Genomic DNA, 144,179 nt, shown 5'->3' on the forward strand with positions numbered 1-144,179 from the left:
TTATGTGACAAAAGGTCAAATGAAACTTTAGTGCACATCAAAAATGGAATGATAGGAAATATTGTCCACATTGTGGCTCTTTTGCTTTGAGTGCCACGCTGATACCAACCTTGCCTGGCTACTCACATGTTACCCTGAAGATTCTTTTTTTTTTTAAACAATTTCAAATAGCCATCCATTTTCTGAGTCTTTTATCCACACAATAATCGCAGGAGTGCTGGAGCCAATCCCAACTGTCATCAAGCAGGAGGCAGGGTACACCCTGAAAAGGGTTTGCCAGCCAATCGCAGCGCACACGGAGACAAAAAATGGCACTCAAAATTACACTGAGGGGCAATTTAGAGCCTCCAATAGATACTTTTCACGTGACATCATGAGTCACATGACTTAAGTTTACAACCCCTACTAGACAGTAAAACGACAATACAACTCGCGTTTTTTAGTGATCTTTTTGTGAATATTGGCTTGCTTATAAACGTGTTACGCCCTTTTCATCATGGTATTTCATTGTGTGGCTTATGGTTGTAAGAACAGACAGATAAAGGTCTGAAACTTCAGGCATTGTTTACCTTTTGCTGGGCATTCAGCTAATTTACTGTGGTACCCTCCACACTTTTTACATATCTTTACAGAGGTCTTTGGTCTATCTGTCACGACCCATCGGAACAAAGGTAGGACCCAAATGCAGGATTCGGGAGATGCAAGGTAGTTCGGGGAAAAACGTTTATTATTAGAAGGTCGGGGATCGGGCAGGCAGTCAGATGCAGCAGCGGTAGTTGGGATGTCGGGTGTAGAGGGCAGGTCAGCGGGCAGGCAGTAGTCGGTACACGGGAGAACGAGCAAAGCAGGCAGGAGTATCAAGGGAGTCAGGCTTACGGGGTCGGTCGGAGAACAGGCGAAGGTCGATACACACGGGTTGACGATCAGGGATACGAGAGTGCTGGAACGGGGCATGAACCTCATCGATCTGGCCCTGGACTAGTCGTCCCCATGGTCCTATATACACTGGGGCCAATTGGCCAGAATGAGACGCAGGTATGTGCCTCCCAATTAGCGGGACCGCACGGGCTGGAGCGGCAGGATCATGACAATGTTAGTCACTTGTGTCAAAGTTATGTGTGTGTAATATATATCTGTCCTCCAGTATGAATAAGAATACCACAAAGAGGGTCGGTCGGAGAACAGGCGAAGGTCGGTACACACGGATTGACGATCAGGGATACTTGGGTGCTGGAACGGGACATGAACCTCAACGATCTGGCCGAGAACCAGTCGTCATCGGGGTCCTATATACACAGGGGATAATCATTCCGCATGAGGCGCAGGTGTGTGGCTACCAATTAGCACGGCCGCGCGGGCACATACACAGCCCGGGCTGGAGCGGCAGGATCATGACACTATCAATATGCCTATTGGCACCCGGCCCCTGGCTGTGTAACTTTTCGCGGACACTCAGTGAGTTGGTAGCGGAAAGTATGTGGTCTCTGACCTTCTCATCGCTGTTTGCATAGTTAGAGTTTTTAACCAACACCTAGAGTTCTGACACAAAGTGCTCACATGACTCACAGTTACCTTGCGCCTTATCGTGAAACTTATACCTAGCAAATATGGGGTTTGTTTTTGGAGTGGGGTAACCAGAGAATTTTTCGTAATAAGTTTTTGGCAAATTATCTTCATCTCCAGTCAGTGTCCATGTATTGCCGACATCCCGTCCTTTATCTCCGACCCACAGCAGGAGGAACTGCACTCTTCAGCTTCGTTTTCAAGCAGTCCTGTGAACATGACTTTGGCGTGTTGCTTGAATCTCTGCCACGCATCTGGTAAACTGGATGAGCCCCAGTCCACCCGAGGGCTTGGAACACTGAACGTACACTTCCATTGTGGTCAATTCGTGGTTGTTTCTGTTTTTTTTTCCCCCCGAGCTGTTTTATTTTTTTTTTCGTGAGTCTGTGTTTATACTACCGTCACTCTGACATCATGTTATGATCTTGCTGTCATGTTATTGAATAACGGAGATGTGAGTCCAACTGTACTTTTTAACGTGGGTGATATTTATTTCGCTTACCCCACCACAACCTCTCCAACTCACTTCCTTATGGTCCTGTCTCGTTGCGCCCCGCTGACGTCGACACAATCACAATTACACCACATTTGCTATATACGAGCAGTAGTATAGCTCAATCTAATAATAACAACACAATACTTGCTCCCGAATTTCACACGTGGCTTCTTTCTTTATTCGTCCCTCCAGCACAAGTGCCTCAATCACCTCTGGTTACAGTGTTCATTTGTCTAAGGACTTTCAAGATAAAAGATGAAACGATAACCGTAGCCAAAACATTACAGTATACACTTATCTCTTCCTAGCCATGATATGTAGACACGAGCTTGCCGTCCAAAATGGCGTTGTAAACAAAAAACACGTGGTCGGCGTGACTTCAATGAAAAGTATCTATTGATGCATGTTTTTGGGATTTTGCACAGTCCCCTAAACCAACAATAAAATGCCTTATACTCTAAGATTCTTTAAAGGGCCACTGTCATGAAATGCATGATTTTTTAGTATGTTATTAATGAAAAAACGGCAGCCGACATGGAACCATGCATTTTTTCACCACAAAACATGATTTTGACGAATACAACTTTTTGTAACTCCTGCCATAAAAATCCTCTCGAGGGATTTGTTTTCGAGAAGAAGCAGGAAGTGACGTACATGGCGGGACCGCCCTCAAGTGGACTCGTTTGTTTCTATTAGTTTTACCTCCGGGAAGGTAGCTTGTTGTTCCTTCGTATTAGCCAAAATCCTGACTCGTTGCATTGCTGGAAATTGCTTGAACTCTCGGAAGGATGGATTTGCCCTTCATAAGTTTGCAAGAGACCCGGTTCGTCGTGAAAAATGGATTGCACGGGTGCAAAGGACAAGAGTTTCATGGGTTCCAAATGATAGGTAGATGTGTATACAGCTACTAAAAAAAAATAATAGTTTGGGGCAGACCACGTAATCCGTCTCTCATAAAATAAAATATCTGCGTACGTATGACAGGGGTGCTAAATGTGTCGATGTGGGCATCGGATGACTTCTGCGTCGGCTCGCCGGCGAAGGCTGCCGTTCGGCCTGGCCGGGGTGGCTTGTCGCGGCGCCGGGCCGCGATGGCTCTTCTTTGCCACGGAAGTGGATCGGACGGGGAGGCGGTTTAGCCGTGACCGCATATCATTTCAATATGGTTCAAAACAATTGGGTAATATTGCCCCGGTACCTTCACTTGGTTGTGTGATGTTCTCTTCTTTGAAAAGAGCTTCCATGTCAGAAGGGCCATGTCCCATAGTAGGGGCCACAGCGTGTTTTCAATGGCGAATGTTCCGGGATGACGACCGACAGGAGATGTAGCCAATATGGCGACCGCTTGGATGTCTCATGACACTTCCGCAACTTTGCGCATGGATGACGCCCTCGCCGCTCATATTTATTTTTTCGTGTAGACATTGAATTGAATAATGTTATATGTATTTTTCATCTCACTATTAATAATAGAATGTTTATCGGGATGAAACTTGACCTTTAAGTTCACTCACAAAGATGCAAAGGCATATTTTATTGTCACAAACAAATGATTTCTGAGTGGAACCCCTCAAACAAAGGTTTTTTTTTCATTTTTGTTTTATTTTTAAAGAAGACGGTAATTTATTGGCTGCTTCTGTTGGGGCTTCAGTTTTTATTGTGAGGCCACTCAAAGCCAACAGAAAAGGTGACAGAATAAGGACACTGTGTATCCTTGCTTCTGAAGGCCTATCACAGTCAGTTCAGCCAGAGTGAAGCGAAAGCAATGTGCTGTAACCAACCCCAACACAGCACAACAAAGCAATTGCAAGACAGATACGAAAAGATGACTACAAGGTATTATTTCTGCAGAAATACCAGTAGTTCTTATAGATTACTCACCCTGGTGGCAAGCAATTGATCCATTCTAACTGTCCCTTTCAGAATAGTCCTGCGATTGACTGGCAATCAATCCAGAATGTTCAGTTCACTGGAACAGACTCCATCTCCCACAGTGAGCCTGATATGAAGAATGGGTGGATTTAATTCTCCAAAACCGAGACAATATGACACACTGTAATTAAGCAAGACATTCACATAAATCCACCCTAATTCCAATCAAGTTGAGACATTGTGTTAAACAAATAAAAACAGAATACAAGGATTTACAAATCATCTTCAACCTATATTTCATTCAATATACCACAAAGACAAGACATTCGATATTGAAAATGATAATTTATTGTTTTTAGTAAATAATCATTAACTTGGAATTTTATGGATGTTCCCAAAAAGCTTGGACAGGATCATGTTAACTCTGTGTTACTTCACCTTTGATTTTAACAACATATAATAAACAGCTTTGTATGTGGAATTATTTCTCATTCTTGCTTGATGTACAACTTCAGCTGTTCAAACCATCCTGGGTCTCCGTTGTCGTATTTTACTCTTCATAATGCGGCACACATTTTCTGTGGGAGAGAGGTTTGGACTGCAGGCAGGTTAGTCGAGTACCCACATTCTTTTACCACGAAGCCACGCAGTTGAAACACGTGCAGAATGTGGTTTGGCATTGTCTTGCTGAAATAAGCAGGGGTGTTCATGAAAAAGATATTGCCTGGATCACAGCATACAATTTTCTAAAACCTCTATGTATCATTCAGCAGTAATGCCTTCACAGATGTATCAGTTACCAAGCCCACTGGCACTAACATAGCCCCAGACCATCACAGATTCTGTCATGCTCCGGGCTTCCTGCCCAGGCTGGGCTTGGCCAGCCAATTAGTCAGAGCACACCTGCACCGTGTTACAGTTGATGACGCCCAGTATATATAGGACTTGGGGCACGACTTGTCCTCCGCTAGATTGTTGTCCTTGTTGCCTCGTTCCCGCACTCCTGTTTGCCTGACTTCTGCTCTCCGTGCACCGACCCACGCCTGTCCACTCACCACCCTCGTAAGCCTGCCGTACTATTACTTCTGATTGTTTGGACTGTCTGCCTGATCCTAGACCTTGGACCGAATAAATGTTTCCTCTGCACTGTCTGCTTGTCTCTGGAGTCGTTCATTTGGGTCCACCCTCGTGCCCCGTTCGTGACAGAACGATCTAGCCTAAACATGGACCCAGCCGACTCCGAAGCCATCCACCGTGCGCTGCAAGTTCAGGGCAAGTGCCTGGTCAAGCAAGAGGCTGCTCTCCAGGTAACTAACAAGAGGCTCCATGAGATCTGCACCTGGCTGGAGCCGTGGCTAACCTCCCAGGCTAGCGTGGTTGCCACGCCAATGGTGGCCACTCCACCGGTACCACCATTTCCGCCCGCACCGTTCTCCACGGAGCTCCCCTTTAGTGGCGTTACCCCACTCTCCCGACCGGAACGATTCTCAGGTGACTCGGGGAACGTCAAGCCTTTCCTCGTTCAGTGCGATCTCCATTTTGAACTGCAAGCGGCCGCTTTTCCCACGGACCGCTCCCGTATCGCCTTCGTCATCTCCCACATGACGGGGAGGGCGGAGGCGTGGGCCACTCCCGAGTGGAGTCGTAACTCGGAGATCTACCGTTCATGGACGAGGTTCGTCTGCGCACTCACCCAGGTTTTCCAGTACGCGGCTCCGGAACGCCAGGCGGCGTCCTCGCTCATGACGATTCGTCAAGGACGTCGCTGGGTGTATGACTACGCCATTGAGTTCCGAATCTGCCCCGCCGAGAGTCGATAGAACGAGGACGCCCTGCACGACGCCTTTTTCCAGATCCGGGGTCTCCTCGTCGCTGTAGATCTTCCTCCCTCGCTGGACGCACTCATCGCGTTGGCCCTCAAGGTTGACAAGCGACTAGTAATGGAGGATCAACTAGCCGTGATGACTGAGGGAGAGGGGGAGGGGTCCAGTCCGGCTGCCGCCCGGTCGTCCACTGCTGAACCCACTCAGGTGGAGGGTCTCGACGGGCCAGTGGAAGAGCGTCTGCGCCAGGGACGGGAGGGGCACTGTTTTTACTGCGGGCGTTTGGGACACTTGATCGCCCGCTGCCCAATTCGACCAGAGCACTCTGACATCAGGATCTCTACTCCGGTGAGTGTGCGGTATACCGCGCCGGGGTCAGGGAGGTCCCTTCTTCACCTCACCTTGGGAACGGACTCCCGTTCATGCACTGTGACGGCTTTCATAGATTCTGGGTCGGACACAAACCTGATAAATCCCCGTGTGGTCGAGGAGCTGGGGGCAGCAACTTTCCCCACGCAACGACTTCGTCACGTCTATGCTGCCAACGGCAAGTTCCTTTGTCGGGTTATACATCGCACTCAGACGCTACGTATGAGCTTTCCGGATGCTCACTTGGAGCGTATTAGCTTTCATGTCTTCAACGCACGTAGTAGCGACATCATCCTGGGCAGCCCGTGGCTCAAAGAACATAACCGCACATAGATTGGACCACGGGTCAGATCAAGACTTGGGGAGAGGACTGTCTCAGTCGCTGTTTCGCTGTCCAGGAAGACAAGGGTATTCAAGTCGCGCCGGTTCGGCTAACAGAACCTAGTACCGCCCCGGAGCTGACCGCGGTGCCCTCCTGCTACCATGACCTACGGGAGGTCTTCTCTGAATCTAAGGCAAAGTCTCTGCCAGGCACCTCTCCTCCCAGAGGGAAACTGTTCTCGTTAACAGGACCAGAGCATCAAGCCATGAGGGACTACATCGAGGACTCGCTGGCAGCCGGACTCATTCGCCCCTAATCCTCACCAGCCGGTGCAGGGTTTTTTTTTTTGTCAAGAAGAAGGACTCCACGCTGCGACCCTGCGTCAACTACCGAGGACTGAACGACATCAGGTACCCTTTGCCGCTGATCGCTACAGCATTCAAACTCCTTCAGGGAGCCCGGATCTTCACCAAGCTCGACTTGCGGAGCGCTTACCATCTGGTGCGGATTCGGGAAGGGGATGAGTGGAAGACGGCGTTCAACACCCCCACAGGGCACTATGAGTATCTTGTGATGCCTTTTGGACTGAGAAACGCCCCGGCCATCTTTCAAAACTTCATTAACGACGTGCTTCGGGAGTTTCTGAATAGATCTGTCTTTGTATACCTGGATGACATTCTCATCTTTTCAGCAGACCTAACCTCTCACATTCAACAAGTCAGAGGTGCTCCGGCATCTGCAGCAGCACCAATTGTACGTGAATATGGATAAGTGTGAGTTCCATCGGGCATCCGTGTCCTTCCTGGGCTTCGTCCTGGCTGAGGGAGAGATACGGATGGACCCCGGGAAGGTCGACGCGGTGCTGCGGTGGCCTACCCCCGCCAACAGGAGGGACGTACAGAGGTTTTTGGGATTTGCCAATTTCTATAGGAAATTCATAAGGAACTTCAGTTCCGTGGCCGCTCCTCTGCATTTGCTCACCTCACCACACACCAACTTCGCGTGGTCCGGGACCTGCCAGAAGGCCTTCAGCTGGCTAAAGCCAAGTTTCACTACTGCGCCCGTTCTCATTGTTCCGGACCCAGATAACCAGTTTTTGGTGGAGGTGGATGCATCTAATTCAGGAGTCGGAGCAGTCTTGTCGCAGAGGAGTCCCAGGGACGGAAGGATCCACCCGTGCGCGTTCCTGTCTACGAAGCTGACCCCGGCAGAGAGGAACTATGACGTGGGAGATCGGGAACTGCTGGCGGTCAAGAGCGCGTTGGAGGAGTGGCGCCACTGACTGGAGGGCTCGCAAGTACCGTTCGTTGTCTTCACGGACCATAAGAACCTTGAATACCTGAAGTCTGCGAAGAGGTTGAACGCCTGTCAGGCCAGGTGGGCCCTGTTTTTCATCCGCTTCCGCTTTACGGTGTCCTTCCGCCCAGGCTCCAAGAACGGCAAGCCGGATGCACTCTCGCGGATCCACGAGGGAGGGCGCACGGGTTCAGAAGCCGCTACTATCCTGCCAGCGGCATGCTTCGTGTCTGGCTTCACCTGGGCGGTCGAGTCGCGGGTGAAGGAGGGCCTGGGAGGGACGCCGCCGCCTGCGGATTGTCGACCGGGCCGCCTTTTCGTCATTCCATCTCAGCGGGGAAACGTCATCAACTGGGCCCATACCAACAAGACAGTCTGCCACCGGGTATGGCGAAGACGCGTTCAGTGGTCGAACAAAGGTTCTGGTGGCCTAACCTCAGCAACGACGTAAGGGAGTTCGTCAATGCCTGCCCGGTGTGTGCTGCCAATAAGACTTCCCGCCTACGGCCTGTTGGTGAGTTGTGACCCCTGTCCATCCCCTTTTGTCCGTGGTCGCACATCGCGCTGTACTTCATCACCGGCCTGCCGCCTTCACAAGGGAACACAGTGGTGCTGTCCGTAGTGGACCGTTTCTCCAAGATGGTCCACTTCGTGCCGCGTCCGAAGATCCCGTCGGCCAAGCAGACAGCCCAGCTGGTGTTAGACGAGGTCGTCCATTACCACGGGCTACCCCAGGACATCGTTTTGGAGAGGGGTCCGCAATTCAGCGCCCGTTTCTGGAAGGAATTCTGCAACCTCATCGGCGCTTCAGCTAGTCGGACATCTGGTCATCACCCGGAGTCTAATGGCCAGACTGAGAGGATAAATCAGGAATTAGAGACCGGTCTTCGATGTCTGGCATCCAGGGACCAGAGCACATGGAGCCAGCACATCAAGTGGGTGGAGTATGCCCACAATTCTCTACCCTCCGCCTCAACAGGTATGGCTCCACTCCATGTCGTGCATGGCTATCCTCCGTCCCTGTTTCCTCCACTGGTCACAGACTCCGCGGTCCCGTCGGTCCTGGCCGTGGTGCGATGCTGCAAACGGACCTGGGAAGCAGCTCGTAGGACACTGCTGCGCATGAGCAGCGCCTACAAGGCCGCAGCGCACCGCAAGAGAAGGGCCGCACCAGAGCTCAGAGTGGGACAGCGAGTGTGGCTCTCCACCAAAGATCTCCCCCTGCGGACGGAATCCCGCAAACTTGCTCCCAGGTTCGTTGGCCCGTTCCCGATTTCCAAGATCATTAACCCGGTCGCCGTCTCGCTCAAACTGCCCAGGTCGATGAAGGTGCACCCTACGTTCCACGTCAGCAGACTTCGCCCGAATCGCACTTCGTGGCTGGCTCCTCCGGTCAAGCCGCCCCCGCCCCTCCGCATGGTCGACGGTGGGCCGGTGTATACTGTGCGCCGGTTGCTGTCTTCCCGCCACAGAGGAAGGGGGGTCCAGTACCTGGTGGACTGGGAGGGATATGGCCCGGAGGAGCGCTCCTGGATCCCCTCCCGCTTCGTCGTAGACCGCTCCCTCATCAGGGACTTTCACGCGGCTCACCCTGATGCTCCTGGGCCGTCCAGAGCAGGCCGTTGGGGGGGGGGGTATTGTCATGCTCCGGGCTTCCTGCCCAGGCTGGGCTTGGCCAGCCAATTAGTCAGAGCACACCTGCACCGTGTTACAGTTGATGACGCCCAGTATATATAGGACTTGGGGGACGACTTGTCCTCCGCTAGATCGTAGTCCTTGTTGCCTCGTTTCCGCTCTCCTGTTTGCCTGACTTCTGCTCTCCGTGCACCGACCCACGCCTGTCCACTGACCACCCTCGTAAGCCTGCCGTACTATTACTTCTGATTGTTTGGACTGTCTGCCTGATCCTAGACCTTGGACCGAATAAAGGTTTCCTCTGCACTGTCTGCTTGTCTCTGGAGTCGTGCATTTGGGTCCACCCTCGTGCCCCGTTCATGACAGATGCTAGCTTTTGGACTTTGCGTCAATAACAGTCTGCATTGTTCTTTTTCTCTTTGGCACATGACGTCCTCAATTTCCAAAACAATTTTAAATGTGGACTCGTCGGAGGACCAATGAACACTTTTCCACTTCGCATCAGTTCATCTGAGGTGACCTCTGACCGAGAAGCTGGCGGTGTTTCTGGCTGTTGTTGATAAATATCTTTTATTTTGCATAGGACAGTTTTAAGTTCCACTTGCAGATGTTGCACCAAACTTCTTTGACTGACATTGATTTTCTGAAGTGTTCCTGAGCCCATGTGGTGATATCCTCTACACACTGACGATTTTGATGCACTGCCATTTAAGGGAGTGAAGGTCAAGGGCATTCAAGGTTGGTTTTTGGTTTAGCTACTTTCATGCAGTGATTTCTCCTCATTCTTTGAACCTTTGATGACATTATGGACTGTAGAAATCCCTAAATTCCTTGCAATCGTACATTGAGGAATATTGTCCTTTAACTGTTCCACTATTTTCTCATGGACTTGTTGACAAAGAGGTGAACCTTGCCCCATCTTTGCTCGTGAATGAATCAGCAATTCAGGAAATCTTTTATGTCCAATTACAGCACCCACATCTTCCCAATTAGCCTGTTTACCTGTGCAATGTTCCAAACAGGTGTATGATGAGCATTCCTCAACTTTCTCACTCTTTTCTGCCATCCGACCCAACTTTTTTGGAATATGTCACAACCATAAAAATCTACAGTGAAGAAAATAAGTATTCGAAAACCCTGCTATCTTGCAAGTTCCACTTAGAAATCATGCAGGGGTCTGAAATTTTCATCGTAGGTGCATGTCCACTGTTAGAGAGATAATCCATAAAGAAAAATCCAGAAATCACCATGTATGATTTATTTGTGTGATACAGCTGCAAATAAGTATTAAAACCTGTCTATCAACTAGAACTCTGACCCTCAAAGATCTGTTAACTCGCCTTTAAAAGTCCACCTCCACTCCATGTATTATCCTGAATCAGATGAACCTGTGTCAGGTCGTCGGCTGCATAAAGACACCTGTCCGCCCCATACAATCCGTAGGACTCAAAATTGTAACATGCCCAAGACCAAAGAGCTGTCCAAAGACACCAGAGACAAAATTGTACAACTCCACACGGCTGGAAAGGGCTACGCAGAAATTGCCAAGCATCTTGGTGAAAAAAGGTCCACTGTTGGAGCAATCTTTGAAAAATGGAAGAAGTAACATGATGGTCCATCTCAATCGGATTGGAGCCCCATGCAAGATATCACCTTGTTTGGTCTCAGTGATTCTTAGAAAGTTGAGGAATCAGCCCAGTGCTACATAACAGACCTATGTCAATGACCTGAAAAGAGCTGGGACCACCGTTTCCAAGGTGACTGTTAGTAATGCACTAAGACGTCATGCTTTGAAATCATGCATGGCATGCAAGGTTCCTCTGCTTAAACCAGCACATGTCAAGGCCTGTCTTAAGTTTGCCAATGACCATTTGGATGATACAGAGGAGTCATGGCAGAACGTTTGGTGGTCAGATGAGACCAAAATTGAACTTTTTGGTCATAATTCCACTAACCGTGTTTGGAGGAAGCCGAATGATGAGTTCCATCCCAAGAACACCATCCCTACTGTGAAGCATGGGGGTGGTAGCATCATGCTTTGGGGGTGTTTTTCTGCACATGGAACAGGATGCCTGCACTCCATTAAGGAGAGGATGACCGCAGCGATGTATTGTGAGATTTTGGGGAACAACCTCTTGCCCTCTGTCAGAGGATTGAAGATGGGTCGTGGCTGAGTCTTTCAACATTACAATGACCCGAAGCACACAGCCAGGAAAACTAAGGAGTGGCTCCATAAGAAGCATATCAAGGTTCTGGTGTGGCCTAGCCTAGACGAAGTAGTCCTGAGCATCCCCGAGAGAGAGAGAGAGAGAGAGAGAGAGAGAGAGAGAGAGAGTTGTGATTGGTGCATATTTCAATGGACATGTTGGCGAAGGAAACAGGGGCGATGAAGAAGTGATGGGTAAGTACAGCATTCATCAAAGGAACTTTGAGGGTCAGATGGTGGTGGACTTTGCAAAAAAAGGATGGACTTGGCAGTGGTGAACACTTATTTCCAGAAGAGACAGGTACATAGAGTCCCCTATAAGAGCGGGGGTAGAAGCACACAGGTGGATTATATTTTGTGCAGATGATGTAATCTGAAGGAGGTTACTGATTGTAAGGTAGTGGGGGGGGGGTGTAACTCAACAGCATAGGATGGTGGTATGTTGGATAACTCTGGTAGTGGGTAGGAAGATTAAGAATAAAGAAAGAAATTCAGGTGGTGGAAGTTGAGGAAGGAAGAATGTTGTGTGGCCTTTCGGAAAGAGGTGAGACAGGCTAGAGATGGACAGGAAGAACTCCCAGAAGACTGGAATACTACTGCCAAGGTACTCAGAGAGGCAGGCAGGAGAGTACTAAGGGTGCCTTCTGGTAGGAAAAGGGAGAAGGAGACTTGGTGGTGGAAACCCAAAATATCATCCAAGTCAACCAAGGAAAGAGATTAGCGATAGAAGAAGTGAGACATGGAGAGGACTGAGGAGAGGCGGAAGGAATGCACTGAGATGCGACGTAGGGCGAAGTTAGAGGTGGCGAAGGCTAAAGTACAGGGATATGACGACATGTACACCAGGTTGAATACGAAAGAAGAAGAAAAGGATCTCTACAGGTTGGCCAGACAGAGGGATAGGGATGGAATGGATGTAAAGCAAGTCAAGGTGATTAAGGATAGCAATGGAAATATGTTTACTGGTGCCAGTAGTGTGCTAAGTAGATGGAAAGAGTACTTTGAGAAGTTAATGAATGAAGGAAATGGGAGAGAAGGTTGAGTGGAAGAGGCAAGTGTGAATGACCAGGAAGTGGCAATCATTAGTAAGGGGCAAGTTAGAAAGTTACTGAACAGAATGAAAAATGGAAAGACAGTTGCTCCTGATGACATACCAGTGGAGGTATGGAAGCAATTTGGAGAGGTGGCTGTGGAGTTTTTGACCAACTTATTCAATAGAAGACTAGCGGGAGAGAAGATGCCAAAAGGATGGAGGAAAAGTATCCTAGTCCCCAATTTTTAAGAACAAAGGAGATGTTCATAACCGCGGAAACTATAGAGGACTAAAGACGATGAACCACACAATGAAGTTATGGGAAAGAGTAGTGGAGGGTAGACTCAGGACAGAAGTAAGTATCTGCAAGTATCTGCAAGCAACAGTCTGGTTTCATGCCAAGAAAGTGTACCAGAGATGCATTATTTGCCTTGAGGATGTCCGTGGAAAAGTACAGAGAAGGTCAGAATTTAAGGTGGAAGTGGTACTGCATCAGGGATCCGTGCTGAGCCCCTTCCTGTTTGCGGTAGTAATTTATAAGCTGACAGATGAAGTTAGACTTGAACCCCCTTGGACAATGATGTTCGCAGATGATACTCTGATCTGCACTGAAAACAGGGAGCAGGTGGAGGAATAAGAAAGATGGAGCCATGCACTGGAAAGGAGATGAATGAAGATTAGCCGAAGTAAAACAGAATATATGTGCATGAATGTGAGGGGCGGAGGAGGAAGAGTGACACTCCAAGGAGAAGACATAGCGAGGGTGGACGACTTCAAATACTTGGGGTCAACAATACGAGGCAATGGAGAGTGTGGTAAGGAAGTGAAGAAACATGTCCAAGGGGGGTGGAACAGTTGGCGGAAGATGTCTAGTGTTTTATGTGACAGAAGAGTCTCCGCTACGATGAAGGGCAAAGTTTATAAAACAGTGGTGAGGCCGGCCATGATGTACAGATTAGAGACGATGAAATTGAAGAAACAACAGGAAGCAGAACTGGAGGTAGCAGAAATGAAAATGCTGAGGTTCTTGCTTGGAGTGAACAGGTTTGATAGGAATCAGAAATGAGCTCATCAGAGAGACAGTCAAAGTTGGATGTTTTGGAGACAAAGTTAGAGGGAGCAGAATTAGATGGTTTGGGCATTTTCAGCGGCGAGAGAGTGAGTATATCGGTATAAGGGTGCTGAGGATGGAGCTGCCAGGCAAAAGAGTGAGAGGAAGACCAAAGAAAAGGTTGATGGATGTCGTGAGGGAGGAGATGAGGACAGTGGTTGTTTGAGAGTAAGATGCACGTGATAGGCTTAGATGAAAAAAGATGACACGCTGTAGCGGCCCCTAACGGGACAAGCCGAAAGGAAAAGAAGAAGTTCAAATACTTATTTTCTTCACTGTAAGTTCATGATTATTTGCTCAAACAATAAAGTTAATCAGTTTGAACATTAAATATCTTGTCATTGTAGTGTATTCAATTAAATATGGGTCTAATGTAATTTGCAAATTATCGTATTTTGTTTTTATTTATGTCAAACACAGCACCCCAACTTCATTGGAAGTGGGATTTTGTAAACAGCCACTGAATCATGTTCTTAATTCAAATGCTCTAAAAGGACTCCACCGGTGGGAAACCATCCATTTTGAAACAAAGCCACGTTAATGAATCTGTCAAAAAAGGTTCATGAACACTGAATGTCAGAAAGCTGGACAGGGTTTGCAGACTGGAACGAGGCTGAATGAGAAAGGGCTGCAAAAGCAGATGTATGGACATTTTTAGCAGGCATGAAAAAAACCCTTGACCATAAGGAGATAGCAAATCCAGTCATGAAGTAGTAATATCGGCAGTAACTTTCAAAGTATCTTTACCACACTGACTGAGGTAAAATTAAGGGTCTATGGAAAGTGATTTTTTTTTTTCCAACAGGCAGGAGGCAGGGTACACCCTGAACTGGTTGCCAGCCAATCGGAGGGCACTTGGGGACAGATGACAGTTGCACTCACAATCACACTAAGGGGCAATTTAGCGTGTACAATTATAATGTATGGAATGTCTAATTTCTAACACAAATTATTTTATCTAGATGAAAATATATGTTCAACTGTACCATAAAATGAATAACCTTTTTTATGTTTTTCCAAGAAATACATGATTGTGAATTAAAGTCCACGAACTTTGATCTAGTTTCCTGTGTCTGAAAAACGCATGTGGCTGACCTCTGACGCCACTTCATGTAATCACATCGTACTGCATATAGTTTCTCATACAACCACAGGCAAATCCATCGCGCTGTACAATGAACGGCTGGGTTGTCGCGTACCTATTTACTAAGTGGACAGCGTTCGCATAATTTTAAAACAAGCCCAAAAACTTCGTATATACATTCAGGATATCGAAGCCTTTACTATTTATCAGTTTATGACGAACTAAACCAAACAAGAACTTCACAAATGCTTATCAGTCTTTGTTTCCAACATAAGGAATATCCTGCTCCTTGCGTGCTCGGCACTTTCTTCATGGCCAAGTATTTCGTCTGCATTCCAACGTGTATGGTATCTAACTAGCTCAAATTGATATCCTTTAACGCCTTTATAAAACTCGTATTCTTCACCATCTTTGTGTGACCCTTCAGAATAGCGTTCTTCGCTTGAAATATTGGAAAATTCATCGTCGTTCTTACAATGTATTCCAATGCTCGCCATTGTTGTCACCTATTCTGACGTTACGTTCCTACCACCTGTTTTCGCTTCGTTTCCGGCTATTTCCGACGAATCCAGCTATGTGCGATAATTTTTTTCTCGATAATCGAAAAATAAAAATGTTTCCTGTCCATACCGGACTTCAGATTCAAATTCTGCATAAAAAACTGTATAATATTAGCAAAAAGGTGTATTAGGACCTTCCATACACTTTTAATATCTTGTCTTTGTAGTCAGGTTAAGGTCCACAGTTGGCAATGGGTGATGACATGCTTTCATCTAAACTCCCTAATTAGGCAAGGAAAAACCCATAATCCCATTTGTGGAAAAAGAAACCTTGAGAAATGACTGGAGATGGGGGTGTCCCGTTTCTGGGATGACCAGGCCGCAATGGATTTCGACTAGAGAACTTGTATGACATAGTCTGGTCCTGTGCAATGTTCATTACAATGACAAGACACTATACAATGTTCATTTAAAGGGCTACTGTCATGAAATGGATGATTTTTAATATGTTATTAATGAAAAAACATCAGCCAATACGGGCCCATGCGTTTTTTCACCACAAAATATGATTTTGACATATTCAGCTTTTTGTAACTCTCGCCATGAAAATCCTCTCGAGGGATTTGTTTTCGAGAAGAAGCAGAAAGTGACGTAAAGGACAGCGGCGCCCCCAAGTGGACTCTTTTGTTTCCATTAGTTTTACCTCTGGGAAGGTAGATCATTGTTCCTTTGCGTTAGCCAAAATGCCGGCTCATTGCATTGCTGGACATTGCTTGAACACTCGGGAGAATGGATTTAGCCTTCATAAGTTTCCAAGAGACCCGTTTGTTGTGAAAAATGGATTGCACGGGTGCGGAGGTTTGAGCTTCATGGCTTCCAAATACCAGGTAGGTGTGCATACAGGTACTAAAAAAAAATAATAGTTTGGGGCGGACCACGTAATCGGTCTCTCATAACATAACAAAAGATCCGCGTACGAAATATGTCGATGTGCGCGTCGGACGGCGTCGGGCTGCTGCACGGACAACGGCGATTCTGAAGAATCCAGCTGAGAATGCCTCACTCAGCTGCGTGCGCGCAACAATGCGCCCTGGCTCGACGGTGTTCATCAAGTACTGCGGCGGCTTTGAGCATCCCCCTAAAAGCAGCACGACTCGGCTCCATTATATGCCACCACGGCGCAGAAAATCAGCCACACCGGCTGAGGCGCCACGTTCGGCAGTCACGGTTTCTGCGAAGGCTGGGCGTCGGGCTTTGCGGACGGGGGCGGCTCTGAAGAACCCAGCCGAGAATGCCTCACTCAGCCATGTGCACACAGTAAAGCGCCCCGGCTCGACTGTCCTGTTCATCGCATACTGTGGCGTCTATGAACACCCCACTAAAGCAGGACGGCTTGGCTCTGTCATAAGCCACACCGGACGGCTGCGATGAGCCGCGATGGCGCATCTCTGCCGCAGAAGTGGATCGAATGGGGATGCAATTTGGCCGTGATCGCATATCATCTGAATATGGCTCAAAACAATAGTGTAATTTTGCCCCGGTAACTTCACTCGGTTGTGTGGTGTTCTCCTTTTTGAAAAGAGCTTCCGTGTCAGAAGGGGCGCTTTTGTCTCCCATAGTTAGGGTGCACCCCATGTTTTCATTGGCGAAAGCCCAGTTGACGTCACGGACGAAGGATGCAGCCAATATGGCAACCACTTGGATATTGTAGAATGACACTTCTGCAACTTTGACACGCTCTCTGCTCACATTTATTTTTTCATATGGGCATTTAATTGAATAATGTTATATGTATTTTTCATTACAATATCTATTTTAGAATGTTTATAGGGATGACACTTGGGCTTTAAATGGTATAAGAGTCTATTTTTAGAGAAGAGACGCCACGGGTAAGGTCCCTTTGGTAGTTCTGCCTCGGGACCTGGCTCAGTTAGTTGGAGCAGAATTCTCACTGTCAACGACTCCAGGGGAAGTAGTCTACCTCAGATCTTGTCCCCATCATATTCCATCATCTATAACCCGTATCATATTTTGATTTACTCTGCAAATGACATGAGATTAATAATGCATGAATTTAGTAGTTTCTGTATCTCTTGATTTGTAATTGGTGTAATTAACCGGGGAAGAGTGCTTAAATGGCATCAGACAGTGCTACTTCATTTGAAAGCATAAGAGTTGCAATGCATTAGTGGGTAGTGGATAAGAATTTGTAATTTATTGCTGCAATCTCCTGAAATCTATTTTCAATCTTGTCTTGAGTCCAGGTAGCAAATGGAGGAAGCACTCCCAGAGAGTGAAGTTTGGGCTAATTGTTTTATTAAGCAGTATCACAGACGTGTGAGCAATTCGCCCGGTCATCTGTTACCTTCGCTTAACCCACCCAAAACGTCCTCCCCTGTTCCTTTGCCCGTTCTTTTAAATCATTTCCCCTGGCCCCCTGGGTGTGGATAGAAGGTTCCACCCTCCCGTCTGGCCGGGGAGCTTTTATCCTCCTCATCACCTATGTCGCATCCTTTCCCCTTCCTGGCACCAGGATGTCTGTGGGCTTTGCATATTTGGGTGTGATAACCAATTGAATGCAGATTTGGAACCAGAACCCCTGGTAATAACCCCAGGTGGTCATCTGTGAGGTGGCCAAGTTTGAAAACACCAAATGGCCATATAATTCCTTTGAAATGGACTTACTCATGGAGTTTGTCCGTCTTACTTTCTAAGATCAGACCTCAATTCCCCTTGCTCAGGATTTGTCTTGTATAATGCCAAAATACACTATACTTCATATAGGACTAAGCGCATGTTAGCCTTAACCTTACAGACTTCACCTAACCACCTGTGTCCCAGCTTGCTCTCACAATAAACTCACGGAAACCTCCAACAGTAATCCATGTTTTTAGAAAGAGTGATGGGGCTTATCATCAAGCCGGGAGTCGTCCAAAACACAGGCCATTTATCCATAAACTTCAGCCCCTGTTCGCTACGGATGTTACCAAGCCATCGGTTAAGCGATAATAAACTACTAAACCTTTCATCATTGCTGCACGCAGGGAAGGGCCCAGAGACAATTACTCTTGATGCCAACACACTCCCGAGATTACAAGTCCTTGCTATGTTCCGCTGTTTAATCTCTGACTGCCTCATGCTTGTATCATTGCCGACATGTACATATCACTATATCTGACTATCTAGCATCATTAGCAACACAATGGTGTCTAGGCCAAACGTGAATCAGCTTCCTTAGGCTTGCTTCAATATCAGATGGTCTGGCGCCAGCAATACACATGACGGTGGCTGAGTTTTTAAAATTGATGTCATGATAGAGCCATTTATGACCAACATGGAGGAGCCAGTCGACTGAGAACGAATGGGACTGGCCAATGGGGTGAATCGGCTATGCATTTTAAGTGGCTTGTTGTGATTAGCTAGCCGCTTGGGGCTAGTAGGCTACAACCTACACTATCAGGTATGCCTGCCACATCTACAATTGCAAAGCTATTCTGCTCTAGTTGACAGACACCTCCCTTCATCAGAGAAAGCGTCTCAGGGAGAAGGCTGGAACTGGTTGACAAATCCATGCTTTATTTGGTTGGAGTTTTGGAGCCAAAGAGCCTCATGTCTGGCAGTGGTGAGCCTGACGATAGCAGCCTCAAAACAGGGCTACAGAGCCCTCAAAAATTCAAAATAGTCAATTCAAAATTGTAAAGAATTGATACATTTTTCTAACTTGCAGACAATGTGGGCATGTTGCTGAATGCTCTGAAATCCCGCCTCCCTGGAACTTGCAGCTGACAATCAAATAACGGGCCCTCTTTCACAGCTCCAAAGCAAAGAGAGGAGAATACCCAGTGTTGGATAAGGCAAAGGCTCACATGGGCTCTAGAGAAGTAGCCTCTTAGCTAGCACAATGATGGCTAGGATTTCCTCCCACATCCCAAAAACATGCATTAACCGGAGACTCTAAATTGCCCCTTAGTGGGATTGTGAGCACAACTGTTGTCTCTCTGCGTATGCCCTGTGATTGACTGGCAACCAGTTCAGGGTGCACCCTGCCTCCAGCCCGATGACTGCTGGGATAGGCTCCAGCAACCCTTTTGAGGATGAACGGCTCAGAGATAAAACACAATTCTGTGGCTGCTGAAAGGTGGACCATAACAGAACAAATAGCGTGAACACACATTAGTAACATTGGAAGAAGTTTTTTTTTCAACTCCTCCTAGCCCTGCGACACACAGTTGGTAACAATGAGACTGATGAGTCTAACTCTATTGTGCTGGACCTCCGGCCGCAATGCTTACAGGTGCTGGGCTGGCAACGGGCCACCGGGCGGTGGCCTAAATTGCTGCTGCCTCGCAATCCAATGCATGTGGTGCCAAATATCAGTGACACAGTGGCCCACAAGGCCACTGCTTGGAAAAAGGACGTTTGGCGTTATATAGTGGAGGAGGGTCTCATTAGAAAGCACTGTACATCCCCCAGCCCGCTGGTGTCATGGAGCTAGTTCTTAGCCCAAGAAATTAGGCCAGCTAAGATGATGAAAAATAATGTCAAGCTATTTTTTAACAATAGAGGACTCATTTTCAACACTTCAAACATATAAAATGTATATATACTGTCTCCATGTTGTGTGTGTGTGTGTGTGTGTGTGTGGTGTGTGTGTGTGTTGTGTGTGTGTGTGTGTGTGTGTGTGTGTGTGTGTAAATAGAGAGCACAGTGCCATTTTAGCTATATGATCAAAACACATGCACGATGCATACAATGTAAAAATATTTGTCATTGAACTAACTGGCTAAAGATGAGATTTTATAATATGATTGGGGTGGAAAAAAATCCCACCAAATATCAGTACTTGTATTGGTGTGAAAAATAAAAGAATAGCAATTAGTATCATCTCGAATAAAATTGTCTGGCATCGCCCTTCACTAGAACACACATTCTTCCTGCATAAGTTCTTAATTTTGCAGTAAAAATGCTGTTCCATTGTCATCAGTTTTAGGACTGAAATCCATGAGCATTAACAAAAGTTTACTAAATGCTACATGAGGAAATTCAAGCCACTCATAAGGAATAAGATTACTAAGGCTAGGGTATAATTTGCCAAAAATAACGTATGTTTGGGCTAAAATTGTGTGGACTAATAAGACAACAATTAACCTTGACCAAAGTGATGTTAAGACAAAAAGGCTGACGCACCATCATGTCAAAGGCAAAAGTTAAGGAGAGCCTGAACATGAATAATGTGATAATAATTTTCAATGTATTAGTTGTTCAATGTTGTGTTCCACTGTGCCACATTAATTGATCATTGATGAGTGTTTTTTGGTCGCTTGATGATAAAATTCTGCTTCCACAAGTGATAATATAATTGAATCTATGCAGGCTCTCGCTTTGAAGCGATGCCGCCGAACACCACTGAACAATTTCGTTGAGTGGTGCAGTGTGTAGGGTTCCAAAAGTATATTCCATGTTTTGCCAACCATCTGCAACTAGTCTGACTGCAATTCAAATTTGGAATCAGAAGTGAATGGCATCACAACAGCAGAGATGTTATAGTTAATCAAAACGCCAGGTTATCACATGATCTTTCACAACACATTTGCGGGTATCAAGTGAGATTCAGCTCGGCGTGGATGTTATTATGAAAATAATAAACAGCAAATGTAACACTTCAATCCAGTCCAGTGGTCAGTTCATGAAAAACAGATTCACCGTTGGTCCATAATTTTGTACGTGGCAGGATGACAACTGGCTAACTTGTACGGCACAATTAACACAAATGCTGGAAAAATATGTATACCCTTCCTTTGATGAAAATATGTCAAAGACATGTCCATGAGACACCTGGGAATTGTTTTCAATAGTTGAAAAAAGCATTGGGCCTTTAATTCACGTTTGATCAACTAAACATATTGCTTTTGTAGTTTTGAAAATACATTATAATTTCAGCATGGTCTTTTGTGAAATGGAAAGATTGTTTTGTTGATGGAGATGATTGATTGTTTTCTGTCTTTTGTGATTCTACTATTTAAAGTTAAAGTGTTTTCACATCAGTGTTGCCTCTCAGGCAGTCCTAAAATGCTTTCTATTCAAGCATCTCAGGAGGCACAACTATATAAATGTCAACTTTTATGTATATCCCATGAGGACATCAAAAGATGTGATCACCAAACAAAAGCAACACTTGAAACATCCCATCCAGTGCTCAATTTTAAAATGTATGTACATTTTGGGCTATTGCCAAAGGAATTTGAAAAAGGGAAAATATGCACTGAACAGAGTATTCATAAAATGACCTATATGACTTCTGCACACACTGATAGTGTAGTAGTATACACATCTGACTTTAGTGAAGGCAGCGTGAGATTGATTGCCGCTCAGTGATGGTGTTGATAAGTGCTCTAACCTGTGACTGACTAGTGACCAGTTTAGGGTGTAGTCTGCTTTTCGCCTAATGTTAGCTGTGATAGGCTCGGGCACTGTTGCGACCCATGTGAAGATAACCATCTTGGAAAATTGACAATACAATGGACCTCTGCACACAGGCCACAAATGCTAGTCGTATCCAAAACAGTGACGCAGTCGCACTCAAATGAACGGCTGCTTGTCTCGAATGGTTTGAGAGAAAAGCTTTTCAAATTCTATAACACAACATAATATATTGTGATATAGCCTTTGACTTGTGTAACTTGTATGTGCATACACGATGAGAATGTGAATTTAACATTTTAAATACCATGTATCCTGTACGAATCCTATAATATTTTGATGTTAAAATGTTAATGTGCCATGCTTAGAATCCCATTACAATTTATTCAAAGCCTTTTTTAAATTGAGGCACTAGATTGTTTGCATTCTTTTTAACAAGTTACGAATGGTTTATTCTTCCGAGGTTTAGGCTCTCTGAATATTTCTCATAATACTGTGGAAGACACAGAAATATCATAGAAAGCGCAAAGATGGCAGACTGACACATTAACACAGAGAGCTAAATGTAAATTTTTAACCAGTGCATTTCATATTCACCCAACTGTCCCCAATGGAGACCAGTGTAGGTGGCCTTAACCTTCATTCATATCTTAGCAGCAGTGAAATAAATGTAACCAGGCCCCCACAACCCTTCTCACAGGACCCGGCAGAAAAATATCTGGGTTGTAATTCCAGAAACAGATGCAGTAGAAAGCTACAGTGTCGCTGCTATTGTCTAGTTTAACCAAGTGAAATCATTTTAATGAGTTATAGAGACACTATTCAACTCACACCATTGGAGGCATCATATTAGCATATGGATAAAACCTCCAGGTGTTCGAAGCAGATGGGATTACTGTTTACCCACTTTTTCTCAGAAATAAATTACAAGTAGTCTTGTGCAGCCTATGCACTTGAGTCACTTGATGATTTGGTTTTATGGATAATGAAGAAATTTGTCCTCACCATCCACCAAAAGATACCAGAAGGAATGGAACGTCTCAACACCAGAAGCGACTCACTTGTAAGTTTGTGACACCTCTCCATCAATGCATTAAATCTATATATACATTTATAAAATATATACATTTAAAACAGCAACATCAAGCCCACAAAAGATTTTTAAATTCTGACATCACACTTTTCTTCAGAGAATTGGAATAAAAAAAAAAAGTGATCACATTCCAATTCCCATTATATGAATGGAGCTAATCACAGTTAAAGCAATAGTTTTAGGTGGTATATTGTGGTGTTTACATAATTCACCCACGCGACCACGAGTTGGAGTGCGGGGTTCTGCACGGATTGTTTTTGTTGTTGCTCTTCCGGAGTGGGCAGTTCACAGAGTTCCCGCCGTTATGCGAGTAGTTTTTTGATGTCTGCCAATAAAACAAGTTTTGTTCCTATGTCCGACATTCCATCTCTGACTCCTTTTCTCCGGCTCTACACTGGTGACCCCGACGTCAGTCCCGGCGTTTTCAAGACTGAAACGAACATGGCAACCGCCATCCTCAAATTGCCGGAGTTTTGGGAGACGTCCGCGGCAGCGTGGTTCGCCCAGACGGAGGCTCAGTTCGCCCTCCGCGGGATCTCGGACGATTCCACGCGTTATTACCACGTTGTCTCAGCCCTCGGGAGCTCAACGCCGGCCAGAGCAGTGAACTTCATCACCTCTCCCCCGGCCCGAGGTAAGTATGCTGGGATCAAGGCTCACCTTCTCAAGGTTTTTGAGCTTTCACGGCCGGAGCGTGCCCGACGTCTGTTGGCTATTAATGGACTGGGGGACAGCAAACCTTCCGAACTCATGGAGATGATGCTAAACCTGCTGGGCACGGAAGAGCCCAATTTCATTTTCAGGGAACTGTTTCTCAAGTACATGCCACCGCATGTTCAGACGGCGCTCGCTAACAGTACAGTCAGAGGCAGAGGAGGCCGACTGTTTCTTCCTGGCCACCCAGCTCGTCTCCCCAGAGATGATGGCCGCGACGCGCAGTTACTCGCCTCCGGGCGCGGGGGTGGCATCCAGCAGGGGCTCCATCGCCACCGATGGCCGTGCTGGCACAGGCTTGTGCTACTTCCACGCCCATTTTGGTGCGAAAGCAAAGAGGTGCCACGCCCCTTGCAACTACGACGCGTCGGGAAACACCAAAGCCCGCGCTCCACTGCAGCCGTGAGCGTGGGCGCAAAGAGCCGGCTGCTGTTCGTCAAGGACACCCTTTCCGGGCGCGAAATACCTTTGCGACACCAGCGCCCAGAGGAGCGTCCTGACGGCCACTGCGGAAGACGCCGCTGGCGGGATTCATGGGCCACCCCTACTGTCCGCTAATGGCTCCCCTATCCGCTCTTATGGCATAAGGACTCTGGACTTGTGCCCTTGACCCCGCCTGGGCCCTTGTCCCGTGACTCAATGGACAGTGCGGCCCCGCCCCCCTCGGCCCCTACAGTGCACACCCGCCGGGGTCGGGTCGTCATCCCTCCACGGCACGAGTATTTTGACTATGGGTGAATTCTGGGGGGGCTTGTGTGGTGTTTACATAATTCACCCGCGGGACTTCGAGTTGGGGTGCAGGGTTCCTCACAGACTGTTTTTGTTGTTGTTCTTCCGGAGTGGGCGGTTCGCAGAGTTCCGCCGTTATGCGAGTAGTTTTTTGATGTCTGCCAATAAAGCAAGTTTTGTTCCTATGTCCGACAATCCGGATCCGACTCCTTTTCTCCGGCGCTACTGTTGTTTAATTTTTTTCTGCAATCCTTGCTCTCCTGCATTTACATTGCATGGGAGCCAAAAGTCTCACAAATTGCACCTGAGCTCCCAAGAAGACAGTAAATATGCATCAATGATGTCATCAGCAAGCTCAACTTCAAGAGACGTACTATTTTGTACTTTTTGGTGTCAGCAGGCTGAAAAAGAGCTGACTTCCCAATTTTGAATACTGTACTTTGAACTTAAAATGAAATACAATTATTATGACTCCATCCCCTATTTCGGTAATGTTTCCATAAGAACGAGATAGTAAAAACACCTGATGACACTAATTCGCATGTCGCAATTCTCTTCGTGAGCATGTTAATGTGTTTCCGCTGATCACCATGTATCACTCATCACGCGGCTAATCTTAGCAAGCTCATTAGGTATTGCAAAAGATGGATTTAATCGTCGGGTTTTTCCTGAGCATTTAAACTCTGCGACAAAAATTCAAATTCCGCCAATGTGCTTAGCGGGTGTATTGATGGAAACTCATCATTTATGTTCCTTTTGATGGGAAAAGTCATACCGAAGTCCGTGTATCAGGATAAAATCAAGTAGGGGAGGTTTTTAGTATTATTATTATTGATGGATTAAATAAACAGTTTTCAAAAAGTACCCAATTAGCTGTAATTCAACAATAGACCATTACCACGGGCAATTTAATCTCACTAGAGCATAGACAGAACAACCGAGTAATTCAAAATGCTCGTGGCGCTTTAGTAAATTGGAATACAATCAGAGTGAGGGTGATTTTCTCTGCTGAAATTACTGATGCATGCTTGACCAAGTAGGAACAATGAGGATATTAATTAGGAGACACGCTCACCCACCTGTTTGGAAGTTTTATCAGGCTGAACCATCTGCAGGCGAAAGCAATTTCACAAAGATATTTGAGTATGCTAAATCTCAAATGGGGAAAATGTTGGAGTCACGGCCCATTTAGCTAAACATTGACAAAAAACAAAACAAGAACATCATGGATCGACAATGCTACGATTGAGGACCTTAACGATCAACAATTTTAGTTTGTGGCACTTCCAGTTAATTTTGAATTTCTCTTCTAGAAGCTTCTTTATAATGAGAAACCTGGGAATTCTGGGTGGACTGATCACTTTTATTTCAAATCAATTTTTTATTTCCACCTGTCAAGACTGAAATGCTTTCTCAATTCATTTTGTATCATAGCATATGTAAACAGTCCTTACATTTTGAATTCAAGCAGCTTCAATGAAATCCACATTGTAAACAATAAGCATTCAGAATACATAATCTTGGCAAAAGTAAGAAAATAAGTTATTCCTGTTTAACTCAGAAATGTCATTTCCATGGAGAATAAAAGATTATTGACATGCAGGGCAGAAATGATCATTATTGATGATGCATGTGTATATTGATTGTACTTTCATTTTAACATTTTACTAACTTCTGCCCATATTCACGTGTACAGTAATTCAAGGCAAGGCAAGTTTATTTGTATCACACAATCTGAAGACATCAAATTCAAAATACAGAAGGAATGACGAAAGTTGGGATGCTTTATCCGTTTTCATTCTACAATATTTATGTACTCTGATTTATGTCAGAAAAGCTATCATCAACATCACAACCAAGATAGTGTAGGTCGAAAATCAAATCAATTATGGTTCTACCTGTCAAAACGCAATCACTTGCCAATGCTCAACAATTTACAGTCAGTGGTCACAGTCAGTCCTGACCGGTGGTTTTGAATATTTTTTTTCTACCATACCTTAATGACATCCCTCTTTCAAATCTTGTTTTTTTAATCTAAATGTAAAATTTTGCAAAGGCTTGGCTGGAAACTAATTCGTTTGAATACAAATGAAATTGAGAATAATTTGTATCGTAAGATTAGAATTAGACTAAAACCACTGCAATGCATTTATGCACACATCATTGAAAGGTCTTGACCAGCAAGACTAGCAAAGGTCATTGAGAATGTATGATCCTTTTTCCTGTAGCTAATGTGCATTGTGGGCTAAAATGATACATGAAACATTTTTCAGTTTCAATGTCATGTAAATTTTATCATCTAAAGTATAAAGTCTATTAAAACCATTGACTTGCCAGAGGGAAATTCTGCTTGCGAGTCTTTCCAATAAACAGTTCGCAACCCAGGGGTTAACACATTTTATGGTTATGGAACAAGTGGAGTCCTGGATGAATGTTTGATAAAAGTTTTCATTAGAAATGTGCTTGGCTTAAACCAAATGCTCACACCACAAATCAGTCATCGGTTAAAAAGACAATTAAAGATAAATGCGATTTGGCCATATTTAGTGGCATATAAACCAAAGGAAGTTTCACTAGTGTTATTAAATGAGACATTTAAAGAATTGAGAAGCTCAGAGGTTTTTGTGGAAGATAAAATGAAAGAAAATGTGCAATGTAGGGAAGAGCAAGTTCTTTGAACTCTTATAACTAGTGTGGTCAATTGGCTAATCAGAGCAGTGTCATTTGCACCAAATCTGTTTTTCATGAGCATTGAAGAACATAGATACTGTTCTGTGCCAATTAAAACCCCAAGACAGTATGCGGTACAGTATATTGCATTTAGAGGGCATTTGGGAGCTCCTACCATCCCAAAAAGTGTTGTGATCCATCTAATATTAGCGTGTCAAAATAATTTTCTTAATTCTGACTGAACTAAAAGAATTTTGTACAAAGGCAATTCGCACAGACAAAAAAGCCTAAATCATTCCCAAGTATTTCAAATATGTAGCTCCCGACCTCCATTTATTTAGTCTCATTCAGGATAAGTAAGCGGAAAATGCTTTAAATGGTTGTTAACTTGTTGAGGGTTCAGGTAAGAGTCATGGTAGGATTGCAAAGGATCAAACCACAGTGCTCATAATTGGATTTATGCAGTTTTGGGTGAGCCTTTTCCATGCTACATTAGGTGAAATGTGGAGATTAGGTAAATTATATTAGATCCATCTTGTGCTACAGCGATGAGCTAATTTGTATAATTGGATTTGAGAAATTGTCCATCTACTGTAATTTCAGGAAGACTTGTCCACTTATGAACAGCAATGATCCAGTAGTGTGTTTACAGGTTATATTACCCTTCCTACAGGATATACTGTACACAGCATTGTTCCTCAAGGTGTCCTTTTCTGTTTTCAAGGTCTAATCCAGAGGACATATATTATATTTATATATCACACAAACATAGCTAATTTTTCACAAAACAATATTACAAAAATTCTCAACACGACAGAACTGAAATAAATTAGTGCCAGAGTGCACATTTTCTTTGGAATCCGAATGCCCCCAGTCGTTGTTTCAAACCGAGGCTCTGTTGAAGCTGCTTCCGTGTGACATCAAGTTGAGACAACCCCAGTAAAGAAAATGCCTTCCGAAACAAACAGTCATACACGCTGCGAGTGGGATCTCGAGGAGATAGACAATAGTGATGAAGATTTTTTTTTTTTTTTTTTTTTTTTGTAAGGAATGCTCTGTGGAAGGGATAGGAACTGAAGAGGAGGAATTTTCTAATTCTTCCTATGTTGCCATGCGGGTGTAATTCAACCATATTTGTTCAAACCGGAGTTGACGAACACAACGCAAGGACGATATTCGGCAAGACCTGACGACGTTGACTGACTTCGCACCCAAAACACAGACTGGTTGGTACCTCGAGAAATCTACGGTACACCTTGTTGAGGAAATAAACTAATTCAAACACGTTTAAACGTCTGATGCTGCTTGCACACAACAGTGAGTCGTTTGTTGTTGTACTAGCGACTGAGTCGGTAGAAAACAAAAATCGAAACCTTCGGTATTGTTCTGCGTTTAAAGATCACAACTATAAGATCGTCCATTTCTCAATTGTTGTTAAGGTAAATTTGCATACATTCAAGTATGCCATGTTTTCACTTTTCAGTCAGAAGATAATGAATGAATAAATGATAGGGCTTTACGGCACAGCGGCATTATTTCAGCCTTATCTTGGCGAGCAAAAGATGGTAATGAAATACAACTTTGTGCTTAAAACAAACCAAATAACATGTTAACTGATTAAATTTTTTTACCCGGGTGTAAATGTGGAAATTGCCAATATGTATTGTCAATACATGTATTGTATAAATGAATTCGAAGTTCTTCGCTAGCATAACACTGCTGCGTATGAACGATTGACACACTTATTCTTTGTTGAGCGATATTTAGCGATGATCGGACTGCACAAACGTATTGATTTCTTGCTGGCTCCCGACCAAAGCTTAACCAGACTGTGCTTGCACGAAGATATGCCCTAAATTTGATTTTTAATACATGTCTCGTATAAATGAATGAGACGTTCTCCGCTAGCATAACACCGCTACGTGTGAACGATTGACACACTTATTCTTTGTTGAGCAATATTTAGCGATGATCGGACTCCACAAACATATTGATTTCGTGCTGGCTCGCGACCGAAGCTTAACCAGACTGTGTTTGCATGAAGATATGCCCTAAATTTGATTTTTAATACACGTCTCGTATAAATGAATGAGACGTTCTCCGCTAGCATAACATTGCTTCGTGTGAATGATTGAATGAAATCAGAAGCATGGCGTCTCTCTCAGTTAAGAATGTATTGTATTTAGAATCTATAATATATCGTTGATTTGAATGAAATCAGAAGCATGGAGTCTGTCTCAGTTCAGAATGTACTGTATTGTATTTGACATTTTTACTGTTTGTCTTACATCAGCGCACGTGGCGTGACATCACTTCAGGAGGCGTGGTTAAGTGCCCTGTACGGAGGGGTCAATTACAGAAAGCGCCCAGAAGTTGGATGGAAGCACCTTGGCTTGAATTGTTAACCACAAAGGCTTTCACCCAGTCTGCCTAAACCCATTTGTATTGGAGACAGGCTAGCATGTCTTCCAATACCATTATGGCACAAACACCTTCACAGAAGGACAGGAAAGAAATAGCCACGTGGCGTACAGAGTTGGTGAGGTGGTGTTGGGGGCCTCTCGACAAGAGCAACAGGGTCGTTATACCATCATGTGCTGTGCAGAGAATCCAAGCATAATTTCCACCGCCAGGACTTGAAGATGATGCAATGCTCACAGGATTTATGCCCAGCTGATGAACATTACCCCTTTCTTTGGATAAAAGTAAAGCGTGGGTGCTGATCCTGGACTAATAATTGATGGACAGTGCTGGCATTATGTGACAGTTTCAAATCTAAAATGTCTTTTGTTGTTCTGGTGCAAAATTTTCCTTTCAAATTGTCTCTAATTAGAGTAAGCAAAATGGTCGAAGAATTTGTGATATCTGTAAAAAGTTTCAAAACCAAGTTATTTTTTTACAAACCACTGAAGGTTTGTTCAGGACGGTTTTGTCAAGACTGACTTAATACAGCAACATGTTAAACAATAAACGTTGGTATATGCACATGCTAAATATGATATTGTTTCATTCCATAAAATTGTATTAGGATCTGAAAGTTCAAATCCATAGTATGCCACCTCACCTTGCCTTCACCATGGAGGTCATATTTACAGGTTCGGGTCAGTTGAGAAAATGACTATTGAACAGAGGCAGACTAATGCATTATTTTTTGCATCATGCAACATGAAGAACGTTTGTAACATAAAACTTCTGCCGCTGAAGTTCTATCAGGATATAATTTAGTTTCAGTTTAACAAAGTGGACATGGGTTTTAAATCGGATTCTTCAAATTCGTCATTTGTTTTCCCACAACATATCATTTCAACAGCTTTGATTTGAAAATCTTGAAGATGATCCCAAATAGCCAAGTCTTTGCTTGGTTTTGTGTACTGGCTGCTGAGAGGTGGTGGTGCTTAGGCGTCAGCAGAGGAAGTCATTAGCTCCGCATCCACATATAGGGTCCGGAGCTCTTCCACATAACCTGAAACATGGAAATTACATTACTTCACACATATGCAGATACTGCTGTCCTGTTTTACTCCTTCATCCTATCGGTATAGTATTTTTTAACATGGATTTGGACACCACAGCACACACCAGCACCATCCCGCACCAACATGAGGCATTGAAATTAATTCAAATTCAGATTTATAAAATGTATCTGACCCTCCTCTTCACAGATCTGAGGACTACATGTACAAGAACTTAATAATATAACTCTTAATCTTTCTCGTTTTTCATGAGATCGTCTTTTACGGTTGCGGTTACAATTATCTTTGGTGAAAGGCACAAATGGATAGTTGGACAGGCACGAGGTAGTAACTTTGGCCTTCAGCAAGATAAAACGAAAAACATTTCATTCATATTTTCAATTTGGAATATTTTGTCAGATCTGAGTAATGTCGATTGTTTATAGCACATTCTTTGCCTTATTTACATGTATTTAATCTGTATTTTAAATAATGCATCGAACATTTGAGAGCACACTGCTATAGTCGAATTTGAGGAAGACCTCACCGTCAACAGTACACTAACTTATAAAGTGTACAAATTCCGCCACCTCCTAAACATCAGATGAATACGGATATTAGCTGACATATATATCTGTATCGCAATTGTACTTATATTTAAAACGAGGTAGATACTTCTCAATCCTAAACAATTCAACACGCACATACTAGCTATCGAAGCCAAGTGAACGCTGCACCAGGTTTTCAAAGCAGTCCTCCAGGAAATGCTTGGAACATATTACTGTCCACTTTGATCTGTAAGTCCTATGTGCCCGCTTTGTCTTCACAAACCTGGTCCATAACCTGCCTATCTGTTCATCCTTCGGCCATTCATGTAAGCTGACTCCATCGGCGTTTGACACAGAACAGCTGTATGCAACACTCTTCCTCATTATCTTTGCTAGCATTTTAACTCTCTAGCTAAATGTTGTCGTGACGTGATGTCACATTCTGGAGAGAACCGAAACTTGCCAAATCTAAGCGACATTTAGAACAAAATCTTGAGATGTACCTAATTTATTTCATTTCTGTTGTGTTGAGAATTTTTAAAATATATTTTTTATTAAATTTTAGCTACATTTGTATGATAGACAAATCAAATACATTTCCTCTAGATTAGACCTTTAAGAAGACAAAGGTCCAAGAGAACCAAGTGGTGAAGATGAGCAAGGAAGAACTTTGTGGGGCCTTTCGGAAAGAGGTGAGAAAGGCTCTCTTGGAACAGGAAAAGCTCTTGGAAGACTGGAGTACTACAGATAAGGTGATCTGAGAGACAGGCAGGAGAGTTCTTGGTGTATCTGCTGGTGGGAAATGGGAGAAGGAGATTTTGTGATGGAACCTCAACTTACAGGAAGTCATTCAAAGAAAGAGCTTAGCGAAAAAGTCAGACCCTGAGAGGACTGAGGAGAGTACTGTACATTGAGATCCGACATAGGGCAAAGATAGATGCTGGTGAAGCCTAAACAGGAGGCATATGACGACATGTACACCAGATTGGACATGAAGGAAGGAGAAAAAGATCTCTACAGGTTGGCCAGAGAGAGCGATAGAAATGGGAAGGATGTGCAACAAGTAAGGGCGATAAAGGATAGAGATGAAAATCTTTTAACTGGTGCAATAGTGGGCTAAATAAATTGAAAGAATACTTTGAGAAGTTGATGAATGAAGAAAATGAGAAAGAAAGAAGAGTAGAAGAAGCAAGTATGATGGACCAGGAAGTGACAATGATTAGTTATGGGAAAGTGGGAAAGGCACTGAAAAGGATGAAAATTGGAAAGGTAGTTGGTCCTGATGACATCCCTGTGGAGGTATGGAAGCAATTTGGAGAGGTGGCTGTGGAGTTTTTGACCAATTTGTTCAACAGAATACCGGCAGGTGAGAAGATTCCTGATGTATGGAGTAAAACTGTGCTATTTCCCATTTTTAAGAATGAGGGCAATTTGCGGAGCTGTGCCAACTTTAGAGAAATTAAGTTGAAGAGCCACACAATTTTATGGGAGTTATGGGAAAAAGTAGTGGAGGCTACACTCAGGACAGAGGTATCTGCAACAGTATGGTTTTATGCCTAGAAACAGAAACAGATGCATTATTTGCTTTGGGGATGCTAGTGGAAAAGTACAGACAAGGTCAGAATGAGCTGCATTGTGTCTTTGTGGATCAAAAGAAAGCCTATGACAGAGTACCAAGAGAGGAACTGTAGTACTTCATGCATAAGGCTGGTGTGGGAGAGAAATATGTTAGAATAGTACAGGACATGCATCTAGGCAGCAGAACAGTGGTGCAGTATGCCTTAAGTGTGACAGAAGAATTTAAGGTGGAGGTGGGACTGCATCAGAGATCAGCTCCAAGCCCCTTCCTGATCACAGTGGTAATGGATAGGCTGACAGATGAGGTTAGACTAGAATCCCCTTGGACCATGATCCTTGCTGATGACATTGTGATCTGCAGTGAAAACAGGGAGCAGGTAGAGGAAATGTTTGGTTGAGGTTATTGCTCAACCAGTTCGTAAAGCTAAGGGTTCCCTTACTTTTTTCACCTTTTACTGTGAATGTTCACTTGTTTTCAATACAAATATGAAAACTCATTTTTTTTGTGATGTTCGTTTATACAGATTGTTCTAGCAGTTTTCATTGTGTAAGAAGTCGTAGTCTTTAGATACTCAAATGGCAGCTAAATGATCTGCAGTGGACGTAGACTGAAATAGAGAGTAAATGACAACACAGAAGGTTCTTTATCTGTAGCTCATTACCCGCCACTCTATTCCCAAAAGAGCTTCTTTTGCTTCATGCTGAGCACTTTCCTGCTGAGAGAGTGATTGCAACATTTTTCTTGACAAGCCCTCGCCCCTCTTTTTCATTTTTCTTGACTCCCATCTAACTCACTTTCTCTTTCTGCCTCCTCCCTCCCTTTGTGGTTCTTACACTCTTCCTCCAAGGCACTCAATTGCCTTTGTGTTGCAAGTATCATTAAAACACTCAGAGACAAGCAAACCGTAAATGAATGGGAAGATTTTATTCACTTCGTAATAGCGATTGAGCAACATTATGTATCATGCAAGGACATTTAATCCCAAAAACAACAAATGAGTTCATCAATTCACAACTATGAAAATTAAAAGTGAATCAGAGAGTTAGACTTGGAAGCAGATGGGACAAACAGCGGAGTCGAGTGTCACCGATCCAAGGAGGAGTGGATGCCTATGCATTTCTCAGACAAGGCTCAATGTACTCGAGACCCAGATGAGCAAATATGTCCTCTTCGCTCCTCGCTGTCAGGAACTCTCCCTACGAAGGGGACAGACAATTATAAAGTCAGTGGCATGGGCAGAAATCCACAGGAATTTGTCACACCAGATAGTGAAAGACGTACACTACACTGACACATCTAAGCAGGCATTTCAAACTCATTGTAGATTATCTACATTACAAACATTCCTCCATACAGTCTAATTTGATGTCAAGTGGGCTGGACCATTAAAATCAAAGCATAATTAATATAAATAATTTGTGTTAATGCAAAGGAATAGAAGTACATTAGGTAAATCATTGTATTTAAAGAACTACCCGTTTAAAAAATAAATTACGGACTCCACATTCCTGCAATTCCCTACATCTGGGGTGCTCAATGCGTCGATCACGATCGACCAGTCGACATTTTCTGACCTTTAGCTCACCGCGCATGTGCAAACGACAGTAGAGGAAAACACGCTCGTCACTGAGTTCCCCCCTATTTTAAGCCCTCGCTTAAGAAATCTTATCAAACATGAGTGTGGATGTTGGAGTAAAGAAGGCAAAAACGTATCACTTTCATACAGAATGTGAGGTGGACTTTTTTTCATGATGTCCTTTTCGAGTTGCGTTTGTCTCATCTGCCAGTGTAGTAAAATGTGTCGCGGTATTATCAAACTGTTTATGGAAAATACGACACCGACATTCCGCCAAAAAGTACGCTGAGAATGAGAAAAGTGAACGAACTAAAATCCCAATTGGACGCACAGCAGTCATTTTTCACACAATATCAAGAAGCATCGTCTGGGTTCGTCACACTACAGTTACACGGTGCTGTGAAGCCATGGCTGATGTGTGGAAGAACATTCGAGATTGTGAGTGTTTTTCACTGCAGTTGGACGAGTCCACACACGTGAGCGACACAGCCCAGGTGTGCATTTTCATTTGTATGATGTTTAGAGATCATCAGGTTGGAACAGCTGGCGGAAGGTGTCTGGTGTGTTATGTGATAGAAGAGTCTCTGCTAGGATGAAGGGCAAAGTTTACATAACAGTGGTGAGGCTGGCCATGATGTATGGATTAGAGATGGTGGCACTGAAGAAACAACAGGAAGCAGAACTGGAGGTAGCAGAAATGAAGATGTTGAGGTTCTCGCTCGAGGTCAGCAGGTTGGATAGGATTAGAAATGAGCTCATTAGAGGGACAGCCAAAGTTGGATGTTTTGGAGACAACATTCGAGAGAGCAGACTTCGATGGTTTGGACATGTTCAGAGGCGAGAGAGAGTGAGTATGTTGGTGGAAGGGTGCTGAGGATGGAGCTGCCAGGCAAAAGTGCGAGAGGAAGACCAAAGAAGGTTTATGAATGTGGTGAGGGAAGACATGAGGGCAGTTGGGGTTAGGGAGGAAGATGCAGGAGATGCTAAGGCTAACATGGAAGAGGATGACACGCTGTGGCGACCCCTAACAGGGCAAGCCGAAAGGAAAAGAAGAAGAAGAACGTGAACACAGTTTCAAAAAATGTTTATGGTTCACTATGTTGTGTTGTGCAATATTTGATCATGCGGGTATGCAAGGCACACAAACATACATTTACACATAAAGAATCCATAATATAATTTAAAATAAATATGTTTTGCATTTTTTTAGTGGGTAGATCTTTTTTACTTGGTCATTCTATTTCATTATTGGTCGTTCTAAAAAATCATTAATTCATGCACAAAGTAGTGCTGGGGGATATGGACAAAATTCTAAATCCTGACAATGATACATATACCATTTTTGTATTTTTGATTTGAATTAAATTCAATGAATGGCAATTTTCACTTCTCTTTTCTTATTTTACTTTCATGTAGAAAAATAGATCAAGATGTCATATTAATGATTATAAAAAAATACGACTGAAAATATCTGGTTGTACAGTTCTCAAGGAACAGACTACTGTTGTGTGCATATAGTAATGTGGCATAACGTGTGGTATGTTATTAAAGTTAGTGTAGCCTCCAAAGTGTAATATCAACTCTCGTCGCACAAAACCTCCTGAACAGATAGTCTGGATCTCATTTCACTTAATTCAACGCAAAGTTCCTTGTGACTCAATGCATCGACCACCACCCGGAAGTTGTTCTCAGCCCACTTTATTAAGGAATATTTCCATTATCCTCATTCCACTCTTGATGTCATGGAGATTAACAGCACTGAGCAGAGAGTAAGGCTCCTAAAGGGATGGTTAGATGACTTGGGTGTGGAAGCCCTGATATCAAACCCTGAATCATATTTGGGGAGACATGTCTAACTCCAAACCACAGTATTTATTCATCCAGTTTTTGTCATGTATTTTGTGTGAGTTGGGTTTGGATGGGTTGGTCTCTGCATGTCACAGTAAATTTCCCATTTGCTCATTCGCACCATGCATCCTCTTTCTTTCTCCCCACAAACACTTTGTTGTGATTATTTGTACTACTGCAGATGGGATGAGCATTTCCCCTAACAAAACATGACTAGGTTATTAACAGCTGGCTGTCTACCAATCCCATGTGCAAGTGGTTTATGTCTCCATAAGAGTGCTGACGAGCTCTGACTAGCCTTGGGAACGGGACCGCCTGGAGAGAGAATAAGCTGTGATTTTGACACATCTTTCCTTCAAGTGTTAAACTGGACCTGGCATGTTGCAAAAAGATGCTTAGAAAAGCCAAAAGAACGGGAAGCCCAAGCTGTCAGTTCAAGGCAGTCATATTAACTGGGAACAACAAGTTGTCAGCCAAGAGAGAAATCTAAGTCCACCATACGAGCTTGTTCCAGATAATGCAAAGGACAGGTGGGCCACGAGGCAAAGAGGTGTGAATATTCAGTGAAGGTCTCAAATTACACATCCTGTTTAGAGCTAGGCATCCGGGTATTATTTGGTGAAAGCTGAACCCCTGTTAACATGTAGCATGAACTTTGAAAACACTCCCAGTGCTTCACATTTTCCATGTATTTTTATACTACAGAGTTATTGCAAAATTTATAATAAAACAAATCTCCAAACACTACAGGAGACTAAAAGCATCAAAATTAAATAAATACACCACATAATTACAAAAATGTTATATTATTTCATAATTTTCTTGAAATAATTTCAATACATGTTGAAATAATTAAATCATAATTTCAACATGTTTTAAAATCATTTTATTTTGTCTTTTAATTATTGTCAGGGGCACGGGGCATAGCGCCGGACCCAAATGCAGGACTCCAAGGTGAGAGCATGATATTAAGAGTGGTTTTATTCCAGAAGAAGTTCAACCACAAGTAGGCAGTACAAAACAGGTAGAAGCCCAAAAACGCTAGGCTACGGGCAAGATCCAAAAACATGCACAAGGTCTGATAACTACAAGGAAAATGTAGAAACATGGAAAAGATTTAATAAAACTACAGTGGCACAGGCTCGATGTGACAAAGGAATGCTCTACACAAAACTTGCGAACTTACGTGTAGTCGTGGAGTATCCCAGAATGCAGTAATGCAAACGCAACGAAGTGGCAAATGCCAATGACACATTCACAACTTAAATGCCTGGCCTAATTAGTGTCAAATGCACAGCAGCTGTGTGACAGGTGTCAGAGGTGGTACCACCCAGGGCAGTGGTTTAGCCATGCCCCTCACAGGAAGCACCGCCAAGGCCCCTGACGATGATTTTATTTCATAATATTCCATTTTACTCCATCCATACAATTTCAAAACCGACTATCCTGGTTAGGCTCGTGGAGCACTGGAGCCTATCTCAGCCAACTCTGGGTGAAAGGCGGACTACACCATGAACTGGTCGTCAGTCAGTCGCAGGGCACATATAGACATCATCACTGAGTGGGAACTGAACCCGTGCTGCCTGCACCAAAGAACTTTCATTTCTTTTCAGAAAAAAAATGGTGTGGAACATTTATATTGGAGTGAAATCATCTTGAGGTATATTAAATGGTGCAAAGAGCCTTTAGTATTAGTCTTGCACCAACAACTCTAATCAAATAACATACAGACACATATCATTGTAATTTATGATGCAGCATCCTTGACCATATAGAACTACTAGGTGATAACAGGCTGAAGCTGCAAGGGGGAGTGGAAGAAAACATGAAAACAGTGCTTGACATGGGTGATGTGGTATTCAGTAAATCTACTTCTACGACACTAAATGGCAGGGGCCATTGTTCAGAGGGAAGACAGAACAATTGAAGGGATTCACTATAGGAGAAAACACGGATGAGACTTTTTAACTTGACCCACTAAGCCATTGTCGCCAATGAGAACTAAACCCCTTTTTTTCTAGTGCAGTGTTCACTTTTCTTGATTTCTAAAATCCTCACATTCCCTCAGCGAGGTGCTGATTTATTTACTTAGCACAGCCCTGTGTGGCCATGAATCATATGCACCTTCGAATCATATGTACCTTTGAAGAGACCTTTCTATCTTGGGTATGCGCAGGAAGGCTGTACTTGATAGTGCAAAGAGGTTGTATATTTCTTTTAAGTGCATCAAAGGGAGGGTTGAAAACAAATTGCAGCTGTTACTTTTAAAGGTCCCATGCTATCAACATCCATTTCCCCCCCACTGTTTTATGTATAACATAGGTCAAAGTTTTATATCCATGTGGTTTGTTGATTATATGAGCTAGCCAATGAAAGTGGAAAGGCAAGAAAATGGAGCTGATCAAATTCGCCATCATTGCAATGTAGTTATGCTAATCATTATAGAAGTACCTGTCCAATTTGTGGTCGGTACCCACTCAGTCAACTCAGGAGCGTGGCTGAATGGATGTTAATATCCTGGAGTTGTTGAAGATGACAACGGAGAATAAAATTATCATTGCTGTTTTTGGGCACTTGGAAATTTTGGATAACTCTTTGGATCTTGGGATGTGTGATCATAAGGAAAAAGAGCAGACCTCGAGAATGGTTTGCAAGGAAGTTGAGGTGTGAAGTCAGCCACATATATACTCTACACTCTTCTGTCTCTCTCTCACTTGCTCTTTCTCTTTCTCTCTCTCTCTCTCTCTCTCTCTCACACACACACACACACACACACACACACACACACACACACACACTCGATTAAGAAATATGAGTAATGGTGTTGGCACTGTATCTACCAGGGGAAGCCCCTCTGCCTCTCAGGCATGTGTGGTGTTAATGAAGAGAACAAACATTCAAGTGTGTAAACTACTTCTGCAGTCGAACTTACAAAAGTAATGCAAGGCAAAAGTTTGCTTTGTGTCCGGTGTGAATGAGGACTGAATCAATCCTTGTCAATCAATGATAGAGGCCAAGCTAAAGCTCACTACCAATCAGAGCAAAGTTGTTGCCATGTTCAAATTAAGGAGAAAAGTGATCCAATCAGAACAAAGCTCACTTTATTTAATATTAAATATTTACGAGAAAGCTAGTTGTCCCACTTGCTAAGCATTTTGGTCCGACTACAATAGGTTGAAAAAGCACATTCTGGGCATTTCCAATCAAAATTATCCTGCTGATAATAGGATGTAAAAGATTAGGGAAAAAAATTGCTGTAGCGTCAGACCTTTAAAGTATCTAACTGAAAGGTCAAGTAGTTCTTTATGCTAGAATGGTACTCCATTGAGCAAACACCTCCATGAAGGTCATTTCTAACTTGGATCAGCACCAAATTTCAGTCCACCACTTGCATTTGCTTTGTGCACTGGGTCATAAAAATGTTGAGAAAATTGAAAAATGTGCTTTTGTGGAAATCCTGGACAGCAAAGACCAAGAATCAGCAAAACCTCCTCAGCAGAAGCTACAGCATTTGGAAAGTATTTTTGCATGATAGATAGACTCTCTCTGACATTGCTATACCAACCCTCAATCATCTACTGTAGTTGTCAGCTTTAAAATACGTTGCAGCTCAAGTGTGGTCTGCAGTAGGCTGTAGTCTACATCTAGAGGACAACTTTTGACCAAAAGTCTAAATTTTCCTCGCAGGGCACCACGTGCAACTGTAAACAACAAGTACATGTGTATGGAGTGTAAATTCTTTAAGATGCACATTAATAAACATACTGACTTACAAATGGGGCAGAACAGTGGGTCAGCCAGTAAAGTGTTGGCCTCATAGTTCTGAGGACCCAGGTTCGATCCCAGTCCTCCCTGTGTGGAGTTTGCATGTTCTCCCAGTGCCTGCGTGGGTTTTCTCCGGGCACTCCAATTTCCTCCCACATCCCAAAAACATGCAACATTAATTGGAGATTCTAAATTTCCCCTAGGCGTGGTTGTGAGTGTGGTTGTTTGTCCCGATGTGCCCTGTGATTGGCTGGCAACCAGTTCAGGGTATACCCCGCCTCCTCCCCGTTGACAGCAGGGATAGTCTCCAGAACTCCCCGCAATCCTCGTGAGGCTAAGCAACAAAGAAAATGGATAGATGGATGGACTTACAAATGAGGGGGTAGTGGAATGGCAACCAATCAATTGTGTGGCTTGTAATAAGTGACTGACAAGCAACCAGCTCATTTAGTGTATAGCATAAATTCAGTGACTATGAGTTACCCATCCATCCACATCCATTTTCTTAGCCGCTCATCCTCACAAGTGTGTAGAGTGCTGGAGCCTATCACAGCTGTCAACGGGCAGGACTGGTTGCCAGCCAATCGCAGGGCACATAGAGACAAAACAGCTGCAATCACAATCACACCAAGGGGCAATTTAGTGTCCAAGTAATACTGCATCTTTTTGGGATGTGGTTGCCCACACAGGCACAGGGAGAACATGCATACTCTATACGGGCGAGGCTGGGATTGAACTCTGGACCTCAGAACTGTGAGGCCAACATTTTCCAGCTAATCCACTGTTACACTCTGTCTCAAAAAGTGCATCATCTTGAAACAGATGTTCAACAGGCATAACTACTTACTACAAAGCAAATTATTAACGAAAGTGTCAGACATCGGACATCTATTTCTCTCTGATTTTCATGTTAATTAGATCTCCAACTACTATCTCATACAAAACAAACCTGAAACAGAGCGCAGATATTCATTTTATTGTTTGAATAATTGACGCAATATGACACAGTTGCTCAAAAAAACATACAGTACCTGTCCGTCACATAAAATAATTGGCCGCACTCTTCCAATACTTTTGTAGGGCAGGGGAATGTATACAGTATTATGCAGTATGTATTCACTGCTGCTTCAGCAACAAGCATTCGCAATCCACAGAAAATGAAAGCAGTGTCTTACTGTGAGTCAGTGTCCTTGACTTAATAAGCTGCTAATCAGCTACATGTTTCTCTGTCCTCCCCATAATGACGTCCCTCGTGAATGTGAACACATACGAGTCCCTGCAAAACATCTGCCTCATCTCTGTTACCCGTCATCATCTGTGCACCACTCAGCCCAAAGCTTGATGGATGGGGCAGATGCACATGGCTGCCTGCCCGATCCCGGACTGACACATCAAAGCGCCACAGAAGAGGAGATGTAGGAGGGGTGGAAAAAATGGAAAACTGATCAGCACAACTGTCAGGGATCTTTGAAGGACATTGTCATATAAAGAAAAAAAAGTTTTATTCAAAACATGCTAAAAACATCCATTTACTTGGCCACCTATTCTCACAAGGGTCACGGGAATGCTGGAGCCTATCCCAGCTGTCACTGGGCTGGGAGCAGGGTACACCCTGAACGTGTTGATGCAAAAAACAATGAAAAGTATTTGTCTGCTACTGTATGTCCTGCATAAGTCATCATTTAGGCGTTTGGCAGATTATTAACCAAATTCCATCCAGAGCTCAGTTGAATGATTTTTATTAAGAATGATACCACTTTTTTCAACTAATACCAGGAGGAGTATTCACTCTTGAGTTTTCTGTTTTCTTAGTAAATTAGTGTAAATGAGAAAGAATTGGTGAACTTACTGTATACCAACCAACTCCAACATTATAAGGACTTGCACAATATAGAATACAAGCGCTATAGTAAATATTGCAATTTTGTTAGTTTTGAGTGGCACCATATTAATTTAACAATATCTTTACAATATTTTTCTTATAGAGAGGAGCAAGTCAACAAATTAGAAAGTTAGAAATTATACTTTTGTTTGAAATATTTTTAAATTCAGGAAAATTCACCCGCTAAGACCCTAAAAGCATGAATTTCAATTATTTTAGAAAGGGAATTTTAAAATGTTTTGCTGAATGGGAATTAATAGAAAATTAGGATTAGAACACTCATGTCAGATATTTTTGTGTCGTTTATTCCAGAACTCTTCTTTTTCACACTTGTTCTTCTCTTTTATTAAGTGGAATAAAGGACCATCTGATAACATGAAAAAGTTAGTTTGGATGACAGCAACAAAAAAAAATCAAAAGTGTCGATTACCCATGTTGTCCTCAACAACGATCTGCTGCACGGTCACTGTTCTCTTGCCATCCACCTCAGGTCAAACAACAGAGACAGAAACCGTAAGGGCACATGCACCACACTAATCACACCAGCAATTAGGAGGAGAGCCATAAAAAACAGCCGCTTATAAAGCAGCTATATTAGATTTAGTGTTGTTGTCATTATCCAACCTTCCTGGGCTTGCTAATGAGCTTGTAAACCAGTTAGAGGTCCAGTAAATAATGAATTCCTCATCAGAAACATCGGGATCCCAACGCAAAATATGCAAACCTTATTGCTCTCTGCACCTTTGGGGCAGCAAACATTTACAAATGAAAATTGCTTTGTGGGTTTGGCTTCCCAAATGTAATGGCCGACGATAACAATGAGAGAAGCTTAAAAAAAAGAAAAAAAGCCTGATGTTTTCATTCCCATGAATACAGGAATGAAAGATTTGACATTTGCGACGCATAAGCATTCTTCAATGCCCGAACTGAATAAACATTTATTGCTAAATACGCTTGAAAAAAAAATGGTTGAGCGTTGTTTTTGATTCGTAATTGTGTGGCTGTTGCACCCTGGAAACACCCTCAAATATGCCCCAAACTCACAATAATCTTCCTCCTTCCATCAATCATTTATGTTCCTTGTATTCAAATTATTACCATTTGCTGTTAGTTCACAATTAATTGCTGTTAATTGTAATTGTAATTAAATGTGTTAATTAATCAATTACAACAGGTAAGATTTTCCTTATCCAGCTTTAAACTGCTGAAATGATTAAAGGTTGACAACTGAGCTTGCAGTCCTACTTTATCTCCCTCCTTCATTTGGACTCACACAGAACACCCTTCTAATGATAGTAGAAAATTAACTTTCTCTCTTGCACCAAGGCTCATGAATAATTAACTGGTTTGATGGTTTGGTGCCTCAACGAAAGAAACACAGAGACAATAATTAACACATCCAGGGGTGGGCGGAAGTGGGTCCGGAGGAGAGCATTACCCCCCCCCCCCCAACCCAATCTGGTGGCCATTCAGGCCACGAAACGCGAGCCGTCCGGGTGGACAGGTCATGTGGATGACCCGGACGCCAAGCACCAGGGTCCCCACGGGGTGATTCGGACGACCGCGGTGAGGAACCAAACGCCGAAGCAGGAACCAGACCAAGACAGGCAACTGCTCCGGACGAGGACCTCCCACGCTGTGGTTGCGCGACGACCACGGATTGGTCGCCGCCGAGGATTGATCAGAAAGCAGCCGTGGATTGGTCACGGAGATGTCGCCACCTCCTGGAAAGCAAGGTGAGGCGGTGCCGGATCGGTCTCCACTGCCACGTGAGCTCTGCTCGGCATCGGATCAGTGGCCAAGCAGAGCACAAGTCAGTAACGAGTCCGTCGAAACTGCAAAGTGGGCGTGGCGAGGTGGCGGATCCGTTCCCACTGAAACAAGACGCTCGGGTGCTGGAAACGCGGGGAGGTGAAGCGAACTGACTGGGATGAAAGATCGGGCGGAGAGATTCATAATCGAAATAATCTGAGTCGTACTCAGGCATCTGGTCATATAAATCAAAGTCCTCCTCATAGTCCGAAAAATCCGAGTCCAAAAGAATATGCGGTGCTGGACGGGTCGTGGTCGGGACGTATTCATAGCTCGCCGGTGGAGCATATGATACGGAAGCGGAGGACGTCATGGAGCCTACCCGGATCAGACAGAATTGGTCCTCCGGCAGTCGCTCTACCTTGCGTCGGTCAGGGCGACACCGGGTCTTTCCTGCTGGATCCTGTTTTGGCCAGATCGTTCTGTCACAATCCATCGGAACGGAGGTAGGACCCAAATGCAGGACTCGGGAGATGCAAGGTAGTTCGGGGAAAAACATTTTTTATTCAATGGTCGAGGATCGGGCAGGCAGTCAGGTGCAGCGGGCGAAGAGAGCAGGTGAGCGGGCAGGCAGGAGTCGTTACACGGGAGAACGATCAAAGCAGGCAGAAGAGTCAAAGGAATCAGGCTTACGGGGTCGGTCAGAAAACAGGCGGAAGTCGGTACACACGGGTTGGCGATCAGGGATACAAGAGTGCTGGAACCGGATATGAACCTCAACGATCTGGCGGAGAACCAGTTGTCATCGGGGTCCTATATATACAGGGGATAGTCAGCCCACATGAGGCGCAGGTGTGTGCCTCCCAATTAACGCAGCCGCGCGGGCACCCACACAGCCCGTGGTGGAGTGGCAGGATCATGACACAGGGAGCAGGCGCTTTCAAGAGCATTATGGGTATTCTCTGTATGGAGGTGAAGGATTCAGGATGTGAGTTTCAAGCAAGAAAAATCTAAAGCCCAATCCAAAGCCAAATGAAGTCAACTAGATCTCTGGATGCTGTTGAATGAAAGGGTGCTAGATCAGCAAATGTTTTTGCCGAGCATATCAGAAGAACACAGAGGTATTCAAACTGATCAATCTTAATTGATTAACATTACGGAAATATTTGGATATGTGGGAATGTATGTTTTGTCAATAAATAGTGTATTGGATTGGAGTGCATACAGTGCTGATCCACTACTTTGGGAGGAACAAAAGCATGAGTAGTAATATTGATTTTATAATATTATATATATATATAAAATATTGTATATAATATAATGTTGATTTTTAAAGTTAGCTACTGCTGCGTACATCAGGAGTCTCAAAGTCAACTTATCCGGGAGCAGCTGGCCATCAGGGTGAGTCTGGTCCTTATCAAGTATTCCACAAAACGGGAATCTTTTCTTTTCAAACTGTTTGTAAGATCAATTCTAAACAAGATTGTTGATGTGGTCCTCTCTCTCATCTTTCTAGTATTTTATATATGCCTCAGCATGTCGAGTTGAGTCACAAGGTCTGATATTGACAATATTTGGACCGACTTATAATACCATATTCTGTCTCTGTCAATATAAGACACATCGGGTTGGTCCCGCGCTCAACAATGTAAAATTCTGTCTCCCACCTTTCTTGAAATTGGCTCTGCATATTGCCATACTGGCGTCACTGATGTGTAGTGCCTGTACGCCAGCCTTGGGTGCAGGCAGCGTGGGATCGATTGCCGGTCAGTGATGGTGTCGATATCTGCCAGGCGAGTGACTGGCGACCAGTTCAGGGTGTAGCCTGCCTTTCGCCAAAAGGTAGCTGGGATAGCTTCCAGCTATCCCACAACCTTTGTGACGGTAAGCGGCTTGGATAATGACATGACATGACATATTGCCTAACTGGGATGGGGTGAGTGACTATACTTGGTAATTTACTTTGGCTAACTTGTCAACAAAAAGTGTCGAAATCTGTAATCAGCCTGAGCTCCAGTACCTGATAAGTGATGAAAAATCATAAAACGCACAGGACAACGGCTTGGCAAAAAAAAAAGCAGGCTGTGCTAACACTAAACCTTCATGTCGAGTAAGAAGACCTCCAGTTAGCCCCAAGGCTGCTAGTTTGAGACCCCAACTATTTTGTACATGAATAAACTCATCTGAAATTCATTCTAATAGCATTTTGAGCGTATTTAGTATGTGTGTCAATTTGACTGTATTCCATATATCTTTCTTTTGTTGTTGTTTTTGTGTATTTATGAAAAAAACACCTAGACAAGAGGTGTCCAAAATTTTTCATAATGCAAGCGACTTTAACTAAAGAATAACTGAGAGGTACACATAGATTCAGTTTTAATGTCACCTATGTCCACTTCCGTAGTCATGAGGTTTGCATCCCTCCAGACCAGCCAACCATAGAGTAGGTCCCAAAATACATTGCACATGCACACATACATTTATGTAACTTTGCAAGCACTTTTTTCTTTGACCCCCTTTATGCGCAAATGACATTCATACCTTTACAACAACAACAATAATAATAATAAGACTAAGCTTTAAGTAAGTGCACATGCACGTGCTAAGAAATGCCTACCTTCTAGTCACATTTTTTTTCTTATATTCATGCTCTGAGGTCACAATATTAAACGTTGAGGTCATGACAGAGCTGAGGTCAGCACTCCTCTTAGCAAGGCATATAGTCAGCTCAGTTTCCTGATAATGTAGAGTCAAATCCCACAAAGGCTGCACAGTGACCGCAAGATCAGCCTGAACCAGCCCAGTGATTGTTCATTCGAGTGTTCCACTCAATAAATCATGGGCCAAACTGAAACAGGAACCCAGAGTGGAAGCACGCCTGTGCCACCGCCAGCTCAGTGTCAATTAATGCGATATGACAAGGCAAACACGGTCCGGCATCAGACAGTCCCGGAATCTTCTGCCTTCCACTTCATCAATAATGGATCACAATTTGCCTCCGTATTGAGAGATAAACTTGATTCAGACCCCTCTAACCATGCAGCTTAACTGCTCTCATTATACAATATTTACACCTTTCATTCTATCTCCTTTGTCCAATAAGAAGACTGAAGCTTGCTAGTATAATAGCATGCTATTAAGTTTTATTTTTACTGACTGAATAAAAACTATACATATTTCCTTTCTGTTGTTTGTGGGTTGATAAGAGTTTGGCCAAGAAGAGGCAGTGGTTGGATAGGTAATGGCAAAAGAATGAACTATATGATGTCACATTCTCTCATTACATCAAATCACACAATTACAAACACACACACACACACACACACACACACACACTTAACCATCTTAGGTCAGACAACACCTATTAAAAATGTTTTATAAATGTAGGTAAATATATTGCAGTTAAATAAAAAAAAAATAGAAACAGTATACAATCGTAGTAAGCAGGAAATTATTAATCTTCATGGGTTAACTCCAAAGAGACCAACAGCATTAAGATGAGCTCCTAATATCTACAGCAATAGTTTGTTTTATGACAACCAACTTAGTAAGTTGCCAGTCTGACAAATAAATCTTAGATGACAAACATGGAGGGTGTCACACTTTAGCAGAGGTGTCAAATAACTAAAAACAAATACTAATATTACCATATTGAAGTAGATTTTTCTGGTATCTGTACTTGAGCATTTATTTTTGTTCTAACTTTTAGAAATTTCTTTTAACACAAATATCTGCAATTTTTACTCCTTACATTTTAACCTCTAAAACATTCTCCGGTTAGCAACAACCCCGCATAAAAGACGGAATGTGGCAACACAAATTTTCCCTACGCCCAAAGCCCTGCCTGATCAAATTTAAAGTGAGTGCTCAGTGAGTGTGTTTTTTTCAATGTTAAAAGAATTCATGATAACATTTAGGGCTGGTCTACAGGAAAAAAATGTTTATTGTCTAGAGTGGCTGTATTCCATGTCGTGTTTTGTCATATGTGCAATAGAAGGATTTACGTCTTATGTTTCGTGAATAAAACTGAAGATAACCTCACCCATAAAATCACATTCTAAATCTCAATAACTGTAAAAACAAATGAATAGATAACTTGCAATTACACTATTTTCCCAAATACTTCTGAGTGATGATGACTCAGAAGTTTTAAGTGGGCCTTGTTAAAAGTTATGTGTGTGTTTGTGTGTGTGTGTGTGTGTGTGTGTATGTGTGTGTGAGAGAGAGAGAGAGAGAGATACACAGACCAGGTATTTTCAAATGGCAGGCATCGTCACATCAATGTATTTTTCCCCAGAATACGCCGTTGCCACAGATTGTCTACAGTGTGACTTTGCAGCATTAATGCATCTGCCCTCTTTCACATTCTACCAGTTAAAGTGCCTTAATTCTTTCTGTAACCTCAATGTGGAAGATTGCATGCAGTTGCTGTATCCTGAAATTAATGTCCATATGTTTGTATGGCTGGCATAAGTGTCACTGGATGGATGGATGGATGGATGGATGGATGGATGGATGAAGTGAACAAACATGTTCTCCCTCACTTTGTATAAATGAATAAAGAATGTGACATCAAATTACATGATGAATTAAACAATTGGTATGACTAGTACAACTATTACACTGAACTGATGTTCTATAAGGGTCATTTACTGTAATTAATAACAGTAAAGACAGCCCACTGGGAACAGTTTTGAAATTCAATTGATTTTATGGATATATTTGGATTATTAGCAGTTGTTATACATAAAAAGGTAAAACAAAATTGTTCCCAAAAAATAAAAACAAAATGAAATGTTCAAAAGTAGTATTTTTCTATCTTTTAATGCCAAAATGTTTTGAAACTTAGACGTCTGAAATCAAGTTTCATGATTTGCAACATTTTCTGACGATGCTAATTACATTTTTAGATATCTATAATTTTTCTCCTGATGCTTAAATCTATAATCCACAACTATTTTCCATTAAAAAAAAAAGTAATTTTCACCCATCAAGAATAGATGAGTCTTGATGAGGCCTATTAGTTTCTGACACATTTTGCTAGAGTTTCTGATATATCCATCCATTTTCTTAGCCGCTCATCCTCACAAGGGTCACGGGAGTGCTGGAGCTTATCCCAGCTCTCATCGGGCAGGATGCAGGGTACACCCTGAACTGGTTGCCAGCCAATTGCAGTGCACATCGAGACAAACAGCCGCACTCACAATCACACCTCGGGGCAGGAATGTCCAATTAATGTTGCATGTTTTTGGGATGTGGGAGGAAACCAGAGTGCCCAGAGAAAACCCACGGAGGAACATGCAAACTCCACACGGTGGGCTGGGATTAAACCCGGGTCCTCAGAACTGTGAGGCCAACGCTTTCCAGCTGTGCCACAGTGCCGCCATTTTCCAAAATATTCTTTTTTGATTTATATTTAGTGAACGGTCTATACCGGTACATTCCATGCTGTATCACTTGGTGGCGCTCTAAAATGATGCAGCAGGAATTAGATATTAGACCCATCAATGGTCAGGCCCATATCTGGACAGTGCGAACAGAAAGTAGAAAGTAGGCAGGGTTGGAAGGAGGGGGAGGCCAAACAAATCATCTCGAAGTAACGACGGTTTTGTTGTAATGCTAAAGCGGAGGCTGATTTGGTTTTATCCTACCATAAATTCACCGCTCTGGCTCTAAACGGTCAGCAGTCGATATATAAGAGATGGGGAAAATGTATGCAATGTGGAGAATGGTGTTTTTAAAAGAAATTCACATGAAAAACTCTACAGGACACGATGAGCACAATAACATAAGGTTAAACACAAATGGCAGCTCTGAGTATCTCCAATGTCTGTGAATCACCTGAAATATTGCTGGTTAACAAAGTTAAGTGTTTGTATTCTTCTTTTTTTTTTACTCCAATTTTTATACAGTACTTTCACTGTAAATGAATATAGGCGCCAAATATTGGTTATCGGCCTTCTTAACTACTAATAATATGAACCTGAAAACCCCATATTGGTTGATCTCTTACAGCTACCTATTAAAAAACAAGGAATGAGATAAAAATTACTAATTAATGTACTGATTTATTCGTTTACTAGTGTCTACATTTATTGATCAAATTATATGAAAATGATGTATGCACAAGCAGCACTAATTTTGTATCTCGCATACAAGCACAATAACACATACAGTGCAGCACATTTCACAGCGAGGGAACCTTGAAATTGCACATTACTGCAGCAACCATCACATCACTGTATAACCCATCAGACATAGTAATTTAAACATTAGGCTTATAAAATATATTTGACATCACTATAAGAACAATTACGGGAAAAAACAGTGTCTCAAAGCAAATCCAAAAATAAGGAGAGCCCTGTAATGTATTTTCTAATTCTAAGCGACAGTACCCTCACAAGAGAACAATTTTTTTATGGGAATCATTTCAAAAAGACACAGAAGTCGGTTGTAAAGCCATGTGACATCAACATGGACATGCAATCAATTTAGTTATTAAAGCTAATTATCCTTGTGGCTCTTACAAAAAGATTGGATTTTGGAGGATAAAATGATCCTGAAATTAAATATAATTTAATAAAGGGTAACACAATGGTATTTATTGTCAATTAAAAAAAACATGAAAGCCACTTAAAAGTCCATGATACAGCATGGGTGCAAACGATAAAATCCAATGTAGCGGGGGTTCACGCTGCCAAAGCGTTTACATAATATGCACTGTACTATTTATCAGAATCAGCTTTATTGGCCAAGTATGAAAACAACAGAGGGAATTTGTCTACGGTCGTTGGAGTCGCCCCAGTATGACACATGTTGAGTACGACAGCAGACAGACAATTGACAGAAAACTTTTTTTTAACTCGCAGTTGTGCATTTAGAGCAGTTAGAATGCCCATTAGAACAATAGTTCAGTCCAATGACCATTATGCAAAGAGTGTAAAGACATAAAATAGCTCGATGCAGTTCAAAGTGATGTGCGTTTTGCGATAGTCTGGGACCATGTCAGTTGTGCAAATGGTGCAGTTATTATACACTTGACGTGCATATGCTACTCAGGTACAACAGAAACATAGGTTAAGAACAAATGGCTCAGAGAGGTCAGACTACCACAGCGAGAGAAAAAAATATATAATATGTAACACTATACTGTATAGTGCCGTGAAAAGGTATTTGCCCCTCCTGACTTCTGTTTTCATTTTTTTCTATCAAACACAAAGTTTTCAAATCAACAAACCAATTTCATTATCACCCAGAAACAACCCAAGGAAATACAAAATGCAGTTTTCAAATGACCAATTTATTGAGGCAAAACAAAAAATCAAACCCTTTCTGACCCTCAGTCCAAAAGTAATTGCCCCCTGAACCAAATACCTGCCCTTGGCAGCAATAACTGAAATCGAGCATTTGCAATCATTGGTGATGACTCTTTGACCTCGCTCAGGAGGAATTTTGTCCCAGTTTTCTTTTCAGCTCTGCCATATTGGTGGGTGGCTGTTGTGATTTGGATTGTTGTCCTCCAGCATGATCTAAGAACGCTTGAGTTTCAGGACACGAACTCATGGCCAGATGTTGTTCTTCAGGATTTTCTGGTAGATGGCAGAATTCACTGTTCCATCAATCACAGTAAATTGTCTTGGTCTTGAGGCAGCAAATCAGCCCCACACCTTTCGAAATATTCTATTTTTGACTCATCAGCCCACCGAATGTTTCTCCAAATGTATTGAGGATCATCAAGATGTTTTTTTTGCATATGTGAGATGAGCCTTTTAAATATGAGACGACCCTTTGTATACTTTGCTGACAGCAGGGGTTTTTTTCACCTGGGAACTCCCACATGGAGGCCATTTTTGGCCAGTGTCTTTTCTCATGGTATTCATGGACACTGACCTTAACTGAGGCCAGTGAGGCCTGCAGGTCTTTAAATGTTGCTCGAGGTTCTTTGTGATCTTCTGGATCGCAATCTTGTAGTAATTTTAGTGAGTCGTCCACTCCTGGGAAGGTTGGCCACTGTTCCAAGTTTTCTCCATTTGTGGATAACGGCTGTGACAATGGTTTGTTGGAGCCCCAAAGACTTGAAAATGTCTTTGTAACCTTTTCCACACTGATGAATTTCAATCACTTTTTAATTATTTTCTTCTTGAATTTCTTTGGATTGTGGCATGATGCATTGGTTCTTCAGATCTTGTAACCTACTTCACGTTCTCCCACAGATTCAATTTAAATGATTTTTTTTTTAATCCAACAAGTATGGTGGTAAACAGGTTTGAGTAGTGGAGGCTAGACTCAGGTCAGAAGTAAGTATATGCGAGCAACAGAATGGTTTCATGCCTAGAAAGAGTACCACAGATGCATTATTTTCCTTGAGAATGCTTGTGGAAAAGTACAGAGAAGGTCAGAAGGAACTACATTGTGTCTCTGTAGACCTAGAGAAAGCCTATGACAGAGTACCAAGAGAGGAACTGTGGTAATGCATGCGCAAGTCCAGTGTGGTGGAGACATATGTTAGAATAGTACAGGACGTATGAGAACAGCAGAACAGGGGTGAGGTGGGCCGTAGGTGTGTCAGAAGAATTTAAGGTGGAGGTGGGACTGCATCATGGATCTGCTCTGAGCCTCTTCCTGTTTGCGGGAGGAATGGATAGGCTGATTGATGAGGTTAGACTGGATTCCCCTTGGACCATGATGCTCGCAGATGATATGGTGATCTGCAGTGAAAGCAGGTGGAGGAAAAATTAGAAAGATGGAGGCATGCACTGGAAAGGAGAGGAATGAAGATTAGCCCAAGTAAAACAGAGTATATGTGCATGAATGTGAAGGGCGGAGGAGGAGGAGTGAACCTCCAGGGAGAAGAGATAGCAAGGGTGGACGATTTCAAATTCTTGGGGTCAACAATACAGAGCAATGGAGAGTGTGGTAAGGAAGTGAAGAAACGGGTCCAAGCAGGGTGGAACAGTTGGCGGAAGGTGTTTGGTGTTCTATGTGACAGAGGAGACTCCGCTAGGATGAAGGGCAAAGTCTATAAAACAATGGTGAGGCCGGCCGTGATGTACGGATTAAAAACGGTGACACTGAAGAAACAACAGGAAGCAGAACTTGAGATAGCAGAAATGAAGATGTTGAGGTTCTCACTCGGAGTGAGCAGGTTGGATAGGATAAGAAATGAGCTAATTTCTTATCCTATCCAATTCGAGGGGCAGCGAAAGTTGGATGTTTTGGAAACAAGGTTCAAGAGAGCAGACTTCAATGGTGTGGACAAGCAAAAGAGTGAGAGGAAGACCAAAGAAAAGGTTGATGGATGTTGTGAGGGAGGACATGAAGACTGTGGGTGTTAGAGAGGAAGATGCACAAGATGGGCCTTGATAGAAAAAGATGACACGCTGTGCCAACCCCTAATCGGGACAAGCAGAAAGGAAAGGTAGAAAAAGAAGTGTGTGACAAATATGCAAAAAAAAAAAAAAAACAGCTCAGGAAGGGGGTAAATACTTTTTCACTCCAGTGTACTGTAGTATATAATCCCAATTGGTCCCCTACACTACACTTCACTACACGTACACATCCAGTACACTAACAAACGGTATCCAAAAGAAGGTTAGGTCTGGCCTTGTATGACTGTTAGTTTCCCATTGTTTTTGATTTGACAATTGGGATATCGGTATGTGAATTTTTCAAAAGCTCAAAGCTGCTCAGTTGCTAAAATTTCAGCTCTGAATTTTCCCTGTGAAATTGGGTACATGACTATTGAAAGTGAAAAAGCCAAAACACTTTCACAAGAACAGTAAGGACACACTTGTGGTTTAACGATCAAATAGTGTTTTCTGTCCCCATTTTGTCTTTTCTTTTAAATAAACAGTGCTTTGTTATCTACTGTTTAAAACTCCAATTCAGTGGTAGACAAAGAAGTATGCGGTTTGCCAGATGCCGAAAAAAAACTTTTTTAAACTCTTTCACGCCAGCACTTCTGTCATCCATATGAGTTTCTCACATCAATATGCTGCCACCAATTATAACAGCTGCTGTATTTTGCTTCTGGCTCTGCTGCATGCTTGTTTTGAGTTTGTCAGCACACATTGCAAGGCAGAACGTTTGCAACATTTGAAACAGTTCACTTTCGCAAAGCCTACTTCTAAATCCAGATGAATGCTGTAATTTTTGTAATTTCTCATTCTTATCTTTTAGCCATAGGTGGTGGCTTCCACTGGAATGTTTTAAATGAGATATCGGGAGCAAGCATCCTGTAGTGCTGAGATATGCCAGGATTCTCTAAATCCGACAAGTCATTTTATGGAGCTCTGCTTCACAGAAATATTCTTTAACAATTTGCCTGCCACGAGTTCATGCTGTTATGACTGTATGATTAGATGGTAAAATCTTATTTAAGAACTAATCACAAGTCATTTGCTATGATGAAATGTTTTTGTGCATCTTTTGGATTATAACTTGTGAATTTTTATGAGCTGGCTGAATAAGTATACACTCTAAGAGCAAATGGAGAGAATCAAAATAATGCATCTAGCTTGTTTATGTTTCTATAATGGACCATTAATTGTAATCCTCACTTACCAATGTCTACAAGTAAATTGAAATACCACACATCTCATTGATTGATTAGCTTCAAATTGCTATTTGCAATTTTGATGCCAAGCTGCATTCTTAGTTAAATTTACAAACATAAATTGACCAGCAATGTAATATAAATTGAATGCAATATATTGGGCAAAAACTGCAGTTACACTATATAGAGTACCTAAAAAAAAGTTGCTTTTCTCTACCGCGACACAGCTCTTCCACATGGATATTATTAGAGGAAACCTATAATGGTGATGACGACTTTGTGTATCTAATTAAATGCAACATGTTGTTTGCACTCATGTGAGGCAAGGGAGAAATAAACTATCCCTCTAGCGCTTCACGATAATGAGGTCACAAAATAGAATTGGGTGCAAGTCTTATTTTAATGTTTCGTTTCCTGCAATTCCCATGATTGATAGCTAGGAATATGGGTAAAAACAGGACAATTTTAAGATTTGTTATTGCATATGCTGATTAGAATTGCATTGGGATTCTCAGTCAATGGCCTGTGATGGAAACTGTCATGCTTATCAAAAGAATGTATAGACTTGTGCATACTTGTAATTGGTATATGATGATATTTCTCCTCCTCTAATAATATTGTAGGTTCAGAACAGAGATTCTCAAACAACTTTAGTTCGTTATTCATATTGATTCTTGGAAAATAGTAACTTGAATGGACTGCTAGAAAATTGGAACAGTGAAATCTATTTTGTGAGCACGCGGTAAGGTGTTGTGTCTATTTGTGTGTGTACTCTGTATATCTTTGTTTGTTTGTTTTAAATAGTGGAACGTCTTCCCATTGGTGACCAGAAAAATAGAAGCTTTCCCTGATGCAGCTGATGCACACAAATTGGAGGAGTGAAAGTCTGCACATTCTGAGCATGGAATATCCTGCTACCTCTTCTGACCTTGAAAGGGTGTTTCACAATGGAACGCCAATACAACTGCACCAAGTCCTTTCATCTGCATCTGTTAATTAAATTGTAATTAAAATTCTTATAAACAGACGGAAAGAGAGGTTTGACGGTATGAATAATAAATGTGCAAAGGAGCCCCACATTAGTTCCAAAAAGTGCATTGGGTGATTTTCAAGATCACCCACACACCAAACAGCCACTTGAATGTTTCGAGGACACCTTCCACAGTTCACTTGTCTGTCAAAATGTATGCACAGGTGTGCGTTTCTTACAATATGAGAAACCCTGAGGGTCCATGTGCCATCATCCGCTAAATTAAACCTCTCCTCCCCTTCCCCTGCTCACTTAAGATCCTTCTCATGACCAGTTGCTATCCTCAGACATCACACCAGGTTGAAAAGGAGGAGCCTCCAGTACCCTTGCTCCCCAAAGCCCAGTGCAATTGCCCCGTTATTGTCCAGTCATCCACTGCTCACAGGGGTGTGGGTCGAAAGAGCTGTGAGCATACTGCACCCTAGATTTTCTAATTTGACAGTGAGCTTCATCTTAATTTTTGCTCTACGCCTGGGGGCAGAGAGAACTTTTGCATGACAGGGAACTATCTTTACAGGCTGATCACTTTTTAAATCAAACATTTTTATGCTTGTCAGGAAGATTTGGGAGAGTTGGCACCATCTACTGAATTTATTGTATTTGAAAGGGTATATTAAGAAATCTGTGGTATATCTGCAGATGGGTGCAACATTTTTCTTTGAAAGAAGAAATTGTGTGAAAGTGAATGCATGTTAAAATATATTTATCGCATTCTTGTCACCAAGTCTCATTCGCCATTTTAGTAAAAAATAATATTGAAATGAAAATCCATCATCATCCATAAAAAGATAATGAGGCTTATTTCATTTCTGTCTAAAATTTAAGTAATACTCAAACAATGAGTTATAATACTAACATTTTAAACGGGATTTACTTAACGTGTCACTAAATTTTAAATAATTACCCAGTTACACCAGCAGTGTCAGTCTGGTTACCAAATCAGCCTCACAGTTCTGAGGACTGGGGTTCAAATGGGAGTTTGCATGTTCTCCCCGTGCCTCCGTGGGTTTTCTCCGGGCACTCCTATTTGCTTCCACAACCCAAAAACATGCATGCATTGAAGACTGGTTGTTCGTTTCTATGTGCCCTGCAATTGGCTGGGGACCAGTTCAGGGTTTACCCCACCTTTCGCCCAAATATAGCTGGGCTCTGGTATAGCCTGCCCATCCATTGAAAAGATGTACTTTAGGCTTGGTGTCTGTCGTGGAAGGTACAGGGGCCCAAAGCTTTCCTTGGAGACTGCAATGTAGCGACAGTATACCGGAAATCAGGGGTGCTCAATGCATTGACCAGTCGATCGGAGGCAGTTTTGGTCGATTGCGATGGCTTGCCAAGACAAAAAAAGAAAAGACATCAGCCGTATTTTTTTTTAACATTAGCTCACCGCGCATGTGCAAACGACAGTACAGGAAAACACGCTGTCAGTGAGTCCCCCCTATTTTAAGCTCTCGCCTAAGAAATCTTAACAAACATGAGTATGGATGCTGCAGTAAAGAAGACAAAAACGTATCAGTTTTATACGGAATGGGAAGCTGACTTTTTTTCACAATGTCATTTTCGAAGTGTGTTTGCCTCATCTGCCAGTGTGGTGAAATGTGGAACAGCATTTAAGAACTGTCTATGGAAAATACAACACCGACATTCTGCCGAAAAGTAAGCTGAGAATGAGAAAAGTGAACGAACTAAAATCCCAATTGGCCACACAGCAGTCACCGAAGCATCGTTTCTGGGTTTGTCACATCACACATAAAGAGGCATAGCTGATTCGTTGTTCAAATCTTTTAAAAATGAGGCGGAAATATTATCTTCAATAAAATCTCTGCACCTTTAAAGGAGTACAGTTACACGGTGCTATAAAGCCATGGCTGGTGTGTGGAAGGACATTGGACATTGTGTTTCTCACTGCAGTTGGACGAATCCACTGATGTGAGTGACACAGCCCTGGTATGCATTTTCATTAATATGGTGTTTAGTGATCATCAACATTGGCTCATGTGGTTATGCAAGGCACACAAACATACATTTACACATACAGAATCCTCAATATACTTTAAAATAAATGTGTTTTGCATTTTTGTAGTAGGTAGATCTTTGTGAGTCGGTCATTTTATTTAATCATTGGTCATTCTAAATAATAAATAAATAAAAACGCCCCCAATCGATCGCGAGAGGCTGGATGCTTGAGAAGTAGATCTTGGGGTAAAAAAGTCTGGGCACCCCTGCCGTAAATGGTCTTCTCATATCAGTAATTGCAACTAGACTGAGCTACGACATCTACACTACACTTGCACTCCTTGCACCAGGACTTCATTAATCACACTCCTACACATGACAAAGAGTAATTACCCTTCAAAGTGACACACTCCGGCACATATGAATGTACACCCACACAGGCACACATAATTTACTTGAACATATTTTAACAGGTGACTGGTATACATTGTACAGATATTATCTGAGCTATGGCATACCCACACAAACACACACTGTGTGTGACTTTCAACGATAGATAATTCTTTACATGCTGTGGTTATGTGTGTATGGTAGAGTTAGACAGGATCACGAATCCATTTTGCCCCAGGCAGGAGTCAGTCTGTCATGGTATGATGAAATCCTCCACCTGTCCTCATTCATCAGGGCAACTACAGATATTAATTATCACAAAGCTCCAGACTCACAGCAGAATACATGCACATTTGCTCACACAGAACCAACTCCATTGAAAACTTTCTACAGCAGAGACTACGATCACAGCAGACTTCTTTCTTTAAATCCATTCTGATGCTAGTTCCAAATGCCTACAGCACTACAAATTGATGACCTAGAGAGGTCAGTTATTGCTTGCTGAAGCAAAAATGTCTCTGTTCGCCTTAGTTACAGTCAGTCATCTAAAGTTCACGATACATGTGCAATTAACCAACTCTGACCCACAACCACAACGAGTAAGGAGACCCAAGCGATGGATGTGACATCACTTGTATTTCTAAAAGAATCAGAGGCAAGTTCTACAGAGTATGATGGTTTTTTTTTCTTTTCATGAATTTACCAGATATACTTCACTTGGGTTGTAGCCAGCAAGATACTGATAGGACCAACTGGTACAAAATTTGTCCAATCAGCAATGCCCAAATTCAATAAAATTCACATTTGTGACCAAGATAGCATCTTAAATCAAAACAATTCTTTTGATGTCCTGTATGTAGTGGGGGCGTGTGGATCAGCCCATCAGTTCACCAGACCTCAATCCAATCAAACACCTCTAGGGTATCTTCCAGGAGACTACCCATGATATTCTCAGGACCAGACCAGACCTTGCATGGAGGCACACAACTAAGCCACAAATTCACTGTACTACTCTCAGTCCATGTAAATTTGATCAAAGGTTTATTAAGTTTATGCCCTATGACTGACTGCCAAAAAGTTCAGGGTGTAGACCACCTTTTATCAGTCAGCTGGAATAAGCTCTAGCACTCTGCTACCCTGAACAGGATAAGCGCTACTGACAATGGGCGGATGTGTTGTTACTTAAGTTGCAGTTCGCATTTGTACAAGAATGTACTCAATACTCAATGAGCATGAACTAATTTGATCATTGCTTCCATCCATCCATCCATCCATTTTCTGAGCCACTTATCCTCATGAAGCGTCACATGAGTACTGGAGCCAATGCCAGCTGTCTTCGGGCAGGAAGCGGGGTACACCCTGAACTGGTTACCAGCCAATCACAGGGTACATGAAGACAGACAACAGCCGGACTCACAATCACACCTAGGGGCAATTTAGAGTCTCCAATGAATGCATGTTTTGGGGATGTAGGAGGAAACTGGAGTGCCTGGAGAAAACCCATACAGGCACCGGCACAACATGCAATCCTCTCACGGGTGGGGCCAGGATTTGAACCCTGGTCCTCAGAACTGTCAGGCCAACGCTCTGCAGCTGCCCCACCATCCCACTCTTTGTTTAAATTATTTCAAAATTGCCATCTTACAATTTCCACCAACAACATGTGTTTCTAATTCAGTTTCTTCTTTGATCCCTTATTTCTAGAGACAGCACACAGCAAGATTTCTGTAACCTGTCTACCTTCCAGCTTACAGGATTTGACAGTGGGAGTTAATGCAGCAAAATGAATAGTTAAGGCAATACAACTTTAGCTAACCTAAATGCCGCTTGTGTTGATTCAAGGGAGGTAATGCTCCACTGACCATAGCCTTCACAAAGGCCATAGTCATCTTAACTTATTTTTAAGGTGTTAGTGTGTTAAGGAATTCCTGGTTATATGGGTAGCTGGGATCATGTTTGGTAATTTGTGTGATTTTTTCACTGTTGTTTTTACCTGTCTTCAGTTCACATTAATTTAATCTATGAAAAAACAAATTTAAAAGTGGATCTTTAATTATTGTGCATGAACTTCAAGTTATTGTATCTCTCTATGCCAGTTGCAAGGCATGTCAAGATTCCCGGGGGCCAGTACTTAATTTGGAGATCACTAGATTGTGGTGGTATTTTTTTTTTATCTTTTTAAGCATTTTATTAATCTATTTATGGATAGATTTATCTTGCTACAAGAGTGGAAGCTGTTGTAGTTGGAAAGGGGTTGGCAACTTCAGTTTCTTCCACATTCACTTGTAGGTACAAGGGCAATGCATCCATCTTGTTCATTGGAGCTGATTTCTCATATTCACCTCATAAAATGTTCAAATATAAGCATGTTTATGTGTGACTTCTGCTGTCCATTTAAATGCACGGATGGCTGCACTGTCAGCAGGTCTGGCTTTGTCCTTGCATTTTAATAAACACCATCTGAGTTTTCTAGTTGTGTATAAAACTGTCATGAAACTGCCACCCCGTGAGCCCGAGAACCTGACCTCTGTCCCAAGGGAGCCGCTGATGGGACATTGCAGTGAAGGGGTGGGACCAATGTCAATCAGCATGCTGATACACTTTACAGTTGTCTCTCTACACTTGAAAACAGCCACATTGTTGGATGCATTTTAAATTATGTAGATGAAAAGAAAGGTTGGAATGATAGTATTGACCGAAGCCTCAGAGATGACTCTCCTCAAAGACTGTCGCCAAGAATATTTGTTTTCTTGTTTGTTGTATAAAATGTCAAGATTCCACTGTTGTGGATTTTTTTTTCTTCTTAAATTGTTTCAACATTGGGCAAAGACAATTGAAAAATCTATGTGCAAGAAGTTATTGTTTAAGTTAAAACTGGTTATAACTGGTGCCAGGGTGGGGCAGCTGCAGAGCGTTTGTCTCACAGTTCTGGGGACAGGGGTTCAAATCCCGGCGCCGCCTATGTGGAGTTTGCATGTTCTCCCTGTGCCTGTGTAGGTTTTCTCTGGGGTCCGGTTTTGCTCCCACATCCCAAACACATGCATTCATTGGAGACTCTACATTGCCCCTACATGTGATTGTGAGTGCGACTGTTATCTGCCTTCATGTACCCTGCGATTGGCTGGCAACCAGTTCAGGTTGTACCCCACCTCCTGCCCATTGACAGCTGGGATAGGCTCCAGCAATCCCGCAACTCTTGTGAGGATCAGCGGCTCAGAAAATGGATGGATGGATGGTCATAACTGTACTGCAAATTTTTGAAGCACATGACATGATGAACGTAAAGTTATTCTTGCTTTCATTTTCTGTGAGTACATACACAAATGTTTATGTGCATGTACTATATGCACACCTCCTGAAGACTGAATGCCCCGCAAAGTTTCACAGAATGATGAGATCCTTTTATGGCTGTATGATAGCAACCATCCAATTCAAGGGTATGTCCGAACATTTTGACATCAAATCCAGGGTGAAGCAAGACACCATCATCTTTGGCATCCTCTTCTCCTTCCTTCTGAAATATGCTTTTAGGAACTGAGCTCAGTGGGTGGACACAGACACAACATCAGATGGCAGCCTCTGAAAGGTTGCTGGAGTAAAAGCAAAAACCAAGGTGCGTGAGATCATAATCAGACACATGCTGGGCTGATGACACAGCAGTCAGCCTACACACTGCAAAATATCTCCAGTGTCTGATGGATGAATTCTCCCAGGCCAGCAAAGATTCTGGAAAAACCATCAACATGAAGATGAAGATCATAGTCCAAGATTTAGACACACCACCACCCAACTTAAAGTGATTCAGCAGTTCACTTACCTTGGTCCCACCATCACCGACAGCCTGTCCTTACACACTAAAATCAACAAATGCATCGGTAAGGGTGCCACAACCCTGGGGCAACTAACTATTCATGTATATGGGAACAGCAAGCTGAACACTAACGAAGTTGGAAGGGTAATCGCCTGCGTTAGCTAGCGCTGTTCAGACAACACAGACTGTGCTAGCTCGGCCACGTGCGGCGTAAAGAAAATGGTCGGCTCCCAAGAAGCAAATCTTTTAGGGTCAACTCAAATTTAGTGAAAGACCCTGAGGCCTCCCACAGCAGTTATGTCATAATGTCTGCAAGCGAGACATGAAAGCCCTGGATATCAGTACAGAGATCTGGTAGGACACTGCAGCAGCTGGCACTGCTTGCTCAGTAAACAGCTGAAGGCTGGCAAGGAGGAGATACAGAACACAGCAGAAGAGAGGAGAGCCATATGAAGACACGTGCACACGGGCACTCCTGACCAGTTACTTCCGCACTTTCGGCAGCAGAGATTGCTACATGAGCATTGGTCTAACTACCCACCAATGATGCTGTTCTAGTCACATCACCTCAAATACAAGGGGCCCAATATCCATGATTGGTAAGTCACTGAAGAAGGTCTGCCTATGCATGCTAAACAAAAATCTTCCACCTTTACTGCGACCACCTGTGTTGTAATGGTGCTGAATGGGTTTGATATACATATTTACTAAGATAATACTATAATTCTGAAAAATGTCCACCGTGGACTACATTTGAAGTAAACACTAATAAAGGCACCTACACATACCTACACTGTTTTAATAAGAAAAAAAGAATAATGAGCAGTGAATCTGGGTGCTTTACTCATGTTTAATAACTTGTTCAGCAAGTATTAAAACTGTGGCGATCGTGTCAATTTTTTCTGTTGATATAGTAGCATATTCTGCCAGATTTTGTTTTCCGTGATAACATCCTGGTGTAGTTGCAACCCAGGAAACATGACAGCACCATCAGAAATGCGTTCACAAAGCCATGTCTCTGTGAATCACATTGTGGCAGAAATTCCAAAGTCTTTCCTGGCCTTTGTGAAAAGATGGTCGTACATTTTGGTGGGTAGGGAGGATCAATTTGTTTCAGAATCCTCTTTAATGGAACTTGACCTACACACCATTTCACTTCCCTCTGTGGGGTTGCCTTTACGTCCATGCTCTGTAGACTGTGGCCGCCACTATGGTGAGTACCGGATTTTTCTCACTATGAGGCAGGTTTAAAAGCCTTTAATGTTCTCAAAATTTGACAGTGGGACAGCGGGAGCGCTAAACCAGTCAGACAACATTTGTACCCATGTTGGCAGCAATAAACCAATCAGACAACATTGTGTAATACATACAGTACGCACACTCACCTCCACCACGCCACCAGAAAGCAAAACTACCAGTAAACTGCAAAACAACATTTGTGGCTATCAGCTCCGCAGTTGTAAATGATAATAGAGCAGCCGCGAAACAATTCAGCATCAATGAATCTATGGTTCGGAAGTGAAGAAAGCAAGAAAATGAATTGCGCCAAGTTAAGAAGACACAGAGTTTCCATGGCAACAAAGTGAGGTGGCCACAGTGAAAACATATGTTTGAGCCAGCTACGAGAAAGTCTTTACAGTCAACATTCGACTGAAGACAATGACGATAACACATGGCATGAAGATCCAACAGTTTCAAGGAAGTCCGTCTTGGTGCTTTCGTTTTACAAGAAGTTCTCACCTCTACTGTGGTGCATCATCTCCCACCGGATTATGAAGAAAAGATTAATCTAAAAACTTGTATTTTTCAATAGTAGATTAAAGTTGAATTAAACTGTTTGCTTCTGTTACCTTGTTTATTTGTAGACCGTATCTTTTACCAGGTGCCCTTATGTGTAAATTAAGTACAGAAATAGACCCCATAATCTAGATTGTGCTTCATACGCTGATATGCTTTATGGTGGAGAAAATACGGTAAGTCAGAGAAAAAAATTGACAGACTTGTAAAAGTTGGTGAAAGAAACTCCAGGATTGAGCCCTGTTTAATCTTACTTTTATATAAGTGATTTGCGTAATGTCCCCAAAGACAAAAGAAAAATACATAAGTACTAGAGAGCACTTAACTGAAAAGACCACATGGTTAGGTGCGATCTTGAAATCTTGATTATTAAAATGTTGAATGATTACTTTTAAGTATTTCATTGAGTCAACAGTATCTTGGGCTCTGTAATTTATGAACGTGTAGTCCATCCCAGCCAACTTCAGGCAAAGGCAGATTACATCCTGAACTGGTCGCCAATCAGTCACATGACACATATTGACACCATCAAGTAGTCATCAATTAAAAGATGCTCTTGCGCTTACAGTCTCGCTGATAGTTTTCCCCATTGGAAATTAGCAAGAGCACTGCAAATGCAAAAGGAAGTTTGAATTCACGGAACTGGAAGTGTTAATGCAAGAGCCAAACAAATATATTTACTGACCTAATGGGAAAAAAATTAAATCAGCCCATGCTGCATCTCTCTGCTCTGTGTAAAACTCAGGAGGGACAGCAGAACCAAAAAAACTGCTCTGGGAGAGACCAAAACCAGTGCACTAAAATGACCAAGATGCAAGGAATGCAGATGCAGAGTTGAAAGGTGCTGTGAGATTGTATGACATGATTCCTTCTTTAGACTAGTTCAAGTTCAGCCCTTCAGGGGTCACCAACATTTCTGAAACTGAGAGCTACTTCTTGAGTACTGAATGATGTGAAGGGCTACCAGTTTGATACATGGTTATAAAATAAATGTTGTCAAATTACCTTAAATAATATGCAACTTATTGTTAACAATTGTCAATAAGTATTTCCCAGATTAATATGAAAATAATATCAATATGCAACACTTTATATAAGTCTCTGCCACTGTTTACATTTTCAAATGATCACGAAAATGATAACTATAACATTCCTAGAAAAACACAATTTCCATCACTGGTGACCTGCTTTTAGAACAGGACTGAAAGCTACTCATGTGGTCATTGGGGTCTACCTGGTCCTTGTGGACACCACATGATTGACTTATGACTTGGAGTTTTCTGAAGCTTCAAAATTGCATTTCTAAATATGGTGCAAATTTCTGTTTCTCCCAATTAAAAAATGTTTACACAAGCATAAAAGATCCATTCTCTTCGTCACTTCTTATTTTGCCTATGCTTCCTCATCATGTTTATAGACACCAATGCTGTTTGACATAATAGTTAAAGACGAAAAATCAGCCATCACAATTTGTTTCAGTTTTGATAAATTACGTTGCCTGTACTTCTTTTTTTTTTTTTAATACACTTCTCCCAAAACGCAACATAAACTGAATGGAGGTATCGTTCGGTTATATTTACGTCGGGTGAAACACCGGAAGAGCTGTAAAGCGTTGGTCTCACAGTTCTGAGGACCGGGGTTCAAATCCATGAGTTTGCATGTTCTCCCCGTGCCTGCGTGGGTTTTCTCTGGGCACACATGTTTCCTCGCCTATCCCTAAAAACATGCAGTAATTTAACATGCTAAATTGCCCCTAGGTGCGATTGTGAGTGTGATTGTTGTCTGTCTCCATGTGGCCTGCAATTGGCTCGCAACCAGTTCGGGCTGTACCCTGCCTCTGAGGATTGGCTCCAACACTCTTGCGACCCCCATAAGGATAAGCGGCTCAGAAGATTGATGGATGGATATGTTTGCGTGAGCGATCGAGTCTGCAATCAAGTCTTTTATACAGCAGGCCCTTTCTGTTAAGTCATACGAAAATTTTTAGCTTTCTTTTTATGCATACAACTCCCCACCAACTACATTTTGGTGTGACAGTCCCAGGTTTTTTTTTTTTTTGTATTTTTGTTTTTATTGCTTGTTCCAAATTTAAATAATAATAGCACTTTTATACATGGAGAATAAATGTATATACTTGCTGGAGCATTCCTTGGCTCTAGTTTTTCAAAGCACCATACACTGACTGACTTGATCACAAAAGACACACAATAAAATCTGCAGCTCAAGCTGGTGACTTCTCAGATAAGCCTTTTCAACCTTAATCATGTATTTTGTAAATAATTTTGCAACATTTCTTATATTTGTGTTAACATTGAAGGTTTTATGAAAAGGAAGGATTAGAACAACTTAATTTTGAATGTGACAGGATTGTGTAGCATTTGATAAAGTACAGTATTTCACCTCTGGATTCTTAAATAACACCCAAACATTGTTTTATGGTGTAGTGTCAGTATCAGTGTATTTCAGATATGTACGTACAGTACCTTGGTTTTGTCATAAAGCGTATGATTGTCCAAAATCATCCTTCTCTCTGACCGAGCAAACCTCCTCAGATCTCTGTCAAACTGCTGTGGGGAAAGAAAATAGCGAATTCAAAAACACGTTTTTCTCTATTTTCATGGTAATGTAAGAAATATGGTTGCATGAATAATTATTATTTAAGTTATTGATTTACATCATCACAAAGTCATATTGGAGAGAATAAACAAGCACAGGTTTGTCATTCCAGCAAAGCTTCATCATATAGATAATAATTATTTTGTCAAAAATTGAGCACATTTTTAAATTCTTTTAAGTGGTTATTGCTTTGGATTTTGTCTCTAGCATTTTTTGTTTGTTTGTTTGTACCATACCGTGGACCCAGTCCATCCCAAGAGAGCAAATGCATAACGATCCATCGGTGGCGATACCAAGTCCACACGCACTGCTCTCCAGCCTCTTTTGTCCCCCTCAGCACAGCTGAGACCTCCGTCCACCTGGCTGGCCTCCAATCGCAGGATCAGGAAACATTTTGCAAAATAGTCCATTGCCTCAAACCTATGGCAAGGCATCTTTGACGTGTGAAAAGTAGAAGTCTGGTAATCACAGTAGAGAAGAATCCCCTATAGAGGTGAACAGATTGAGAACACAAAACCACAAAATTATTGTTTTGTTTTTGTTTGTTTTTTCCCCCCATGTACTAACATTGTAGGGACAAGATAATCATTAACATTATAGTCACACTCTGCTGTTTACTGTGCTTTTAATTTACAATTCTTAACTATATACAGGAGATATTCTTGTACGACTCTTGACAAGGGAAAAAAAGGATAGCAAGTCTCGCTGGCTTAAATGGGAACCCAAGGGTCCTGACAGGAAAGGGGGATAAAATCAGCTTTCATCTAAAGCCCATGACTTTATAACAGCAAAAATGAATTTTATATGAGGGTCAGAGTTTGCAGATTTGAAGTTACCCCATTTGTAGTATGCTGAATTGAACCGATCCATGACAGAGCTCTGGTCAGTATGTGATGTGTTCCTAACAATTTTGTTCAAAGATAAGTCAAACCTGTGTCCATGAAACATTTTTTAATGCCATGAATAACATTGTCACTGTCATTCAAATAGAAATACAGTATACTGCATACAGTATATACTATAGTATGGTATATGGTATAGTACAAGTAACTAGCACACTTTGATTTGCGACTAGTCAAAGGTCCAAGTTCACATTTCGCCAGAAGTCAGCTGGGATAGGCTCCACCTCACTGGAATCTTGAATATGACAAGCCATATGAAAAATGCATGACTTGGTGGCTAACATGCAAAGGGAGATTAGGATCATTGGGACACACCCCTCCAACACATTAAGGTGACGGCTCAAAGAGAATATATATATATATATATATATATGTATATATATATATATATATATATATATATATATATATAAAATAAGTATTTGAACACTGTGCTATATTGCAAGTTCTTCAATCAATGGAGGAGTCTGAAATGTTCATCGTAGGTGCATTTCTACTGTGAGAGAGATAATCTAAAAAGAAAAATCCAGAAATCACAATGTATGATTTCATAACGATTTATTTGTGTGATACAGCTTCAAAGAAGTATTTGAACACCTGAGAAAACTAATGTTAATATTTGGTACAGAAGCCTTTGTTTGCAATTACAGAGGTCAAATGTTACCTGTAGTTGCTCACCAGGTTTTCACATACTGCAGGAGAGATTTTGGCCCACTCCACACAGATCTTCTCCAGATCAGACAGGTTTATGGGCTGTCGCTGAGAAACATGGAGTTTCAGCTCCCGCCACATATTTTCTCTTGGGTTTAGGTCTGGAGACTGGCTAGGCCACGCCAGAACCTTGATATGCTCCTTACGGAGCCACTCCTTGGTTGTCCTGGGTGTGTGCTTCGGGTCATTGCAATGTTGAAAGACCCAGCCACGACCCATCTTCAATGCTGTGACTGAGGGAAAGAGGTTGCTCCCCAAAATCTCACAATACATGGCCGCGGTCATCCTCTCCTTAATACAGTACAGTCATCTTGTCCCATGTGCAGAAAAATACCCCCAAAGCTTGATGCTACTACCCCCATGCTTCTTAGTAGGGATGGTGTTATTGGGATGGAACTCATCATTTGTCTTCCTCCAAACATGGTTCATGGAATTTTGACCAAAAAGTCCAATTTTGATCTCATCTGACCACAAAACTTTCTCCCATGACTCCTGCCGCCTGACATTCCGCGGACACGTATTGAAACATGTGTGTCGTTGCACACACAGACGATGTCTCGGTGCAGCAGGATGGATGGTTGGATAAAGAGAGAGAGAGAGAGAGAGAACAGTGAGAAATAGCGTGGAAAATTAAGTGAACACTGGGGAACAAATTTCCAAGTGTCACCCTCAAGTGCACACATGGATTGCTTTCTCTTTCTGCAATTAGAGATAACCGTTTACCTTCCAATAGGTTTCGGGATGGATTCTTTGAGTTCCCTTTGTGTTGTGCAGAGTAGTCAGTCACACTACAAGGGCAGCATAAAAGACCACATCTGCATTTAGAATCCCTCTACCATAAAGATTTGTTAAAAGAAAGAATAGTTCCATCAAAAGGACTGCTGTTGCCATACATGAGCTTGCAAATGAACGCAAATTCTACTTTTGACCAGCTGAGCGGGCAGCGTGGGATCGATTTCCACTCAATGATGCTGTCGATACATGCCCTGCAACTGAGTGGCAACCAGTTCAGGTTGCCGTTCGTCTTTCACCTGAAGTTAGCTGACATAAGCTCCACCACTCCCGCAAACCTTGTGAGGATAAGCGGCTTGGAAATGGATAAATGGAGTTTTCACTACCTGATGTTAGTACATTACTTTTGGCCTTGAATCATATTGATGCCTCTGGAGAAAAACATTAATGTTTCTGGTGACAGTAATATGGAAACCTTAAGTACCTGAATATATTTAATTTAGGCTCTCTGGTTTGGGAACTTCTAGCATACATATATGCTTGGAGTGCATTCTCTCTTATTTTTTTCCTGTCTTGGTATTTCTGTTTGATGCACAAACACTCAAAAAGTCATGCAAAAAAAAAAAAAAAAATAGATGTCCTGAAGTTCTCATCTCAGTATCGCAGTGGAGTGTTTAGGCCGATGGCAGTCTGTAATCATCTCCAATGCAATCGGTAATGTCAGAAAACATCTAAGAGTAAGCTTATTGCAAAGTTTACAGAGGGAATTACAGAGAATGATGCAGACGCAAAGATAATCCTTCACCTAAAGCTTTGCCTCTGAGTGCAGGGGGGACGAAGGGGATGATTGGCATCTGGATGTTTTTTCCTCATGTTTATCTACTTGCAGTTTTTTTTTTTTTTTTTTTTTTAAAGATAACAACATGGTCATAGCGCGCAAGCCAACATTCAGAGGACAAACATAATGCTGTGAGGGATGCATAGCACTGTGATATCATCTTGTAATGTGTCCGACTCACAGAAAGGAAACTTCTAAACGCTGCCTGGAAGTTGCAGATTAACATGTTGTCGCCAAGAGCTTTTGAACTGGGCTGTGACTTTGATTGACTTTGTGTGTGTGTTCGTGTGTGTGTGTGTGTGTGTGTGTGTGTGTGTCTGTGTGTGCCCTAAATGCCAGTTGAAGTAGTATATATAACTGACCAGATTTTATTTAGATGTAACAGAGAGATCTAATCTCAGCTGGATTGACAGCACGGCCTGAATCACTTATCCAACCAGAAGTAGAACACTTGAATCTGTTACTGCATTGAGTTGGCACAAATGTATAACAATAAAGCTGAATCGTATTATGATGGCAGGCAATGCTGACAGGGCTCAGCCTTTGGAAAGCAACGCTGCACAGTATTGAATGACACTGATGCAAGATGAATAGACGCAATCCTAAGTGACTCGTTTGTCTGCTTTTAAAATGTGTGCTGACTTCGCCTCGGCCCATAAGTTATGCTTTAAAAAAACAAAAACAAAATGTTGATGACATTTGTTTTGCGAGAATATTTCTAACTCCATAGATGTTGGACGTTGATGGTTGGAGAACTTGAGATGTTGTTTGAGGCAGGGTCACTTATATTAGCTGAGTGAATGTGCGTGAGTCCTTTGGATGCAATTGTCAATGACAAGATCGACTTTTATTGTGTAATTTTCCGTTGTCCTGGTGGCTGCTGACTGGCCCAACTCCATACGTTTTTTTTTTTTTCCTCAAGCCTGCTGAGAGGAACGTTATTAGACATATCCCGCTGTTCTTTTCTGGTCACCAAAAACTTTTCTAACACCATCCCAGCCTGTTTAAATCACAAGCTCCCTTCATTCCTAGCTACTGTTCACACATGCTTTTCACAACTTTAACTCACCTGCTCCCCCTGTAAGGAACAAGTGGCGACAAATCGTGTTCTCATATGTAGCAAGTAAGAGGAGATTCTTCTCTTTGGACCTCTGAAGGATGCCGGGTATGTTGAGGTGTGGATGCAAAAAGGGACAGAGGATGTGAGGCTTATTTTAATACGAAATTGGTGAGGGATATTTTGGAGAGCTCAGTCGAACATCTGTTGCACTCGTTATGTAATACAAAGTGGGTTTTTTTTCCCCCCAAATGGTAACGGCAGTATTAGTAGGGAAGGATTCTGCAAGATATAGTCCATAGTTTTTCTTTTTAATTTACCACCTATAGTGGTCCAGGTTAATCTAGTTCAATTTCCTTCCTACATAGTAAAACATATGATCTCGTAACCAAAACATAACTACAGTTACTAATGATTCAGCACTAATTCAATGCACACGTTACACAGACACTCAAAATATCTTGAGGTCTTCCATCACGTGATGTCTTTGTACTGGCCTTTAAGGTCTTCTCTTGTAGCTTAACAGAAGTTTGGAGTTCATTCTGGTATCTTTTTTATGAAAATCAATCAATCCATTTTCTATACTATTTCTTCTCTTTGGGGTCACAGGTGAGCCGGAGTCATACGACCTGACTTTTGGACAAGAGGCTAATGATGAGGTGGTCACAGGTGAGCCGGAGTCATACAACCTGACTTTTGGACAAGAGGCTAATGATGAGGTTCATACTGACAAACAACCATTTACGCTGACCACTGGTGCCAATGCTTAATTGCCCCACTGAAATTGAATTTACTGGACATGTTTAAATTAATTGTGTTCATTTTTATACCCACACCGTGTCAACGTACATTTACAATACTACAAAACTGAGTTAGCACAGTGTCTCAACAGCTTCTGTAATGTTCATTTTGTCAAAAACTATTTAGCAAGAAGTCACATACTTGTTTTTTGAAGGTATCAATGATGTTGCGTAGAACAGATTCCTCCTTTCCCACCTCATGTGTTGTGACAATAAAGTCCACATCATGGCCGACCTCCTTCCCCCTGGAAACAAAGACAGAGCATGCATGCAATGTGTGTGGGAAATTACATTTCAGTTATTAAATAATGTACATGACCTTTTTTTCTACCTCTCAATTTGTTTAAGGGCGAAAAAAATTGTCATTTATGAGGGGAAATATTTTACATAACCATTTTTCTGGCTGTGTGCCATCAAAAAGAAACCACAATAGAGTCCGACAAGGCTTACATAGTGGATTTTTTGCTGTCAGCATAACTGCAGGCACAGTTTACTGAGAAGAAATCTATCGGGGAAAAAGCCTCAGAGCAGAAGACCGACGTATGCATGACGCTCAAAAAGAATATATAAAAGAATCTGTCAGGGATATGGCCACTAGATGAGTTACAGCAGTCTGTTACAAATTTCTGATATCAAAACACTCTTGTGGCCTTTAAAGATGTGTTCGCTAAAGCGGAAATCCACTGGTTTGCATTAACAATGTATCCAATAGGTCATGTAATATGTACTCTATTTTGACAATGTGATGTTAATTTCCTCATTTAATGGTGTTTTGAAAAGATTTTTATCGACAATTACGAATTTTCAGGGGCACTGCCATTTTCGCGAGTCACATGAACGACGTGCACAAATGTGACGTGTTACGTGCCGCAACAAAAGCTCGATTACATGGGACACCATATATGCCCAGCGCTGATTTCTCGGATTTATCCTCATCCGATGAAGAAATTGCAGTATCGGTTGATCAGGAAGATGTAAGAATACTTCCATACTGTCATGCTCCTGGCTTCCTGCCCAGGCTGGGCGTGGCTAGCCAATTAGTCAGCGCACACCTGCACCTTGTCCCAGCTGATGCCTCCCAGTATATAGAGGACCCGGGGGACGACTTGTCCTCTGACAGATCGTCGTCCTTGATGCCTCGTTCCCGCAGTCCTGTTTGCCTGACTTCTGCTCTCCGTGTACCGACCCACGCCTGTCCACTGACCACCCTCATAAGCCTGCCGTACTATTACTTCTGATTGTTTGGACTGTCTGCTTGGTCCCAGACCTTGGACCGAATAAATGTTTCCTCTGCACTGTCTGCTTGTCTCTCGAGTCGTGCATTTGGGTCCACCCTCGAGCCCCGTTCATGACACATACACAGCCGTGAGCGCTCAGCCGCTTGGTTGATCAGGAAGAAGGAGGAATATTTCCATACACAGCCAAGAGCGGCATTGCTGTGAGCAGCCGAACCGTGAGCTCACGCCCAGACCCTGGAGCTTGCTCGCCGAGGAGGGAGCTCATGGCTCCCTCGAGCCCCGGAGCTTGCTCGCAGAGTTCAGTGAGCGAGCTGCGGATCATGGCTGTGGATGGAAGTTTTCCTCCGTCTTCCTGAGAAGATAATCAGGAAGGCATAGGAATACTTCCATATAAAGCCGTGAGCGGTACTGCCGCTCGGCCACTCGGTTGATCGTCCTCTTTCACTCGGTTCCGCTTCACTATGTCCTACCGGAGAGGGACCAAGAACGGGAAACCTGATGCGCTGGCACTGAGGGGCAAGGTGACAAACTGGGCCCACACGAATCACACCGTGTCACCCGGGCATGGCAGTCGGTGGTTAAACAGCGCTTTTGGTGGCCGAACATCAAAAAAGACGTCCGAGAATATATCAATGCATGCCTGGGTTGCGCTGCCAACAAACTCTCCCAGCAACGGCCTGCAAGAGCGCTTCGTCCGCTGCCTGTCCCTCGACGTCCATGGTCCCTAGATTTTGTGACCGGTTTTCCGATTTCACAAGGTCCCACCGCCATGCTTTCAGTCAGTAATTGATTAGTTCTCAAAGATGGTTCACTTCATCCCGCTGCCGAAAATCCCCCTCTGCCCAGCAGACTGCCGAGCTCCTGTTGGACAAAGTGCTCTTGTACCACGGCTTGCCGACCAACGTGGTGTTAGACAGCGGACAGCGAGTTTGCTTGCTGATAGGAGCCACTGCGAGTCTTTCCTTGGGTCAGCACCCAGAGTCCCGTGGCCGGACCGAACGGGTGAATCAGGACATGGAAAATGGTCTCTGTTGCCTGGCTTCCGTGACGCCGCCTCAGGGACTGGGCAGCTCAGCTGGGTGGAATACTCCCACAACTCCCTTCCCTCGGCATCGACAGGTATGTCGCCCTTCCATGTGGTGCATGGCTACCCTCCCACTCTCTTCCCGTCTCTTGACACTGACTCACCGGTGCCATCAGCATTGGCCATGGTAAGGCGGTGTAGCAGACCTGGGAACGAGCTTGACAAATGCTCTTATGTATGGGGTGCAGCGGACTGCAGGAGGTTGAGGGCACCGACCGATAAAGTTGGACAGCACGTCTGGCTGTCAGTGAGAGGCCTCCTGCTATGGAAGGAATCTCGCAAGCTGGCCCCCTGGTTCGTCAGCCCTTTCCCTGTCACCAAGATGATCAACCCAGTTGCAGTATCTTTGAAACTCCCAAGATCGATGCGGGTCCACCCTACCTTTCATGTCAGTCTGCTCAAGCCAGCTCAGTCATCTCCGTTGGTCCCGCCTGCCATACCCCCTCCTCCCCCTCGCATGGTTGATGGGGGCCCGGTCTACACTACGCCGGCTCCTTTTGTCCTGCTGTTGGGGAAGGGGTGTCCAGTACCTGGTAGACTGGGAGGGCTACGGTCTCGAAGAACGATCATGGATCCTGTCCCTGGTCAGTATGTCCACCGCAAAGTTCTGACTTCTTAGATTTGGGGTGGAATATAGGAAGCTAAGTCCTTCTTTGTGGATTTGGCGTATTCTCCCAATATATAGGTTTTGTCTGGGTACTCTGGGTTCCTTCCAACATTTAAAAAATACTAAAATGTTCATTAAGTTCATTGAAGACAACTTTCTTGTATGAAAGTTCGCCGCACACTGAGCGATGGGGCCTAATACCACTGAGCTGTTGTGCAGTGTCCTGCGTTTGGAATCTGTTTTCACCAGTGGCTGATCAGTCGGTTTTGCTGCAAATTACAACTAATCAAAATGAACAAAAACTTTCATTTATGAAAAAAGTACATTTCCAGGATTTACACAAAAGATAGAATGCCAGATGTGCCATCCCCAAATCATAAAGTGTAAATTAAGTATCAAAAGCAGTTTTTTACAACAATAGTTAACTATATTTCTAATTTTTAATGTGCCTGTGGATTAAAAAAATCAAAGCTTGTGGCCAAAATGTATACGTGTAGTACACACCGTGTTGGGTACACTGAAGTGAAGAGAATCCAGTGAGCTTTTTCTAGAATATTGGAATTATAATCATCTTTATTGGCCAAGTATGTAAACAACAGACAGACTTGGGCAGACTTGTTCAAAGGCGAGAGAGTGAGTACATTGGTAGAAGGGTGCTGAGGATGGAGCTGCCAGGGAAAAGAGCGAGAGGAAGACCAAAGAAAAGGTTGATGGATATTGTGAGGGAGGACATGAGGACAGTGGGTGTTAGAGAAGAGGATATACGAGATAGGCTTAGATGGAAAAAGATGACACGCTGTGGCGACCCCTAATGGGACAAGCCGAAAAAAAAGAAGAAGAAGATGTAAACAACAAACAATGAATTTGACTCAGGTAATTATTGTCACCCGTTCCCTGTCTCTTGGGCAACCTAATTTCTTTTTAATTTTAATCTATATTTTTATGATAAAGTTCAATTTAGTGTATGTGCAGCATGAAATGCTTATCCTTTAAAGGCTCACTATTCAGGGTATCCTTGGATGCAACTACTCATTGTGCTGGGGTGAGTTGCTAACTTTTCATTCATTTCACTCCTTTTTATTTTTTTCCATCCAATCCAATGGTGTTCAAGCACATCATCTAGTGTATGCAACAGGCCCTAGTAGGAATGTTTGTTTGTCTATACCTGCCCTGGGATTTGCTGTTTACCTGTCAATTGGACACCCTGACTCTTGCCCAAAATTGGGTGGGATTAGCTGCAGACACTAACCTCAACAAGCAGTATTAAAGATGGATGCACAAACTCAGAGCTAATAAAATCAACTTTAGCATAAACATATTGATCACAAATTTGTTGCTATGTCGACGCCAGCTCCAGAGAAAAGGAATGGACTGTGACATACTTTTCTGTAAATTTGCACAATGGCTGTCCACATGCAGACACTCCAAAAGACATTGGGAATTTAGCCACTCTAGGACCAGATACTGAATTTTGGCTCTGTTTGGACAAAATACTGAGATGACAAAAATTTTGTTTTTTTTAAACATTTCATGTGAACACCCCTGATTTCAATGTCGTAAGATCTTCCGATCAGATGCAATTTTTTTAGATTCAAAATAGAGGTCCCAGAAGCTGGAGCTTATGAACTAAGAGGTTTTAGATTTTAGTTTATTCATGAAGATCCAATGTGATCAAATGATATTGTTTCCTCCCAATCTACCGTTTACACAGTATTTTGACACATACCAACCAGACTTAGGTGACATATTGCAAAGACAAAAGGAAAAGGTGTTTTCCTAGCAGTGGCTCGCTCTGGGCTCATTATCAAAACTCTCAGAATCCATGATGAAAAGAAACATTGTGTTCTTGTGATTACAGTGACCCACTAAAACAGCCGTGTCTGCAGTTTGACTGTCAGAACAATGCTGACACAAACACACAGCAAACAAAGGTGACAAATAAATGACAGAAGTTGAATGTGGCCTCTGCTTCAGCTTTATCCTTTGCCTATGCTTACTTCCAGATTGGGCAAGTGCCATTTGAAACTGATCATTATACACTCACTTAGTCACACATACATACACACACAAACATACACACAACTCCTTTTGTAATAGCAAAGTGAAATGACAATGTCAGGGACAATATAGATCCAGGAGAAGGATAAATTGCTGATTGTGTTCTCTCTTCTCTATCTCCCTTACCTTCTCGTAACAAATGAATCATGAAGACATGAGAGAGCAACATCAAAGCAGCGAAGATGGGCTACGAATAGCCTGATAGAAAGGATCAGAGTTCGCCATAGCTAATTTAGGGAGCAACTAAGTCTTCAAAATTAGCCATGCGTGCTCTAACCAAGGCATGAGAATGTTAATGTTTAGTGTTAGTGGCAGGGAGCATGTATACCCTGAGCGGATGTTGATTTTGTCAAATTCACTTTATTTGCTCTCATACTTTAATTTATTCAGCTTCCACTAAAGCACACTTATTTACTTTCAGGCTTGGGTGTGGTGTGGATCTGTGAAAATATACATTAACGTCACTCATATTTTACTTACACTGCAATACTTACAGTATTTCCATTACAGATTCCCATCTGCTGAATGTGCAACTTCCACATAAACCCAACAGCACTCTAAATTGGCAAGGCTGAGATTCTACAACATTTCCAGTTCGTGTGGGGTGTTAAAAAAACATGAAGCGAAGCTCGCCAGTTCACCAGCAGCCTCTGCTATGCTGGCAAATCTCACTTGTGTGTGCTGAATAAATGTATGCCATGAATAGCAAAATCACAAACAGGGAGGGACACTGAGATCATCAGGATACATTCATACCTCTCTTGGACATCCACTATCTCTAATCAGGGTGTGGATGCGTACATAGCATAGGAATAGTTCGTTGATGAACTAGGACACATTCAATATACAATACACTTCTCAGATCTCTGGATAGCCGTGCATTATTAGTATGTTGCACGGGTGTGCAGCTACTTCAACTAATACCGCTTCGGCCAGCAGAAAAATGGATGAAAGCACATAAGTCCCATTCTCTCAAGCCAAGAGAGCGTTTTTGTTCCATTTCTTTACAATCTCCATAAGTCATCCATTTACGGTCATCTGTGTCACCAAGCACACAAAGAAGAAAGTGTAAATTCAGCTAGTCTTATTTTGTGTGAGGAAAAATGATAAATTATTAAGTCTTTTAGCACAAAGTGCATGAAATATTAAAGGTTATTTACAAATTTGGGTGGATGATGGGGTGAGATGTATGAATAATACAGATATGGGGAGTGTTGCTTCTGGAAATGTCAACCAATGTGAGGAAAGAAAAGTTTATTCGCAGTAAAAAGTAGCTAGCTACAGAAAGGAAATGGCTTCCATGGCAATGATGTACCTCTTCACATTCTGTTTTGACTCACTGCAAGAAATCGGAGGTGATAATGAAGAGGTTTTAACATGAATACAAGAAAAAACTTTTAACGAGCTACATCTCATGACAGAGTACATTTAGTTTTTCTTTTTTTTTTTCTTAAAGCATTCATCAAGCCATTTTTTCTATGCCTCTTATGTTCAGGGTAGCAAATCCCAGCCGACATTGGGTGAAAACCAAAGTATAGTGTATGTCATTGTTGTTTTCATTTAGTATTTCTTTCTCATGTTTGACATGAAAATTTATTTGATTGTACAACTTTTGTCTAGTCTAGCTTGGGGTCCACAATTCGGTGTTTTCGCCAGTCTAACGTTGATAAGGTATGCGAAAATAGTTCACGGCAGGTATGACAAAGGATGTATTTCACACCCAAAGTATAATAAAAATGTTCCCTCTCACTCTGGCCCATATGGTCAACCAGCATGTCAAACAGGATGGATGGATGGATGGATGGTAAAGACATGGCCCACAAAATGTCCTTTTGAAAATCAATTAGTTTTCTTGGTATGAGTATTTAAATTTGAAATATCTGTTATGACAACAGGCCTAGAATCTTTGTAACACATCATATATCGATGGGGGGGTTTTTTGTATTTCAAGTTATTGCTGCTGCTGCACTGCATACTTAATGGTGGTCGCTGATGGTGTAGTGTCACATTTGTATGACTTCAGGGCAGGCAGCTTGGGTTCAGTTCCAACTCATTGACGGTGTGAATGTGAATCTGAATGATTCTCTGTGTCTCCTGCGACAGAATGGTGACCAGTTAAGTGTACATTAATCTGTTTTACGCTCGGCTCAGATAGGCGCTGGCGCCACCCAACCCTGAATAGGATAATAGTGAAGGCGATAGATGGATGGATGGATGGAGGATGGATGGATGGATGGATGGATGGATGGATGGATGGATACTGAATGATGTCCCTAAAGGTGAAATTCAACTTACTCTCCAGTGTACTGCATAACTATGCCCACATGTCGAAGTGTCCTTGGACAAGATGCTAAAACCTAATTTACTCCCAGTGGGCCTGGCAGTAGTGGTACATTATTGTATGAATGTGTGTGTGAGTGGGTGAATGTGAGGTTTTATAAAGCACTTTGGGCACTTTCACAGTGTAAATTAAACAAATAGCAGCTAGATAGGAGATAAGCGCAGTCCATTTACCATAATTTGTGTTGCACAACATATAACACATGTAGGCATGTAAGGAGAAAGTCAGAGTAAAGGGGTGAGCAAAGAATGCTGCACCACTTGAATTGGGCTGATTGGGAAGATGACTTGTTCAAGGTCGTCGACAGTAGCCAGCAAGCACACTTGAATGATTCCAACAACTGGTTGGGATTCTTTTGTTGTTGTTGTCTGTAGAGGGACTCAAACCAATGTCTTCTAACTTCAGAGCCCAAGAAGTCCTTACAGACTCAGATGCTGCCCCAAACACATACGTAATTTTTTCTCCTTTTTTAAAGTCCAACCTGGTGTACATGTTGCCACCATATCATGTTATGTATGGAAACTATGTGTGAAGAAAAGCATCAAGGGTTTTCCAAATCAGAAACCCTGGATGACCAGCAAAGTCTGCTCACTCCCCAGGGCTTGTGACACTGCCTTCAGGTCACGTGGCAGAGCTCATTACAGCGGGGCTTGAACTGATCTGAAAAAAGGCATAAAAATGCCAAGATGGACTAAAGGAGAAGGAGGGAGCCTCACAAACGTCAGAGGGTGTGACGTGACACCAGGTAACACAGCAAGTCACTGACAGAGGAGCTAAATAGCTTCGTTGCTTGATTTGATTCATCCCAGGGACACCCAGCTTCTCTAGTCCTCCTCCCACCCACACCGGGCTCCAATAACTCTGCACTCACTGTACAGAAACACGATGTGAGGCGTGTCCTCCTGGCTGTGAAGCCAAGGAAGGCTGCTGGCCCGGATGGAGTACCAAGCAAGGTGCTCATAACGTACCCAGCAGCAGTCCAGTGTCTTCTGCAAGATCTTCAACCTATACTGTCTGTCCACATTCGACTGCAGCCCAGTATAAATAATGACAACATCATTCAGTTCACTGATGACAGAACAGTGGTAAGGCTGATCTTGAAGGAAAACAATGCATTGTCCCACCTTGAAGGCCGGTGCCCCTCTCCCCTTGAGATCCGCCGCAGACTTGTAGGAGCCGTGAACTATGTGGAATGGAGCCATCCCTGTGGAGGTGGAAGGCAGGGAGTTGTGGGCATACTCCACCCATCCAAGGTGCTGGCTCCACGTGCTGTGGTCATGTGATGCCAAGCAGCGTAGACCGGTCTCCAGGTCCTGGTTTATCCTCTCTGTCTGGCCGTTGGGAGTCCTGGTGATGTCCTGAGGTAGGGCTTACTTTCGCCCCAATGAGGGTGTAAAATTGGTTATACTCAGGGAATTGGTAATAGCCGTAACTCCCCCATAGGTAGCAGACGAAAGGTTTGATAGGCCATACATAGCGGACACGCGTTGACGTACTCCCTTACGTCCTTCCCCAAGTTTGGCCACCAGAACCATTGTGGCAGACGGTCTTGTTGGTGTGAGCCCAATCAATGATGTTCCCTTGTAGCAAAGGGACAATGAACAGGCGACCGGGAGGATATTCGGCTGGACCCGGAGTGTCCCTCAAGGCCTCCTTCACGTGTGTCTCGATCTCCCAGGTGAACCCAGACACGAAGAATCGGGACACTCACGGGCTCCGTTCGCTCCCCTACATGGATTCGAGATAGTGCGTCTCGCTTGCCATTCTTTGAACCTGGACGGAAGGACAGACTGAACCGAAATCAAGTGAAAAAGAGTGCCCATCTGGCTTGGCCAGCGTTCAGTCTCTTGGCGATCCTCAAATACTCCAGGTTCTTGTGGTCCGTAAGAACCAGAAACGGCACTTGTGATCCCTCCAGCCAGTGTCTCCACTACTCCAGTGCTGTCTTGACCACCAGTAGTTTGCGGTCGCCCACATCGTAATTTCTCTCGGCCGGAGTTAGTTTTTTTTTTTACAAAAAGGCGCATGGGTGGATTCTTCCATCTTTAGCGCACCACTGGGAGAGTACTGCTCCCATTCCTGAGTCTGATGCGTCCACTTCAACCACAAACTGCCTCTCTGGGTCTGGCATAATGAGTATTGGCGCAGTGGTAAAGCTCGACTTGAGTCTATCGAAGGCCTCCTGACAGGTCCCATCCCACTTGAATAAGGTGCGGGGTGAAGTGAGCGTGTGCAGGGGGAAAGCAATGGAGCTGACGTTCCGGATGAACTTGCGGGAAAAGTTGGCGAATCTGATGAACCTCTGCACGTCCCTATGACTGGTGGAAGTGGGCCATTGGAGGACCGCGTCGATCTTACTGGGATCCATCCAAATCTGTCCCTTGGCCAAGATGAACCCCAGGAACTTCTCCATCTTGACATACAGCTCATGTCGTAGCAATTGCTGTAGCACCTCCCTGACGTGTCCGATGTGGGATGCCTTGTATCAGTATGTCGTCAAGGTCAATGAACACGTTATTATTCAGTCTCTCCCATAGCACATCGTTGATGAAATTCTGGAACACTGCTGGTGCGTTTGTCAGCCCGAACGGCATCACCAGGTACTCATAATGGCCTGTAGGTGTATTGAATGCCGTCTTCCACTCATCCACTTCTCGGATGCGTACCAGATGGTATGCATTCCGTAAGTCCAATTTCGTGAAGACCCGTGCGCGGTAGCGATTAGGGGAAGAGGGTACCTGTTCTTAATGTTGATGTCATTGAGTCCTCTATAATCAATGCAGGCCCATAATGAGGTGTCCTTCTTCTTTACAAAGAAGAATCCTGCTCCAGCCGGTGAGGAAGATAGTCGGATGAGTCCTGCCGCTAGCGACTCCTCCACGCACTCCTTCATGGCTTGGTGTTCCGGGCCTGTTGATGAAGTGCCAGGCAGTAACTCAATGGTGCAATCGTACGGACAGTGTGGCGGCAGGGATTTGGCTTTTGCCTCTGAGAAGACCTCCTTGAGCTCCTGATAAAAGGACGGTACTGCGGGTAACTCCGGTATGGCTCTCGACTCCTGTACGTCAAGGGGCGCGATCTGTATATTCCTTTTCTCTCGAGTCCCCAAACACACCTTGCTGCATTCCTCGCCCCATGCCCTGACTTGACCGGTGGTCCAGTCAATGTCCGGGTTATGTTCTTTAAGCCACAGGCTGCCCAAGATGACGTCACTGCTCCGCAAATTGAATATATGAAAACGTATTCTCTCAGTGTGAGCGTCCGGAAATGTCATCCCCAGGGTTTGCATACGGTGAGTCACTCGGTAGAGGAATTTGCCATTGGCCACATATGCGTTGCAGAACCGCTGTGTTTGAAAAGTCGCAGCACCCAAAGCCTCAACTACACAAGGGTTAATCAGATTAGTGTCTGAGCCTGAGTCAATAAACGCTGTGGCGGAATAAGTAAGTGCTTAAGGTGACTCGAAACAGCGCTCGACTCGATTCCGCCGCGGTGTATTTCACACTCACCGGAGTCGTGATCTTGAGAGCGCGACGCTTGGGCTTGACCGGACAGTGGGCTAATAAGTGGCCCAGGTGACCACAGTAGAAGCATTGTCCCCCCGCCGCTGTCGCAGACACTCCTGTCCCGGCCCATCGAGTCCTTCCACCTGCATGGGCTCTGTCGCGGGTGTTGGCGTCGATAGCAGGGAAGCCGGCGGGACGGACGCTCCCAGCTCTTCTCCGACAAGCGCGTCCATTTGTCCCTGGATCGCTAGCCTCTGGTCGATCTTGAGAGCCAGGGCGATGAGTGAATCCAGGGAGGTAGGCAGGTCCATGGCGATGAGGAGGCTGCGGATCTGCGGATGACGCCCTTGGAAAAAGGCGCCGAGCGCAATCCATGCACGGTCCGTCGGAAAGGCGGAGGCCTGTACCTCGAAGTGGAGATCACACTGAGCGAGGAAGTGTCTGACGTTCCCTGAGTCACCAGTAAACCGTCCGGGTGGGAGAGAGGGGTGGCTCCGGTATGCTGAAAATCCGCGGCTGGAGGGGTAGTCGGAGTGAAGTGCGATGGGGTAGAAGCCGGGGCAGCCGCCGTCGGTGTGGTGGTAGTGGCGCTAGCCTGGGAAGCTAGCCATGGCTCCAGCCTAACACAGATCTCGTGAAGTCTCTGGTTTGTTACCTAAAGAGCAGCCTCCTGCTTGGCCAGGCGTCTGCCTTGGATCTGTAACGACCGGCGGATGGCTTCTGAGTCGGCTGGGTCCATGTCTTGGCCAGATTGTTCTGTCATAACCAGAACACGAGGCTGGACCCAAATGCAGGACTCGGTGGACAGGAAGGAAGTTGGAGGAAAGTTTTTATTCGTTCCAATGTCGGAAGCCGGGGAGTCAGTCAGAGCAACCAGTAGAAATAGGAGCGATAGAATTAAGGTGTTGGTCAGGAAACTGGCAGAGGTTGGTACACGGGGATTCTGCGTAAGGAATGTGGAAGTGCGGGAACGAAGCATGGGTGGCGACGATCTGGCAAAGACAGACCGTCCGCTGGGTCCTATATAAACTAGGGTTAATTGCTGCAGATGAGGCGCAGGTGTACGCCTCCAAATCAGTGCAGGTGTGCGGGGACCCGCACAGCCAGGGCTGCCAGATCCATGTGAGACTTTCAAGCACCTATTTCGAGAATATTTTCTAAACCTTGGCAATGTCCTCACTATGTTTGTGCACTTGTGTGTTGTGCTCATTTTCTTCAAGGCCTTCATGTGCCCAGTATTACCACATAACCCTTATTGTTGGTGAGAAACATTTTTTGAAGCCCTGGAAAATGACCAGCATACTCTTTGGGAGAGACTGCTTTAAATTAACAATAATCCTCCACTGACTGGCTTTTCTCACTTGATATAACCTACAGTTCTTTGGAATTGTGACATTTTTGTTGTTGTTGTTTTGAAGTCAAGGGTTACAGGCTGTTACATTCAGTTTCAGACCCTGTCAGTTTTCAGTTTTTTTTAAATAAGTATTTAAAGTGGGACTGACATTCCTATAAGCATTCTAAAATAGATTTTGTAATGAAAAATACATATGACAGTATTCACTTCAATCTCTATACGAAAAAAAAAGTGAGCGGAGAGCGTGTCATCCAAGTGGTCACCATATTAGTCGTGTCCCCTGTCCTTGACGTCATCGTCACTTCCGCCGTTGAAAACGCGCAGTAACTGCTACTATGGAAGCCGAACAACAGAGATATTCGCATTTTTCCGACGCCTCTTCTGACACTCTTTTCAAAAAAGACAACACAACACAACCAAGTGAAGTTACCGGGGCAATATTACACTATTGTTTCGAGCCCTCTGGGCAATATTACACTATTGTTTTGAGCCATATTCAGATGATATCCGATCACGGCCAAACCGCATCCCATCCGATCCACTCCCACGGCGGAGATGAGCCATCGCGGCTCATCGCAGCCGGCGGGTGTGGCTTATGATAGAGCCGAGCGGTGCTGCTTTAGGGGGGTGCTCGCACTCGAGCCGGGGCGCTTTATGCGCGCACGCGACTGAGTAACGCATTCTCGGCTGGGTTTTTCAGAGCCGCCCCCGTCGCAAAGCCCGATGCGCAGCCTTTGCAGAAGCTGTGACCGCCGAACGCGACGCCTCAGCCGTTGTGGCTGAGTTTCAGTGCCCGTGGTGGCATATAAGGAGGAGATGGAGCCGAGCTATGTTGCTTTTAGGGGTATGTTCAAAGTCGCCGCAGTACGCGATGAACACTATCGAGACATTATTGGCTGGGCGACGCGCACATCAACACATTTTGTACGCTGATTTTTTGTTACGTTATGAGAGAGATTGATTACGTGGTCCGCCCCAAACTATTATTTTTTTTAGTATCTGTATGCGCACATCAACACATTTCATACGCGGATCTTTTGCACCCGTGCAATCCATTTTTCACAACAAACAGGGTTTCTTTCAAACTTATGAAGGGTAATTCCATTCTCCCGAGTGTTCAAGCAATGTCCAGCAATGCAATGAGCCGGCATTTTGGCTAACACGAAGGAACAACGAGCTACCTTCCCGGAGGTAAAACTAATGGAAACAAATGAGTCCACAAGGGGGCACCGCTGTCGCAAACGCCACATAGGCACTACACAGGTGGGGCCAGGATTAGAACCCCCCCCACCTCCGAACTGTGAGCCCAATGCTCTTCAGCTGCTCCGCTGTTCCGCCGCATCAGAATATTTCTCATAAAATGTTTTTCCAAAGGGGCTATTGACAAGAAAATTTCAACAGATGTGCATACACAAAAAGCAGAACAAATGAGCTCAGAAATTAAGTTGTGTGTAATAATGTGAAATGACATGGGTAAAAAGTGTAGAACATGACAACTGGTATTTATTTAATACTTTGAAGAAAAGGGTCATTCATGGTGTAACAGTACGCTCGTCTGACTTTTGTGCAGGCAGCATGGGTTCAGTTACCACTCAGTGACAGTCTGAATATGAATGCGAATGATTGTCCATGTCTATATGCGCCCTCCAACTGAATGGCGACCAGTTCAGGTTGTAGTCAGTCTTTCACTCAAAGCCTGCTGGTATAACTCCAGCACCCCGCAACCTTTAACCAGGATAAGCCATTGTGAGAATGTATAGATGGACTTTGTATAGAAGCCTTCGTTTGCAATGACAGATTTTAAATGCCTTCTGTATGAAGAAACCAGTCGCACACATTGTTCTGGTGTGATTTTGGCCCATTCCTCTAGACAAACAGTTAAAAAATCTTAAGGTCCCATGGGCTTCTTTTATGGATTTTGACATTGAAAGGAGTATGTTTTGGATCTTCAGCCTGCTGAAATGTTCAGCCTAACTTAATTTTCAATATCCTCGTAGATGGCAGTAGATTTTTGTCAAAAATGTCTCAGCGGGTTTACCTATTCATTCTTCAATTATATGAAGTTTATCAGTAACATTTGCTGAAAGGCAACCCTACACCATCATGTTCTGATCTCCAAACTTCACAGTTGGTATGTAGGGTGATATGCTCTGCCAATTTTACTCCAAACATGGTGTGCAGTTTGGCATCCAGTTATATTTTTCTCTCATCTGAGCATACTATATTGTCACAATATTTAACTAGCCTGTCTAAATGTTGTTCTGTAAACTTTAAATAAGCTTTGACATGATTTTTTTTCCAGCAATGGGGACTTGCATGGTGAGCGTGCATACAGGCCATTGTAACATTACCAACAGTTTTGTTTTTGACAACAGTACCTACAAATTCCAGGTCATTTTGAAGCTCTCCACAGGTGCTCCTTGGCTCTTGGGTAACTTGTCTGATTAGTCTGAGTAATCCCCTGTCAGAAATTTTGCAAGGAGCACTTGATTTAAGTAAATTTATGGTGCTATGATTGGCTTTCAACTTATGTATTATGGCCTCTACCGGGCTCACTGGAACATTCAGAAGCTTAGCTATCCGCCTGTAACCAGAGCCATCATTATGTTTTAGAACAGTTTGTGATGGTCTTGAGACAGCTCTTTTCTTTTACCCATCATGAAATGTGTCTTGACTCACACCTTGGCAAGAAGACTTTTTTGTAGGTCATCCATTAGGACTGAGCCAGCTAATATTAATTTGCAGTGAAAAGGTGCTGATTGGTGGTTAATTATTGATAGATTTTAGGCGTTGTCTTGGCTTTCTGTGCCTTTTTGCACCTCCCCTTCTTCATGTGCTCAATACTTTTTCCCTGTGTCATTTAAAATTGTTACACACAATTTCTGAGCTTGTTTGTATGGATTACTTGGGTTGCTCTCAAAATCTGATGATTTGGAAGTACATTTAGTGCGAAAAACGGTGACGTGATAAATACTTATTTCTGCCACTGTGTGCCGGTTGACAAAGCACAATCAGACACCAAGAGCTCAGTCACCTCTGTTGACTTCAGTGCCTTTCCTTACTGCTCCTATACTGCTGATTCTGAATTATTTACTGCACACACACACACACGCACACACACACGCACACACACATGCGCACACACACACAATGCACACATGCATGAACACAGGCACACAGAAATTGACATAATTGAATTTTTACAACACACAGACCAGAGTGGGCCAAATTTACTCTGGCAAAAAACCCTCGATAAAACAAGGCAAGCGACACAAAAGAGGAAAGGTGTAAATAGGTGCACTCGATCTGAATGAGCACTTCGTAGAAGTTTAGGGTGACCAAGAACAGGTGAACTGTCACATACCAATATGACCTTTGACCCCATTTTTATGGAACACAATAAAACTCTACTCGTGCACAGAAAAGGTCAATTGTTTGGAGCTTCATTTCTATTTGTGAACATTTTGAAATGTCAAAATGATGACAGACTGATTAGACATGACGAGACTAGTCGTACATCAGCTACCTAGGCCATCTGGTGTCATTCCTCTGAAATCTATGTCAATTCGAACTGTTCTTATTTTTACATTAGAAATACTCATTTTAAAGAAAACTAATTAGTCCATCCTTCCATCCATCCATGCATCCATCCATGCATCCAGCCATCCATCAATCCATGCATCCACTCTCTTCCACTTTTCTGAGGTCCGGTCATGAGGGCAGTAGGTTTATCAGGGAAGCCCAGACTTGCGTCACTTCATCCAGGATTTCCGGCAATCCCAAGGTATTCCCAGGCCATCTTGGAGACATAGTCTCTCCAGCGTGACCTGGGTTGTCACAGGGGCCTCCTCCCGATGGAATATGGCCGGAACACCTCACAATGGAGCCGTCCTGGAGGAAGCAGATGCCTGACCCACCTCATTGTGGCTCCCCTGAATACAGAGGAGAAGGAGTTCTATTTAGAGATCCTAACGAGCTCGGAGAGCATGGATAAGCTGCGGAGGAAACTAATTTCAGCCACTTCCATCTGGGATCTTGTTTTTTCAGCCATGACCCACAGTTTATGACCACATATAAGGTTAGGAAGGCGGCACGGTGGCTCAGCTGGTAAAGCGCTGCCCTCACAGTTCTGAGGTCCCGGGTTCAATCCCAGACCCGCCTGTGTGGAATTTGCATGTTCTCCCCGTGCTTGTGTGGGTTTTCTCCGGTCACTCTGGTTTCATCCCACATTCCAAAAACATGCAACATTAATTGGACCCTCTAAATTGCCCCTCGGTGTGATTGTGAGTGCGGCTGTTTGTCTCTATGTTCCCTACGATTGGCTGGCAACCAGTTTAGGGTGTACCCTGCCTCCTGCCCGTTGACAGCTGGGATAGGTTTGTTAGTTTGTCATCGGATCTTGCTGTATGTCTTTTGGATCCCGCCTAGCCTAGCGTTTTTGTGACTCTGCCTTGTCGGACTGCTACACCGTGTCTGATCCAGTTTCCGGAATAAAGACATTGAACATTATGCCTCTGTCTCAAAGTCCTGCATTTGGGTCCGTCCCCGTACCGTTGGTTTGTGACAGAATGAACAAGACCCAACGGGAAAGGCAAGGCATCGCCGGGCGCGTCGCCGGGGACGCTGTCTGTCCAAGGACAAAACACCTGGTCACCCGCACCACCCGTGCATCACGACTAGGTGCCAACCACAACCCGTTCACTACCGCATATCCTTTTGGACTCGGAATTTTCGGACTTTGAGGAAGACCTAAATTTACATGACTGTGATTTTTTTGGACATTGACTGCGGATTTCTGATCTGTCTCAGTCTGTTTGTGTCGTCGGCCCATGCCTCCAGCTCCCGAGTGCGTTCGCCCTGTAGGTCTGAGTCCTCATCCTCCCATACTTTTTGGGGATCCCCTTGGCCATATATCTGGGTCCACCGCGCGGCGGCCAGAGGAGACGCCCAAGCAAGGTGCCCCCGTGTCCATCCCGCTTCGTGGCAACCAAGACACAGCCATCATCCATCCACGCCTCCCAAGAACAACCAAGCCAGTGGACCCTGAGCTGATGGCGAGACTTCCAGCCCAGAAGGACGGGACTGACACTCCCGAGGTGCAGCAACTCGAGGATCACAAGGTCTTCTATTCCGAAATGTGGGCGTTAATAGAGCAGCATAGCAACTGACCCACTACCGAGCCAGATTAATGTCGCGGTGGCAACCGACCCGCTACTGAGCCAGATCCATTTTGCAGTGGCAAATGACCCGCTACCGAGCCAGGTCCCCATCGCGGTGGCGACTGACCTGCCGCTGAGCCAAGTCTTCGTCCAAGTACCCACAGATTTGCTCCCGACCCAAGCTCATGTCCCGGTAGCAACAGATCTCCTGGTGAACCCCGCTCACGCCACAGTAGCAACGGACCCGCAACTGAGCCAAGCCTATGTCACAGTGGAGATTGACCCACTGCCATGCCTCGTCCACGTCACGATAGCAACAGACCCCCCTGCTGCGCTACACCCATGTTGCAGTGACGACGGACTTCCTGACAAATCACTCTCATGCCACGGTAGCTCCCGACCCGTTTCCAAACCTAGCTCACGCCCCAGGTGGCAACAGAACCACTGCACTACGTTGCGGTGGCAAGAGACTTCCGATTGAGCGTCAAAGTAAAATGGCGGACTTGGCGAACAAAGACAAGCCTGCCATAGCGCCTCCAGGGTTTGTTTTCCATCAAGACAAAACTCAGAACCGATCTGCAGAGAGCTCAAGTGCAGAGGATGGAGAGGATTCTGATAAAGACGAGACAAACTACTTTCCTTTAGTAAAAAGGGAGAGGACTTTATCATTCCCGTCGCTCCATTCTGTTTCCAAAAACAATGTATTCATGCTCCCCAGTTTCTGGCGGTCTCCCACCGGGAACTCGGACTCTGAGCCAGAGGAGAAGCCAGTCGGTTTCCGACTAAAGGCGCCGACTCTTATTCATGGGCAAGGGCCCAGTTCAGGTGTGCCAAGTCAGAAACCGAAAGAACAACAACACAGCGTTCTGCGTCTGGCGGTTCTTCAGGCACCACCCACCAAATCCCGCGCTCCTGTTCAGGCACCAGCGACGACTCCGCGGCCATCTCCCGCTCCTGTTTCGGGACCAGCGACAACTCCGCAGCTGCCCCACGCTCCTGTTCAGGCGGCGGCGACGACTCCTCGGCCGCCCCAAATTCCGGTCCAGGTGGCGATGACTCCGTGGCCGCTTCCCGCTCCTGTCCCGGCGGCAGCGACAGGTATGCAGCCGTTTCACGTTCCTGTCCTGGCGGTGGCGGTGGCTCAGCGACTGCCTCACGTTCCCACCCTGGCAATGACGACATCACGGTCCCCTTCTCTTTTTAAGTACGGTCGCAGGTGAGCTGGAGCCTACCCCATTTGTCTTCAGGCAAGAGGCAGCATACACCATGAACTAGTCGCTAGCCAGTCACAGCACACATAGAAACAAACATTCCCACTCACAATCACACCTTCAGGCAATTTAGAGTCTACAACAAAGCTATCATGCAAGTTTTTGGGATGTGGTAGGAAAGAGGAGTACCCAGAGAAAACCAACGCAGACACGGGGAGAATATGCAAACTCCACACAGGCGGGACAGGGATTTGAATCCCGGTCATCAGAATTGTGAGGCAGATGTGCTAACCAGTCACACACCGTGCTCCCTAAAATATCATATGACAGGAACTATTGTATTCTATAATATCACCACCAATATAGGATTGGCCATTTTTTTAAATATCATATTACAGTAAACACAGTATATGATTATTATATTTTGCTCCTTGTGTCATACTAGTTTCATTAATGATGTCAATTCAGTTTATTTAATTCCGAATAAATCTTGGTTTCACTGGCATCCTGGAGTGGATATTGTTCAGCTTTCAATATTTCATTGTACTGTGCTATAGCGACTCACATACAGCCAATCTGACACACACTATATGTCAGAGCTCTTAACAACATGAACTAGCTCCTTCAAAATGAAACATATCTTGAGGGATATTTTACATGTCCGTGAGTATAACCAATGTCAGTAGAAGAATAGCACAAAAGAGGAATGGTTGGTCTGTTTCAACCACCCATCAACAAAGAAAGAGGGTGAGACAAGTCTTCTACCTGCGGAAGCCACCTGTCAGTGCTATGACAGCATCCGATGTGATCAAATGGACAGCTTCGTCAATAATGTTCCCCAGGGCTTGAGCCTCTGCTTTAGTGACAACCCTTGAGATGTCTCCATAATGCAGAAAACCTGCGGGGGTGGGGGAAATGTGGTTATTCGTCTGGGAGCCAGCCATCAATCACAGCCAGTTGCTTTGGGGAAGTGGAGAGTCAGGGCGAGATACAATATGATATGTTTCCCTCAAAGGCAACTACTGGCACACGTCAGTAGACGATAAATCGATGTCATTTTGGTTTCATCCATATCAATTACTTCTTTGTCTTTGTCACACTGATGCATGAAAACACATTAACGATATTTATAATGGAAGAACATAAACCACCCATTTCTAACAATATCAGAAATAGGCCTGGTCGTATGAGTCATTGTTGTACCCCTTTAAAGTGATAACAGAGTGTAATGATAGCGCTCTGAAATCTTTTTATGTAAAAAATACTATTATTTGTCTGCACAGAGCACTCATTGCAGTTTTGGTATTGATGGATTTGTCTGTCAGTACAGTCATTTGGAAAGTGAGATCTTTTCAATCTGATCTTTTGATTTACTACTTCCTGCAGCACGACATTTCGCGCATCCAGCTGCATTGTGAGCAGCAAAAGAGCCAGAGAAAGGTTGCAGTGTGCATAATACAAAAGTTTGATTTACAACCTACTATGATGAAAATTCTAAATTAGCTCTGAAACTATAGACCTATAGTAAATGCCACGCAGGGCTATATAATTTTTTCTGAATCTGAATCTATTAATCTACCTCTTCTCAAAAGTTCAGATGTTTGTGACAACAGAGTGCATTGTTAATTTGCTGAAAATAATGTATAAATCACATCTTACCACAATGTTTACTTTTTTTAATGTCCAGTATATAAAATGATTGTTAAAAGATGTTATATACTAACAATGGTTCTCATTCAGGTTTATACTTCTTCTATACTGTATTTTTGCAAAGTTCTTACAAGTTAGTAAACATATGACATTCCAGCTATGTTTTCAAATAGTAACTGAGCTTTGAATCAATAATGGTGTACTTGTTGTTTACCTGCCCGACTGTGCAAACAGAGTGGGTTTAGCTGGCTCTCAATGACGGTGTAAATGTGAGTGTGAATCACGGATTGAGTATTGATACAGTATGCCCTATGAGTGACTGGTGACTAATCAATGTTGAAGTCTAGCTGAGAGAGGCTCCAGCTGCCAACAAAACTGCACAAAATCAGTTGTAAAAAAAATATATATATATATATATATATATTATATATATATATATATAATATATATATATATTTGAAATGTTCTCTTAAAACTGCATGCCCTGACAGTAGAAAATGATTAAATGCATCAATTGAAAACTTAACACCTGTAATTTAATTGAATGGCTATTTTGGGGACAATGGGACATGGAGAAAAAAATCTGAGTTTAGTGGCAGGAGGTGCGACTGAATAATCTATCAGTCATTTGCAAATGCCCACTCCAGGCACAGAGGCTCACAGGGGTGTAACTCACAGCCTTCTGCAGAATAGATTTGTAATTTCTTGGCCAGATTATGATTATAAGTGAAAAAGAAGGAATTGGAACTGATATTTGGCTACATTAAAAACATTTGCTAGCAGTCTAAAAACTATTGTATGTTGCTTTAATAGGTTAAGCAAGGTGGAAAATGTGTTCCAGCACATCACGTGGTATCAATATTGTACAGTCATCTCTATGTTGTAAAGGTTTGAGAGAGTCTAACCGCAGGTCATCTACAGTTTGTTGGACTGAGGTGGCTTTATTACTGTCACCTCACTGCTTAAAATTCAACACCCAAAAAAAAATTAAACTTTTAAATTAAATTATACTGCTGCCTGGCCCACAAATGTTATATTTTTTTTTTATCCCACGTTAGTCTATTAAAGTGGGATAACCATTCTTGCTAAGTAGACAAATACAGTACTTGCATTTTATGATTGTTGAACCATATCTTTTAATCTGAATAGTGTTTCTAAATTGGACCTTTAAAACCGATTGAGCAGATTATGCTGTTGGGAAAAAGTTCTCAAATGTTGTTTCTTAATGTTTCATTGTATTGATTACCTATTACCCACAGAAGTAGTATCTGTACAGTCAGTATGTCATTGTAGTATGATCTTAAATTATATTGTATTGAGAATTTCAGACATATACAGGATAAATTATCTATCATGAGGAGAAAACACAAATATGTATGTTTAAATAGACATACATATAAATAACCTGCATGGAATTGAGCAACTTTTTGAAAAAAAAAACAAAAAAAAAACCTTAACATTTTCTATCCAAACTGTCTGCAATATAAACGATCCTCTGCCATGTGAAGCCAACACTTTTCTCTATCACACATACCCTTGGCTCCAAACTCCAGGTGGATTTTCCAATCTATAATCAGTAGAATGGAAAAGTACAAATGATGAGATCTTGACGTACCACTTTGCTGCATCCGGTTGAGCTGAATGCTGGGCTCAGCCAGAATGTCACAAAATGAGCGCAGCCCCCTGCGGTACCATTTCTCTGCCGTCTTCGGTCCAACGCCAAACACACTTGTGAACAGCTGTCAGGAAATGAGGAAAAGGTTTCATTAAGAAGCTCTGATATTACAGCTTTTTTAAGAAGGGTTCAGTTGTCCAAGTATTGAAAGGCTTAAAGGATGACCATGAGAGAGGGCAAAATTCAAATCACTTGCAAAGTAGTTCCAAAACATCTCAACAAAGACAGGCCGTATCGATGAATATTTACTTGTTTTTTTATCCACTGACCTTTAAGGTCTGATACTTCTCACTCGAAAGTGTTCTCTCGACTTCAAATGAATGGCCACATTGGAGGATCTCCTGAAAAACACAAGTTGACCACAATAACTGTTGTTTTAACCATGAACAAATTGCTTACTCATTTTACTGTAATTTAAAATGTACTCATATTTTGCACAAGAGATTGTTTTTTTGCATAATCTAATTCCTTCTATACTCCCTCTTTTTTTTTTTTTTTTTTTTAGTTATCTCACCAATCAGGAATGTAGCCCTATGGGGGCACAAGCCAGTGCAATCTGCACGCCGGTCCCAAGCCCGGATAAACGCATATGGCGTAAAACTGTGCCAAACAAGTATAAGCGTCCGTCTAAAGAATGTCATACCAGATCGGTCGTGGCCAGGGTTAACAACACCCGCCACCGGCACCATTAACCTGCAGGGCGTTGGTGGTAATTCACTTACTGTGGGTGATTAAAAAAAGAAGAGGAGGAAACCGTATTTGTCGGCAGAAGAAGAAGAGTAATGCACAGAACCTACAACTAGGTGTTGGAACATTGAATGTTGGGACTATGACAGGAAAAGCTCAGGAGTTGGTTGACATGATGATGAGAAAGGTTGATATATTGTGCATCCAAGGGACCAGATGGACACGTAGTAAGGCTAGAAATTTAGGAGCAGGGTTTAAATTATTTTACCATGGAGTAGATGGGAAGAGAAATGGAGTCAGGGTTATTTTAAAGGAAGAGCTGGCTAAGAATGTCTTGGAGATGAAAAGAGTATCACATCGAATAATGAGGGTGAAATTTGAAATGGAAGGTGTTATGTATCATGTGATGAGCGGCTACGCCCCACACGTACGATTTGACCTAGAGTTGAAACAAAAATTTTGGAAGGAACTAGATGAAGTAGTTCAGAGCTTCCCAGACAGAGAGAGAGTTGTGATTAGTGCTGACTGTAATGAACATGTTGGTGAAGAAAACAGGGGCAATGACGAAGTGATGGGTAAGTACGGCATCCAGGAAAGGAACTTTGAGGGACAGATGATGGTGGACTTTGCAAAAAGGATGGAAATGGCTGTAGTGAACACTTTTTTCCAGAAGAGGCATTAACATTGGTCGACCTACAACAGCGGAGGTAGAGGCACGCAGGTGGATGATATTTTCTGCAGACGATGTAATCTGAAAGAGGTTACTGACTGTAAAGTAGTGTTAGGGGAAAGTGTACCTTGACAGCATAGCATAGTTGTGTGTGGGATTACTCTGATGGTGGGTAGGAAGACCAAGAAGGTAAAGGTAGAAAACCATGTGGTGGAAGCTAAGAAAGGAAGAATTTTGTGAGGCCTTTAGGAAAGAGGTGAGGCAGGCTCTCAATTGACAGGAGGAGCTGCCAGAAGACTGCACTACTACAGCCAAGGTGATCAGAGAGACAGGCAGGAGAGTACTTGGTGTGTCTTCTGGTCGGAAAGGGGAGAAGGAGACTTGGTGGTGCAACCCCAAAATACAACAAGTCATACAGGGAAAGTGATTAGCGAAGAAATGGGACATTGAGAGGACTGATGAGAGGCGAAAAGAATACAATGAGATCCGACGTCGGGCAAAGGTAGAGGTGGCGAAGGCTAAACAAGAGGCATATGATGACATGTAAATCAGGTTGGACATGAAGGAAGGAGAACAGGATCCCTACAGGTTGCCTCAGATGGAAAGAATACTTTGAGAAGTTGATGAATGAGGAAAATGAGAGAGAAGGAAGAATAGAAGAGGCAAGTGTGAAGGACCAGGAAGTAGCAATAATTAGTAAGGGGGACGTTAGAATGCCACTCAAAAGGATGAAAAATGGAAAGGCAGTTGGTCATGATGACATACCTGTGGAAGTATGGAAGCAATGTGGAGAGGTGGCTGTAGAGTTTTTGACCAAATTATTCAGCAGAATACTACTGGGAGATAAGATGCCTGAAGAATGGAAGAAAAGTGTGCTCGTTCCCATTTTTAAGAACAAAAGCGACGTTCAGAGCTGTGGGAAATATAGAGGAATAAAGTTAATGAGGCACACAATGAAATTATGGGAAAGAGTAGTGGAGGCGAGACTCAGTACAGAAGCAAGTATCTCCAAGCAACAGTATGGTTTCATGCCTAGAAAAAGTTCTACAGATGCATTATTTGCCTTGAAGATGGAAGTGGAAAAAGTACAAAGAATGTCAGAAAGAGAGAAATTGTGTCTTTGTGGATCTAGAGAAAGCCTATGACAGAATACCAAGAGAGGAACTGTGGTACTGCATGCGTAAGTCAGGTGTGGCGGAGAAATATGTCAGAATATGTCAGGGCTTGTATGAGGCCAGCAGAACAGTGGTGAGGTGTGCCATAGGTGTGACAGAAGAATTTAAGGTGGAGGTGGGACTGCATCAGAGATCAGCTCTGAGCACCTTCTTGTTTGCTGTGGTTATGGATAGGCTGACAGATGAGGTTCGACTGGAATCCCCTTGGACCATAATGTTCGCAGATAAAATTGTACTATGGAGTGAAAGCAGGGAGCAGGTGGAAGAACAATTAGAAAGATGGAGGCACGCACTGGAAAGGAGAGGAATGAAGACTAGCTGATGTAAAACAATATATGTGCGTGAATGAGAAGGGTGGAGGGAAAGAGTGAGGTTCCAGGGAGAAGCGATAGTGAGGGTGGACGACTTCAAATACTTGGGGTCAACAATCTAGAGCAATGGTGAGTCTGGCAAAGACGTGAAGAAATGGGTTTCAAGCAGGTTGGAACAGTTGGCGGAAGGTATCTGGTGTGTTATGTGACAGAAGAATCTCTGCAAGTATAAAGGGAAATGTTTATAAAACAGTGGTGAGGCCGGCCATGATGTACAGATTAGAGATGGTGGCACTGAAGAGACAACATGAAGCAGACCTGGAAGTGGCAGAAATGAAGATATTGAGGTTCTCTCTCGGAGTGAGCAGGTTGGATAGGATTAGGAATGAGCTCATTAGAGGGACAGCCAAAGTTGGATGTTTTGGAGACAGGGTTCGAGAGAGCAGACTTCAATGGTTTGGACATGTCCAGAGGCAAGAGAGCGAGTAGATTGGTAGAAGGGTCCTGAGGATGGACATGCCAGGCAAAAGACCGAGAGGAAGACCAAAGAGAAGGTTTATGGATGTGGTGAGGGAATACATGAGGGCAGTTGGTGTTCGAGAAGAAGATGCAGGAGATGGGCTTAGATGGAAAAAGATGATACACTGTGTTGACCCCTAATGGGACAAACCGAAAGAAGAAGAAGAAGACTCTCGGCGAGCAGGGTAAAAATGGTGTTCTCAAGGGATTTCATTTCAGTACTTGTTTGGGTGCATTCATATAATTTTCAGGTAGGAAGGCTATCAAAAATAACAAATCTGTATCATAGCACTTTTTTTCCCAGCCTTCTGCTGAGGTACCAACCATCGTGTCACTCCGTTACCTAGACAACAAAGCCTGGTTACTTTCTTACAATTGAATGGGAAGTAAGAGCCCAAAAGATGTTTCCAGGTTTTCTTGAGGAATTGTTTGGGTCGTGTCTTATGCAAAAGCTACACTAGTGATTTCATTGAAATATTGTGGAAACCTTGTGCATGGATACTGTATGCATCCTTAAAAATGCATTCTATTTCTGTGCACATCCTTCTAAAAATTAGACTGTAGTAATGTGTTTTATTGTCACTGCTTGGTCAAAAACATTTCCATGCCTCCCACTCTAAATAAGGTTCAGTCCAATCTGGTCCTGGAAAGTTATTGTAGTGTAGTGCGGAAATCATGGAACACACGAATGTGCTGACGCATTCTGACAGATTGTCTTTAGGAACTCACCTCTCCAATATATTGTACATGGAACATCCATCCATCCATTTTCTATACCGCTCAGTGGCAGGAAATGGCATGTGCAGCGAAGTGCGCTATCACACAACGTGGTATGGCTGGTGGGGTGGCAACATCCAGGGACAGAAGCTGATTATTTGGGGCATAGTACCAACAGCTCCCCCCTCCACCCACTATGAACCCTTTCTTTTTTTATGTGACAAGGGAATGGAAGGTGAGTTACTGATGGTGTAGTGGTACACACGCCTGACTTTGGTGCGGGCAGCGTGGGATTGATTCCCGCTCTGTAATGGAGTTGATATCTGCCCTGCGACTGATTGGCAACCAGTTCAGGGCTCAGTCGACCTTTCACCCGAAGGTTAGGCTCCGATTCTCCCGTGACCCTTGTAAGGATAAGCGGCTTGGATAATGGATGGATGGATGGATGGATGGATGGATGGATGGATGGATGGATGGATGGATATTCACTGTAATTTCATGTGTCCCACATAAGCAAATCATCTGTGTTTATTTCATGCGCTCGTGTTACTGTACTTTTAATAATGTTGAAAATGGCAAACGTTTTAAAACAAAAATGTAAGGAGTGATACAGGCAGCTGGGTTGGTGGCCTCAGCATCGCTTCTCTGCTCTTTGCAAATGATGAGGTTCTGTTGGCTTCATCAAGCAGTGATCTCCAACTCTCACTAGAGTGGTTCGCAGCTGGGGTGAAGCGGCTGGGGTGAGAATCAGCACCTTCAAATCTGAAACAATGGTCCTCACTCGGAAAGGGTTGGCGTGCCCTCTCTTGGTTGGGGATGAGATCCTGCCCCAAGTGGAGGAGTTCAAGTATCTTGGGGTCTTGTTCACAAGTGAGGGAAGAATGGAGCGGGAGATCGACAGACGGAACGGTGCAGCGTCTGCAGTGATGCGGACTTTGTATTGGTCCGTTGTGGTAAAGAGGGAGCTAATTTGAAAGGTGAAGCTCTCAATTTACCAGTCGAGCTACGTTCGTACCCTCACCTATGGACACGAGATGTGGGTCATGACCGAAAGAACAAGATCCTGGATACAAGTGGCCGAAATGAGTTTCCTCGGCATTGTGTCCGGCCTCTCCCTTTAGTGATAGGGTGAGAAGCTCGATCATCCCGGAGGGGCTCAGTGTCGAGCCTCTGCTCCACCGCATTGAGAGAAGCCAGATTAGGTGGCTGGGGCATCTGATCCGGATGTCTCTTTGTCGCCTCCCTGGAGAGGTGTTCCACTGGAAAGAGACCCCGGGGACGACCCAGGATACGCTAGAGAGAGTATGTCACTCGGCTGTCTTGGGAATGCCCCTGGATCCCTCCAGAAGAGCTGGAAGAAGTGGCTGGAGAAAGGTAAGTCTGAGTATCCCTGCTGAAGCTACTTCTCCCGTGACCCAACCTGGAGAAGAGGTAAAAAAAAAATGGATGGATTGATGGGAATGGAGATCGTTCTATCCCTCTTGACTTGGTCTCAGTTTGTTTCCAAACACCATAATGTTTTATTCCGGGCACTCTAGTTTCCTCCCACATTGCAAAAACATGCATTAATTGGAAACTCTAAATTACCCATAGGTGTGATTATGAGTGCAAATGCTTGTTTCGACGAGCTCTGCAATTGGTTGGCAATCACTTCAGGCTTCCCTGCCTCCTGCCCGAAGATCGCTGGGATAGGCTTCAGCACTCCTGCGACCCTCGTGAGGACAATTGTCTTGGATAATGGATCGTTGGCTGGATACTCACTGTAATTTCATGTGCCGCACGTAAGCAAATCATCTGTGTTTATTTCATGCGCTTGGGTCGATAGTGTACTTTTAATAATGTTGAAAATGGCAAACGTTTTAAAACAAAAATGTTAGGAGTGACACAGGCAGCTAGATGCATTTAGACCATTTCCAGCTGTACCAAAACCAAATGGACGTCTAAAAATTGAGACAATACTTCATACGAATAAGTCATGAATCAAATCATACAAAAACAAGGGCATCCAAAAACTGCGGTTCCACTATAGATGTAATGATATGATGAGGTGGTTATTGGTTTATATGATTCCAATCATAATGGCCATCTTTGAGAAACTCACGTATCACTTCATACGGCCTGATTTAGACCCCTCATCTAAACCGCGTATTCCAATAGTGAGCAGCATGCATATACCTGCCTTCCTTCACGTTGACCAGCTATTCCTTTCACTTACACACACATCCACGCACAAAACACACATTTACACACAAACTTACTATTCATTACAAATTGCCTCAGTGCTTCCAAACCTTCACATCAGTAGGTTTTTATCTTCAGTCACTACTGTGTAAATGTCGCTCCAATGTTCACAACTATATCAAACATTTTGTTTTTACTCTGTCTGCTTTCACTTTGCTTTATGTGTCTTGTCATTTTCCCGTTTTAATCTATGATCCATCTGCACAAAGAGAAAAACAGTTGCAGTAGTTGTGCATCTGAATGTTGTAAAGAGAACAAGACTTCATTCATTGCTTGTTTAATTTGGTCTTTCATGGGACGCTATTTTCTCTCTTTCCACCTCAAAGCTGACAGATCTGCACCAAGACAAGGACTGCACTGTATGCTTTAAGTTTAACGTGTCAACGAACCTTAAATTTTCAGACAAGGTTTTTCGTTAAGACTGCAGTTGCAGTTATTTCCCTGACAACCTGACATTATCTAGTCAAGCAAGAGGAAAGAATAATGCCCAAGTGACCCAATCTGACTTTTTCACCTCAAAAGTGGTCAAAACTTATGTGACGCTCATCTGTGCATCTGAAAGGTTTCGTGACAATGCATGGCTGGAAACTTTTTGATTTCATTTTAAAAGGCTGAATTAAAAGTGGCACCGATAAACCAGTCAGTCATCTTATTTGATGATACAAGCAAGCATAACATTTGGCAGAAATACTCATTGTCTGAAAAAAAAAGGACTGGCCATCTGACATTGCAGTATGACAGCAATTTCTACACGGCTCCCAGTTAACAGCCTCGCATAAAAAAAACGCTCCTTGTTGTGCTGAAACCGATTACGGTATACCAATAAACAGTGATTAAAATGTTAAATGTGACTGAAGCCTATTGTGTAGTTTACGTGTAAGTTAAGTTGAAACTCTAGGAGGGGAGTCTTGGACCTGTTCGGTTTAAATGCAGGTGATAATAAAGGCTGATTGGCAACTACTGCATGCCCATGGTTGTCCTGATAACTGAGAGAGAAAGTGAGAGAGAAAGAGGGAGAGATTTAAACATTTAAACCATAATAGACATAAACAGTGTATTTCATACATTAACATTGGAGGGATTTTCGGATTTTGAGCTTTGTTCCTAATAAAAAGAATACCAACTATCGAGGCATGGAAATACTCAGATGAATTAAAGTTTAGATTCATAGCGCGTTGTAAGCAAGTTAGATGCATAATCTTGCAATGATCTCATTGTAAGGAGAAGGTGTCTTGAAATTTAACGACATAGAGTAAACGTAATAGAAAAGCATTTTCAGTGGTTGGCCAAGCCAGACTGTCTTACTGTATCTTTGGGTGGGGCTAAATTCTCATGGTCACACAAAGTGACCAAAGGTGAAAACCTTTAACCATATCCCCAAGAAAAATAAATGGGATCTTTCTTTCCGCGTTCCTTCTGTTTGTAATGTAATTGACTCACTAAATATGATACCTCCATGACTGCTTTGGTATGCTCCCCCAGCCACGGCAGGTTCTGAGTAGCCTCGATACACTGCACAGTCCACGGTAGACTCTTCAAGACAGAGGCAGCTCTCCTGAAGGCAAGGCATGAACTCTTGATCTCACTGAATTCGTAGTTCTCTGCCAGTACTTCAAAAGCATCCTGCAGACAGGAGAGGCCAGGACAGACAAAGGATGTGCAAAAGGAGTATAATTTTGGACACGCTAGATTGCTGATGCATAGTACTGATTGGTTTTGCAAATGGATCTGTCACAGAATAATGGTTCTTCAGCCCCTAGAGCAGAGACCTCAGACGTAGTTGGTCATAAGGTAAGCAATGGGACCAAAAAGTAAAGAAACAGCATATTAAGTCACAAAGACAAACGGTAATTACTCAGTGTAAACTCTAAATTGCAAGGCAAATTATTTTTAAATGTTAAAATAAATATAAAAATATTTTTAAGTTGAGTAATACAACTAAGTTTTGCTTTTGTGAAAATGTTGTTTCCCACATTCCATGAGAAAGAAATGACTTTCCAAAAATTGTTGCAGCAAACAACTTACTTGGTTTGTTGCGCTAACCAACATCATTGACATAAATGTCAATCCTTATTTTATTGCTGTTTCAGGGTCCGCAATATTGATTCTTTTTACAGTGCACGCTCCTTCTCCAGTTACTTGGAATGACAGCCTTTCCTTTTGGTGCTCTTAAATTAAGTATGCAGGAACACTTCAACTTTACATATTCACTTCTTAGTTCAACACTGATCTACAAACTTGATTGCTGCTGACACATCAGTTTTATTATGCTGCAAGTAAAATATGCATTGCGGTCTAAGAGCGGCCCTATCAGCGATGCTTTCACTTTTTAATGATTCATTGCATTCAAAACTGACACTAGTAACAGGTTTTCATTTCTCATCCCATTTGGGGTAGTGCTTCATAATAGGATGACAGTCCTACATTTTTGTATTAGATGTCACTTAACCTATGTTTGTTTCATAAACTACTTTTACTGCATTTTTTAAGTTCCAAATGCAGCTTTTATTTAACACCCTAAACACCCCCCCACCCCCCGATTTGACCAAGGAAGACCATCCCTGAAGCCAAAGCCCTCTTTTGAGACTGCCCCACCACCCGCTGTCTCGTGCAGACATGCAGCCTCGGGTCAGTAAACAGGACAGGAGCTCATCTAGGGATGCACTGACCCGCTTCGTGCGCCACATGGAGATGGAGCAACAAATGTGCTTGCAAACACACACTCACACCTGCCTCTCTCGACAGCATGCAACACAGGAGCAGCAAGCTGGCCTGGTAATGAAGGAGGACGAGAGAGCATATGCGTAGGTGTACTGGATCTTTTACAAACTAGCTTGTCATGATACTTATTACAATACAACTTTGCGATGACTAACTTCTAATTGATCTCACTAAAAATAGTTAGATGAATTTCTTTTATAAGTGAAATAGATGTTTGACTGTTAATATCATGTCATGTTAATGATTGTTCTTTTCTGAAATGTAGTTTCTTTAATCACTCGTTACTATGATTTATATCATGATTATTTAATCATCGTTGCAATACTTCAAATGATTTTTACAAACCTAGCGACTGCCATAAGATGGTAGTGAAAAGTGGGGTTGCAATCTGCCTCGTATCATTTACCTTTATACGCGTCTTTTCAAAAATACTGAAAATGTGAAGTCACTTCCTATATTTTCGCTGTAGCCTGAAAACATTTGTGGTTTGACATCAAAATATGACTCAATACTTAAAAATTTCCAGTTATAGGGTTAGGGTTAGCCGGTCCCTGTGAATTGAAGTACGAGGAAGAGTCAGCTTCTGCACATGCACAGTTAATGAAAACACTTTTGCACATGCACAGTTAATGAAAACCCGAGTGGCAGAACAAAACTCACGGGCTAATTTGTCTGTTCTTCACCATTCAAAGGTATCAATAAGTAATAACTCTAAACGTTTCTATAAAATGTTAAAACGATTGTTGATTTAACTATTAGTTATATGCTTGATCTTTTTTTGCGGTTGCGATGTGATTGAGATAAGTAGTTTTGTTGTTTCAGTGAGTTGAGTAATGGCGGACGTCATTAGTTTTCCGTTGTGTTCCAGCAGAGAGCGCGCGTGGTGCTCGGTGGTGTATGTTCGAGCACATTGGCATGCACTTGTGAATGAGTGTTGATGTTATTTTCATACATCGTGTTGGAGCAAATGACAAATGATACAAATTTACTCTGTTTAGATTTAGGATATATATTATTGGGGTTTTTTCAAGACACATTGTATGAAGTATTAACTTTGAACACACACACACACCCACAAACATCTACATAAGGGTTATTATTTGGCACATTATTGTATTTTCATTTTGCTCAAGAATATGTTTGAATGATTGTGAGTAAACAATTTCTGTATTTTTGAGCCATCGGAATTAAATGTATATTGTACTGTGTTGTATTGTTTTGGTGATATGTTGTATATATGAATATTTCTGATTATGTGCAGTTAATAAAAACTCAAGTGGCAGAACAAGACTTAAGACTTCTTTGTCTGTTCCTCACCGTTTACAGTTCACAGGTCCACAGTGCCTACCGCCTGTGTATCGCTTGTGCCAACTCAGATTCCCCTAGGTCTGAGGCCGGTAACATGTACATTGAGATTTGATTATAATTTATACCTTATGACAACAACAACTTTGTTTCAGCTTGTCCCGTTAGGGGTCGCCACAGCCTGTCATCTCAGATGAACATTCAAATTTGTTTGGCACAGATTTTACACCGGATGCCCTTCCTGACGCAACGCCTCTTGGAGAGTGGAGGCCCCAGTGAGAAACAAATTCACGACCCCAGGTGTACCAAACCAATGCTCTGAGCTATGGGGCCCCTTGTGACACATATGTTAAATATTTGTTCACAGTGTGATAGTTTGTGCATGTCCATGTCAGCCCTGTTACTGTCAGGATCAGTCCAAGGTGTACCTCACCTTGCACTCCAAAGTGAGCTGAGTGTAGGTTCCAACTCAATAGTTCAATTGGTAGAAATTGGATGGATGTACCAAAAACAGTACATATTAAAATGTATTCAATGTAAAGTTTTTTTTTAATCTAATAATTCATTTGAGTTTAATTGCGTTAATGGTTTTCTCCATTCAATCGGAAACTATCGTATTAATAAGTAATGAATGTTGGGATTGTCAGTGAGTCTTTTGATAAACTTACAATGAAGCAGTTAAACATTATGAGTAAGCGATAAAACAATCTCGAATGTTTGACAAAATTTAACTTTACCCTGTATAATCACAAATACCCATGAAGTCAGTCTATCAATTTCTGTTATTGTATCAGCTGAATGGAGTGTGCATAGTGAGAAAACACTTTACAGCACACTATGGCATTCTACGTCTTATTAATGAGGAATTGTAGCTCATTGGGGACAACATGTCACGACCCATCGGAACGGGAGTAGGACCCAAATGCAAGGCTCGGAAGAGGTAGTTCATGGAGAAACGTTTATTATTCCATGGTCAGGGATCGGGCAGGCAGTCAAGTGCAGCAGCGGTAGTTGGGACGTCGGGCGAAGAGAGCAGGTGAGTGGGCAGGCAGGAGTCGGTACACGGGAGATCGATCAAGGCAGACAGAAGTCTGAAAGGAGTCAGGCTTACGGGGTCGGTGGGAGAACAGGCGAAGGTCGGTAAACACGGGTTGACGATCAGGGATACTAGAGTGCTGGAACGGGACATGAACCTCAACGATCTGGCGCGGACCAGTCGTCGTCGGTGTCATATAAATACACAGCCCGCATGAGGCGCAGGTGTGCGCCTCCCAATCAGCGCAACCGGGCGGGCACCCGCACAGCCCGGCTAGAGCGGCAGGACCATGACACAACACTAGAACCACTGTTGCAGAATGCCGATATACCTCCTACCACCACATACAACACCCTTGCCTGTGACTCACGTTTACACAGCAACCGGCCTCACTCAATGTGCACACAAAACGCATGAAAGCAGGTCAGAAACCCCACTGAGAAGTCATTAAAGACAATTAACAGCTACACTGGGGTGTATTTATCCTTGTCCCATGCTCAATGTAATGACATGTACTGTACACACAAAGACGTGTAGTCAGCTCAAGAATAATGATTTACAACAAGATGAAATTGTTGATTTGATATATTTGGGGAATTTGTACATTAAAATGGAGGCACGGTGGATCAGCTGGTAAAGCATTGGCCTCACAGTTCTGAGGCTCTGGGTTCAATCCCGGACCCGCCTGTGTGGAGTTTTCATGTTCTCCGCGTGCCTGTGTGGGTTTCCCCCGGGCACTCCGGTTTCCTCCCACATTCCAAAAACATGCAACATTAAATGGACACTCTAAATTGCCCCTAGGTGTGATTGTGAGTGCGGCTGTTTGTCTCCATGTGCTCTGTGTTTGGCTGGCAACCAGTTCAGGGTGTACCCTGCCTCCTGCCCATTGACAGCTAGTATAGGCTCCTGCGCTCCCTGCGACCCTCGTGAGGATAAGCGACAAAGAAGATAGATGGATGGATGTACATTAACAAATATTTTAACCCTTCATTTGACAGTCAATGGAAAGCTATCCATTTGTCCATTTTCCATACCACTTATCCTCACCAGGGTCACGAGCCAAAATTAGCTAATTTTGGATAAGAGGCTTGGTACACACATAATTGGTCATGAGCCTTTTGCAGGGAACATACAGTAAACAAATAACCATTTGTACCTATGGGCAACTTAGTTTTCAATTAACCTATCAGCCATGTTTTGGGATGTGGGAGGAAACCTGAGTACCTGTAGAAATCCCACGCAGGAATGGGGAGAAAATGCTTACTCCACAGAGGCAAGGCCAGATTTTAACCCAGAACCTCAGATCTTTGAGGCAGATCGTCTCACCAGTTGTCCAAGTACCGCCAATTATTAAAATATTAAAGACACAACAATAATACAAATGTTTGACTCTGTAGAACTCCAAATATGAAAAAAGGATGTGGTGGAAAATATGTAATATCTGTATGTAATATAGGGCTGTCAAAGTGAAAGTATTAACTCGTGGATAAACAATCAAAATTCAAGTGTCATTAATTTGACAAAGAATATTAATCGATTGACAACCTTAATATGTTTCCCATCTTGTGTGTGTGGAGGGCGGGGGGTCTGTCTGTTTGCGAGCATTTGTGTATTCAATGCAATGCGTCAATCATCCAAGACATAAATGTCAATTTTTGTGTCTGCATGTGTTGGACTTTTGAGGAAAGCATGACGCTGGAGGCTGAGGGCTGAGATGACAGAGAGCCACCTTGATTTGTGTGTGTGTGTGTGTGTGTGTGTGTGTGTGTGTGGTGTGTGTGTGTGTGTGTGTGTGTGTGTGTGTGTGCAATTGATTTCAAAATCAAAGTGCAAGGCTAAGATTAAGAGGGAAGGAAAAAAGTAGCAAATAGACCAGAAATAGGTGGTACAAGCATTAGATGTAGTGAAAGTATTTTCTTTCGGCTTGTTCTGTTAGGGGACGCCACAGCGTGTCATCTCAGATGAACGCTCATATTTGTTTGGCAAAGTTTATACGACAGATGCCCTTCCTCACGCAACCCGGCATTGGGGATGTGATTTTTATCAAATTTAAATTTATCAAGCAAAAAAAGGAAACTGTAACAATAGTTCATGGTTGTGAAAACAGTGAATGAGCTTATGCACATTTTGTCTTGCTGAGCCTGACATTGTTTTTCACTATCCACTTCCTCTTCCTCCCTTATCGCATACTGTTGGCCATGGTTGCTCTTCTTATGACTCCGGAGTCATCATATATAGTTGACTCATGAATCCTAAAAATGTTTTTCTTGGTACAGTGAAGAAAATAAGTATTCAAACACCCTGCTATAGTGCAAGTTCTCCCAGTTAGAAATCATGGAGGGGTCTGAAATTTTCCTCGTAGGTGCATGTCCACTGTGAGAGAGATAATCTACAAAGAAAACTCCAGAAATCACAATGTATGATTTTTTTTTAATTATTTATTTGTGTGATAGAACTGCAAATAAGTATGTGAACACCTGAGAAAACCAATGTTAATATTTGGTACAGTAGCCTTTGTTTGCACACATTGCAGGCAGGATTTTGGCCCACTCCCCCACACAGTTCTTCTCTAGATCAGACAGGTTTCTGGGTTGTCGCTGAGAAACATAGAGTTTCAGCTCCCTCCAAAGATTTTCTATTGGGTTTAGGTCTGGAGACTGGCTAGGCCACACCAGAACCTTGACATGCTTCTTATGGAGCCACTCCTTGGTTTTCCTGGCTGTGTGGTTCGGGTCATTGTCATGTTGAAAGACCCATTCACGACCCACTTCAATGCTCTGACTGAGGGAAAGAGGTTGTTCCTCTTGTCCCACGTGCAGAAAAACACCCCCAAAGCATTTTGCTTCCACCCCTAAGCTTCACAGTAGGGATGGTGGTCTTGTGATGGAACTCATCCTTCGTCTTCCTCCAAAAACAGTTAGTGGAATTATGAACAAAAAGTTCAATTTTGGTCTCATCTGAGCACAAAACTTTCTCCCATGACTCTTCTGTATCATCCAAATGGTCATTGGAAAACTTAAGATGGGCCTTGACATGTGTTGGTTTAAGCAGGGGAACCTTCAGTGCCATGCATGATTTCAAACCATGATGTCTTAGTGTATTACCAACAGTCACCTACGAAACAGTGTTCCCAGCTCTTTTAACGTCATTGACCAAGTCCTGTCGTGTAGTCCTGGGCTGATTCCTCACCTTTCTAATGATCATTGAGACGCCACGAGGTGATATCTTGCATGGGGCTCCTCTCAGATTGAGATTGACAGACATGTTTAACTTCTTCCAGTTTCTCATGATTGCTCCAACAGTGGAACTTTTTTCACCAAGCTAATTGGCAATTTCTCCGTAGCCCTTTCCAGCCGTGTGGAGTTGTACAATTTTGTCTCTGGTGTCTTTGGACAGCTCTTTGGCCTTGGCCATGTTACAAGTTTGAGTCTTACTGAGTATATGCGGAGGATAGGTGTCTTTATGCAGCTAACGACCTCACACAGGTGCATCTAATTCAGGATAATACATGGAGTGGAGGTGGACTTTTAAAGGCGGACTAACCGGTTTTTAAGGGTCAGTATTCTAGCTGATAGATAGGTGTTCAAATACTTATTTGCTGCTGTATCACACACAAAAATAGTTTAAAAAAAAAAACATACATTGTGATTTCTAGATTTTTCTTTTTAGATTATCTGTGTCACAGTGGACATGCACCTACAATGAAAATTTCAGACCCCTTCATAATTTCTAAGAGGGAGAACTTGCAATATAGCAGGGTGTTCAACTACTTATTTTCTTTTCTGTATCTACTGGAGCCATGCTCCCAGCTTGAGGTTTACAATCCCCAGTGCCCCGATCACTATGAGCACCACTGTTGACTTCACTATTTGCATTTTCTCTCATTCTTCCTTCAGTCCTTGGTATTTCTCCATTTTCCTGTTCTCTTTTCCAGATGTTACATACATGTTACATCATGATGAAATAAAATGATTTGATTTTATGAATATTTAGTTTTGAAATTGAATGTCTATTGAACTCTTTAAAAATGTCTGTCTCAGTCTGTGCAGTGTCAATAAATTATGATTATGGTATTAGGTAACAACTACATACTCGGGTATAACAATTCGGTAATTTATTTAATTTCTTGAGATTCTATCCCTAATCACACCTGCAACTTTATATCTGCGGGCATGGCTGTTGGACCACACCCACAACTTTTTATCTGCGGGATATGACTGACCACACCCGTACATTTTTCAAATGTGAGTGACTGCCTGATATGCTCTGTAAAAATACAAAAACAAAATAGTTTTGTGAGGTACAGTATTAGTTTAAGCATACTCTTTTGTTGACTGTGATTAACTGAAGATCAGACTACATTTTATGATCAATGTACGCAGAAATTGAAGAAATTCCAAAGGGTTCTCCCAATTTTTCCTCCCACTGCAGACCGAGAACTAAACAATACATTTCACACTTGATGACTGCTGAAAATACAACATAATTATTTAGGTGGAAGCGCTGTGATCTAGTGGTTAGTGCGGTTAGCTGGTGTTAGCCTCCTCACAGTACTTGGGTTTGAATCATGACTCTGGCCTTCCTGCATGGAGTTTTTATGTTGTATCCGTGTTCTCCGTGTATACCAACCTCCCACAATCCAAAAACATGCATGTTAAGTTAATTGAAGAATTTAACATTTCTTCGTGTTTGTTCGTGTAAATGGATATTTGGCTTAAAGCTAAGTCATCATATGACCAGTCCAGAGCGGGGGGTACCACCCACCATCATCTAAGTCAGTTGGGATACGCGCCAGCCAAAGTAAAGAATTTGCTTTCATGACATTGTACAACTTGTATTAATTTTTGTTCTTGCAAATGTTTTTTAATCAGCAACACACTGGCAAAAAACATGTTCTGGTGTCATAGCTTTGTGTTTCTTTTAATGCCAAATTATGGGGATGTGTATTCTTCAGCTTCCCCACCAGCTCCAGCCCACCAGCTTTTTAATGAAGACAGAGTAACAAATTCATCATCCCCGGTAAGGACTGTCATGTTCATCATCCCCTTGGCTAATCAAGCGTCTGTGGGTGCAATATGTATATGCCAGCCTTGTGCCATGGGTTTGTGAACAATTCAACTGGTGTGCTTCCAAAGTGTTGCAGCTGCAAAAGAATCTCCTTTGCAGCTTTAACACATTTTGTGGAGTGTATGTTAAAGTGATGATGATGGCAAATGCAGTAAACTAGCTTCACCATATGGAAAGACTCCTACAGGAAGCCAAAATGGAAGAATTGAGGGAGTCTGTTCCCTCAATCACTGGTGGTGTAGTGGTACATATCACCGACTTTGGTGTGGGCAATGTGGGATCGATACCTGTTCAGTGATGATGTTGACATGTCCCCTGTAAATGGCTTGCAACCAATTCAGTGTTGTGTACTCCGCCTTTCACCCAAAGTTATCTGGGATAGGCTCTAGCACACCCATGACCCTTGTGAGGATAAGCAGCTTGGAAAATGGATGGATGGATGTTCCTTTCCATTCATCTGGGAAGATTTTCTATAAGATTTTGGAATGTGTCTTTGGGGATTATTGTCAGTTCATCCAGAAGAACACATGAGGACAAATATTTTCAACGTTTATGTTAATTAATTAACATTAAGTGTGAACAAGTGGTACTGCATACAGAGTTGATTCTAAGATTTTTAAATCTAGACAGTGGCATAGAACGAGTCTGGGTTCATATTTGCACACCTTAACCAGTGGGCATGTCGCATGACTCCCCTCTACTACTCCATCAATTTGATTTTTTTAGGTACAAAGACACTTCAACGAGAAGGGAAGGGGCTAAGAAGGTAGTCAAGAGAGGGGCATGTTTTCACTCCCCACAAAACATCACACATGTACGCACATGATCTCTGCATTTAGTGAATCAATTATCTGTAGAATACATGTGCAAAATATGCTCAATTGAGTTGGTGAGGTAACTGTTTCTTACTGTCAATAACTGGTTTTTGTTGTTTGTGCTCGTCCGTCTCTGACAGGCATATTGAGAAATCGTTGCCACAGGTGTGAGTACCGAGGCCTCTTGTGATGCAGGCAGTGAATCCTGGGCACAAGAACAACCAGGCACTTAAAAACAAATGCATGAATGGCATATACAGTATTTCTTTCATGTCTAAGTCTTTTGTCAGGTACTGGAAAGTTGCTAAGTTGCTTAATGTCTAGATGTGTCTGAGGTTATACACTATATCTTTGACTAGCAGACCCAAGTACTCAAGCCAAATAACATATAAATGTAACCATTTGCCTTGGGGAAGTTATTTCATAATAGTATGTCTCCGGGGCAACGCTAATGAATCCTCATCTCACAGTCCGGTGGCATCCAAATCCATTACAGCACTGAACCCATGACTTTACAAATGTGCTTCCCTTCATCCAATTTGGATCCTCAAAATTGCCTTTTTCATACGGTGCAGAAACAGTTAACCATTTGTTAAATATATGTCAAGGGCACAATAAAATATATTCAGATAATTATACATTACAAAAAGAATATTGTCCAATTAGTTGTGGATTTAGAATGACAATCATAACAGGACAACGAAGCACGTAGTTAAACTATGAACTGTTGAAACAAAACGTTTGTCAAAAAGAGGAGAAAACAGGTCTCCCATTTTAAATAAAATATATAAAATCTTGACAAGGTTAAATAGAGTTGATATGAAAGAAAATTAGTTGGTCATTGTGAACGTGATGTTCCAAAGTAAATTTTGTAAATATTTTCCACAATAATGCAAAAAGAGGTTCTCAGCATCTTGTTTTTTTTTCCCACACCTGATGAAGTTCATTAATTACACTACAATATAGCTCTCCATCATATGGAATTGAGCAGGGCAAATGTCATCAAGCTCAAACCTCTTTTTGAATTCTTGCACATGCCACCTTGTACTTACCAACTAGAATACAAACAGACCCACAGTAGGGCTCAGCAGGCCAAATGCAAATAGTGCATAGCAACGAGACATATGCTTTCAAATATATTCAGACTTGCTGCAGACTATTTATCACATAAAATGTACCTTATTTCTACATTATAAAGACTAACCCCAGAGAAATGCTGCCAAGAAATCGCCTATTTGTAGATTCGTTTTATCTCTACATGCTGCTTGAATTAGTTTATCACTCATACACAATTGCACTGTGTGGTTCCTCGTTCTTTTTGTAGAGGATGTGCATCACAAAACAAGAAGAGAAAAATGTTTTTAGTTACCTGGGGACATGCATCAATAAATGCCAGCATGCCATCATTTGCGGTGTCAATTAATGACAAGAGTGGCAAGAAGAGAGGACCTATGTCCATATAAGAATAATAAAGAAGACAACGGGATTACAGGAAAGCAGAAACATGTCATTGTGACAGTTTATACAAGCTTTGGGGGGAAAATGTAGATAAAGCCTGGAAAAAATTAGATCCAGTGTTATTTATTACATCCATCAATTTTTTTGTGCCACCAGACAGTTGCCTGGGAACTAATATGTGTATATTTCACTGTTGCAAGAGCAATTTATTTCCTCCATTTACCATTTTTTTTTTAAACCAGAATGGAAGCTTTGACATGCCCTTGACTACAAAAAGACACCAGGTCCAATCCTATTATTGAGTTTGGGCTTGTTTATGTTGATTTATGATGTTTTAATATAGTTTGAGCTTGTACCCAAGTTTAATTTGTTGTTAGCCACACAAAGATGTCTCTCTTGTACATTCATTCTTTCTATTGCTTCATTTCTGTCAATGTCCATGCTCCTGATCCCAGAAAGTACAAGTTGTGTTCAGACGACGCAACACAACTGTGGCGTGACATTATTTAGATGCAATTGTCTGGATCAAGAAAACCGCCTGACATTTGGTTGGAAGTGTTGTCTGTTGTCAGGTTTTCTGCTTCTGTTTAATTTACGACCCAAACCTGAATGAGGTGTCCGTTCTCCACAGCAGCAGGCTTTCCCATTCTCATGCTGTCGGTGAACCACCTGATGTGCAGCACTTTAATCTTGGAAAGATTCTTCAGGCCAGACCCCTTGAGCCACTCCCACAGGGATGATGCCTCGCTGTCCTCAGATACCACGTGAGTGACCTCATCACTGTAAATGAAGATCAATGACTTCAATGTTTTGTCCCATTGCGTCAGCTAAGCTACAAGACAAGTCGAGGTCAAACATATTCAACCTGAGCTAAACTGAGGTCAAGAGTATTTCCACTAAAGTTAATATCGACCCCTGACACAAGGTTTTGAACGCACGATTAGCAAAACAGAAAAGTAACAAATCAAGTTATCGTAGAATCATCACAAATATTGTAACTTTGTCCAGTGTAAATCTGGGTTACAGAGCATTTTTTTGCTCTTGCTGAATTGGTGCAAAATTCATCTTGGAAGAATGTGAATAGTGCATGTATGCATTGATAAGAAAGAGCTGCTCTCTGAAATACACAATCAGAGTGCTCAGATGTGTCTAATTATCCTCCATACTTCCCTCCTTCTTAAGGTAAATCATAAATGCAACTATTTAAGCCATGTCTCAACAAAGTTTAATGATACTTAATATACAAAGGCCACAGTGTAAAGGACAAAAAAATGCAGTACTATGAGAATAAAAAAATATCAAGTCGTATTGATCCGTGTTGAGCCCCTTCCTGTTTGCAGTAGTAATGGACAGGCTGAGAGATGAGGTTACACTGGAATACCCTTGGACTATGATGTTTGCAGATGATATTGTGATCTGCACTGAAAGCAGGGAGCAGGCGGAGGAACAATTAGAAAGATAGAGGCACGCACTGGAAAGGAGAAGATTAGCCAAAGTAAGACAGAATACTGGATATGTGCATGAATTTGAGGGGCGGAGGAGTAGGAGTGAAGCGTCAGGGAGAAGAGATAGTGAGGGTGGATGATTTCAAATACTTGGGGTCAACAATACAGAGCAATGGAGAGTGTGGTAAAGAAGTGAAGAAACGGTCCAAGCGGGGTGGAACAGTTGGCGGAAGGTCTCTGGTGTTCAATGTGACAGAAGAGTCTCTGCTAGGATGAAGGGCAATGTTTATAAAAAAGTGGTGAGGCCGGCCATGATGTACGGATTAGAGACGGTGGCGCTGAAGAAACAACAGGAAGCAGAACTGAAGGTAGCAGAAATGAGGTATATAGGATTAGAAATGAGCTCATTAGAGGGACAGCCAAAGTTGAATGTTTTGGAGACAAGGTTAGAGAGCGCAGACTTCGATGGTTTGGTAGAAGGGTGCTGAGGATGGAGCTGTCACGCAAAAGAGCAAGAGGAAGACCAAAGAAAAGGTTGATGGATGTTGTGAGGGACGACATGAGGACAGTGGGAGTTAGAGAGGAAGATGCACGAGATAGGCTTAGATGGAAAAAATGACACGCTGTGGCAACTCCTAATGGGACAAGCCGAAAGGAAAAGAAGATTACAAGACACTTGTATAGGGGACATCTTGTTTGAACGTCTTTAATGTCAAATAATTTTCAATCTTTTCTTGGGCTACCATTAAAATCATTGTCTGCTTTTCATAGTGAATGTTCATAATTGTTTTAAAATGTCTTATTGCTATTGTAAAATTGTGACAGTTGTGGGTTTTTTTTTTTCATTAACAGAGGAGTACCATCAATTTCTTCCATGTGTGTTTTAAAAAAAATAACCCTTCCACTCTTTGTTAACCTCAAACTCAACTGATGTGGTTGTTTTCTTGAGCATGTACCCACTGAAGTCCAATTATTACTTACTGACAATGACTGAATTGTCTATCCTGGTGATGAGTCTCAGTCAGTTTGTTTCGCAGTCCCACAATTCCAGCCCCCAAGTGCCTTTGCCCTGTCCATCCAAGTCCTCCTCCTCTAATCCTTTCTGGGGAACCCGTTTGGCCATCTACCCGGGCCCTCCACGTGACGGCCAGAGGAGATGCCCAAGGAGGGTGCCGCCTTGTGCTTCCCGCTGTTCTGCGACCAAGCCACAGCCGACATCCACCTACGCTTCGCCGGCGACCAAGCCACAGCGAACTATCGCTTCCGCCCCAGGAGCGATCAAGCCTCAGCCGACCTCCGACGACCAAGCCACAGCAGACTATCTCCCACTCCACGCTGACAACCAAGCCACAGCGGCATCCCGCTTCCGCTCAACCGACGGCCAAGCCGAGAGACTCTAAGATGACGATCTATGAAATTGCAGATTTCATGGATGAGATTCAGCGGAGCTTAAACTATCTTGTCTCAGGATGGCCACATCTGATTCAAGCCCATGCATTGGTGACAAACGACCCAGTGCCGAGCCACGCTCACATCGCGGTAGCGACAGATGCGGTACCAAGCCACGGCCACGCCGCGGTGACGACCGACTCACTGCCGATCCATGTTCACGCCTCATCGTCGACTGATCCTCGGCTGCCTGATGACCACGCTGTAGAAGCGACCAATCCTCGGTCGCCCGATGACCACATTCACGCAGCGGCAACTGTTCCTCAGCCACCCAATGACCACGTTCACGCCTTGTCGACGATCCACAGCTGCCCGTTTCAGCGGCGACGAGTCTTCCACGGCCGCTGTCTCGGCGGCGACGACTCCTCCACGGCCGCCTGACTTGGCGGCAGCGACGACGACTTCACGGCTGCCCGTCTCCCCGGCGACGATGACTTCACGGCCGCCCATCTCGCCAGCGACGACGACTTCACGGCCGCCTCACGTTTCTGTTTTGGCGGCGACCAATCACCTGCCGCCTGACAACCATGCCTCGATGGCAACCAATCCTTGGCCGCCTGATGACCACGTCTCAATGGCGACCGATGCTCGGCCGCCTTACGTCCCTTTTTCAGCAGCAACTGAGTCCCGGCCACCTGATGACCATGCCTCGGCAGCGACCGATCCATGGTTGACTCACGACCACGCCACCCGATGACGACACCTTGATGTTGACCAATCCTCGGCTGCCTTCGGCTCCTGTATCGACAGTGAATGATTCCCAGCAACCTCACAACCACGCCTCGATGGCGAACAATCCTAGGCCAGCTGATGACCACATCTCTATGGCAACCGATCCTCGTCCGCCTTCCGCTCCTGTTTTGGCAGCAATCGATTCCCGACTGCCTGATGACCACCCCTCGATGGCGACCAATCCTTGGTCACCTGATGACCACGTCTCCATGGCGACCAATTCCCGACTGCCTTCCGTCCCTGTTTCGGCAGCGACCAATTCCCGGCTGCCTTCCGTCCCTGTTTCGGCGGTGACCGACTCCCGGCCACCTGATGACCACGCCTCAGCAGCGACCGATCCACGTCCGCCTGATGACCTCGTCGCAATGGCGACCTATCCACGGCCGCCTCACATCCATGTCTCAGCATTGACCGACCCACGGCAGCCACTGGCTCGCGACCACGTCCCGGGAGGTCTGTGTCCGCCATGAGAGGCGTTGCCAGGCAACTGATCTAGGCGGGACCACATCTGGCAGGTGTCGGACAGCTGTTTCGCATTCGGCACTCTACTTGCCTACGCATTTAGGTTTAGAATTTGTCAATGGCATTTGCCAGTTCGTTGGGTTGCATTTACTGCATGTTGGATTCTTCATTATTTAAGTTGAGTGTAGAGCTATCCTTAGTCAGAGCGATTCTGTACCCTTTAAGATTGACCACGTCTTGTTAAGTTTCTTCGTTTGTCTCGTAGTCATCCAACCTCGTTTCATGTTTTTGGACCTTGCTTCTAGCCTCACGTTTTTGTACCTCTGCCTTGTTTTGGACTGTCTTTTGGTATCTACTTGTTTTTGGTATAAAACCACGCTAAACATTATGCCGTGGAAGTCCTGCATTCGGCTCCACCCCCATGTCACTGGTCCATGACAGATACAAATTGATGGGAATTTAAAGATTTCAATTCCATTACCAATCATCATCAGTTTTTATTATGAATTCTTTTAATTCAAATTAAATATCATAGGTTTAACACATTTTACATAAAATGCAGCCCTATGGGGGCACAAACCAGTGCAATCTGTAGGCCGGTCCCAAGCCCGGATAAATGCAGAGGGTTGCGTCAGGAAGGGCATCCGGCGTAAAAACTGTGCCAAACAAATATGAGCGTTCATCTAAAGAATCCCATACCGGATCGGTCGTGGCCCGGGTTAACAACGCCCGCCCCCGGCACTGCTAACCTGCAGGGCGTCGGTGGAAATTCAGCTACTGTGGGTCGAAGACAAAGAAGAGGAGGAAACCGGATCCAGCGTCAGAAGAAAAAAAGGAATGCACACAGCCTACAACTGAGTGTAGGGACTTTGAATGTTGGGACTATGACAGGAAAAGCTCAGGAGTTGGTTGAAATGACGATTAGGAGAAAGGTTGATATTCTGTGCATCCAAGAGAGCAGGTGGAAAGGTAGTAAGGCTAGAAGTTTGGGAGCAGGGTTTAAATTATTCTACCACGGAGTAGATGGGAAGAGAAATGGAGTAGGGGTTATTTTAAAGGAAGAGCTGGCTAAGAATGTCTTGGAGGTGAAAAGAGTATCAGATCGAGTGATGAGACTAAAATTTGAAATTGAGGGTGTTATGTATAATGTGGTTAGCGGCTATGCACCACAGGTAGGATGTGACCTAGAGTTGAAAGAGAAATTCTGGAAGGAACTAGATGAAGTAGTTCTGAGCATCCCAGACAGCGAGAGAGTTGTGATTGGTGCAGATTGTAATGGACATATTGGTAAAGGAAACAGGGGCGTGAAGAAGTGATGGGTAAGTACGGCATCCAGGAAAGGAACTTTGAAAGGCAGATGGTGGTGGACTTTGCAAAAAGGATGGAGATGGCTGTAGTGAACACTTATTTCCAAAAGAGGGAGGAACATATAGTGACCTACAAGAGCGGCGGTAGAACCACGCAGGTAGATTATATTTTGTGCAGACGATGTAATCTGAAGGAGGTTACTGACTGTAAAGTAGTGGTAGGGGAGAGTGTAGCTCGACAGCATAGGATGATAGTATGTAGGATGATTCTGGTGGTGGGTAGGAAGATTAAGAAGACAAAGGTAGAGCAGAGAACCATGTGGTGGAAGCTGAGAAAGGAAGAATGTTGTGCGGCCTTCCGGAAAGAGGTGAGACAGGCTCTCGATGGACAACCGAAGCTCCTGGAAGACTGGACGACGACAGCCAAGATGATCAGAGAGACAGGCAGGAGAGTACTTGGTGTGTCATCTGGTAGGAAAGGGGAGAAGGAGACTTGGTGGTGGAACCCCATAATACAGGGAGTCATACAAGGAAAGAGATTAGCGAAGAAGAAGTGGGATACTGAGAGGACTGAGGAGAGGCGAAAGGAGTACATCGAGATGCGACGTAGGGCAAAGGTAGAGGTGGCAAAGGCTAAACAAGAGGCATATGAAGACATGTACACCAGGTTGGACACGAAAGAAGGAGAAAAGGATCTCTAAAGGTTGGCCAGACAGAGGGATAGAGATGGGAAGGATGTGCAGCAGGTTAGGCTGATTAAGGATAGAGATGGAAATGTGTTGACTGGTGCCGGTAGTGTGCTAAATAGATGGAAAGAATACTTTGAGAAGTTGATGAATGAAGAAAATGAGAGAGAAGGAAGAGTTGAAGAGGCAAGAGTGAAGGACCAGGAAGTGGAAATGATTACTAAGGGGGAAGTCAGAAAGGCATTACAAAGGATGAAAAATGGGAAGGCAGTTGGTCCTGATGACATACCGGTAGAGGTATGGAAGCAATTTGGGGAGATGGCTGTGGAGTTTTTGACCAACTTATTCAACAGAATACTAGCGGGCGAAAAGATGCCTGAAGAATGGAGGAAAAGTGTTCTAGTTCCCATTTTTAAGAACAAAGGGGATGTTCAGAGCTGTGGGAACTATAGAGGAATAAAGTTGATGAGCCACACAATGAAGTTATGGGAAAGAGTAGTGGAGGCTAGACTCAGGTCAGAAGTAAGTATCTGCGAGCAACAGTATGGTTTCATGCCTAGAAAGAGTACCACAGATGCATTATTTGCCTTGAGGATGCTCGTGGAAAAGTACAGAGAAGGTCAGAAGGAGCTACATTGTGTCTTTGTGGATCTAGAGAAAGCCTATGACAGAGTACCAAGAGAGGAACTGTGGTACTGCATGCGTAAGTCTGGTGTGGCAGAGAAGTATGTTAAAATAGTACAGGACATGTATGATGGCAGCAGAACAATGGTGAGGTGTGCCTTAGGTGTGACAGAGGAATTTAAGGTGGAGGTGGGACTGCATCAGGGATCAGCTCTGAGCCCCTTCCTGTTTGCAGTGGTAATGGATAGGCTGACAGATGAGGTTAGACTGGAATCCCCTTGGACCATGATGTTCGCAGATGATATTGTCATATGCAGTGAAAGCAGGGAGCATGGAGAGGAACAATTGGAAAGATGGAGACATGCACTGGAAAGGAGAGGAATGAAGATTAGCCGAAGTAAAACAGAATATATGTGCGTGAATGAGAAAAGTAGAGGGGGAAGAGTGAGGCTACAGGGAGAAGAGATAGCGAGGGTGGATGACTTCAAATACTTGGGGTCAACAATACAGAGCAATGGAGAGTGTGGTAAGGAAGTGAAGAAACGGGTCCAAGCAGGTTGGAACAGCTGGCGAAAGGTGTCTGGTGTGTTATGTGACAGAAGAGTGTCTGCTAGGATGAAGGGCAAAGTTTACAAAACAGTGGTGAGGCCGGCCATGACGTACGGATTACAGACAGTGGCACTGAAGAAACAACAGGAATCTGAACTGGAGGTGGCAGAAATGAAGATGTTGAGGTTCTCGCTCGGAGTGACCAGGTTGGATAGGATTAGAAATGAGCTCATTAGAGGGACAGCCAAAGCTGGATGTTTTGGAGACAAGATTCGAGAGAGCAGACTTCGATGGTTTGGACATGTTCAGAGGCGAGAGAGTGAGTATATTGGTAGAAGGATGCTGAGGATGGAGCTCCCAGGCAAAAGAGCGAGAGGAAGACCAAAGAGAAGGTTTATGGATGTGGTGAGGGAAGACATGAGGGCAGTTGGGGTTAGAGAGGAAGATGCAGGAGATGGGCTAAGATGGCAAAAGATGACACGCTGTGGCGACCCCTAACGGGACAAGCCGAAAGGAAAAGAAGAAGAAGAAGAACACATTTTACATAAAAATTTAAATTAATGAAAAACGATACAAATGCAACAAAATATAAATCCAGTCAAAAAATAGCATTGAAAATATCTTGTAGTACAACCAGTTTTCCAGTAATGTACAGCGTTGTTTTGTACAATATAATGTAGTTGTCATGTGCTGTCTTCCGCTCGTTTGTAATCCATTTCGCTTGACTGTCCACAGCACTGCAAAGGTGATGTGGGAGGGAGCCACAGAGCTGCAGTTGTTTTCAGTCAACTTTTTGGAGTATTTAAGTGTGGTTCATTCTAAATAAATAAATAAATAAATAAATAAACTGATGCAGTCCTGCCTTTCCAAGCATATTGTTTTTTTTGTTAAACTCAAGTTCACTCGCTTTGTTCGCATACAGTCTCTGTGGTTCAAGTGGTACTCAAATATTGTGGGACTTTTTATTTTTTAAGTACCACTATGTTTCTCTTTTTTGTGCTTCCCTTGGTGAAACAAAGTATATATTTTTTTCTGTTCTTAAGTACAGTACTTGTCGGTTTTTACGTATTCTTTATTTTTTTTCATGTTTGTGATGGATTTGTTTTTCAGTCCATTGGTACAGTCCTTCAAATGTGCCCCGATTCACCACTTTTAGTTCATTTTTCCTCAACGAATTCTTTGTTCTCACTGCAGCCCTTTTGCCATGGGTTGTCTTTGTTTCTGGTTAGTTTGACACGTGTGCTTTATTTTGGTAATTGATTGGTCTTGTACTGCGTGGTGGATAATTGGTTAGCATATGGAAGATGGTCATTCTTTTTACGCTGATGTATTCTATTAGGCAGAGTGTGTGAATGGCATTTCCATCTCAAATCCAGGATATTAAAGCCAACCTTGACAGAGTGCAGTTCTCAAGATCTCGTTGTGCGTGCGGGGGTTCTCTAGTTTCCTCCCACATACCAAAAACATGTAAGGTAGGTTAACTGAAGAACTCTGAATAGCCCATAGGTGTGAATGTGAATTTGAAAGATTGTTTGTTTGTATATGCCCTGGGATTGGCTGGTGACCGACTAATTGAGAGTGTATCCCAGCTCTCACCCAGTGTCAGCTGGTATAGGTTACAGCACCGCTGTAACCGTAGTGAAGATAAGTGGTACAGGAAATGATTGAATCTGTTTTCTGTCCATTCTTCGACTAAAACATGCAACATACCTTCCTCGCAGGACAATTACAGCACCCGTTTCACTCGCGATACCCTCTGCATTGCTCGGTATGCCACCCGTCCATCAAACAACCACTTCAGTCTCCTCTGCATAGTCTACAGACCAGAACCAGCCAACTCAGACAGTTTTACTCATCAGGTTGTCAGGAATCTGAACTCTCTGCCCACTCTCCCCTCTCTACCTCTTCGGTCCTCTGCTGACCTGAACACTGACACCCCACATACATGCACATGCATGCACACACACACACACACACACACCAAACTCAGGGTTGCATCGGCCACTTTAGCAGGATTCAGGTTTTGTCATCTAATTTATATAGTGTATGTCTTGATTACCTTGGTTCTGTGACCTTGACTATGTTGCACAAGTCACCTGATCTTTGATATTCCACATTCAAATGATACTTTATACTGTAGTTTTATGTAGCTTTTTATCTTATCATTTCTACTGTCTTTACAGGACCACAGAACCTTGAGTACAATAATTTTCTATATCAGCATTTTACGCATATTGGAGAATTGGCAACAAAAGCACCTTGACCTTGTCTGCATCCTTCACTTCTGTGTAATGGTCCATTCACTGGCTGTAGTCTTAACATGACAGTGGTGTTATCTAGCTTACAATGTTGTTTATCCATGCTCCTCTCGTAGTACCATAAATGATTCTGATTCTGCGTCTGAACCTTGAACACAATGAATTGATAATTGATTATGGACAGAGTAACAGCATAATTTGCTTTTGGCTTAGTATGCTTCTATAATGTAAAGGCTTTGTTGAAATACACATGATTTATGAACACTGAAAAAGCATTGTTGCCAATTTTTTGGGCTTGAATGTATGTGCAGTAAATGAGCAAGAATGGAAGCTCACTGCTGAATTGCTTTGGCAAGAACCAGTGGGACTGTGAGTCTAGACACAAGGACACATTGAAGTCACAGAACTTTGATATAGTGGACAACTGTGGACAACTGTCTGCTGCCCTGTTTATTCAGAAATCCATCTATCCATTGGCAGAGCCGCTGATCCTCACAAGTGTCGCGGGAGTGCTGGAGCTCATCCCAGCTATTTTTGGACTGGAGGCCGGGTACACCCTGAACTGGTTCCTAGCCAATTGCAGGGCACATAGAAACAACCAGTCGCACACACATTCACAGTAATGGGCAATTTTAAGTATGCAATTCATGTGTGTTTTTGGTATGTGTGAGTAAACCGGAGTGCCCATAGAAAACTCACATAGGCACGGGAAGAAAATGCAAACTCCGCATAGGCGAATAATGGGGGGTGAAAAAAACCAAATTGTTTTTTTTATTTTCACAGAAAGTACAAAACGTAAAAAAAAATAAATTGCAACTAGAGTTAGGGTTAATGGAACAAAAGAAAAAAGCAATGCAAAACAACAGTTTCAAACGTCTTCTGTGGGGGTTACTCCCCTTTTTCACAAAGAACGAATCTGTTTGTTTCTGCTATTTTTTAAGCACTTGTCTGAAAGGGCTCATATCATCATTAAAATTTAGCAGTGCTTTGCAATATTCAACTTTAGTCGGGTGATGAAGTTCTACAAAATTATGGATGTCGTTCCATTTAGCGCAAATAGCTTTATATATCGGCACTTGAGACATCTTTGAGCTTTCAGCCTCATCAGACGATATTTCCCCCCTTCCTCGCCAACGCTATCCACAGCTAACTGCTGCTCGTTCACGGAAATAAGAAGCAACTTTTCGACTTCTTCCAAGATCTGTGGCCTCTGCTTGGTCAACATGGTTGGTCCTTTAGCAACATCACTTGGTTTGAGGGCATCCTTGTGTTTCAGAATGGTGCTGATCGTCATTTTCGCCATGCCATATTTCTTCGATAGCTCAGAAACACGTACACCAGATTTGTGCTCGGATATAAAATCCTTTTTGAAGTCGACAATTTTACGCACCACTTTCCTTTTTTCAGCACCTGCAGTTCCAATTGCCTTCTTTGGAGCCATGATCAGGGGTTAATGTTGCTCAATTTGAAGAAAATAAATCAATACAGTACTGGGAAACGTCCCCGAGCAGAGGAGTGTGTGAGTCAACTGGTTGCGCCGCGCGCAGTCGTGCGTGTTACTTCTTTTACGTTTATTTTCAGGGGTGTGTTCGAAAGGACAATAACAAGTCGTCGTGGGTGAGCTGGTCAGGGTGTTCGAATACCAATTTTCGTTCGAAAACCAAAGCCAAAAAATCTCTAGATTTTCATTCGAAAACCAATTTGTACGAAAACCAAGACGTTCGTAAACTGAGGTACCACTGTACTTTGATGAGAGGTGGCTAACCTGAGTTCTTTCCTCAATATAAATTAGGAACTAATCAATTAACACAATGTTAATTATTCTAAACTTCTACTACGACTATACTCTTTACTTGTGCACTTATTCCCTCTCAAAAAGTCAATACAACAATATTTCCTTTTATGAGTTAAGGTTATCCTAATTTAAATAATCAAGATACCAAATAAACTCCCCCCTTTTTTAGCTGTCTTGCAGATAGTCAAATAATAAACCTGGTTATGTAACAAAAAGTGTGAACATTTAAAAACAAAATATATGATGGACAATCAAATATTTATACACAACAAACAGTCAAAGAAACAATGTCAGCATAACAGGTACACAATGCACACATAAAATAATCTGAGCTAATCTACTTTAAAGTGGGACTGACATCCCTATTAACATTCTAAAATAGACATTGTAATGAAAAATACATATAACAGTATTCACTTCAATGTCTATAGGGGAAAAAAAAAGTGAGTGGAGAGCGCGTCATCCATGCACAAAGTTGTGCATTTGAGTGTCCCTCGACATCCAAGTGGTCGCCATATTAGTCGCGTCCTCTGTCCTTGACGTCATCGTCACTTCCGCCGTTGAAAACGCGCAGTGCCTGCTACTATGGAAGCCGAACAACAGAGATATTTGCATATTTCCGACGCCTCTTCTGACACTCTTTTCAAAAAGGACAACACCACACAACCAAGTGAAGTTACCGGGGCAATATTACACTATTGTTTCGAGCCCTCAGGGCAATATTACACTATTATTTGGAGTCATATTCAGATAATATCCGATCACGGCCAAACCGCATCCTGTCCGATCAATTCCCGCGGCGGAGATGAGCCATCGCGGCTCATCGCAGTCGGCCGGTGTGGCTTATGATAGAGCCGAGCGGTGCTGCTTTAGGGGGATGCTTACAGTCGAGCCGGGGCACTTTATGCGCACACGTGACTAAGTAACGCATTCTCAGCTGGGTTCTTCAGAGCCGCCCCCGTCGCAAAGCCCAACGCGCAACCTCCGCAGAAGCAGTGACCGCCGAACGCGGCGCCTATGTTCAAAGTCGCCGCAGTACGCGATGAACACTATCAAGACATTGTTGGCTGGGCGATGCGCACATCGACACATTTCATACGCGGATCTTTTGTTACATTATGAGAGAGACCGATTATGTGGTCCGCCCCAAACTATTATTTTTTTGTAGTAGCTGTATACACAACTACCTATTATTTGGAACCCACAAAGCTCTCGTCCTCTTGTCCAGTAATGCAATGAGCAAGCATTTTGGCTAACACGAAGGAACAACGAGCTACCTTCCCAGAGGTTAAACTAATGGAAACAAACGAGTCCATGAGGGGGCGCTGCTGTCCTTTACGTCACTTCCTGCTTCTTCTCGAAAACAAATCCCTGACAGGATTTTCATGGTGTTACAAAAAGCTTTATACGCCAAAATCATGTTTTGTGGTGAAAAAACACATGGGACCATATTGGCTGTGGGTTTTTCATTAATAATATACCAAAAATCATCCGTTTGACGACACTTGACCTTTAAGGGCAAAAACAAATATGAATATTGACGCAAAACAAATGAAATTCAAACCCCAATGTTTTTGTTTCAAGTGGCAGGAGTGACAAACATCGAGGGTTGTGTCCAATAGTCCAGCCTCATCCAAGTTCTAACAGTTCGATCCGTTGCGAAGCTTTGTCCTTGTATTCCAATGCACGCCTCACTAGCCGATGCAGGCGTCACTAGAATTTGGTCATCACCAGCATCCTTGTCTTTTTCCAGTTGGTCCAACACGGGCCTCGCTAGCTGGCGTTACCTTGTTGCTGGCGACCTAGCAAAGTTCCATGCATCCACTTTTCCTCTGTATTAGCAGCTAACTCCACCACATTAAGGTGTGATTTGAGTAGTCCACTCAAACGACACACTATCACCATTGAACTGTCAACAGTCCTTGTCGAACACGTTGAACAATGTTGAGAAATGTCCGCCTTTTACTTTTCCTTCTCTTCAAACAACCAATCGTACCTCGCACTTCGTCCAGCTTTTTTGTTTCTCTCTTTCTCCTACCTCCTCAACATGTCACTTCCTGTCCTTCTCAAACACTGGTTATAACAATAAAATGACAAAAAGTATTTCTTTTCACAAATTAATAAAACATTTCAATTTAAGTTCCTTCAACAGAAAATAAATTCAGCACACACTAACATATATTCCACCACCTTGTATAAAGAAAACCTATAACCTAATTGCTACTCTCTTTATTTTAACTTTTAACTATAGCAATTTTTAACTGGGTTACAAACTCCCGTCTTTTAAACTGTGTCCTCACCAGACACTAACATAAGGGTTTTAACGCGTAAGCATAGGGTTTTAATGTTTTCTTATTTCGATGTCGATACCCCGATGTAGTATAGTTAACGGTTGACCGAAAGATCTGTCACCAGACTGACCAGGCTCGTCATATGAGAGTTTAATGATTGGCTTAATGGCTCTTTTAGGTCTAGGCTCAGCTCTGGTGTTCATATGGTCTTCCCAGCCTTCAGAACCAGATTCTTATACCTCATCGGAAACTTCAGAATCCTCTTCACATTCCTTTTCACTCACGTCCCCTGATCTCAGGAGAGGGTGTTTATCCTCTGATAGATCAGCATCTGTATCTCCTTCATGGCTGCTAACATCCTCTGACTCGGGCACTTGCACAATTTCTGGGTCATCATCATCACTGGCTAAATCAGGGTCATCCCCAATGTTTTCCATTGGCCTAGCAGCATTCAACACTCTCTGAGCAGACGGTGACGGGGTAGCTCTACAAGTGATAAAATACTCCATATCTGAGAATGAATCAGAGAAATCCTTGAGCTCTGGAGTCTCTGAATTTAGGTTTTTCTGTTTCTTACAGACATCTGCTCTGGTCTTAGGTCTGACAGGTGGATCTTGGCTCTGGCTAACTGGTGGCATTCTGACAAACTGTCCAATCGGCAAAAGGTGATCCCTGTGGATTGTCTTTGTCCCTGGTTTACTATCTTCCTGTTTGATTTTAAACACAGGCAGATTTGGCAGTCTACCAATGACAACATCAGGTTCAGGATCCCACTTGCTTTCTAACTTGTGCTTTCCTCTCAGGCCCAAGTTCCGAAGAAGAACTTTGTCGCCCACCTGAAGTGAACCCTGGACTGAAAAATTACTCTTCGATCATATAACTTTTCGTTTCTCTGGTGCCTTTTGTCGGCAGCATCAGAGGCCAATTTGTATGCTTGTTTCAAATCTTCTTTAAGCTTGGACACATAGCGAGTGTGACATGCATCTTCTATCCCCTCAGGCGATGTTCCTACCGAACATTAGATCGTATGGAGAATATCCAGTTAAATCGCACTTTGTGAAGTTGTATGCGTGAACTAGATATGACACATGTTGACGCTAGTTACGCTTCTTTTCTTGGCTCAGCGTACCAAGCATGGAGATTAGAGTTCTGTTGAACCTCTCTAGCTGTGGGTCTCCTTGTGGATGATACGGGGTGGTTTGTGACTTTCGTATCGCCATCAAGCTCAACATCTCTTTGATCAGTCGGGTCTCGAAATCTCTTCCTTAGTCTGAAAGAATTATTGCTGGAAGTTCATGATGTACAAAATATTTTTCCATTAGGACTTTTGCTACAACTGAAGCCTTTTGGCTTTTAGTAGGAAAAGCCTGTGGATATTTCGTAAAATGATCTGTGACTACAAAGACAATGCTAATTCCCTTTGAGTCTGGTTCCATGCAAAGGAAGTCCATGCACAATAGATCCATGGGTCCATGGCTCACAATCTAGTGCAATGGAACAACCCTCTGTGCAGGAGTCTTGTGAGTGACACACACATCACAGTTTAGGATGTGTTTGTCCTCTTCCAATGACATTTTGGGAGAAAAGAACCTGGTCCCGAGCATGTTGACAGTTCCTTCCTGTCCAAGGTGTTCAAGACCATCATGCATAGCTTGGATAACCATTTTACAGAACTCCTCAGTAAGGACGAGCTGACTAACGACCTCTCCGGAGGGCTTTTTACTGACACGGTATAACAGTCCATCTTTCATTGTTAACTTTCCACATCTCTTTTTAATCTTACTAATTTTGGACTAATTGGTGCTTCGGGCGACTGTCCATGCTTGAGGGCCTCGACAGTTGGTCCGCTTACTTCGTCAGTCGCTTGAGCTCTTCCAAGACTCTGTTTGGACATCCGTTCGAGTGACTTGAACTCAACATGTGTGGAGTGCACATACAGGTCTGGAACACAGTGTGTGGAAGCATCTCATTGATTGATGATCGGCGGTGGCTTCCATTATCATAAAAAGGTTTGGTTTTGCTGAGTAATTCGCTTACTACGTGTAGTAGGGTTGCTGTAGATTTGGTCACATCCTCTTCCCGCGAAGATGATGGTACAAGCAAATTTTGGAATGCAGACCCGCTGGCAGGTCGTCTTGAGCCAGACTGTGGTATGGTGAACCAGCCTTCACCCTCATCATTAGTCAACTGTCTCGACAACAGGTCAGCGTCGATGTTGTGTTGACCTGGTCTGTACTGTATGTCAAATTCATACGTGGACAGGGCAGAGAGCCAGCGATGCCCCACTGAATTGAGTTTGACCATTGATAACACGTACGTAAGAGGGTTGTTATCGGTACACACCGAGAATTTGGCTCCATACAAATAGTCATGGAATTTGTCCACCAAAGCCCACTTCAGAGACAAAAACTCCAACTAATGTATAGGGTAGTTTCGTTCAGCTGTACTGAACATTCTCCTTGTGAATGCAACTGGGCCCAGACCTTCACGGTGTACTTGGTACAGTACTGCACCTAGCCCCTTCAAGCTTGCGTCAACATGCAGGGTTTATGGCTTTTGTGGATTGGCAAAAGCCAACACAGGCACATGAGTCAGGCAATACTTAATCTTCTGGAACGCATCGGTGTCTCATCTTTCTCCATATGGCTCAGACTCTTTCAGATACACTTTGTTGGTATCTAGGCTTTGTTTCTTCTTCTTCGAAGTGTGAGGATAGCCCTTGGTAAATTCTGCCAATGGCCTTACTATTGCGGAATAGTTGTGGATGAACCTTCTATAATAACCACAAAAACCTAAAAATGACTGCAGCGTCTTCAGATTTGTGGGCATTGGCCAGGTGTTGACAGCTTCTGTTTTGTCTGGGTCTGGGGTGACACCATCCGCTGATACTATGTGCCCCAGGTACTTGAGACAGATCTGACATTGGTCTATCGAAAGTTTGAGTCCAACCTCTCCAAGACATTCTAGGACTTTGAATAGCCTTTCTTCATGTTCTTCAAGGATTTTCCCAAACACAATGAGGTCGTAAAGGTACACTAGCACTTGTAGAAGACTCATGTCTCCAACAGCCTTTTCCATTAATCTCTGAAAGGTGACTGGAGCGCCTATAATGCCTTGTGGCATCCTCTCAAATTGGAAGAATCCCAAAGGGCAAATGAATGCCGTTTTCTCCTTGTCCTCTTCGTGCATAGCAATCTGATAGTAATCTGAACGCAGATCAAGCACAGAGAACCATTGTTAATGCACGGTGTTGTATACTGATCAGGTATTGTTCGGGTGTTCAATAATTGGTAGTCTATGCACATCGTCACAGCCCGTTCTTCTTTCTGACGATGACTGTCGGTGAACCATACGGGGTACATGACTCTTTCATTATTCCGGCTTGTAGCAGTTCTTGCTTTCTTGCATCTTTAATGTCTGCAGGAGGCAACCGACGTTACCGTTGCCTGAAAGGCCTAGCATCTGACAGATGAATCCTGTACGCCATTCCCTTTGCCAATCCCACATCCCACTCATTCAAAAAGAAGACATGAGAATTTTGGACTATTTTGTCGTAATCGGTTCTTCCACTGTCCAGATATGAGGGAATTGCCAAAGTTGATCATGTTGGCATAAAAGAAAGAGGAAGTTGTTTCTTTGGGCGGGATGTTAGCAATTTAATCAATATGAAAGATGCTTCCAATCACTGTTCCCACTGGCAGGGAAACCTCCCGAGTGAATTAATTTTTTTATCACTACTCGGAAACTGTTGATTTCCAATGGCCCACTGGGCACAACCATTGGATGAATAAACAAATCACCAGGTAAGGTGAATGCTGTTGAGGACTCTATCATCAAAATTTCCCGCTCAACTGGATGTTTTAAGTCAACTTTGCACATTACCTGTGTGGCACCCTCTGCTGCTAAGAGCAATGGACCTGGTTCTATCCATCAGACACGACCAGCTTCATCGTCTTCCTCAACTGGAGAATCAATATTTTCGGCCCTAATTGCATCTTCTCTCTCATTAACTCTCAGACCGAGTGTATTCCTGGCTTCTGCTTCGTCCCTACACTGGTTCATCAACCGTCGGACATGGCGAGCATTTGTGCCCACAATGATGTAAGTCTAATCGTCCATTCTGGGAGTGGGAAATATGACAGCTAAGACAGTGACTGGTCGACTATCTCCCAGCACCTCAGCAGGATATTCAAGGTCAACTACTACATACCCAAGGTAAGGGTAACTAACCTCTGTCTCACTTAATCCCCAGAGGGGTGGACTAGGTACAAATGAAATGGAATATCAGGTAAGTACTCTTTATACCAGGGCTCAAAGGTGGTACATGGTTGGCCATTTACTTTTAATGGCAACAGACTAGGTGGTCCAACGAGCCCATCAGGAATGTTTGTAGTCTCTGGCACTTCAACTGCACTCTTTTTGACTAAACAGTTGATGAGGGATTCCCTGATGGCTGGTTGTTCTTTGCCTGCTTCAGGGCTTGAATCAGTCTTTTGATCACTTTAGACTGGTTCTCTGCATTTGGACACTTTGCAGCAAAATGTCCAGCCTTTCCACATCTGTAACAAATGTAACGTCTTTGTGCATAGGTTTTGAAGGACTTTGACATCTTAACGGCTGACACCACAGCTTACGGTTCAGCCACTTTATGTGTGAGTTTCTGTTGCACGTGTTCTAACTCTTTCTTCAAAACAGCTATTTCTGGATCAGAACTGCTGTCATGAGATTCTGCACTGAGGGGAACTTTCACAGTACCGTACGAAGAATCTCTAGTGGGGTTACACTCCACAGCAGCTACCAAGGGCTTCAATTCCTTTATCTCGGACTTTAAATGTTGGATTTGCTTCCATTTCTTGTTGAACATATGCACTTTGCATGACAGGTACCCGTCTTTCGTCTCGAGGATTCATATTCTTCCTCGGTGCATATCTCATTTAACAGCTGGAGGAACGTGGGTGGGTTTTCTTTTCGCTCTCAAAGACGAAGATTAACTAGCATCATGTCAGAGCCAATAATACCATGCAACAGCTGCTTTAACCTTACTTTGTCAGTACACGCAACAGGAATACCACCTGTAGACGCCTGAGGAAGTCAGAGAGCTTCTCCGCTGTCTGTTGTTGTAACAAACGAAAGGCAAAATACAACTCCTCTCCTGATTTAGCTGTTCCAAAAGCATGTTCAAGTGCTTCTAAGCAGTCTTCTGGACAGACAGAAAGATCGCTGGATTGGGCTGTTTGGACAATATCAAGTGCTGGTCCTCTGAAACTCTCCATCAATCTATGCCATTCACACTTTTTCACCATGAGCCATGCTTTACCTAACCAGTGATCAAAAGGTTCCTCTCCAGGTGGAGTGGGCACCAATCCAGAAAACATTCTTAATCGGCGGTGGCTTCCATTATCATAAAAAGGTTTGGTTTTGCTGAGTAATTCGCTTACTACGTGTAGTAGGGTTGCTGTAAATTTGGTCACATCCTCTTCCCGCGAAGATGATGCAGGTGTCTCATTTCTGTATGTGCCATTTGTGTGCTGTTGTCCAGATAACCTCTGACTTTCTGCACTGGTCTCCAGGCTACTGTGACAACAGACCACAGTCCACCAGCATCAATGGGGTACACATCAAAGGGAACTATGTCTCTCTTCACAGCTTCTTTGCATTCACACAAGACGAGGTATCGGCTCTGCTGCAGACTGGAAGTTCGCCCTCGGACACGCACACGTCCCAGACGATTTACTGTTTCTGTCGTCTCTTGGATGGCTTCAGTATTTACTTCTTCATGCATTAGCAGCAGGATAGCATGAGCCTGATCTAACGACTCATGTTGGCACCATTCCTTCAATTGTTTTACAAACTCAGTCTGTGTGTCAATTTAAGAACTTAAACTATCAAAATTTACTAGCACAAAATTTAACAAAATAAACGCACAAATAAATTTCACTAGAATCCCAGCATTGCCTCCATTTTATGTAGCGCGTCTCAAGTAGATAATACTTCGACGAGAGGTTTGTTAACCTGAATTCTTTCCTCAATTGACCCCTCTGTAGAAATTGTGTAGGCCGCGTCGCTGACCAATCAGAGGCCAGAGATGTGCCTAGACCATGCTCCTTGTTGTCGTCCGCCATAACCTCAGACAAAGTCGCATGGTTCAGTAGAGCTTTTGTTTGCGTTTTATCACGTTTTAGGGATCCTTAACAATAGATATGGTTAAGAGGTGTAGTCACGGCCTTTGTAATAGTGACGACACGTATACTGATAGGCTAGTTGGTGGAGTTCAATTTGTACCCTTTCCAAAACCGAAGACCGAGTACGAAAAATGTCTTCAATGGATCAAACTTTGTGGAAGACCGCATGATCAACTGAATCCTTCTCAAATCAACCGGAACAGATATGTTTGCACGAAGGTACGCCCTATTTTTGATTTTCAATACATGTCTCATATAAATGAATTAGCAGTTCTTCGCTTGCATAACATAGCTACGTGTGAATGATTGACACACTTGATCTGTGTTGAGCGATACTTTGCGAGGACCTGACTGCACAAACGTGTCTCTTTGTTGGCGGCTAGCGAGCTAAGCTAAACCCGACTAGCGAGTCCTAAAAGCCTTCGACGTGCACCGAGACACCAAGACTGAAGGAAGGATGTTTGAGGACACTAAAGTAGTGATTGTCGTACTCGGTCGGGACTTTCGTAGGTTCGGCACTAATTCAAGAATAATTATTGAGGGGAGCGCGTGACGTTACACAAAGAAAACGAGAGAAACAACTTGTAAATCAAGCCTCGCCTTCTTCTTTTCCTTCATATGTCGGTTCACAAACGGCTATACAGATACACATACAGATTCTGCACACAAGTGTGATAGGCAACACGAAAATAGGAAACTGTCAATGGCGAATTCATCTTTGGGTTATAATATATTATATTATGTGGCTTCTTGGTCTTCCTCTGACTCCGGAAAGATCTCGTGCTAATGTCAATGGTTTCTCCGTCGATATGCATGGAAATACCATTGAAATACCCCATGCTGAACTACTTGAAGCCCTGCTGTCTGCTCTTCAACGATATTTCACTATTCGGTAAGAACGCGAGTGAAAAATCAGCTGGTAAATCGGAAAATTTCGCTCTCGACTTTTCTTCCTGCGAAGCCATTTTGTCTAATGTTTGTCTGAGGTTAGCAACAGTGGGGTGACGTGACTTCAGGAGGCGTGGTTAAGTGCCCTGTGCGGAGGGGTCAATTTAATTTAGGAACTAATCGATTAACACAATGCTAATTATTCTTAACTTCTATTACAACTTTGCTCTTTGCTTGTGCACTTATTCCCAACCCAAAAGGTCTCTGAAATAATACTTGACCTTATGAGTAAAGATTATCCTAGTTTGAATAATCAAGCTACCAAATAAACTCCCCACTTTTTAAACTGTCTTGCTATCAAATGATAAACGTGGTTATGTAACAAAGAGTGTGAACATTTAATAAAAAAATAAAGGATGGAAAAACAAATATGTATACACAACAAACACTAAGTCAAATAAACAAAATCAACATGACAGGTACACAATGCACACATAAGATAATCTGTGCTAATCTATTTTAAGGGGCCACACAAATATTAATATTGCCGGCAAAACAAATGAAATTCAAACCCCAATGTCTTTGTTTCAAGTGGCAGGAGTGACGAACGTTGAGGGTCGTGTCCAATAGTTCAGCTTCAGCCAAGTCCTGATGGTCCGATCCGTTGCGAAGCTTTGTCATTGTACTCCAATGCAGGCCTCGCTAGCGTTTGCTCATCGCTAGCAGTCCTTGTCTTCTTACACCTGTTCTAGCACAGGTGTTAGCTTGTTGCTAGTGTCCTAGCAAAGTTCCATGCGTCCACCTAGCCTCTATATTACATATTATAATCTATATTATATATTATATTAACTCCACCACGTGACGCCTTGATTTGAGTACTCCACTCAAATGTCCGCCTTTTTCTTGCACTTGTCTAGCTTTTTTCCATCTCTCTTTCTCTCCTGTATCTCCTCAATACGCCACTTCCTCTCCTACTCAAACACTGGTTACAACAATAAAATGACAAAAGTATTTCTTTTCACAAATTAATAAAACACATTTAAATACAAATCCTTTCAACAGAAAATAAATTCAGCACAGACTTTAGCAAATATTCCACCACTTGTATAAAGAAAACCTATAACCTAATTGCTACTCTATTTATTTTAACTTTTAACTTTAGCAATTTTTAACTAAGTTACAGAGGCATTCTGGGATATGTAGTATTAGTGATGCATGTGCTATATACTGGTGGGCCAGCTCTAATACGCATTGCATATGGTCTTGCAGGGCCAAATAGCATTACATCGTGGGCCTGAGTTTGACATGTGCCCCAAGTGAACACGGGAATAGTCACACTTGCACAAGTAAAAGAGATGCAATACACTGTAGTGTATCCCAATTTTGTCACTGAAAGATAATAAATTATCTTTTGTTGAGTGTGTGCATCACGGAAAACTACAACCACAAAAATATACAGTACAGTGATGGGAAATTGTACCAATCAAACATCTTCTCCAAATACACAGAACACATTTAAACTGGTTGAATGAACTCTCCTGCACCCTCGAGGACCCTATTTAGGGTGTTCGAGATGCTCCACTGTTCTATGGCCAGAAAGTAAACCATGCTGCTCCTCCTGAATCTGAAATTCAACTTCCTGCTGGACCATCCTCTACAGATCCCCTGAATAGACTACAGTACTCTTCAACTGTCTGGACTCCTTCTTCAGCGTAATAGCATCCATTACAGTTGATGTCCAACAGGTTTGGGAGTTGGCAGGATGACAAGCACCAACAACCTTATGGCTCTAGCTCTGGTCGGGCGCCTCAATAATGGTCCTGCGGAACATGGTCCAATCCCGGGATGTGGGCCAAGCCCTGCCAGAGGTGTAAGTTGATGCTTCTTCTGACAAATCAGTTACTTTTTATGCAGTGTAAAAACAACTGAAAAAAAGTGACAAATAGTCCAGCCAAAAAAGATCTACTCAGTAAAACCTCTAGGATTTATAATGAATAATTCTTTTCAACTGTTTTTCTGAGGATATTGGAAATACGTGCATGTTTCCTACAGAAGGCTGCATACATTACTGTACATCCAGCCATATGTTGAGAATGGTGTGCCTTCACCCTGTATGAAACTAGAAATGTGTGCTTTTGCTATCATACTGCATCTGATATCAGTTTCGTCGTCTTAGAGAATTAGCGTCAGTTTGAGGCAGGCACATTCCATTTCCTGCCGTTGTTTTCAAACTATTGTATCAAGCAGAGTGTAACTGAAGCAGCTTTCAAGCTGTGTTTCTGGGCAAGCTGCCACGGCCAAGCTGTCACGTGGCTGGCAGGCACACAGACACACATATACATACTCATGGTTATCCAAATCTCCTATGACGCTTCATGAACAGCGTCCACTACGTACAGCTTCTATCTATCAGCATCTATAATAAGTTTGGGTTCGACTCATAGAGAAGAAGATAAATAAACTAGGCTAACAGATACAGACACAATGTCATTACAGAAATACAAATACCGAAGTCCTATTTCACTAGCAACATTAAGTAAATCCATCCATCCATTTTCTTAGCTGCTTATCCTCACAAGGGTCACAGGAGTGCTGGAGCCAACTCAGCTGTCAACGGGCAGGAGGCAGCGTACACCCTGAACCAGTTCCCAGCTAATCGCAGGGCACACAGAGAAAGACAACAGTCCTACTCGCAATCAGACCTAGGGGAAATTTAAAGTGTCCAATTAATGTTGCATGTTTTTTTTGGGATGTGGGAGGAAACCCGAATGCCCGGAGAAAACGCACGCAGGCACAGAGAGAACATGCAAACTCCACACAAGCAGGGTCAGGGTTGAACCCGGGTACTCACAACTGTGAGGCCAACGCTTTCCAGCTGTTCCACCGTTTCGCCTGAACAACATCCTCTCACAGTAAATTGATTCTATTGCTTTATTTTTGATCTGAAAATGTGTGCACAGTCTGGGGTTTAGGAAAACTTTCAACAAGCACTGAAGGCCTCGCACATATACAGGAAGCACAAAACAGTGGATTCATCGCGGCTTGAGGCAACTTTACCAAAGCATTCCCCACTTAAGAAAACCCTTCACAGTGAAAGCAGTAAAGTTAGAAAAATATCCCAATTTTTTGTGTTAAATAATAACAATAAAAGGATTTAGAACCAAGTATCATTTAACATGCTCTGAAATCCAAAGCCCCAACAACCCACTACCACACAGTGACTATACTCGTATCTCTAAATTGCAATTAAATCTTAAGACAAACATAGAGAACAGAGTAACAAATGTAATTTTTTCCCAACCTGAGGACATCATCCACAATAAACCCTTTTGACCTGGCCAGCTGGGATAGAAAGCTTCTCCTGCTGCTGCCCATTTTCTTCTCCACCAGATACAGCCTGAGCTCCTTAAACTTTACGGCATGCCTGGAGACAGTGACGCTCGCTGGTTTTGATCGTTTTCTAACAGAAGGCAAAATTGCAGGATGGAACATCTTTTCTGGAATCAGCAAAGTGTTTCTGCAGCTTTTGTTGTCATACACTAGCTTCCATCAAGGAAAAAAAAATTAAGCAACTGTTCCTGTTATTTCCCACAAACAGTGTGACAGCTGCTGGTAGACTGGCACATTTCTGGCAACAGGTGTTGGAAGTTTTTGGTGTTTACCAGACAAACACCTGCAATGTTGGATGGTGTACCCACCTCTCCCCACCAAAAAAAAGGAAAAAAAAGAATGTGTGTCGAGAGCATTTGACTAAGTTGTCTACAAGAAGTCAACTCAAAAGTTTTATTATAAGTACACTCACTTGGAATGAGTGATGCTTCCCTCCAGGCAGTTGCCTGAATTCTGGTCACCTCCCACAGCTGTCCTGCCATGTCCAGTTCATTTTGCCACTTGCTCACAGATTATGTCCAGACCAAGTCTGCACTATCTGCTCCACCACTTTAATTAGCTTGCTGTCTAAAAGGAGTGTGAGGAATTTCATCCAAAACCTTTGCACACACAGGTAGCCAAAACAGACCATGTTATGGCAGAATTAAAAGTAGGACAACAAATGGAAAAAAAGACTGTGTTTTCTTTTAAATTACTATTTAGAAAACATTTTATTGCCTTGTATGATTTTTGCCTCTGCAGGACATATAATAATCACTTCATCGCTTTAACACAAACCTTGCTTCAGCTAGTTTGACACAATTACACAGGTCTCACATAGCTTGGCCTTCAAAAGGCTAATGGGTGTCACAGTGCAGAGTTGAGTAATTTGAAGGTTTACCCCCTCCCCTCAATTACTCGGGAGGTGATGAAGGTGCTTGGCCTCTTTGCAAAATGAGAACCATAAAATTTTAACATAGCTAAGGCAAATGACTTCACTCACTCCACCAATGTCTGAAATTGCATTGCACCTAGTTTCTCAAGTGACTTCCGACAGCAGCCAAATGTGCATACCAAATGTAATTGTCCTTGAACTATGTGGATTGTTACTACCAATCCATGTCTAAATCCATTAGTTCCTGCCTTTCATACAACTGCTGTGGGTCTAGTTTCTGTATACTGAAGATCTCCAATTTTTCCCCCCCTTTGTATATATTTGGCTCATTCTACATGTAACAAGGCAACAGATGAGAAAAAAAACTTGTATTTACTGTAAACCCACAAGTACAAATGACAGATGTCTTTTCTTTTCACTGACATCAATCATGACCCTTTCAGCCATAATTAGAAAATCCTCTATATCAGTGGTTTTCAAACTTTTGGGGGCACGCCCCCCTTTTATGGGGATACCCCCCCCCCACAACTGCTTGAAATTTTCTCTGATCAGGAGGGAGGGGTTGCTAGCACTGAAAATTGTAAAAAAGCAGGGGGTGCTAGCCACACTGTTCCCTCCAAGCTGCACATGTGCGCAACTACACTGCTGATGTTGTCTCCGCATAGACATTTTGTGTTGCACCCAAAAAAAAATTGAATCCAACATGAATTGAAAGTAAAACATACAACTAATCCATTTGTGTTATTTTGCAATGTGATTCAATGAGTGACGACTGTCTGGCTGCGACAGTCAATGGCACAATTCACATACGCACTTATGCAGCCTGTCAATGGTGTTGACAATGACAGCGTCTTTATTTGCCGCCCACCACCGGTGTTTAGTTTGAAAAGCAGTCTGGGCAACGTAGAGCGAAGATGAGCAAAACACGCTACTTATGATTACCCAAGATAATAATGGCAAAAGTAAAAAAGAGAAATGCTGTTATTTTAAGATCGAATGAGTGTCGGAGTATATGTAAAAGGAAGAAAAAGTGGTGACTCTTTTCTCTTTTTTGAGCGAGGAAGGTTTGGTCTGAAAAATGTCCCACAAAGCCAAAGTAGCAAGTGAGTTTTCAGAAGGAAAAGTGTGGACAGAACGGAAGCTGGACTATCTCAAGCATCACATTCAACACAAGTCATTTGAAAGCAGTTAGAATTGCACACAGATGTAAGATGGGAATCGGGATCGGTACTTTGTTGGGGAGAGTCCCAAAGACAGAAAGAAAAGGAACAAGCTGACACTGGGAAACAAATCTAACCCAGAGCAAGTTATAATTCTCATCGACAATATTCTCCTAGCCATCAGCAGGAATGCAGAATTTCTTGAGATCAGACGTGGCAAAAGTTATGCCATACAAATATTTCATTCAATCAACCAAATCGTTCAGGATGAGTCAGTATGTAACTTTAAAACTCCACCTTACCCCACCTTCTTCATGGATGAAAGCACAGACAATACAGTGTACAAAAGGCTTGTTCTATAATTTAAATGCAAGGAGCAAAATACCATCGAACTGTGTGGGATCATCATTCAGCTGTTAGCATGCACTGCTAAATATATTTAGCTGGCAATAATTTAGCTGGCAATAATTCAGTTTTATACCAAGTAAAACAGATGGGGATATTATTGTAAATCAATCCACGCCCTCCCTGTCATGACGAAGGGGTGCACCCCTAGTTTGAAAACCACTGCTGTACATGATGAATTTAGGTTGCATCTGCTTTTCCAGGACCCTCCGCCTTTTCTGAATTTACAACAGCTGCGCTTTATTTGGAAAATAAATGTTCCGTATGTGAATAATGTCAAAGTAAAATCCTCCTCATAGTGCATTTTTAGATTAATTTCCTTTTGTGTTTGTACGTCTGACTTTCCACGCAAGTATTATGTGGGGGTGGCAAAAAGATCTTTTTGTCTTTTGCTTTTGTGTTTCAGCCATTTTGAGTGGCCATGGAAATGGGACATGAACGGGAAGTATAGAATCTGCAGATTCATGTTTCTCGATGTTGCTAAGTATTGTTGGTGTGTCATCCTTTTCCAAAATAAAAGAAATTCACTAATTTGGAAACATGATTTTTGGGATGATGTCAGTCATACTCTCCAAACAAAAAAAACAAAAATCTTCAAAGTCTCTGACCTGAAGATGATGGGCAACATGTGCTTAGATATTCACGGAACTCTGTGCAGTCACATGACATTTGTTCTTGGTCATTTTACCTGCTATTTTGTGGACTCATTAGCAAAGCAAAGCATATTTATTTCTACAACGCATTTCATGCACAAGGTAAATCAATGTGCTTTACATGATTAAAAGTCTAAAAAAACAGCTCATAAGCATTTAAAACTGAGAAAAATAAAATCAAAACAGAAAATAGTGCAAGAAGGATCATTTCAAGGTGGAAATGCTCTAAAAACCATGCGGGGGGGGGGGGGGTATTAACCTGCATTTGAAAAACATTCATACTTGAGTCTAACGTCACTTTTTTGGCAACTTATTCCATATGTGTGGAGCATAACAGCTAAGTACTGCTTCACCATGCTTGCTTTGGACTCTGCGCTCCACGATTTTGACCCAAGGTTGTCAATATCAGAGCTCTAATAGGTTTATATTCCATTTGCATTTCTTTCAAGAATTCAGGGCCTAAACTATTTAGTGATTTACAGACCAGCAGCAGAACTTGAAAGTTCATTCTAAAGATGAGTGAGAGACAACAATTTCTACAAATTGGGGCTGGCAAATAGAAGTTACAGTATGAAACTGGAATTTTTTAAATGGCTCTACAAAACTGCATTACAGTTGATCTTTTATTGGCTTCTCTTATGAACCAAACTTGTTGCACATAGATTCCTGACAATGCTGGCGATACGGACCTCTTAGTCAGTGGTATTAAAAATCTCACTACAACTTCACATTGTCGTAGCACACGAGGAGTTGTTCAATTGAAGTTGGCTGAATGGACTTGGATGGCAAGTTTGCCTGTGTCACTTTTCACTTCTGGTTTGTATCATGTTGCTTGTCCTCTTTTTACATGATGTGTTATGTCCCTTTGGTAAAATCTCTGATTTCTTGCATGATTGACTCAACGTTTGTTAACTATTTAGTTTTTTTCCTGACCTTTTCCCTCAGTCCGACTGCATGGATGACACTGACTACTCATTCTGACTCTGTTGCATTACTGACTACAACCCACTTATGACGGATTTTCTTCGACCAGTGGTGTGACTTTCTAGATGACTGTGGGGTTGTTTACTTGATGCATATTGATTTTGCTGTTTCATTTTTAACCTTTTGACTGGTTGATTAATTTTACTGTTTAAATGTTGTTTAATATTTTACATACCTTTAATTGGTTTTAATAGTACAGCATAATAGTTTAGTAATCATCGTAATATTTGGTGATTTGGTAGTTTCTGTTTGGGTTTTAATCATTACTGTTTAATGATGTCTGCAGTGGTAGTGGATTGATTGAAATAAAAGAAAGAGGTGTCTTGGAAACTTTATGTTTTATTCTGTATATACAAAATACTAGGCCCATTAGTCCAACGTTCAACCTTCACAGGCTTTATTGTTCTGTTCTGGCTTCTAGCTCTCCCGGTCATGCTGTTTGCAATACTTATTCCTAGACAACCTTTGCATGCTTTATTGTTATGACTACTGGCTCTATGTGCGTAATATTGTTTTGTTTTTGTTGGGTTCAATCCCGGTCCCGCCTGTGTGGAGTTTATATCTTTTGCCCATACCTTTTTTTGTTTTTCTCCAGGTGCGTCGATTTCCTCCCACATCCCAAAAACATGCAACATTAATTGTAGACTCTGAATTGCCCGAGGTGTGATTGTGTGTGCGATTGTTGTCGGTTGCTATGTACCCCACGATTGGCTGGTAACCAGTTCAGAGTGTACCCTGGGCCTCCTGCCCGATGATAGCTGGGAGACGCTCCAGCACTCCTGCGACCCTTATGAGGATAGGCAGGTCAGAAAATGGATGGATGGAAGCTTCTCCTGGTCTGGTTGGAACATGCATGGCAATCTTTATTCTATTTAGTCCTGCTCACATTTCCAACCTATTCAGTTGCATAATATGATCTACCAACTCATAAGCCACACTAAGTTCCAAAAAGACAAGAATTGACAGCTTTTTCGGCTCAGTATTCAACCTTATATCAATAAGCACTTTGATAAGAAGAGACTCTGCACTCTGATGAGTTGGGAATCCGGAAATTTGTGAATCAAATTTGTGTAAACTCTAGTTTCAGCTGCTAAAACATTTTCTCTTCAGTTTTTGGGTCAACTGTCCATATTCTGACTTTATAATAGTTTTTCCTGGGTGGCTTCAAATGGAGCATAATTTTATCATTTTGCTGATTTAACCCAATGAATTGTATTCCTTCACAAAAAATAGAAAGCCAATTCATGTATTATATATTGACATACAGTATATTGTTGGCATATTTACAGTAATATTTAATAGTACATTTTATATATATATATATATATATATATATATATATATATATATATATATATATATATATATAATCATGTAACAATCCCTACAGGACAGGATTATTTTGATAGCAATGTGTCAGGTTCTATATAGTGTCAAGAAAAAAATGCCAACTTCAAACCAAAAATGTAATTTGAAGCTTCATTCGCTGAAATAATATCAAACTTTTTTTCCACACAATATTTACAGTTAATCCATTACCACTGAACACACAAAAGCTATAAATGTAGACAGAAGTTTGTTCTGTGCGCACTTCCCACCTGATTTGCATGTGCTGTATTAAGTGAATGAGTGACAGTTGCAAAGTTCTTTCCGTTTCAGTGACTTTTGATTGATGTTATTTAATGCAAGAGTAAGCAAATATGCACAATCATCTCCCATTCTGTTGTAATTAACTAACATGCTCCCAATGTGTGTCATCAGTATGGACAAATTATAGATTGACATTTCAGTAAATATTCTCAGAAGAGAACTGAAGCACTGGAGATTTTTGTGCCCATCTATCCAACCGTTAATAAACCGGGTGCTCTAAAGGCTATTCCATCACAATCTGAGCAAGAAGCCGTGTGCACCATGGACTGGTCGCCATACAAACAACCATCCACGCCTAGGGACGATTTCAAGTCTTCAAATAACTGAAGAAACGTTTTGGGAATGTGGGAAGAATGTACTTTGAAAAATAACAACCAAAAAAAAACCAGGGGGACCTCAATTTTAACTGCCAACCTCAGAACTGTGAGGTGAATGTGCTAATCACCCATCCACCGGTGAGCATTCTGTAATCACAGTATTCAAAAAATAGGGTTCTTTCTATGATAAAGCATAAAAAAACTAATTGAAGTGAATTGAAATGAACCTGTTAACTGAATAAGATTATTCAACGTTAAAGGGTTGTGTTTTTCATCTGTTTTATTTGTTAAATGTTCAACATTCTTGGGAAGTACTGCCACTTTCTAATATCACAACTGTAAAACACAAAATAAATGACTGAGGTCAGCAGACTTTAGCCAAATTGTTAACAATGGTGAAATTAATTTCTGTTCCTCTATAGATGGTACTCTCCATGCTTCAAGTCACACTTCTTCTTTGTCACACAAATCACATAATTGTGACCTGTACTTCGTACTTCTTGTTTTTGGCAATAAAGAAAAGAGAGTTACTCTCAGTAAACACCTGGACTCTCTAACTTTAAAAGCCAAAGACTAAGTCCGAAACATTGGTGTTCCGATTGACTCCGACCTGACTTTCAACAGTCATATCAAAACAATCACAAAAACTGCCTTTTACCATTTGAAGGTTTTGTATGTGTCAAGCTGACCAGAAAAGCTCATCCAATGCTTTTATCACAAGTAGACTTGAGACTGTGATGGTCTACTGACTGGACTCCCCAATAAGAATTTTAAACAACTGCAGTCAGAGCATACAACGCCAATCCTAAAGTCCTTGCAATCCAGGTTTACTTGGAAGTAAATTTAAATCTACAGTACCATAGTGACAAACCTGTTGACAGTAAGTCACTGTACAGTACATCATTCTCATACACTAGCTGTGACTCAATATTTGCTCAATACTAACTGATTCACTTGCCTGAATGTGCAAAAACAGCAATTGGCTCCTCTGATTTGACCTCTATAATGATCTTCCTCACATGGAAACTTACTGATCCTATCAAACCCAGATCTACTCTATAAAATAAATAGTACATACAACAATGCTTTTCTGTAACGGTGCCAAAGTGCTAGAGTTCAGTATTTCTTCAAAATAGATTTGTATGATCATTCTTTTTTGTATCAGTGTTTGTTTCGTATAATTGTATATATGCATCTCTTGTTATATATTTGCACATGTATTTTTATTTGCACCAAAATGTGAAATCGCTATGTGGAGCCCTGAATATGACAATGCATACTGGGAACACATATTACAGTACATGCAGATGTTGCTGTGAATTCAAGTTACTTTCCGCATCATGCTCTACAATACTGTACAGTAACTATAATTTAAACAAATATTGTATCCCATGCATTTTGAGATTTTGGTTGACATTTCAGACTAGAAACATATATTTTAAAATAAATATGACTCATTTTGGTGGTATGGTGGTCACATTGTATTATCATAAGGAAATTCACACTTACATCCAATGTTGCTGAAAAATTAACACTTAGCTAACAACAGAATGAACCTTGATGTCATTCGTTCGCACACAACCCACAGCCAGGGTTTCATGAAAATGCAATGCAATTTAACATGGAAGTTTAAAAAAAAAACACAGATTCAATGACCTATGCGGAATATAAATACACAGTATCCATGTTATGTTAATACTGATTGTTCATCAACAGTCAGGATTAATGTCTTATGGGAATAGTTCAACATTTCATAGTGCAATGGATGCTGGGAGCCACGTGGCTTCTATTACATCAATTTCCATTTTCCAAGCAACTTATCCTCACAAGGGTCACAGGAACACTGGAGCCTATCCCAGCTAACATCTCTCGGTGTGACGTCAACCAAAATCCAATGATGCAGTCTATCTAACATTGTAGTGTTTGTATGCCTTTTTATTGTCAAAAAGAATATGAAATAGATTGAATCAGACTGAGGGTCAGAGTTGAGGTGCTGCCTGGGGTGAAGTAATAAACCATTGCATTTTATCCATGACCCTAAAAAATGGGCCAATCGAGTATGTTTTTACACTTTTGTTGGCAGTTTAACCTGAAATAGAAAGCAATTACATTAACAGAATTGAAAACTGTAAGGACATGGAAGTGAAATAGAGGGAAATGCACAGCGACACTCCCGACGTCTACTTTTTCTCCTTGAATGCATCAGTGGAATCTCAGTGTAGGTTTTTCACAATAAACTGCCGCATTAGTTAAGGACGTAGGAGACTAATAATGAAATGACCTCCCACTATGCACTTCTCTCTGCTGAAGCTGAATGCTGGAGCTGCAGGATGTGACAGGTCAGTCTATTACTGTACTTCCAGAGGCACACACAACTTCAACTCAGAGTGTCCCTGCTGTGACTGAAATGAACTTGCGATCCAGGGACCAGTGTGAGAGGTGGGACCACAGCCAAGTGGCCTTATTTACGGGCAAGGTGAGCGATAACAACAATATGAAGTGTGATGAGAATGCTAATGGACACACCTTGACGTATTTCCTCTGAATTTTTTACTTGATCAGATTTTCAATAATAAAAAGATGAACACTGTCACTATTTATAGAGTTAAACTGGGGTACTTTCTATTAGCCAGCATTGAAAATAAGCAGTTCCATTATGTACATCTGTCATGAAAAAAAAGAGACCATCGAGCATCATGAAGAGCTTTCGATTTCACTTTGGGAAAGAATGCGTAATTCAAACTGGATTCACCTTTTGTATTCAACCTTGAACCTGATCACTGAGCTTCTCTGAGAAGCCCAAAATAAATTCAACGTACAAGTCATAAACCAAACATTTTTTTCTGCTCAGAAATTTAATTGTGTTGGTTGGGAAGTTAATTATAATTTAATGTCATGAGTTGCAGTTTTGTTTTATTTTGTAAATGTGTTTGCACCTGCATG

At 42.8% G+C, this 144,179-nt stretch overlaps 1 protein-coding gene across 1 annotated transcript; it reads right to left on the minus strand.

Annotated features, from left to right (window-relative positions):
* Window positions 1-33,419: 33,419 nt before the first annotated feature.
* Window positions 33,420-114,479, minus strand: dntt (deoxynucleotidyltransferase, terminal). The gene is made up of 11 exons (XM_061837773.1): window positions 114,220-114,479; window positions 111,741-111,915; window positions 109,772-109,882; window positions 100,186-100,356; window positions 92,683-92,754; window positions 92,354-92,477; window positions 89,854-89,986; window positions 70,673-70,775; window positions 65,727-65,975; window positions 65,358-65,441; window positions 33,420-33,711 (listed from the first exon to the last, which is right to left on the minus strand). Exons 1-11 carry the CDS (start codon window positions 114,477-114,479, stop codon window positions 33,625-33,627), a joined length of 1,569 nt encoding a protein of 522 aa, XP_061693757.1. The 3' UTR covers window positions 33,420-33,624.
* Window positions 114,480-144,179: the final 29,700 nt, after the last annotated feature.

Source organism: Syngnathoides biaculeatus, chromosome 12 (assembly GCF_019802595.1).
Source record: "Syngnathoides biaculeatus isolate LvHL_M chromosome 12, ASM1980259v1, whole genome shotgun sequence".
NCBI lineage: Eukaryota > Metazoa > Chordata > Actinopteri > Syngnathiformes > Syngnathidae > Syngnathoides > Syngnathoides biaculeatus.

Coding starts and splice junctions, on each gene's coding strand:
- dntt (XM_061837773.1), bottom strand. CDS start 114,479: ATGGGCGGCCGTGAAGTCATCGTCGCCGGGGAGACGGGCAGCCGTGAA. Junction 100,357..109,771: donor ACAAAAACCAGTTATTGACA/GTAAGAAACAGT, acceptor TCCTGTCTGCAG/GATGCTTTTGAAGTACTGGC. Junction 92,478..92,682: donor AGAAGTATCAGACCTTAAAG/GTCAGTGGATAA, acceptor ATTTCCTGACAG/CTGTTCACAAGTGTGTTTGG.